The sequence below is a fragment of the Anabrus simplex genome, chromosome 13 (assembly GCF_040414725.1).
Source record: "Anabrus simplex isolate iqAnaSimp1 chromosome 13, ASM4041472v1, whole genome shotgun sequence".
NCBI lineage: Eukaryota > Metazoa > Arthropoda > Insecta > Orthoptera > Tettigoniidae > Anabrus > Anabrus simplex.
In genome coordinates, this window is record NC_090277.1 from 103,224,689 (window position 1) to 103,366,859 (window position 142,171).

Consider the following 142,171-nt stretch of genomic DNA (forward strand, 5'->3'; position numbering starts at 1 on the left):
GTTTCAATAGTTAGCACAATAATATACAAGGACCTGCAATTAAAAAAGCAGCATAAGCGCCGAGTTCACAAGCTGTTGCCTCGTCACATTTTGGATCACATGTATAAATCTCATGTTTAGTCCTTATTGAAAATGTACAATAAAGTCAAATCAAATATTAAAGTTTATTGATTCCACCTGTTCAATACAAAAGAAGAGATAATGAATTAAATAAAATTAAAGGAACATGTTTCGCCCTTTAATTAAGGCATCTTCAGCCTTAAATCTCAAACTGAAAATTGATTAATCAGGTACCTGATTGTGATTAAGTTACCTACGAAAGTGAAGGAAATGTTGGAAATGAGTGAAATTGTCTTAATATCAGGCCTTAATAAAGTCTAAAATACAAACATTCGTAAATTGATACAATATCTTGAATGTAGTTAACCCGTAGAGTGGGGCTCGCTTCAGGTGACGCGGCTGGAGCGAGCCCGATAGTGGGCGCGCGTCATGTGAAGCGCGGAAAGTTTTTATTTTTTATCTCCGTTACGAAACAAGTGGTAGGTTTGAAACTTTCTCTGTATGTTCCGAGAGGTGCTGCCATCTGACAGAATTTTTTTCACCTTCGTGTATCTAAGCAGTTCTCGTCTAGGAATCCCCTTATTATCTGCTACATAGCTGCGCAGCGCAAGAACAACCTATGTGGCGCTTGGCGAGAAGCTCAGTCAGTGTGCCGCGACGAGCGTAGTATTTCGTGTCCCGGTGTGAATGTTTTCAGCTCTCATAAGTTGTTTTGTTGGTATATAAATTTATCTTGTGATTTATTGTTTTAATTCTACATGTAGCGTTTCCTATTTGTAGTCAGCATGTCCAAAAGAATTGTAGATCTTCCGAGTGATGATATACGGGATATTCTCGAGCTCAGTGAGGAAGATAGTTGCAGTGATTCTAGTTTAGATAGTAATGGTGAAACTATCCCGCTATTAGATGCTCCAAGCACGAGTGCTTCCGTCGGAGTAGGCCTGTTGCCTAGATGCCGTGGGCAGGTGTCGAGTTCGAGCTCCGATGAGAGTAGCGAGTCAGAAAGTGAGAGTGATTTGCCTCCTACTCCGCCTAATGACTGGGATGTAAGGGGATGTAGGAGAGCCCGATTTCCAGCTACATACCAAAGTGGAATTCAGAGCGAACTTTTAAATAAAAAAGAACCGGACGAAATATTTGAGCATTTCATTGACGATGAACTGTGCGAACTTATTGCAGAGCAAACTAATCTGTACACTCAGCAGTCAGTACAAGCTAGTATAGGAACAGCTAAAATGAAAAGGAGAAGCAGGGAGAGGGATTGGGTTCCTACTAACAAGGAAGAAATAAAACTTTTATTTGGGATCTTTCTTCTTCAGGGTATAATTCAAAAGCCGAAGCTGTCTCATTATTTTTCACGTAATAGATTGTTTGCTACGCCCGTGTTTTACGAGACCATGTCCGAGAAACGTTTTTTCCTTCTACTGAAATTTTTACATTTCTCAGATAATAAGGTTTACGATCGGCAAGTATCCCCAAAACTCTACAAAGTGAAGCCAGTTCTAGACATTCTTGTATCAAAATTTAAAATGTCCTATTTACCAGATGATCGTCTATCAATTGATGAAAGTTTACTCCTTTGGAAAGGTCGCTTGGGGTGGAAAATGTACATTCCGAAGAAGAAAGCTCGTTTCGGGATGGAATCTTTTAAATTATGTGAGGCTAAAACAGGATATGTGTGGAATATCCTGTGGTACACAGGCAAGGAAACTGAGCTAGTAAATGAGGTTTGTGGGGTAAATATTTCTCAGTATACCAAGCCCTCGAAAGTAGTGTTTGCTCTAGCCGAACCTCTTCTAAATAAGGGATATCTCATAGCTCTAGACAATTATTACAGTAGCCCGGAACTCTTCGATCAGCTCAATGAGTTTCAGACAGACGCTGTCGGCACTGTAAAATCTAACAGAAAAAATCTTCCGAAGGACGTCATGGGGAAAAAGCTGAAAAAAGGGGAGGTTGCTTTTGCCTATAAAAACAAACTCATGGCCTTGAAGTGGAAAGACAAGAGAGACGTCTGCATGCTGAGTAGTATTCATGACGCGGAAATGCGCACTGTTCTAAACAAGAAAGGAGAAACCAAAGAGAAGCCGGTCATATGTATTGAGTACAATGACTCAATGGGAGGGGTGGACTTATCGGACCAATGTATCGTGCCATACAGTATGGCGAGAAAAAGAATAAAGAAATATTACCACAAGATTTTTAGACACCTACTGGATATAACAGTGTTCAATGCTTTTGTGATATACAAGAAACACGGCGGTAAATTCACTCAGCTGGAGTTTCGTATTCAAATTGTGCAGAAACTATTTCAGAAGTATGCGAACGCTACCCCTAACGCAGCCTTGCCAGTTCGATCAGTGAGACCCGCATCCGTTGACTTGTCAACTCGATTCTCGGGAAGGCATTTTCCAGATTTCAATCCAGCGTCGAAATCAAGACTGCATGCAAATAAGAGATGCGTTGTTTGCGTGGCGAAAGGCCAGCAGCGGGACACTCAGTATTGTTGTGTAGTATGCAATGTCGCTTTGTGCCCCTCTCCTTGCTTCAGGCTATACCATACAGTTGAAGTATGAGCATTAAAAATATGCCAGCGAGTCTCAGGTTCCATACTCGGGGAATCTGAGAAGATCGTAGTCTACACTCGGTGACCGCTGTACATTCTGCGTGCCGGCAACTATCAGTGACCATCCTGAAATAGTTCTTTTCAATTTTTTCTCCAGTCATTTGTTATAGCTATTGTGTGTAAATAATTAGTGTAAATAGTGTTGAACAGTGTAGTGTAATTTTGTGTAATGTGGTGACAAAATTGTGATGAATGAACTCATGGATTACTCGCTGCCCTCTTCAATGGCAAGTTATAGGCCTACGTGGTGAGTAAATTTTTCTATTTTATTTCAGGAAAATGTGATATTTGAGTGAATGTGTCTGTATTATTTGGAGTATATGATACTTTTTTATTTGTGCGTTACGCATTTCAACTTTGAATTAATATAAGCAACACAAATAATACTCCGAATCGGAGTAAATATGAAATGGCACATAAGTAATTTTTGCACTGACACTGGATGAATTGAAAAATCGTTTTAACTGTAAATAATAACACAATTTACACCGCAACGTATAATTTTATGCTAATTTTAACATAATATAATATTTAAGCGGGTGTAGGTTGGCAAAAACTATTTCTTTTCTAAAGAACAAATTTACTGAAAATGATTCCCCACTATGCAGGAATTCCTCTTTTATGACCTCCCCACTTAACGGGTTAAGAAATACTTGAATGAGGCCTTAATAAAGTTTAAAATACAAATAGTCGTGAGTTTATACACTAGAGGAAACTTTTGGATCTTAAACAGTTCAAATGTCATTAAATAATGAAATGTAGTTGATGATTCCAAAAGGAGTATTAAAACATATCAAAGCAGGTAAAGAGACGTAGAGGAAATTTTATCGGGTGTTAAATAGTTCAAAATTAGGATAACGAAGAAGAATGTAGCTAATAATTTAGAATGGAGTTTGAACACAATATAAAACTGTAGACTTCTAGAAGCATAAGAGAAGAAGAGTGCTTGAAGGTAAGTTGCTGTGATAAATGTTAGCAGGAAGGAATGGCTGTAGTCTCTTGTGTAGAGTCGTAAGGGAAGGTTGGATTGAAGTCTCTTTATTAACGTTAAAATTGGATGACGTAAAGAAGATTCGGTGAGTAGACGTGTGTAATTACACATGCTTCTAGAAGTCTTTTTTTTTTTTTGCTAGGGGCTTTACGTCGCGCCGACACAGATAGGTCTTATGGCGACGATGGGATAGGAAAGGCCTGGGAGTTGGAAGGAAGCGGCCGTGGCCTTAATTAAGGTACAGCCCCAGCATTTGCCTGGTGTGAAAATGGGAAACCACGGAAAACCATTTTCAGGGCTGCCGATAGTGGGATTCGAACCTACTATCTCCCGGATGCAAGCTCACAGCCGCGCGCCTCTACGCGTACGGCCAACTCGCCCGGTCTTCTAGAAGTCTACAGTTTTATATTGTGTTCAAACTCCATTCTAAATTATTAACTACATTCTTCTTCGTTATCCTAAATTTGAACTATTTAACACCCGATAAAATTTCCTCTACGTCTCTTTACCTGCTTTAATATGTTTTAATACTCCTTTTGGAATCAACTACATTTTATTATTATGACATTCGATCTGTTTAAGATCCAAAAGTTTCCTCTAGTGTATAAACTCACGACTATTTGTATTTTAAACTTTATTAAGGCCTCATTCAAGTATTTCTTAACTACATTCAAGATATTGTGTAAATTTACGAATGTTTGTATTTTGGACTTTATTAAGGCCTGATATTAAGACAATTTGTGATCATTTCCAACATTTCCTTCACTTTCGTAGGTAATTTAATCACAATCAGGTACCTGATTAATCAACTTTCAGTTTGACATTTAAGGCTGAAGATGCCCTTAATTAAAGGGCGAAACTTGTTCCTTTAATTTTACTTAATTCATTATCTCTTCTTTTGTATTGAACAGGTGGAATCAATAAACTTTAATATTTTATTTGACTTTTTTAAATTTTGGATCGTCGCAGTAACGCAAAAAAGCTGGTGTGGGACATATGAAAAAATGTGGTGACGGTAGACGAAGCACATGTGCACCTTGATGAATGCAACAAACCCCACTTGATTTACTGCCGTCATAGAGGCAAAAGAAATTATCAAACATTGTATAAAGAATGCCGGGAAGGTTTTCCAAGGAGTTTCATGTTCATCGCTGGGTACTGCTACAATGGAAACTTAACCATTTGCCGTGTTCTTAGTAATGTGAACTCTACATACTATCAGCAAGAGGTTTTAACTCCCACTTACAACACAGATATCCCAGCACTATATGGGAGGGAGAAAAATCATGTATGGGTACATTAAGATGAAGCATCCAGCCACACCTCTAGTTCAACTCATCTGTTCTCAGAGAGAATGGAGATGGAAATTGGAATCCATGCAATTCCTGTTACTGACATTCTGTTGAAAGCATCCATGGACTTCTGTACGAAAAACTTGTCAGGAGGAGTGGGATAAGATAGACATGCTAGCTCTGCAAAAAAGGCTAGCTTTTGAATTGAGCATGACTGTTGGTGAAGACATGGTTTTTCGTAAGCTAATTACCCTTCAAACATCGTCTCCAGAGATCATGAACGAACTTTTGTATAATTAGTGATGTTATACCATTATGATTATCATTTCACTTATATGCTTGTATTTCCTGAATATGAATAAAAAATTCTCAAATAGTATTATTTTCATTCTAGCACCAATGTTCCTTCAATTTTCATAGCAAATATTGTAGAAATCAACAAACTGGCAGGAAATTTGTGAATATGGTTTAAAAGGGAGGAACTGCTCATGCTGTGGTGTAATGTAATTCAGAAGGTAATTATGTGAGGCTTCCATTTTACTATTTATGCCATGTATAACCTATTATAAAACAGCACTATTGAAACAATGATATGATAAAAGGGGGAAATAGAAGCTGGATTGCTACACCTTTCCAAGATGCTGGGAGCTAGTGCGCTGTTGAGACACCACTACAAGCCTCCTATGTAGGTCTGTACAGTGACAGTGCATTGGAGGAAGCATGTGCTGCCTGCCTTTGGCCTTGGTACCAGAAATGAAGTTCACACTGCTACACTGGGGCAAAACGCTGGTCATTTCACGATCGAAAATGCCTAAAATTAGTGATGGGCAGTCTGAGACGAGGTCTCGGCATTTCTCGAGACTAGCGCAAGCACTATTTCTCACGATTTTGAGAGATCTCGAGAGCGTTTTTTCACCGAGTATGCGAATAGCAAACCATGCACCTTCTCCATTCCGTAAATACGTTTCAACAAGCGACTAGGGCGTTCATTTCTAGCGAGGTCTATTTTGTCGCAGTATATCATAATTATAAAGGATATCCATTCTGGCATTGTATGCAGTGGTAAGTACACGAATGAGTAGGTTATGTACAGAAACTGACGACTACTGTAGGTACACCTATCTGGATACAGTACTAGAGGCGTGCATTATTCGAACTCGAGACGAGGCTAGATGCGCCCTGCTGCATATGCAACCACCATTATGCATGGGTGTAATGTGTAATCTAAAATGCTTGAATTTGCTCCAATTCTTTCGATAGATAAGTGTATATCATTATCAGACCCCATATTCAATATCATATTATGAGCACTGCTTGTGTTTACCGATATTTTGGTGACAAAGGAAATAATTCCTTACAATGTTATAGAGTATTCGCGTCATATGTAAAATTAGCATAATTACCCAACAACAACAAGAGTACAACAAGCAATTCCATGGAAAGGAAATATTACAAGAAGTACTACTAACTTAACATTCTAAATCCAGCATGATAAACAAATTCAGTATTTCCAGTGCTTAACACTACTGCTTACAATACTATAGGTTGAGCTTTCTACTAGCTTAACATTACAAGTGATAATAAAGTGAAGTTATATCATCATTACCCTCCAACTATAATAACGCCAACGAAAGAAAATATAACAAGAAATACTACTAGTTCAACTTTCTAAATCCATCATCATTATACACAAATTCACACACAACTTAAGTATTTCCATTACTTAACACTATGACTGACAATACTATAGGTTGAACTTACTACTAGCTTAACACTACAAGTGATATTAAAGTTAAAACATAACTACCCAACACAAGCAATTCCATGGAGAGAAAATATTAGAAGGAATACTACTAGTTTAACATTCTAAATCCAACAGAAAATCACAAATTCAGTGTCCGTCGTTTACAGCTTTTACTTTGCACTAGCACTAATCATCATCTTAAACGATTTTGATACCGGAAGAAAATCTATCAAAGACTGCTGCAGGTAATTTATTCCAATCCCTTATGGTCCTGTTTACGAAGGAAAACTTGGCCACATCAGTATGCTGGTTATTAATACACTACCGGTACTGTAAGTGACCATTCCCACTGGGATATTTCCCATTTGCGATGTATTTGTTAATAATAGACTAATAATATAATTAGGTACTTCGGTATGACATTGCAATGTGTAATTATGTCCAGTTGTACGCGACAACTTGAAGACGATGTCCGAAATGCAACGTAAGTCGTGGATGTCGGTTATTTTGAAGAGATGCCACATAGCACAGCCCGTTGTGTTGTTTATTCAAAAGAAGTAAAATGCGTCAGCAGAAATGCTTCTGGGATGATCCGACACTTAAAAAACACTTAATATAAATGAAGAGGAATAGTCACGGAACACCTCCGGCCCGGTCTGAATCACAAAAGGCTACCCTGCCGACAACGATTGTGAGGCATCCAGGTAGGGTTACTTCCTAATAACAGTTATTAACAAATTATACGGGTTATTCATCTAAGAAGTCCACTTGAAATAACTCTTGGACAGTTTAAAATACTGGCATTCTGTCTTTACTTTCATTAATGGTATTAAGGAGCTCATAGTTCAACATGCAGTGCTTTCCTAGGCTCTTGACAAAATTTATCGTCACACACGTTTCCATATGAGAACTGCTGACGATAACTTATCAAGCTTACACTTGTAGCTAGTGTGACGCCGCGTCGCACAGCTCGCAACACACGAAAATCGGTCTTGAGAGCGTTGTCCATCACCCCTGCTGAAAGAATTGGAGCAAAGTTAGGCATATTAGATTTACACGTTACCCTCATGTGTAATGGGGGTTGCATATGTAGCAAAGCACATCTTCCCCGTCTCAAGTTTGAAAAATGCACGTCTCTAGTATCCAAGTAGGTGTACATCCTATCTACAGTTATTCACAAATTATGCAGGGTTATTCAGCTAAGATGCCCACCTCAAATGAGCCGTGAACAGTTTAAGATACTAACATTTGGTTTTCACTGTCGTTAATGGTATTAAGGAGGTTCATAGTTGAACATACGGTACTTTTCTGGGCTTTTGACAAAATGTATTGGCTCATATGTTTTCATATGAGAAAGTTATTTCATGCAAAAACTGCCAATGATAAACTAACAAGTTTACAGTAGTAGTTACTGGTACGTCGCACAGCTTGCGCTACAGGAGGATCAGTCTCGAGCGAGAGCGTTGACCATCACTAATGCACGCCTCTAATATCCAAGTAGATGTACCTACAGTAGCCGTCAGTTTCTGTACTTCCCTATTCATTCATGTACTTACCACTGGATACAATGCCAGAATGTGTATCCTTTGTAATTATGTCATACTGCGTCAAATAGACCTCAGTAGAAATCAATGCCCTAGTCGCTTGTTGACACGTATTTACATAATGGAGAAGCCCCGTGGTTGGCTGTTCGCATACTTGGCATAAACAACATTCAGCTCCGGCTATCTGTAGGCCTACGACACTCTGCTTGCCACAGAATGTGGGGACAACGCTCTTGAGATCTCTCGAAATTTATCTCAGAGTGCCCGTCACTACCTTGACCCATTATGAAACCGTCCTATATGGTAATGCATTCTCACCACAGGCTTCATGTAATTTTTGATAAAATTCCAATGCATTTTTCCATGGGCAACCTCGATTTTAATCTGCTTAACGCTGATCACCTTTTGAAAACATGATTTAGAATGGTGAAATCCACACTCATTAGCAAGGGTAAATAATCACAAAATAACCCTAATAAAATAGGGCAGAGTACTAAAACCAGAAATACTTGAGTTACAATAGATAGCCATTGGAACAATGTCCCATAAATTTGGCACACTAGTTTCAATTTTAATAAAATCTCGATGAAATGGGGATATCGGGTTCGTTATTTTTAAAAATCAAGAGAGAAAACAAAATTTTACAAAAGGAATAAAATAATTAAGTGACCTTACATGATTTATTAAATCCTTATCTTTTTGCTGTATGTTTGAAAAATATAAACTGGGAAATAATCTTGTCTACAACATGTACAAGAAATCTTACAGCTGTAACTAAAATACACAGCCATAAAAATGATGTTGATAGAGGCCTTTAACAGGAGGAAAAAAAATTCTTGGAATTAACATTTTCTTCAATCAAGTTAAAAGAAAGAAGAAGATGTTAATTGAATTTTGCACTACCACATATTAAAGCTCGTATTTACATGAGGGTAAATGAAATATTCAAGCCTGAATTGTGATCTGGACACACAAGTAAGAAGCAAGCTCGGAGGCAACATGACGTCATGGTCCCTGACAGTCCTTGGCAAGCAGAAAGGGTGGAATTAGATGCCTAGCATGTCCGGCACACCAAAACAAATTCACTTAGTTTGCAAAAGCACGATAAGGAAAAAAAAAAAAGAAAGTTGGAAACACCATTCTACCAAGATGCACTTTGGGTTGAAAGTTTTTCCTCTTAACCTCTTGTTTAGAAGCACAAATGTCTTATCAACCAGAAATGAGGTTAGATCCTCTTGGAAAGTAGGGGCTCAGCATGCTCAAGTCTAAACATGGGTTCTGCCTCTCTCATCGACTAGGTTACATAGACTGACGATGGCAGAATATGGATGCGAGCCAGCCAGTAAAATCCCAGTAGTCCAGAGAAAGATCACAAGCAAGTGATATAATTTCATGTGATGTAAGGATAAGCAACCCATAGAGGCAAGGTCGCAGTTTTTATGCGAGGAGTACATTATAGTAAATAATAACCATAGGACATTTCACAGAAATACGGATAACTTGATGTCTTCATAACTGTCCAAGCAGGTTTCAGGTCAGTGATCATTTCAGCACACAGGAACGTTCCTAGAACATACTTGAAAGACACAGGAAGAATTGTTTACAAGAGTTACCTACGTCATTCTCTTGGTCTGATGCAACTTAACTGTATCAAGTGCAGCACAGTACTTTTATCGGGTGATTGGAAACGGTGTGAAGCGGGTAAATGAGCTCTATAGAGGGTTGGTTATACTGATAAATAATTTTAAAAAGTAAAACAAGAACCTCCTTTATCCGGATTAAATGGGACCGGAACTGATCTGGATTATCGAAAATCTGGATTAAAAAAAAAATACAGTATATAATATATTAATGTAAGTTGTACATTAACCTTTCTCAATTGTACAAAAAAATACAAGAAGACTTTTCTTACATTTACGACTCAGTTTTATGCACCAAAATAATGTGTGAGCTTTTTCTGTTTTACATTCATATAGCCATTGCGTGCAGCACGATCATGAAGACTTTTTACTAACATCAGTTTGTCTAGCTGCATTGTTGCATCTCCACGAGTCATTGTTTCTTCTGAAGGAGCACCGGTTTCATTTTTGAATTCACCATCACTCTCGTCATTATTTGCCGAGGAACAAGAGGCAATAGTTTATTAGTCATCTGTCATTATGCCGGAGCCTGAATTACAGTCATTTACGTCGTTCACATCTACATCTGGGAATGCGTGCAAATGCGACAAGGACTCAGAAGAGTCCACGGTTTCCCATTCTCAATTCCAGGCGAATACCGGGGTGGTACCTATGATAGACCGCAGCCGACTTACTTCCAATTCCTGTCCTTAACCATCCTTGGCGGAAAAGACATTCAAGAATAATCGACCCCGTTAAAGAAGTACTGTAAAATTTTTATTATTTTCGATCCGGATTAATGAGGGCCGGATAAACAAGGTTATTGCGTAATTAGATATCTCACATCATTTCATTACCTGCTGAAGGTAGCAATATCAGCTCGTTTTGCGAGTGATTTCAAATGGGCTTTGCAAGGCGTTGTTGCTAAATCTGCAAGTAACCTAAGACTCACTTGAGAGCACGGACCGCAGAGTTGACAGGACTGCGCCTCGGCAGGTACGTTATGGTGTCCCTGGCTGGAACCCACTGTGTGTTTGTCGGCATGGCTCTCGAGCCGATCTAAGCCACCTGCTGATTTAACATCACAACACACAGCCCATTTGAATTCACCTACAAAGCAATCTGATTGGCCCCCTGTGGGTGGAGGACATAGGCGAAGAACACACCCATGGTATCCCCTGCCTGTCGTAAGGGGCGACCAAGGGATGATCGAATTAGAACCATCATGTGAGGAACACCATGGGTCACCTTTACTTGTGCGTAGTACCACTAAGTTAGGTACACAATAGGTTTGTGATTAGTTGCGACAGTGGGGGTTGGGTTTTACAATAGCCATGATTAGTACCTACTATGTGAGGAACACCACGGCATAGTGTGAGTCCCTGTGATTAGTACACCTGTGTGAGGAACACCATAGGTTTGCGTTGCCAGTAAATGGCACCACAATGTGAGAAACACCATAGGTCTGTTACATGTGCGTATTTCATTACCTGTGAGTAGTACCATAATGTGTGGAATACCGCGAGTCTACGCTACTTTTGATTAATATCGCAACATGACAAATAACATGGTTCTACTTTCCTAGCGATAAGTACCATTGTGAGGGGCCGTTGACCTGGATTTTGAACCCCTTTAGACGAGTATCCTTGATTCAAGATTGTGCTTTAGAAGCTGTCTCTTGGTCAGTCAGTAATACTATTGTTTAATGCTAGTTTCTAGGAAGGTAAGGCATTGCGGGTCGGATCCACTGATTGTTTTAAATTCATATCCATCCGTTTATTTTTCATCATCACGTTTTGAATTCTGGTAGTGGATGAATTTTGGACTTTTAAATTGTCATTGCATTTCATCTCATTTTGCACCATTAGGGGCCAATGATCTAGATGTTACTCCCCTTTAAACAACAAGCATCATCAGTGTGTGTAACGCTCATGTACCCAGTTCTCGTTCCTTACCACTCTGTAGACATGCTATTATAGCTTTTGAGCTTTTGCGATGTCAAGGAAACAAGGTCAAAATTCTTTAGGTTTTGTAGAGAAATTTGCTTCGCATCTTCAGAAGAAGATCTTGTCTGTTCACAGGTAACACTCCTATAATAATGACGGTTTGAATTTAAGAATATTTTATCATTGGGCATTGTAAGTGGTAGTCTCGTTCTTCACCAGATGACTCTCTGCGTCCATCTCCCGAGTGGGTGGTGACGAGTCCATCTTAGCTCAAATCTATATATATAAAACGCTAACGTGTGTGTTTCACAAAACTCAATCTCTTCAACCAGAAGGAGTTAAAAGAATGACTTGCACCAAAATCTTCCAAACCGTCTCAATAGCACAGCAAAAATCTTACATTTCTTGAAAAGTCAACGGAAACATATTTATTTTATGTAATTCATTTAATTACAAACCCGCACCAAGATTTGGATTGACCTTGAAGGATAGATTGTCGCTAGGTTAGCAACTTACTCAGTATCATGGTAGTCCAGTAAGAAATGCTGTATATAGAAGGATGGGAACACGCTGCCATGTTTTATGAAGTACCTTTCTTCCTAGGAGATTCATGTAACTAAGCAACTGATTGCCTGTTATTTGGAAATAGCCATCCAACATGCCGTGTTCGAGATGTGCTTTCATGTAACTAGGCAACTCATTGCTGAGGAATCTCTTCAATTTCGCACCAGATGGTAAATCAAAGAATGTTGTTCATCCACTCGTGTTGCAATTATCATGCAACTAAATCACCATTTATGTAAGCAAATAGAAATAGTTTGATCAAAGGAAAGAGAGAGTTAGCGCTATTGCTCCAAATCGAGGAGTGGGGGTCTGCACTCTGATCAACCAAGCCAAGTCGTCTTTTGCACCGTGCACAATGCATGCACCCTGAGAGGCCCTGACTTAATGGATGAAAGTCTATTTTAAGTAGCCTATTAAATGTGTTCCTATTCTCTTTGATGTGTTATTGAAAACTAACAACCTGTTTTCCAGTCATTGACTGGGTCAGGGATGTAATGAATGAATCATATATAGGCTATTAGTACGATGGGGTCGCCTTGATGTGTTATTATTCTTTCTAATTGGACAATGCTTGTTCATTGTGCTTTGATCTTTGCCCATTATACTTGCACGTTCTCCTGGGAAGCTCTGTTCTTTCCCCTGATCTGGGGTTATCTTTCTTTGCCAGACGTTTCTACTGAAGTCCACAAACATTCTTGAGGATCGTCTCGCAGCCTGTCAACCCCAATTCTATTATGTCCCTCTGTTTCCTTCAGCCAGCTGGCACGGACTTTCTCATTTTGCCTAAAAGTGGACGAGCAGTTTCTTTTCCCTAGCACAGTCAGAGAGAGCCTCTCTATCTGGGAGTAGAGTTCTGAATTGAGACATCTCTGGTATTTCCCATCTTCTAGTAACAGGCCTTCTCTCTTAGACTTCCAGTTTTCTGGCCAAGCCATGTCTGTTTAGTGACAGAGACTCCATAGCATACAGTTATATATTTCTTTTAAATGTAACTTAAAAGCTTTTGAGTCTGTTGAACACACAAGTTCAGTATAAATATTACACTATAACATATCTGTAAAAAAAAGCACACTATTAAACAAAGAATAACACATTTCGTTCTTAAAAAAAGCATCATCAGACTCTCTCAATTCACACTCAGTATTGTATGCTGGAATGGAGACAAAGCAGAACTTCATTAAGATAAGTTCCAATTTTCAAATTCCTAGGCGTTTAGACAGAAATAGCCCCCTGTGGGTGGGGGACGTAGACGAAGAATACGCCCACGGTACCCCTGCCTGACAAAAGGGGCGACCAAGGGATGACTGAATTAGAACCATGAGACTACTTGTAATTAGTACCATCATGCGGGGAACACCATGGGTCGCCTTTACCTGCGAGTAGTACCACTATGTTAGGTACACAATAGGTTTGCGTTGCCTGTAATTGGCGCCCGCCGCACTGTGAGAAACACCACAGGTTTGTGTTACATGTGCGCATTACATTTTCTGTGAGTAGTACCATAATGTGTGAATACCGCGAGTCTATGCTAGTTTTGATTAGTACCACAACATGCCATATACCATGGTTATACTTTACTAGCAATGAGTACCTTCATGAGGAGCCGATGACCTGGATTTTGGACCCCTTTAGACAACAAGCATCATCGATTCAGGATTGTGCTTTAGAAGCAGTCCCTTGGTCAGTAATACTATTGTTCTAAGATAGTTTCTGGGAATGTGGGGCATTGCAGATTGGATCCACCGATTGTTTTATTTTCATATTCACCCATTCATTCCTCGTCATCACGGTTTGAATTTTGGTCAGTGGATGATTTTGGACTTTTAAATTGTCGTTACATTTTGTCTCATTTTGTACCATTGGGGGCCGATGACCTAAATGTTAGACCCCATTAAACAACAACCATCATCATCATAGACAGAAATAAGCAAATATTTCCAAATTTTGAGTGGGACTTGATAGAATCTGATCATGTTCTTTTAAAATCGAAACATGTCCTTCTTTCTTTAAAAGTTTTTTTAATTCCTTATTTAATAGTGTGTTTCTTACAACTGTGTTATAGAGTAATATATATATTGAACTTGTGTGTTCAACATGCTAAAAAGCTTTTAAGTTACATTTAACGGAATCGACACTGGAAAGTATAGCTTCTTTCTTAACAGAATACTAGCTGATATACCCGTGCTTCGCTACGGAATTCTACGTTAGATAGTGAATACGTTGCGAGGAAAATTCCAGCCAATATTTAGGCAGGTAGTTATACTTGGTACACAGAAGTAATCCCATCTATTGGAGATGAGTGGCAACATAAGAGACAAAGAATATTACAACAAATAATGGTCAATGTAATTTTATTGTTGATCAATTTTATGAGCTTTCAATATTGTAGGCCTTCACATTTAGTCTTCTTCCGACTCTGAAATACCACTCTTATCATAGTCGGTTCGGTAAAACTAAATAAAACATAAATGATCGGAAATTGTATTCTCTATAACTTTCGTTATGTAGTACTTTTCGATAGGACCCATTACATAGGTATTTAAAAATTAAAGTTTAGGTGCCTTCCCCTAAACTACCATTTTATCCAGAGTGAATAAAATTGTTTATAGCATAGACTGTAGTTTCTTATTCCCCGACTCTACTCTTTATACCCATTTTCTTGTGGCTCGACGTTGATATTGACTTAGCAAAAAAAAATTACAAATTCATGAATATCAGTGTTATCATAGCCGGTACGGTAAAAAAAAAGTATAAGGGCCGATGACCTTAGATGTTAGGCCCCTTTAAACAACAAGCAAGCAAAATGTATAAGACATAAATGATCAGAAATTTAATTCTGTACCACTTTAGTACCGGGCGGGTTGGCCGTGTGGTTAGAGGTGCGCGGCTGTGAGCTTGCATCCGGGAGATAGTGGGTTCAAATCCCACTGTCGGCAGCCCTGAAGATGGTTTTCCGTGGTTTCCCATTTTCACACCAGGCAAATGCTGGGGCTGTACCTTAATTAAGGCCACGGCCGCTTCCTTCCAACTCCTAGGCCTTTCCTATCACACCGTCGCCATAAGACCTATCTGTGTCAGTGCGACGTAAAGCCACTAGCAAAAGAAAAAAAATAACTTTAGTTATGTAGTATTTATCGATAGGACCACTAATAACATAAATAAATATTTGAGAATTAAATTTTAAGCCTTCCCCTAAACTACCATTTCACTCAGCGTGAATAAAATTATTTGTAGCCTTGATTGTAGTGGCTTATACCCTGACTTTACATGCCGATTTTCATTAAATTCTCTTCAGCCGTTTTCTCATGATGCGCGTACATACAGGCAGACAAATTACGGAAAAGTAAAAAGTGCATTTCCTTGTTACTGTGGACATTACCGATATGGAAGTACCGTTCTCTTTTAAATTCTGGGCAATGTACAGACAAAACTCTTATTTATATAAATATTGCTTTTATCATCTCTTAGTTAGGGATTGGAATTACTTACCAAGGGACATGTTCAATAAATTTCTAATGCCTTTGAAATAATTTAAGAAAAGGCTAGGAAAACAACAGATACCGAATCTGCCACCTGGACGACTGCCCTAAATGCAGATCAGTATTGGTCGGTCGTATTCTTGCTAATCAAAGTAATATAGGATTCTACTACAAGCTTAATTCACAAAGAAGTTGAGAATATAAGCACTACAAGACTACATATTTAGTATCTTAGAATTGTCATATGTTATATCTTGGTTTAAGTTCACTGTGTCATGTATGTTTTGTCTTAGTCAAGTCCTTTGCAAATACAATTGAAGATCAAGATGAGTTGTGAATTGTGTTGCTTTTCCTCAATTGTTCTCCCCATTTATCTTGACAGTACTGTGCTACAAATCCCAATTAATGCTGACGATATTGAAATTCAAGAATAATTGTTCTGTTTCGCATAAAACTATAGGTCCTGTGGTTTGAAGCAAAAAAAAAAAAAAAAAACCCCACTAAAGAAATCCACAGCCTGTTTACAGTCATTCAACCAGGCCAGGAATGGAATTAATGAAGCCCACATCTAGTGGCAAGAGTAGGAATTGTGCCCGCTGCTGAAGGCTTTCTCACTCCTCTGGGGCAATGATTAATGTCTGGCAGATGAAATGATTCTGGAGACTATTGCTGGAATTAAAGATGACAGGGAAAACCAGAGTGCCCAGAGAAAAGCCTGTCCCACCTCCACTTTGTCCAGCACAAATCTCACATTGAGTGACTGGTTTTGAACCACAAAACCCAGTGGTGAGGGTCTGGTGCACTGCTACCTGAGCCACAGAGGTTCTCCGGTTTAAGGCCAAATATAACTGTAATCTTATACTAGACATTCTTTGAGAATACCAGCAATGCCCTCTTAAAATCATGCCATTAAATTTCTGCCAACTGCAGTCCTACGACCAGATGGAAAGTTCACTTATTCTCATTAATAAGAAGGAAAATGAAATGATGTTCAACCATTTGAAGAATGAGATGGAATCAAAACTTGCAAACAAAACTGTTTGCTTAGAAGGGGTGAGTGACATGATTATTATCTCCACTTAACCCCTTCAGTCCTGAATTTTTCTGTTTAGAAAGAAAAATCATTTCTGACTGGATTTTGATTTTAGGTCATACTGGGGATGTACTTACAAAATTTGGTTGATGAGAGACCTCCCGTTACAAAAATGTATCATGTACAGTATACTGTACATTTGGTCTCAAGTGTTGCTGAATCCTAAACTTTTACCTTGGGATGGCAACCTTCTTAGGACAGGATTTGGAGGTATACAATGTTTCTACTGTACTAAATAGTAAGCCATACATTCCTACAGAACTGAAATTATCTATTTTTGAGATATTTTCATTGTTTACAGATAATTACTTACAAATATTCATATTTTGTTCACATGTTACCGACAAAGAAAAGCTTCATAACAATTCACATTCATTTCATTGCTTATGAAATGCTGCAAAGCAGTTCCTGTTCCTATTTATACAAAGATGTACTCCACATTTTCTGCAGATAATGTGTGATCGCTGGGTGCAATTAATTTTCTTGCATCGAGTAGGTTCTTTATTGCCATCATGCTTTGGTAAGTGATCAACACTATCCTGCAATTCCCTCTATGGTCTCCTCTCAGTTGTTGGTTTTTTATTAGTTGAAGGTGATGTTACAGGGCTTGTAGATAGCCTTCCTCTTTTGATACACTTGAATTGCTTATCAACCTTAAGAAAAGCTTCAGCTACCCTAAGCCTGAAATCTAACAAATCCATTATCTCCTTCTGTGCCAACCCAGCATTTCTAGCATTTTGACTGTACTCCATCACTCAGAGAAAACAAATATGTATGCACTTCAGAAAAACGTGACATACAAGCCAATCAAACCTGAGGAAAGTAATTAAAGTGTTGTTTGGTTTGCACATTGTCATGGAAGCAGAATATCAGGCCTCTGTGTCGGGAAAATATCTTCAACAGAAAGTTCAGCATCTCCAGAAGTACCAGTAGTATATCCATTGCCACTTTCCTCGGTTGGGCTGCTTACAGATATTATCTCAACATCAGCTCCTGAAATATATCGCAGAATAAAGCTGTATTTTAATAATTATTAGCTAAAAATTTGGGCAACTCAGTTTGCCATAAGAGTACTGGAGTTTCATAATGTGTAATAATACTGAATGTGATAACGTACCAATGCGCTGTATTTGTAGCTGCTTTGTGGTTCATCCTCATCATCACTGACTATTTCCTCCACATCAGACACATCTCCATTCTCCAACAACTTCAAAATCATATCAACGGCGCTTGGGTTCATTTTCATTCTTGATGTGCCTGAATTTCAACAAAAATATATTTTTAGGGAACTCAGAGAACAAAAACAAAGTTTCTTTTTACATTTCTAAGATACAATCTAGAGTATACAACACTTAATCTTCTTCTATATTACTAGAAACTACCAGGTATATAAATAAAACTTTGTGAAAGATAATGAACTCAGTCACACTATTTGCAACATTTGAGACCCCATGTACAGTATACTGTACATGCTAATATACATGGATGTTATGAGTCAAGGGATATGAAAGTCTAACTATAATTAGTATGCATATTCTATTCAAACCTTTATCTTTAACCCCCAAACAGAACTTTACCCTAAACAGAATAAAATGTTAAAAATAAAGAATAAAATTTTCCCACTTACCTCCACTAACAGCATGCTTCTCTGCCATGTTTGTTGTTTATCTTCATAATTCACTAATGTGTTGGTAGATGTCACTTCAACCAATTGAGAAACAAAGACAAAGCATAGAAGTCTCTACCAAGATAGAGAACTCCCCTATTCACTAATAATTCTTGGTGCTATAAGCTAATGAATTTGATGTACAGTATACTGTACACCTGGACTGAAAGGGTTAATGTAATATACTCCGTCTAATTTTATAATTATTTGTAGATATGTACTGCCAAACGTTAAATAAATGAATAATCTCCACTTATCCTCACCCAGTCATCCTCTTTCGTACATTTTGGTTGTGGAGTCCTGGTGCAGAGATTCTGCTCAACATCACTCTCCAAGTCACTAGTGATAATTACATTTTTTTGACTCGTGCAGGGGCACAAGGTTTTGAAAATTAGTGAGGGTGCTCTAACTCACAGTCCAACCCAGCAAGTGGCTGTGTGGTTTGAATTGCATAGCTATCAGCTTGCATTTGGGAGATATAGTGGGTTTGAACCCCACTGTTGACAGCCCTGAGGATCATAAGTAATAAATTTCATATTATTCCGTATTCAAGAGCAATATAATGTAAAACGAAAGCTAAAGGTTTCCACCTATTCAATACGATTTATTGTAACCTTAAAAAAGTTACATATATTTGATGAAACTAGTTTCAGTCTTGCTAGAGACCATCATCAGTCAAAATCAATAAAAGTTAAGGCAGGACATGAATATATAGATAAAATTTAAGAAGCAAGCATGTGTTGTTGAAATTCGGTGCAAGACAAGTAAAGATTTGGATGTTAAACATTCATCACAATCACATGCCTTGTGTAAGGTCTCAGTTTTCTTCCAATTTGAAGAATGAACTTCACAGAAGACCAGGTGAAACACTTAAAATACTAGCACTTGAAGAATCTTCTAGAAGACATAATGAGAATGAACAGGGAAAGATCTGCCAGAAAATATGTTGACCTTAATCTCGCAGGAAGAAGACCACAGGGAAGACCAAGAAAATGTTGGATAGAGACTGTAAGATCAGATGTGAAGGAGAGAGGACACAAATGGGAGAATGTGGGAGAATGTACTGGAACAAAAGATGTATGAAGACCGAAGGAGATGGCGAGCACTTGTACACCACACCCGGGAAACTGGAGTTGGGAAATGATGATGAGTATTGAATATGTAGAAACCTTTAGCTTTTGCCCTAAGGACGGTTTTCCGAGGTTTCCCATTTCACACCAGGCAAATGCTAGTAATGGTCACTTCCTTCCCACCCTAGCCCTTTCCTATTCCATCGTCACCATTAAGACCTATCTGCACCGGTGCGCTGTATAGTAAATTGTAAAAAATCACAGTTCATAAAGGAGAAGGCTCCAGAAAATGTCAAAATGTAACCCTTAAAATGCAGTTTTGTGTCTTTTTGAAGGAGCAACTTAAACCATTGTTTTATTACATGCTTTTTTTAACCAATAAAGAATGAATACAAACAAAAGTCCACATACAATCGACATAAAATTCACATAAAAAGTGAAGGTGTGTTTTGAAAGTAAGATATTTTATATACATGGGAATTAAAAGAATGGAAGCTAAAGAAATACAAATTGCGTTTCTTAAATCTTAAGGTAAAAAAAAAAACATAATCTAGCTTTCTCATAGAATGATATCAAAACCGAGTTTCTAAAACTGCAAATTGCCTAAAATATTGCATTTATTATTAGTATAATAACAATTAGGGTCTGCCTGGCCGAGGCGGTAAAGGCGTGCTCGGTTCGCCCGGAAGGATGTGGGTTCAAATCCCCGTCAGGAAGTCATAAAATTTAAGAAACGAGATTTCCACTTCCGGAGGTGCATATGGCCCTGAGGTTCACTCAGCCTACACCAAAAATGAGTACCAGGTTAATTCCTGGGGGCAAAGGCGGCCGGGCGTAGAGCTAACCACTCTACACCATCACATGCCGTGGTTAACAATGGTGAAAGCCTTTACCTTTCACTCCTCCAAGGGCCTTCAAGGCCTGTACGGAGGTGTCTTTGTCTTTTATAATAACAAATGACAACAAAGTCTTAAGTCTTTTGTACAAAATTTAAAATCCTTGCAGAATTTCTAATTCTCACTTGTAAAGAGTTTGTTCCTTCGAACAGTCGATCATTTGAGGAAAATGTTTGCCAAAGTTTTGAGGTTCAATTTCTTCCTTAAACCGTTCTTTTTAGGCATGCCCGTGGTCTTTTTTTGCCAGGCATTCATTTTACATGCCCATATCATTTTGAAGGTTCTCTTCCATTGAGTCCACTGCCAGTTCCATTCTGATGTCCTTGTTCCTTACACAGTCCTTGTGTTTTTTCTTTTTGGATGTAGTTCATAAAAACTTCATTTCACATGCCTGCATTATGATTCACTGGATTGCAGTGATAATTATGAAGATACTGAAATTAAAGCACACTGGTTGGATTTAAGTGAAGCAATTTGGAATACATTCAGTTTGTGTGATGGTTTAAATGTAGATTTTTAAGTGAAAAGTAATGTATCTGATTTATGTGCTCCATATAATATATGTCTAAGACTGTATTTGAGCCTGTAGTAAAACACACTAATTGGACTCTTACTAGAGACTTAAATACATTCTTACTACAACCCCTAACTATCCTCATAACTATATGAAGATCTGTGACATTTATTATTGGCCTGGTCAGTGTGATTACCCCAATGAAGACTGTACTGGTTGGTACACCTATACGCCGCACATTTGAATTTTCCGCCTTAAAGTACTCCTCTACAGCTAAAACTCTGAACTTTAAAACTATGATCATGCACCCTGGTGCGAAGTGAAGGAACTTTTCTTGAAGAAATTTTGTATTCAGAAGTTTTGTTTTTTGCTAAATTTTGTTTTCTCATTTGTGGGTTGGCAATATTAATCTTTCTTTCCGCCAGTTTTGAACTTAACCAATCCCGAATTTCTTTAATTAATTTTGGACCAATCGTGTCCTTCTTCTTCACATTTGATGTGTAAACTTTAGCCGACCAATAAACGCATGTGGGCGTGTCTTAATTATTCATGAAAGGTCTCGAATCTTCCACGAGGGTATAAAAACTGCTGATTTTCTTGTCTCTCGGTCACTCGTACAACATCTAGCTTAGTGTATGGAAGTATAGCAGGAGGCGGGAAGCGCCTCTTTCATCCTCCAGCAGCTCTTCTACAAGGTAATGGCCTTTTAACATCTTTAATTCTTGCTAGCTCAGCAGTTTAGCCCTCGGGGAAGGTCCGAAACATTTTCAATGTAACCTACCTTTCAAAAAATGTAACTTAGTGCCGGCTTATGTAAAAGTTTCTTATTACTTTAACTGTAAATCAGGAATAGAGAGTGCTTTACCCTCTCGAGCTCCCCTTCATTTTGACTTGAGGTGACTACGTTTTCATAACCGATTTTCTACTCTTAATGTATTAAAATTTTCTTATACGAGTCACCTCCCTAGTGTGGGATTAGCCCCTGTTTAATCAGCCTATTGCCCCTTAGGTTTTAACACGTGTTCATGTAGGAGTGCAAGTACACGCCTCCATTCACATTGGTATTTTGGGCCATTTAATTAACTTATTATTTTTCCTTTAAGGCCCTGTAGGCTGGATACGAGATACCCCTGTTTAATTCTTGTAAGTTGCGCCTCGATGGCCAGTGATTGTAAAGCATTGTATTGCCTTTAATAGGCTTGAAAGATTGAGAGCGGGTCAGCTCTTTCTTGTGTTTGAAAAGTGCCTCTGGGAGGCTTGAGGTTAAAAGTTGGGAGCAAGTGCTCCATGTAATGAGGGGTTTTCTGCCCTTTTGGTAATATGTGGTTGTGAGCTGAGAGCTCAGGAATTGTAAAAATTAGGGCTTGTGGCCCAGATTGTTAAAGTCTCTCTAATTCTCGGCTTTCTTGATCTTGTACCTGATTTGACTTCTTGTTATTTGTTAAAATCTGAAGTTTTTATGTGAAAATTGTTAAGTTTTGAAAATATAACCTTTATTGAAATTTTAATTCATCTTTCGGCCTTATAGTTAGATCCATTCCAGCCCGCACCTTCTTTCACCTCTGCTGATCCACCAAAACACGGTAACAAAGACAATCCGTTATATTTTCACCAAAGTACTTACAGTCATCCCCATGAGGTACTATCACCCCATCAGTACAGTAATTAAGATATAGAGGATTTCTCCTCATAAAAGTTACCACTTGACTTTTTATCCTGTTTACCATCACATCATTGTCAAGCTCTCCATGTCACTACGTTGTATAGTTCCTTTTTTAGTCACTTACTATCTTGTAACTTCTTTACTACTCACTGTAACATCATCTACAAAAAGCCTTATCTTTCTTTCCAGTTCTTTATTCATATCATTAATGTATACAGGGAATGTGATGGCATTACAAATGTTCAGGGATGATGAAGGACGGCAAATGGATCATTTGAGATAAGGAACCATAATTCAGAAACAATCGAGTCAAAAGTTAAGGAATATTCTACTCATTTTATGTCCTTTTACCTGCACAAGTTTCACAAGCTGCTCCATTTACAATAATTGTTCAAAATGGCATCCCCCTGCGTCAATGCTAGCACGGCATGATCACACAAAGTTCTGTCGTACCCGTTCGAATATCCCCGGGGTCGTTTGAACAGCGACGTTAAACAGATTGGATTATTAATAACTTTTGACTCGAATGTTTCTGGACTATGGTACCTTATCTCAAATTGATCCATTTGCCATCCTCCGTCATGCCTGAAAGTTTGTAACTTCATCACGGGTACATCCTGTATAAGAATTACCGTTTCCGGTGAACCTTGAAGAAACACTCAGAATCGTAACAGTATTCTGAAAAGTGAATCGTATAAATCAAATCATGTAAGACTTACAGGTGAGTGATGTGCTCGTTCCAAGTACCAGAGACCTGCCAACTGCTCTTAAAATTATGATTATTTTACTAACATGGTAAGCAGACCCGGCCAACAGCTGTAAACTGCAGATGATGATGATGATGTTGATGATGATGATGACTGACATGATATGATAAATAGTGTGACACTTTCCATACCGCTCCCATGAAAAACCACTGCAATATTGCATCACTCCCAGAATTCAATTCAGATAAATGTCATTACCAATTTTGGCACTACATAAACAAACTATAAACAAACCAATCATGATGCTCACAGTTGGTAAGAAATAAATAGGTCCTCACCAACAAAGAGCCGTCAAGCAGCGGTAACAGAAGGATATTACAGCAGTCATTGCTGCCAAGCGTTTCTTCAAGTTATACCCGTTTACTTGCAAATGAGCGGTTGCCGGGTTTAATTATTGTTTCCAGTCTTGGTACATAAATGTTACATGTTTCTTTATCATTTATAATGTTGACGACTTTGAGAATATGATGTTTCTTTACTGATCAACAATAACTTATTCACACACTTTTCTTAATTATTTTGTGCAACCAATTTAACAAAATGGAATTTAAACTAAGGGTTTAGCTCACCATAACTCAGGTTGCAAGTTTTTATCAGGATGGGACACACAAGAATACAAGAAAATAAGATACAATCAGTCACAATAAACATCATTTACCTTTAAACTACCAACTCACGAGACAAATAAGCTCAAAAGTAACATTCTGAACAAGTGCTTATGAGGGCAGGAACAGAAATACAAATAAATGTGAGATACAGCACCAATGTACTGAAATGAAATTCTATTCTCAATTCATCCAAAACTTTAATTATAAATGGTTGAAGATTTAAAATAAATACACATTAAAGGTGGGAGTTATTGGTGTTAAATTATATAAATGAATCAAAATATTCTAGATCACTGAACTCTAGAAAGAAATGTGAATATCAAAATATATTGTAGTTTAAAATGTAATGTTGGACACAGTACTGTAAATACAAGTTAAAGGATATTGAAAATGATTAATTAATTTGGCACAGTTTCCAAACAGTATTCCAAAGAAAACAAGGTCAATTAATTGAGATAACCTTGAAGTTAAAATCATTTCTGTTACTAAATATTTAAATAACCAAATATTAAGAGAAGAGAATAGATAATCAAGGAAAGGAAAATAGATTGCAACCCAAAAGTAAATGAAATGGGTAATTATGATGGATATTACAAATATATTAAACAGTCTGCAACCCAATCTGTACTGAAAAACTAGATAATCATGGATGATGCAAAGTTAGACTTTTTATATTTTTGCACATTGATAAATATGGCAAGGTGCAGTAAGAATGCCCTGCTTCACATGAAAAAACTACATTGTGCAAAGACCTTTTTTTTTTTTTCTTCCTTAAATACTTCTGCAGATCACTTGCTCTCATACAGACAGAACTGCAGTCTAGGTGTTCAATGTTAGGAAAATAATAGTACAGGTATTGAAAACTTACAAAGTTATAACTTTCTAAAATCAAGATCTTAATCCTGTTCATTTTTAAGTGAAATTGTTTGTTCAAGCAATTCCATGATACTGAGAATTGCTCTAATTGGGGACACACATTCACCATCTCTCGTACTAGTTCCTTGGTGACAGTTCCAAATTTGACGTCCATCAGGTCAAGAGCTCGTAACTCTGAGGGATGCCTTCAAGTTGTCTATTATCTCCCTGGTACAGTCATTCCAGTGAGGTTTGTACACTGTGTCTCTCCACAAATATTTGTCTCTGGATACCTGCTGCCACCATCTGCAGACGAACTGAAGCTTCACTCGATCCAGGTAGGAACAGTAGGAAAAGATCTTCAGGAGTACATCAGCAGGAAGTAGACCTAGGATATCCTACATCCTCAACCAACAGCTAGAAGGAACAATAGTATTTAAATATATTATTATTATTAAGGTCCACCTTTTCAATACAAACTGTACAATGTTTTACATTACATTTACGTTCAGGAACTAGTTTTGATCAGCCTTAAAGCAAATCAACACAAATACATCGAAGAAAATAAACAATATATAGACACAAAGGTCTTAAAAACTGTATGTGCAACTCATGGAATTGAAGTTAAAACTGGTTACCTAAAATAAAATTCTGTTTAAAGTTCAAGCAATTTAAGACACAGTGCAGTGTCAATGACATAAAAATATGAAATAAACATACCATGTAAGAATTTAAGGTAAGGTTCAAGAGATGCTCTGCACTACGTTAAAAAGTTGTTCTTTGATAGAGATTCATAAAAATCCGGTGCGCCGCACTAAATTAAAAGGTTGTTTATGATAGAGATCCTTAAATTGCTGGTCAAGGATGATGCCTAGAAGTTCAATAAAGGCTGGTTCCTTAAATATGCTTCTTTTTATTCAAAGTTCAACTGAGCCGAAGTCACGCTGTCCTCTCAAGATATTCATATATTCCATATACATGAATGTGATGCATGATGTTAGAAAGGCTCTTCTGTTTTAAAAATCTTGAAAGATGATGATTGTTGCGCATGGAGGTCTAAATACATTACAGTAATTAAAGGTGGTTGGATTTTGCAGTTCAATGCAGACTGTACAGTTGACCTGGATAAATGACAGCTAAGATAGAAAGAATGATGTTAGGGGGAAGAATATACTTAAATGACATGTCGTATGGGAATCACCTCGTGTTACAACAAGTTGAGCGAAGCTGGAAATGAAGTGTGAATGAGGAGTGGAATGGGTGAGGTTTTAACGAAGCCTTGAGAAGGAGGTGCAGGGAGGAAGAAAGGAGAGAGGAAGGAAGTGAAGCGGAAAGAAGGATGGGGGGGGGGGGGGGGGGGCTGAGGGATTCGGGAATACAGAAGATTGCCTAAGTACTGTAAATAGAACGAAAAATCGGACCTTGACTATTTGATTTTATGTTTCTGAAAATATGAATGAGCAGGTCAAATAGAATATTCGGTTTTTCGGAAATGTCATTAAGATTGTAATTTGGATTAAAATATTGGTCCAAATGTATAAAGCAGTTTTCTGCTATGTTAAGGAGGGGTCCCTTATTCATAACTTTGAGGATTTCCATATCCTGCTTAATGTCAGTAAACTTGTGCTTGTAACTGCTGAAAATTTATTGTATTTTAGGGCATTCACATGTTCCAAGAATCTTATGTTAAAGCTCCTTCCAGTCTGTCCAACATAAGAAAAATTACAGCTGTTGCATTTTATCCTATATATTCCTGATTTTGAAAAAGTAGAATTGTGTAAGATTGCTACATTATTATTGATAGTTTTAAAGTATTTTAACATGATGTTTTTTAAAAACGTTAGTGACTTTATAAATTTCTTCATTGAATGTGAAGGTAAAGTAACATTGGGTTCTTCTTTTTTCAAAGTGGTTAAAGGGCAATGTTTGTATTTATTGCTAATTCTTTCAATGAAATAACTATTGTTTCCATTAAGTTTTGCAATCATATGAATATTATTCAATTCTTTTTTAATATCACTTTTGGGCATTGGTACAATAAAGGCTCGATAAACCATGCTATTGTATGCCACTCGTTTACGGATTTGGGGATGTGAAGCATCTTGACAAATGGTAGAAGCTGTTTGGTGTTCTGCCAATTTTCCCTCTACTCTGTCTCTTATTCGTCTATCTAAGATTCTTTCAAGGATCTTAGCTGTATGAGGTATCAGTGTCACTCCTCTGTAATTTTCACATTGCTTCCTGTCTCCTTTCTTGAAAATTGGTATAATGACCCCTTTCGTCCACTCTTTTCTCTCCATATCCCTCTGAAGAGTCTATACAACCACTGTAGACCAACTACTCCTGCTGCTGTTATGATTTCTATGGTGACCTCATCAATTTCAGCTGCCTTGCCTCATTTCATTCTTTTAGTGGCCCACTCAATCTCTGCCATGGACACCTTGTTTTCCTTATCTTCCATCTGCACTAAATCTGGTTCTTTGATTTCTCCTTGTACCGAGATATTTTGCATGTTGTAAAGCTGTTCAAAGTATTTTCCCCACCTCTGCAATATATCCTTCTTCTGTGTCATCACTTCCTCCTGTTCATTTTTAATGAAGTTAGCACCTTCACCTGGATTTTTCTTCTTTTTAACCCACTGGAATAAGATCTTTTTGTTCCCAGTTGTATATTCTTGCGGAGATTCAGTGAATTTTTGCCAGCATTTATGTTTCTCTTCTTGAACCACCTTGGAGCACTCCTTCTTGCAGTGCCTGTATTCTGTTTTGCATTCTGTTGTTCTGTTTCTCAGCCATCTTTTCCAAGCTTGTTTCTTCCTTTTAACCATATCTTTTACCCTGTCATTCCACCAGGGCGTTTCATGATCTTTCTTCCTTCCTGATACTCTTCCACAGGTCTTTTCTGCAGACTAGACCATGACTGTTTTAAAATATGCCTATTCTTCTTCGACCCTTCCAATGTCTTCCTTAGGTATACCTGTTTTAATGTGTGTCTGGAACACTTCATTTATTTATTTCTCCTGCAATTTTCACACACTTAGCTTTCTCTGCCTAATCTTAGCCATCTTTTGTATCTTTCCCATCTTTAACTTAGCTATCACAACTCTGTGATCTCCTTCGAAAGATTCACATGGGAGGGCTGTTACGTCTACCAACATTTTCCTGTTACCTTTCTCGACCAAAATGTAATCTATCAGAGTTTTGATTTTGTTATCCCAACTACAGTATATCTTGTTATCTTCTGACTGATTTTCTTTCGAAACCATGTGTTAGCATTGATCAGCTAATTTCTTCTACAAAAGTCTACCAAAACATCTCCAGCCTTCTCTTCCCATATCCAAATGGATCTATAATCTCTTCATCTCCTTTTCTTTCCTGACCTACTTGACCTACTTACACTTAACACAGTATGGCAGGAAAACACTATCCCAGAAGACATCAGAAGCGACTACAATCAGAAAAGGTGTTCGTCAGGGTTGTGTGCTGTCACCTCTCTTATTCAACATTTATTCTGAGGCAATATTTAAGGAGGTGTTGTTGGAGGAAAACAGCGGGATAGTTATAAATGGACAGGCAATTAACAATATCAGGTATGCAGATGATACTGTTGTCATAGCAAATGAATTACCTGTGCTCCAATGCATGATAGACAAATTAGTCCAGCGCAGTGAAGAGTTTGGCCTGTTTGTCAACGCTTCCAAGACCAAAGTTGTAGTCTTCTCTAAAAGAAAAATTCCAGCAACCCTGTTAATAAACGGCAGTAAGATTGAACAAGTATCCGCTTTCAAATACTTGGGTACTGTGCTAGATGAGGAATGTGATTCCAAGAGAGAGATAAAATCTAGAATAGAACAGGCCAGGAGGCAATTTTTTAGCATGAAACAGCTATTTACAAAATTGGATCTAAGTGTGCAATTAAGAATGCGAATGATTCGGTGCTATGTATTCTCCATTTTTCTCTTTGGATGTGAAAGCTTGTCCCTTGACCAAAATCTAGAAAAAAGAATTGATGTTTTTGAAATGTATCTATATCGCCGCCTACTCCGAATACCATGGGTGCTGAAAATTTCATCGCATGAAGAAACAGAAAAAACTATTACTTACTGTTAAAAAAAGAAAAACCCAATATCTAGGGCACATTATGAGAGGCGAGAAGTACCAGCTATTACAACTCATCACTGAAGGTAAAATACAGGGGAAAAGGTCTGTTGGCCGGAGGAAGAATTCATGGCTGAAGGACATCCGAAGATGGCACAACTGCACTTCAGAAGATGCTTTCCATGCTGCAACATCACGTCCAGAGCTGGCTATGTGGACCGCCAACCTCCGCTAGGAGAAGGTGCCTCAAGAAGAAGAAGACTGGAAGAAGGGTATAGTTGTACCATGGGCACCCATATGACAGTTTCTAGAGGGGGGCCCAGACCTGGGGGTACTAGTAATTTTAATATTTTGGAAGATAAATGGCGATTTGTATTCTGTGGTAGAATAACCCACAGTTTCTCCTGCCTGTTGGTGGTGGACAGTACTACCTCTTTTACGTAATACTGACTTTTAAATCATTTTCTTGAAAGGAGAACATGTGTCTACACTAGATTTATGCCTTTCCCTGAGAGCAAGAGGGGGGCTGCGGCCCCACCTTGCCCCCGGATATGGGCGCCCTTGAGTTGTACCTCTTTTCAAGAAGGGGAGTAGACGGAAATGCATCAACTACTGTGGAATTACTCTGCTCTCTCATGGTTTAAACCTTCTGGTAAAAAACATAAAGTAGATTAAGAAAAATTGTAGAACCTTTATTGGAAGAGGAACAATACTGTTTTAAGCCTGGAAGAACAACTACAGACATTATCTTTGTTGTCAGGATGTTAATGGAAAAGCATTGGTAAAAGGGGAAATCACTTTTTCTACTATTCCTACTATACCATTAGCAGATATTTATTTGTATATCCGCACAGAGCTCTGTCCATAGTGTACACAAAACCAACAGGGCTACAGTTCTATTAAACAAAACAAACTCTGTGATCCTGTCATCTAGTGGTGACAACCTGAAAGCAAAGTGCTGCCTAGGCAAACAGCGCTGTCCCTGAAAGGGGCCAGTCATCTTTTTGCTAAACCTTACCATTCTGTCCAAAATTTTCAGCCAGCTCTGCTACAAACATTTGACTGAATGACAAAGCACTTTAATTCTTACAGTAGCTGAAAGCATCGGAGTGTAGAGGTGCCTAGTTAATAAGAAAGGCTTGCAAACTGAACATAGAACAGTATAACAGTATATAATAAAGACATAGGCCTATGTACAATGGTGGTAGATTTAAATCACCCGCCCGGTAATTTTAGTTCAGGCCTGTGACGGGCCGAGGCGCTAGCATGTAATTCCCGGCCGTCTTTCTCTTTGTTGTGTGTCGCCTACAGCCTATTCTATCCTCTTTGTTCGCCTCTTACTCATGCTCATTGGAGCCAGGTCATTCTATTCTATCCTCTTTGACGCAGGCCGTTGCCCCTATTGGTTGCCAACGGCGAGGAATGGGAGGTACGTCACGCCCATCATCTGATCTTTCTTTGGTCGACTCTCGACTGACGTCAACGCAGTTTAATGCTAGACCAACTACTGTACAATATTAATGCAAACCCTGCAGGTGCTGCGAGTTGGTCTTGGTCAGTCCAAGTCGTGTGTTCGTAACAAGGAGAGACAGGTAAGGCTATGGATTTAGTTGAACATTATTTTAAGTCTACGGAAAATTGATTGAATATAACCTAACGTTACCTGTTGAAGGTTGTAAAATATTGTTTAGTTACAAAACTGTCACGACGTTAAAAGCTGGAATAGGCCTAGGTATCTTATCAAATTGGTACCAGTTGGAACGTAAGGAAATATTCCTTCAGCTATGAAGTAGGTAGTGTTACATGAATTAAAACTGGAGTGAAAAAACTCCGCGTGTATTTGCATTCACCGTTGTAAGTTATTCATTTTACTCTTTTTTTCTTCCCCATTCAAACTTCATTAAAAGGAACCATACGTTCTCTTTTGGAAAATTGCGAAGGGATACGTTACGCGAGCAGTTCCGTTACATGCTTAAACATCGTACCGTACTTCAGTTAGGCCTAATTTCGTAAATTTATTTTTAAATATTGATTCGCCGCTTAAGATTTAACAGCGTTCATATGTTGTATTTCGTGACCACTCCTCCTTGAATGGTTGCTTTAAAAAAAAAAATCTCATAACCCCACAATATTTTCTTTAAATTAGGTAGGCTACCTAGTTTTTCTGTAAATGGAACAATTTGATCTACAATACATTCAGTTTCATTTGGAACTCTCTTTGCTTAGACACGATTGGGAAGTTACATTCCGGTACCGTACTAAATAGGAAGGGTAGATCTCAGAACATACATTTCGTATCCTGAGTATCTTTTCGTCCTACAATTTTTAGGTCCTTGTTTAAAATACCGGGGTATCTGACCTAATGCTAGGCCAAAATACCTTACAAGACACTGTTTCATAATTTCCGTAAACACGCTTCAGGCTTTCGTATGGTACACTTTCCGCTCAAGATTACAGATTAATAAAAACTCCAGACTGAAGCTCTTGTTACCAGGTGCCGTAAATTAATGTAGGGTGCAGGTCATATTCTAAAAGTAATTAATTAATCTCTTTGCGAATACACAAAAATTTGGAGGCTGTTGCTAAAAAAATGCCTACTGTCGAATTACCACTCTACTTCCGCACGTTTCCATACTGTGTCCAAATTCCCTTTGGTGTGGAAGTGTGAAGTAAATATAGGGTATTTACAGATCGCGGATAAGGAAAATTATATAATTGAACAGTACGCGTATTTGCATTCACTGTTCGGCAAGTTATATTCATTTTTTCTTCCCATTCAAACTCCATTACGAGGAACCGTACGTTCCCTTGCGAGAAAAATTGGGACGTGAGAAGTTACAGCTTACAGTCGAATGGGTTTGATATGAATCAAAGAGAATATGAATAGAGACGAAACTTCATAGCAAGCAAAAGGGATATGATGTTAAAGTTCTGACGGTCGGGAGCCCTTCTTGACGTTAGCCTAATCAGGGGAGTTAATGAGATGAAATGGATGTCGTGATACACAATGTGATGGGAGACGGTGGAACACGATACCGGCACATTGCGTATTTCTGTCGAATAGCTACCAAGGTGTCTGCTCAAGGCTTACTTAGTCCATATTGGTCCATATTCTTTGCGTTAGTCTACATCCAGATGAATCGTAATCAACAGCGTCGTATGCCCTCACCCCATATTCTGAACAGTGCGGCGAGGTTTGGAATTGAAATCCAGGCTATGGGAGTGGAACAAATATCCCCCTCGGATGAATGCTTTCACACTCAAGGCCGTCATAGTCCTAAGGGCCCTATGGTGTATGAGGATCCATTTTGGTTTTAAACGCTTCACATACCGGTATTCGAGATTAACCACGTTAGTCTTCTGAACTGTTAATTTTCAGTATTCTTAACAAGCTTTCTGTGCTTTGTCCTTATTTTAGATGTTCTTGTATAATATTTTAAGAGATCATTGTTACACTTTATTCTATAGTTTATAAGATTAGAAAGGTCCCATATCCAATAACTTTTAAGGGTGATATAGGCTGATGATGCCCATAAAAAGGGTGAAACATGTACCTTAGACTTTTTTATGTATAAATTTTAACCACTTAAAAATAGTGGATTGTATTGTATTGAATAGGTGGTTTTATAAATATGTGATATACGTCATCTTCAGTACGGAACAAAAATGAGAATAGTTGCTTGTAACGCTACTTTTTTGTCGGAAATTGCCCAGAACAAATAGAGCTGCTTTTCTTTGGATTTTTTCCAGTTCTTGAATCAAGAAATCCTTGTGAGGGCCCCATACACTGTAACCATACTCTAGTTGGGGTCTTGCTAGAGATTTATATGCTCCCTCCTTTACGTCCTTATGACCCCTAAATTCCCTCATGGCTATGTGCAGAGATCTTGACCCTTTATTTACAGTCCCATTTATGTGATTACCCAAATGAAGATTTTTTCTTGTATTAACAACTAGGTAGTGGTACTTTCAATCATCCCCATAAGAAACTTTCACCCCATCAATGCAATATTTAAAACTGGGAGGACTTTTTCTATTAGTGAAACAACTTGGCTTTTAACCCCATTTATCATACCATTGCCTGCTGTTCATTTTGCAACATTGTTGAGGTCTTTTTGCAGTTGCTCAGTTATTTATTCTATACAGAATATCTGCAAAGAGCCTTATCTCTGATTCCAGTTCTTTACTCATATCATTTAGCCTATATAGGATTTTGGCTGTAAGTTGTTCACATTTATTTCACAATGCTGGTTGCAGAACAGCAGTGGCTGGGAAAATGTTAATAAAACATTGGCACTTAAAGTTATTTGCTTTCTTTTTAAGGACAATTCCTTTCTAGTTATCCATAAGAACTAATCTGGAAATAAACATCAAAGCCACTTCCTATTCACCATAATACTTAAACCTGAGTGCCAGGTTCCATAAAAAGCTACAATGAATCTGTAACAGACAAAAATTAAACTAAACTTCACAGGCCATCATTTGTCCTATCTGGTAACAAAGTAGTAGGTTAATATTCAAAAAGATGTTATATGTAGGAGTATATAATTCATTCAGGGTCAAATTTCAGCTTACGCCTGCTTCTGAAATGGCCTTGCACAGATTGATGAAGAATATGAGCAGAAAATAGTGTACTTCTAAATACTACGAAACATATTCTTGAAGAGAAAAGGACACTTATTGGTCATTTTTCACTTCCTGGCTTGCATGGTTCGGATATGGATAAAAATTCTTGACCTGTCTGTAGTTCTCTCTTTAGTCATCGGCCATGCGGCTGGTGGCAGCAGCTCTCCATTCTTCAAGTTTGTCTGCTTTCCATTTCAATTCATAGTAGGAATTGCATCTCATCCAATATTTGCATTATATACTCTAATCTTGACCATCCTGTACAATTTTTTTCCCCTCTATGGAATCGGATACGGGCATGAATGTGTTCAAAGCATTCTTAGCTTGAGCAGTCCTGCTCAGTATATTGACAGCTTTTTCCATCACTCAGGATTTTATTTCCTAAGTATGTAAATTCAAACTCTTCCTGTAATGTTTCATTTCCCAATTTTTCCTTTGTTTTATTTTTTTCATCTACTCCATATTAAAATTTTTGTTCTAGGCCTATATTTATATTCATGTTATATTCTTTTTTCCAGTATTTTATTAATCATATGAAATCATTTGTAAATCTTCCTCACACTCTGCAATTAATGCTAAGTCATCGGCAAATCTTAACGTCATAGGTTATGAATTTCATTATGGTCCATAGTAATTGATGACTATCAAAGGGTAGAGAAGGGTTGGCCCATTCAATACCATTAGCTTGTGTAGTGTCCTGTATAACTGGGACTAGTTTCGACCCCACATACATTGGGTCATCTTCAGCCACGATCCAACTGGAAAACTTGTGCTCACATACAACCAATAATAAAGTAAACAATCTGGTATGTCTCGATTTACAATCCAAATTTAAAACTGATGAAATCCGAACAACACATCCAAAACTGAAACCAAATGATTCGTTAAAAGTGCTGCGGTTGGTGCCGAACTATGTCTCTCCTACAGCAACCAAACGTTCCTGAGTTGATCTGGGAGTTCCCATCTATACAGATGGGGAATGCTAACTCCCAGATATGAATACCTAGAAAGGAATTGTCCTTAATTTTTTTTTTTTTTTTTTTTTTTTTTTTTTTTTTTTTTTTTTTTATTATCTGGCCTCTGGTGTACTCGTTACTGTGATTAGTTGCCGCCCGCAGAGGCCTGTGTTTGATTCTTGGCTCAGCCACAAAATTTGAAAAGTGGTAAGGACTGGAATGGAGTCCACTCAGCCGTGGGAGGTCAACTGACTAGAGGGGGTTTGATTCCCACCTCGGCCATCCTCAGTGGTTTTCCATGGTTTCCCCACTTCTCCTCCAGGCAAATGCTGGGATAGTACTATCATGATGTCGGTTAGATTATGTAATAAACTATTGACAGTAATATACACCATGAATTAGGGAAGCGACTGGGGATTTGAGGTCATCGTAGGTACAGGATAATAAGCATAGTAGAGTACAACATATATGTTAGAACGTGTATTTTTAAACTTGTAACAACATTATGCAAAAGAAGGGAGAGGACCCAGTTAACAGCAATTTGAGAAAAGATTAAGAAAAGTTCAACAACTTTATAAAATATAACAACCACAAGCGTTTTCAATGAGGAATTTGAGCCACATTTACAACATTGAAAGAAGTTATATAACCCAGAAACACAGTATATTCAAAATTTAAATTACAAGATACAGAACCCTAACTGAAGGAGGTAAACAAGACGGAAACCAGGTACATGACGGGATAAATTGTTCCGGGAGAAATGTTGTAGAAAATGTGAAGACTAGTTCACAGATGATAAAGTTAATAGCTGTAGATAAATGACCTTAAATTTCCTTGCATACTGGTTCTGGTAAGGTTCAGATATTAAACAAGATTTAGAAAATGAACACTGCGCACTTGCAGACAGTTCGTGGCCGGAGAGATTGATAAACATGGCCAAAGTAATGGTCCAAAATATAGCCTGAAGCGATGTAAGAACTAAGTCGTGAAATAAACTGCTTAAAATGCCACTTTGCTCACCCAAGATCCCGTTGGTAAAGTCCAGCTGGTCTGGAGATAAACAAGAGCGTGTGAGCATAGGTTCCTTCACCACACCAGTCAAAAGCAGACTGAATTCCAAGTAGAGTGGATGGTTCTTTTAGACTGGCTGGAAAAGAAAACAAATCGAGAATCCAGTTTGTTCCAGAAGGTGACGTTAAATAGAAGTCAGAATCACGTGGCAAACAGCTGAGATGAAGAGCTGAGTGTTCAGATGTGTGGGTAGAACTAATGATCCAGAGCATAGAAAATCAAGGCAAGGTAGCATTTTCTTGAATTTTCTTGTAGATTCTTTTTAAGACGTCTCCAAATGGAGGTAGACGATCCACACGGCCAGCTCTGATCTTGACGTTGCAGCCATGCCATGTGAATTTATTGGAATATCTCTCAAGATCTTTAATGCAGTGGTTTCCCGTTGCCTTCTGCATCCTAATGCCGTTGACCAAATTGGTTCCTCCACCTTTGGGAGGAATTTTTTGTCCCCAGGACAATAGTGCCCTTACCCATACCCGCTCATCCACTCTAAAGAGACTGTTGGCACTTGGTATAGGGGATCTTATACCAGGAGATAATCAGTCCCTTCATTCGTTAGCCGCCTATTTTATATGCAGTCATTGCCCCCTCTCTACCGCAGGGAGATGAATGTCAGGATTTCAGTCATTGAACCAAGGACCAAGTGGCATTTCCTTGTTTCCCTGGTTCTTTAGAGAGGTCTTGTAGATTAGCAGGAGAATATTACAATATTTAACTTAAGTTCACGGTTGCTTCCTTCTTCCTAGTCTATCCATTCCGATCTTTGCATCCCCCACCAAGGCGCCTGGGCAAAGTACTAGTTCTCCTTCCCAGTTGTATCCCCCAATCCAAAGTCTTGCACTCTAGGACACTGCCCTTGAGGTGGTAGAGGTGGATTTCTCACTGAGCCCGAGGTGGAGGGGGGCGAACCAACCCGGGACGTTATATGGAAGAAATGTTTTATTAAAACAATTTACACAGCTGTTAGTGTCTGCCTGCACTCTGCTGTTCTACAATCAGCATTGTAAGATGATGTAACAGACCTTTGAGCTCATGGCATGGACTACTATGGGCATGGGCTTGTGGTGAAATGAGGGTGTAAGTGACCAGCGGCAGTTATTGATAACGCTAGTCTGATTGAGGAACTCGGCCTTCATTTATTGATAGAGGTTTTTTTGAGAAAGGCGTATCCAATTGTCAGACAAAAATGTTCTCTAAGATAAGGAAAATGGGCACTTCTCACTAGTTTTATTCACGTACATTAAGTGGGGAATGGTCTCAGGTTGCTAGTTTATTGAAAAATAAGATGCAGCATACTGCTTTTTGTAATTTTCACAAACCAGTTCACATGAGAGCCCTTTTGCAGGAAATGTTTGTAAGGATTGGAAAAATTTAAGAATTAAATTTACTAGCCAGAAATGTTCTAAATGGTATTTATTGTGGAAGTTGTAGTGGAAGTTAGAAAGACTACTAAAATTTGTTACGAATACTGCCACTGAAGATCAAGTGCAGAGAACTTGATAAGAATAGTAGCAGCCATTCATTAGGTACTTGACAAATGTATTTATGTGAATCCAATGATTTTCTTTGGAATTAACACAAGACTAAAACATCCCATTGTCACCATAAGACAAATCTGTTGGTGCAACATATGCAAATGGTAAAAAATTTCATCTCTGCTTTCCAATTATATTTCAGTACTTCAGGTCTAATTTCATCTGTTCCTGCTACTTTGATAATGTAGTTTAGTCTTCTCCACTTCCTGGAGTGTAATTTCACTGTCATTTTTCTCTTCCCCACAAACTGTTGTTTGAGGCTTCAACCAAAAGATGTCCTTTTCCATTGAGTGGGTCTGTGAAGCATCTATATACATGGGGGTTGTCCTTTTTTTCACTAGACCATCCATAAAATCAGTGTTTTATGGTAAATAAACATAAAATGAAGATTATGATTTGCTGGATTTACGATCTCCTTTGAAAAATCAAAGTACTGGACTAATAATCCCCACAGCTCCCCAAGAACTAAAGACAAGGTATGGCAATATTCAAAGAGTTAACAACTTCAAATATCCTGGTGAAGTTCTGCAGATGGGATCTAATGGAAGAGAAGCTAACAATAGTAGGTGAGATAGGATGGCCGCAGCATTCCACAGGCCACACGACCTGTACAAGAGGCAATTTCAGTGCAAGCTAAACTCAGTAACTAAAACGCGGTGACTAATCCCGAATGTGCGTATGGAAGTGAATGCCTCAGTTCCTGGAAAGGCTTGTCTGAGAGAAGATGGGAAGCTTGAGAGGAGGATCCTTCGAAAAATCGTGGCCGGACAATGCATTATTGCAAGGAAGAGATGAAGTTTATCAGAAAACTGAATGATTGATGGAATCTATCAAGAAGTGACGACTCAAGTTTCATGGTCACCTATTTAGAATGGATGACAGTTGTTGACTGAGTATTTTTACCATTGTGAGTTATGAATCTCATAAAATCATATTGGATTTCAGAATAAGAATTTATATTAATAAAAACCACCTTTGCAATACATGAAAATCCTTTGTATTTAGGATAAAACCATTAATCAGATATTATAATTAGGACATGTTTTGCTCATGCTTCATGATCATCAGCTAGAAATAACTTAATCCAAGGTAGGTCAGGGCCCTGATCCCAGTATGTATAATGTAAAAATGTCTAATAATACATTGATAAAAAACAAATTTTAACAATTTAAAAATAATCAGTAAGATTATATTATGTCTATTAAAACAAATAATGACCATTAAAATTACTTAAAATGTAGGTGGAATGAATGACATGACGATGTTACAATAATTTGCTGTGAATGATTGTTCGTATAAATCGATCATAATATTTGCTTGATGGCATTTGGCTGCTTGTAATTAAGAACAGTTTTTTACATTAGGAGTGAGCTATTGCAAAATGAGCTGTGATCGGTTTCATGGATTAAACGTGATGTGTGTTGACTCGCATGTATTGGTTGAAATACGAATTGTACAGATGGATAATATGTCTGGATCGGCGTAAAAAACCTTGAGACTCCCTCGCGTATTTCAAACGTTATGTGAGGCGGTCCGTTCCAAAACTCGTCTTATCCACCATAAGTGATTTTTCGGGAAAAGCGAAAAACCTGTAATTTTTGTAATATGTCTCACTTGTTTAAATGTATTACGACGCGTTAAAGTCCAATGTCATAGGGTCGTCTTACTGAAGAATTGTAAATATAATTAGTAGAACATCAATAAATTTCATTTGTATTTTGGATAAGACGAGTTTTCGAGCATCCAAAAAATCAAAATATATTACCTCACACAACTTATTTTAAAACAAGAAAAATGAAAGAATTGAGAATATGTTGTAATAAAACTCGCCAGTACACTAACACACCTTTTTGCTATCAGTATAATGATTCACAAATAAATTAAACACAGCATTGTGATTTATCATATTTACATTCTATTCATAGTATTTGGAGAGAATTCTTCCTTTATAGGCTACACTGCACTCGCAATAAAGTAACTTGAACAATAAAACATCACTTTGTTGTTAATCAAACTCTCAAATCTGTTACCTCTTGAGATCCATCACAAAGAACTTCTGTTTCTTCAACAAGATTGTTTTCGTCTACAGAAATTGAGGTGAACAGATTCTTATAAAAAGAAAGCAACTTATTCCTTTCCCAATCCATTCCAAAATTCTTTTCAAGCAAACTTTTTATGTTCTTTACTTTGGCGGGATTCAAGTTTACTCCTGGCAATAATTCAGGTGGCATTAGCATATCTCGCAGGCGTTTTCCCTTTTTCATTACCGATTTTCCTAAACCAATGTCGGAGTTGTAATGAGGTTCTCTCCTAAGGGTGACATTTCCGAGTGAGGCTTTGCTAATAACAAATCGTTTCACTGAAGAAAATTTAAAGTGCCAAGATGCAGGGGTTTTTTTTCATATTTTCAGCAACCATTTTCCAGTTGTTCACCAAGCAGTCTCTGCCAAACTTGAAGACTTCAGCATGTTTGCTAAAAATGTCTTCATATTCTGCTGGATTAGAGATTATAGGGCATTTCCGTATCTCTCTCTCTCGACTTGAGCAAATACCCTGTCAGAGGGCAGAAATGAGTGGCCTGTCATAGGAAAGACCAATTCAACACTTTCTATATTAGGCGGAGCTGTTTGTCAAGAAATATGAGCACATTGCAATCGTAGAATTGCGGTTCTGTCCTCCGCAGCCATCCGCACAGTCGTATAGTTGTGAAGTTTGACAAATCAGTTTGTGATAACCGATGCTAAACTGCAGATGTTTCATTAGACCCCTTCTTGAATTCATGCTCCATCCATGTGTATGTAAAAAAATTCTCCTTTGTCAACTTGGCATGTGAGGTACCCCTCATAATGGTAAAATTGTGTACAATTGGTGACTGTAATAGGCAATTTGATCTGGAACTTTTGGATTCGCAAGATTCTTTTGGCAGTCAAATGAAAATATTGCCATGCTGTCCCTTTCTTCTTGAAGCTTTTTGAAAAAAGCTGCAGCCCTTAGTTTGTGTACTCTAAGTTCAAAAATTAAATCAATCTTTACTGATACGTTCGAACTTTAAAGTTTAATTTTCTCCTTGACCTCTATGCACTTTGAGCAAGAGTCAGTAACTGGTGTTCTGAATCCTATGTTGTAGCAACATGTAAAAATTTCATGGAAGAACCACCATTTCACCCTGGCAATTTGTTATACATTTTGTAAAGCTTAGCGATGCTTAAATTTCCAGGTAGATACTGTCTGTCTCACTTAGTTTACACAAGGAGTACATTTATTGTTCCGCCTATTCAATATAATCAGTACCACATTATGTGGTCAATTAGACATAGAAAATCTAAATATTATGAGGACATGTTTCGCCCTTCTTATTGGGCATCATCAGTCATATTAATTTAATCTTAAAACAAACATTGTTTGGAGGACAATGACACTTTATAATTTGTAAAAATTGAACTATGATTTCCTATGATATTAACTTTACAGAATAGTGGTTATAAAATATGCTGTTGGGATATGACATGTATAACACATGCTAAAATTATTGTAAACTAATTTAAAATCTTGTCTAAAAGAAAGTTTGTGTCGGTATAAAGTTCTGAAATCAGCACGTGTGGTACTGAAATGGATCCTCTTCGTTATAAAAGTCAGCATATATTTGCTGGGGCAGTTGTCAACGTAAGTTTTCAAGACTAAAATGGTTGAAAACTTGAGGGTAATCTTGTTTATATTCTGACATTAAAAGATTGGGTAAGAGAAAAGGCAAATGTTATGTTATCCTCATTAAGTTGACTGGTCTAAAATATTATCTGATATAACTGTTGCAAACAGTGTGCTGGTTGAAGCTGCTTTGAGACTGGTTTTTTCAGAGTATTAGACAGGTTATTTGATTTTCATGTGAAAATGTAGTCCTTCTTGAAGATGTGGAACATCGATGAATAGAATGTGGGTATACTGCAAAAGAACAAAAGACGTGTTTGACGTGTTTTTAAATCGTATGTTAGTGCCCAAGAATTGTGTATTATGTAAAGTGGGTGGGTGGAGCATTACATGTAGATGTTAATGTGGGAGGGGGATTGTTTGAAAAGGCAAGTGCATGCTTAGTATTCGGTGGGATAAGGGGAGTTTTTGATTTAAAGAATTTAAATATTCATGGGACTCGGTTTTGTTTTGGATTGACTATTTTTAATAGCTTAGGCGTTAACGTATATAAATGACTCTTAACTTCCGTATCATTGTTAAGGTTGCAATCCTTAAGAGTTTCGTCCAGAAAGATATATATATATTCTCTAATTCATTTAGTTTACCTTTATTTGTATTCCTGATTATTGCGTTTTTTTTCTATTGAAGTAAAACGGTGACCTGTTTCCTTCATGTGCATGCTCATTGCTGATTTATTGTGCCTTTCCGCATTGAAGTGTTCCATGTATCTTATAAAGAAGCTTCGTCCAGTCTGTCCAACATATGAAATTCCACACTGGGAACATGTTAACCTGTAGACTCCTAAGCCTGAGTATTTGTTGTTATTGTTGATTTTATTATAATTGAAAAATATATTTTGTGTTGTGTTGATTGTTCTGAAGGCTATGTTCATATATTTGTTGAAAGTATTAGCAATTTGGTGGACAGCTGGGTTACTATATGTAAAAGATAATGTCTGACCGGTGACTTTCTGCGGCAATAGCGACTTTCACAACACTGCAAACTTTCAATGAAACACTTCACGGAATGCCTTATTTCAGTGTACTCTGGTTTGATCCTAGCTCCTCCCCCCTTTTCTGTTGGAAGTTTCCCTGTCATGAAGTGATTTCTGGCAATCCTCTGAACCCGATCTTTGCTGACATGCAATACATTCAAGAATGTCTTTTGCAGACCTGAATGTTCGGTATTAGCAACTTCTATATGCCTTCCGCAACGAGAGCAATATTTTCCGTCATCTTAATACGCCTGTTCACAGCACAAAACTGCATGAAAGACTAACAGTTTAAAAACAACTCAGAGTGGAAAGACTGGCATAAAACGCGGGTAAATTGTAGCGTGAGTCACGTACTGAAATGATCCCTTCCTATTGGTTGATTGTATAAGGCGAGTTTTGGAACGACAAACGCTGTGGATAAGGCGAGTTATGGAACAATAGCCTAAGTTTGGTGACAGATTTCTATGGGAAAAGACACGTTTTAGTGCTTAATTTTGTGATAGAACTATCACAAACATCACCTAACTCATTTAAAAAAATGGATAAGACTAGTTTTGGAACGGACCACCTCATTTGTATAGATGGTGTATTATCATAGAGCTTCAAATGGGGAACTACTGATCTTTTAGGGGAAAACATAAATTGGGTGTGCCCCTTGTGTTGGTTGTGGGGTGATCCCTTAGTTGTTTATGAAGGTCTGACCATTTCTACTCAACGTTTGAAATACAATGCAAGTGAATCTCATAAGGTTTTTTACACCGATCCAGACAACTTTTTATCAATCTGTACAATTTGTTTTTCAACCAATACATGTAAGTTACACACCTCATCACGTTTAATCCATGAAACAAGATCACAGCTCATCTCATTTTACAATAGCTGACTTCTAATGTGAAAAACTGTTCTTAATTACAAGCAGTCTAATGCCATAGATTGATTTATACGAACAGTCATTCACAGCAAATTATTGTAACATCGTCATGTCATTCATTCCACCTACATTTTAAGTAATTTTAATGGTCACTATTTGTTTTAATAGACATAATATAATCTTACTGATTATTTTTAAATTGTTAAAATTTGTTTTTTATCAATGTATTAGACTTTTTTACATTATACATATCGGGATCAGGGCCTGACCTACCTGGGATTAAGTTATTTCTAGCTGATTATGCTCACAAAGCATGAGCGAAACATGTCCTAATTATAATATCTGATTAGTGGTTTTATCCTAAATCCAAAGGATTTTTGTGTTGCAAAGATCGTTTTTATTAATATAACTTAATTTTTACCATAGTCTATAGCAGACCTAGCACATGTGATAAGTAGTTCAGAGAGGCAAGGAAAGATCTGAAAAAAATTGAAGTATATCGTGAAGACATTAACAGAACCGAACCAAGTACAGACACGATATTAATAACTTCAAACAATTTCATGAAGATGAGCATTACAACAGGGGATGGACAGCAGAAAGGAGGCAGACTGCCAGAGAGAGAATTCAGTGATACTGGGCTTCAAAGAAAGCTTCTAAAAATGTGCAAATGTTTCTTATTGTGGTCTCAAATAGCCATAAACATCTAAAAATTTAAAAAAAAATTGCAGAACATTTCTTCCTTCTGTCCTGTGATTCCCTGGGATCTGCTAAGAGTTCACCTGTTTTACCCATAATGCTATTAATTTGCTTTTTCCCCTCCCTTTCTAAGATTCTTTGTTACCGTCTACATAGGTTTCCCTGCTGCTTGATCCAGCCTTACCAGGTTACTACCAAAATCTTCAAAAACTTGTATGATTCCATATTTTGAAAAATGTTCCAAGTTTTCTCTCTCTCACTAAAGTGTGTTCTGATCAGACACACGTTTTTAATCGGGACAGCTGTTGTGAGAGACTTTCCTTCCACGAACCTACTACGCTGGTGTAGTAGGGGGAGAGGTGATACTCCCATGTGGCGCGTCCCAGGTGGTGGATAGGGGGGTTCTAATCGGCTTGCCGGCGGACTTGAGGGAAATAAAATACCTCTCGCGGACCGAACACACAACCCCCTGTGGGTGGGGGCTGAAGACGAATACACCCACGTTATCCCCTGCTTGTCGTAAGAGGCAACATAAAAGTTATGATCAAATTAGAACCATGAGACTACTTGTGATTTGTACCACCACGCGGGGAACACCGTGGGTTGCGTTTACTTGGGCGTAGTACCACTGTTAGGTACCCAATAGGTTTGTGGTTAGTAGCAATAGAGTACGTTGGCGACTTCTGTATTACCTGTGATTTGTACCCCTATATGCGCAACACCATGGTTCTATCTTGCCTATGCTTAGTACCCACTATGTGAGGAACACCACGGGATAGTGCGGGTCCCTGTGGTTAGTCCACTTATGTGAGGAACGCCATAGTTTTGCATTGCCTGTAAATAGAGCCGCAGTGTGCGAAACACCGTAGGTCTGTTACATGTGCGAATTTCATTACCTGTGAGTATGCCAAAATGTGTGGAACACCGCAAGTCTACGCTACTTTTGATTAGTACCGCAACATGACAAATAGCATGGTTCAATTTTCCTAGCGATAAGTACCATTTTGAGGGGCCGATGACCTGAATTTTGGACCAGTTTCGATTACAAGCATCATCGGTTCAGTATTGTGCTTTAGACGCAGTCCGTTGTTCAGCAATACTATTATTTAACGCTAGTTTCTGGGAATGTGGGGCATTGGTGGTCCTAATTTCATATCCATCCATTCATTCTTCGTCCTGACGTTTTCGAATCTGGTCAGTGGAATATTCTGGATTTTTAAATTGCCATACCACTTTGTCTCATTTCATACCATTAGGGGCCGATGACCTAAATGTTAGGCCCCTTTAAACCACAAGCATCATCATAATCATCAGAGCTTCCTTCTCTGAATTTCTTGTGTTTATGGTACCTGTTTGACACACGGTAGCGGCAATTGGGAATTAGAAGTCAAGGCAAAAAATTGTACAGACAAGTACCTGGGTTTGTGGGATATAGCAGGTGGGGGACCCTCTGTGGGTGGGGGTGGTAGAGTAACACCCACGGTATCCCCTGCCTGTCGTAAGATGAGACTAAAAGGCGCCCTGAACTTTGGAGCGTGGGTTGTGACCACAAGGCCCTTAGCTGAGTCCTAACATTGCTTCCACTTGTGCCAGGCTCCTCACTTTCATCTCTCCTATCCGACCTTCCGTGGTCAACTCTTGTTCTTTTTTGACCCCGGCAGTATTAGAGCTTTCGAGGACTAGGGAGTCTTTCATTTTCACGCATTTCATGGCCCTTGTCTTTGGTCGATACTTTCATTTTTCGAAGTGTCGGATCTCTTCTACTTTTTCTCTGATTAGTGTTGTGTAGAGGATGGTTGCCCAGTTGTACTTCCTCTTAAAATGGTAATCACTACCACCATCAATGATGGGGGAGGGGGTGACTGTGTGTATATATCAAAACTGGGGAAAAAGCTACAAATTGTAAATTTCTTTATGCTCTGTCAGCGAATTTCGACAGTCGACAGAGGTAAATGTTGTACAGGTTGACAGTTTACCAACTTAGGTGCGGTAAAGGTTTTTGATTCAGTATCACCAAAGGAATAATATTACACATCTATTACAATTAAATAGAAATGTGGCATGATTATACAATTAAAAATCTGTTAGTATTTGACTACATGCTAAGAAACTAACGGACTGCCAGGCGAATGTCCATGACCTTGGCTATAAAATACACCCCAGCTACCCTTCCTCACAGCACATGCAAAGTCTCCTACTTGCTGTGGTGCTATACAAATTAGTTATCCATGGCAAACGACATTTTGTGCATATTTTCGCTAATAATTTAGTAAATAATTAAAGAAAATAAAGAAAAGAATTGGCTGATAACACAACAGGGCTTGTACAAATTGCTTATTTCTAGTAATTCCTAGTTTCAGCCAACAAAAATGTAATGTAAGGTTTTCTCCACAAAGTGCCGTAATGTTGACACAAAACCAATAAATTCTGTTTCTCCTTTATTTTTAAAGGTCCCTAATATACTGAATTGTAATTGAAACAAATCAGAAGAGCTTAGACATTTTTGGACAGTAGAAATGGTTTTGAACTCATTGTAATTAAAATAGATGACTTGTATCAGAGACAAAGGACAGGTGGTGATAATGTTTCTCTTTTTTTTAAAGAGAAGAATTAAGAATTCTCTTAGAGATAAGTTTCTCTGGCACTGAATAGAATCTAGCTCAGTTTGCAGATACATTACACTGAAAATGCAGTTCTGAAGATGGCTATCACTGGTTCTGACCCCTTGAATGTTTAGTTGAAGGATCAAGAATTTGCTGAACTTGTTTTGAGTTTCTTGCCAGAGTTCCCAATTTTGTAGAATGAAATGCAGACTGCACTGGTCAGATAGTATACTGGTCTGAGGATTATGGTTTCATAGCCTTTCTTTAGAACAACTTTCTCATGTGTTAGAAGTTGAGTCATCAGTCCATAGACTGGGTTTGATGCAGCGCTCCATGCCACCCTATCCAGTGCTAACATTTCATTTCCACATTACTGCTGCATTCTACATCTGCTCTAATTTGCTTGTCATATTCATACCTTGGTCTACCCCTAATGTTCTTACTGCCTACACTTCCCTCAAACCAACTGCACACATCCTGCTTGTCTTAGAATGTGTCCTATCATTCTCTCTTCTGGTCAAATTTAGCCAAATTGATTTCCTGTGACCAATTCGATTCGGTATCTCTTCATGATTCGATCTATCCATCTCACCTTCAGCATTCTTCTGTAACACATTTCAATAGCTTCTATTCTTTCTTTCTTAGCTAGTTATTTTCCAGGTTTCGCTTCCATACAATGCCATGCTCTAGAAGAAAGTCTTGAAAACCACCTTTCTAATTTCTATATCAGTGTTTGAAGTAAGCAAATTTCTTAAGGCCTTACTACAGAAGTAACAAAGTTCATCTCTTTTAAGACTTAACTTCCTATTCTAATATTTCCTCCATCATCCGACTTCATTCGACTGCACTCCATTACTTTTGTTTTGGACTTTTCGTCTCGTACTCCTTACCCAAGACTCTGTTCATACCATTCAGCTATTTCTCCAGATCCTGTGCAGTCTCAGATAAAAGAACTATCATTGGCAAATCTCAGGACTTTGATTTCCTCTCCTTGGATTGAGATTCCCTTCGCAAATCCTCTGATTTTCTTTACTGCCTCTTCTATATAAACATTGAAAAGTAGAGGGGACTAACTGCAACTTTGCCTCACTCCACTACTTGCTGTGGTGCTATACAAATTCGTTAGCCACGGCGAACATTTTGTGCGTATTTCTGCTAATAATTTTGTAAATAATTAAATAATAAATAAAATAAATAATTATGTTCGATAAAGGCTTGGCGTCACTCCAGTTGTGGAGAAAGTGAGGGAAGCGCGTCTCCGCTGGTACGGTCACGTTATGAGAAGGCCGGACGGCTCGGTTGCTAAAACAGCTCTCCAAGTTGATCCGGGAGGAACACGACCATGTGGAAGACCTTTAAAGCGGTGGACTGACAATATCAAAGCCGACATGCGCGACGTTGGTTTAAAACCTGAAGATGTCAGCAATAGGACGAAATGGAGATGCAGCAAAATTTGGGATAAACGCTAGGAAAGAGATAATTACTCGATCACCTTCAGAATCTCAAATAGCTTGGTCCAGTCAACATTATCAAATGCCTTGTCTAGATCTACGTTAGAAGTTACAGTAGTGCATTTTCTTTTGAGAGGAGAGTTTCTTGTTGCTGCATGCCATGTGCTCTTGTCACCTTTAATTGGTTGTCTAAATTGTTTCTCTTGTATTTTCTAGGTGTACAGGAATGTTCAGCTCTGTCCATTTCTGGTAGATCAAGCAGCTCGGAGAATGGAAGAGGTCCTGGTGTCAAACTCTTCATCTATACAGCAGACTCAACAAGCACAATCGCCGTAGTCTCAAGTTTTCTATCCTGTTGACATGTTACCTGCTACAAATCATGATGGGAAATCATTTCTTGTACAGAAACAGGTCTGTATTTCTCCATTTTAATTTATAATGGTTTAATAACTTTTAGTAGTAGCTCTTTACTCTTAATACCTTGGGTAGATTCTTCCAATTTGTTTTTAATAGTGTCTCTTATAAACCCAGACTGTCCAGCGTCATATCTACTCGGAGACCTAAGCAGCTGTACAGGAGGCGCGAGCATTGTTATTGACAGTGCAAGGAGCGTGCACGTGTTCGACCTAGCATCAGTAGCCAGCCTGAGTCTCGACTTTTAACATGGTGAGTTATCATTGCAACACCATATTTTCATATCAAAAACATTATTTTATGTAAGTCAGCTCGACAGGTTCGCAATGCATTTGTTCAGCAATTTCCTGGAGAAGTGCCACCTTCACGAGCACAGATTCACGTAATTGTAAAAAAAATTTGAAATTACTGGCTCAGTGCTCAATAAACTTGCGTGCACCAAGTTTTAACAGAGAAACGGCTAGATGACATTGGTGAGAACATTGAACATTCACAGAATAAATCCCTCACAAAATTAGCACAAGTAGGGAGCTACAAAGCTGGTACACATCAAACTAAAGGTTTACACGGGCCCATTATTAAAACCTGCTGATCCAGCCACAAGAGTGAGATATTGTGAATAGTATCTTGCATCACTAAATGATCGTTTATTTGACCCACAGCTTGTGTTCTTTCTGGATGAAGCCTGGTTTCTTCTCAGTAGTCGTGTGAAGTCGCAACTCTTGCTATTGCTCTGCAGACAATCCTAATGGTGTTAAGGCTCGCAAGATTATGTGGGCCTGTCGCAGGGCCGTCGGGAAGACTTGGGGCCTAAGACCTAGGGTGGTCCAGTGGCTCTATATCTCTATTGTACGGCCCACGATCACCTATGCATCTTTAGTCTGGTGGCCAGGTTTGGAGAGTAAAACTGTGACCACCAAGTTAAACAGTGTCCAAAGACTTGCGTGTCTAGGAATAACAGGGGCACTGGATACTACACCATTATGTGCAATGGAGGCCATCCTAGGTTTTCCCCCCTTACATTTATATGTTAAGGTAATAGCGGGAATGAGTGCCTATCGCTTCTGGTCACTCGGAGGATGGTCCTTCAAAAACCCGAATAGAGGTCATGCCTCTATTCTTACAAGGCTTCACCAGACTTGCCCTATGACAATGATGATCGGGGATCTGATGAAGCCTAGCTTTAATTTGAATTATAAATTCACAGTGGTGATACCCACAAGGGAGGAGTGGGCCGCGGACGCTGGGGCCCGTCTTAAGTCTGGGGGCTGTACATGGTACACAGATGGCTCACGGATGGAGACGGGCACAGGCGCCAGGGTCTAGGGGCATAAGACAAGGCTCTCCTTATGGCTAAATATGCTACTGTTTTCCAGGCCGAAGTATACGCAATACTAGCCTGTGCTGTATATATATATGGAATATGCCTGGACATAGAAGACGCATCACTATTTGCAGTGATAGCCAGGCAGCGCTAAAAGCACTATGTGCAGCTAAAACATCAAAACTGGTATGGTAATGCCAAAGGATGTTAGATCAGCTGTGTGAATTTAGCTCAGTCACCCTATTATGGGTCCCTGGGCACACAGGTATCAGTGGAAATGAAGAAGCTGACAAACTAGCGAAACAAGGCTCAAAAGGTTCTTTCACAGGACCAGAGCCCTTCCTGGGAGTGTCACTCCGAAGCGTGAGACTGGTAATATCCCAGAGGACAAACCAGTCTCACTTAGATATTTGGAAGAGGTTAACTATAGCAAGGCAGGCACGTGAACTTATCAAAGGGCCTAGCCAAAGTTATAAAAAGGTCCTAATGAATTTGAATAGGACCAGAATGAGAATGGTAGTTGGACTGTTAACAGGCCACAATACCTTACAGACACACCTACACATCATGAAAATCGCTCAGGATCCGATGTGTAGAAGATGCGGTAAGGAGGAGGAGACCTCCGCACATGTGTTATGTCAGTGCGAGGCTCTTGCAAGCACTAGACATCGATACCTTGGCTCACATTTTTTGAGCCTGGAAGACATCAGGAATGCCAATATCCGGACACTGGTATCCTTTATAGGAGCACTAGGGCTGGACTAGGCAAACCTGTTTAAGGGGCACAAAGGGTCTTCATAGACCTACGTGTGGAGCTCTGCGAAGACAGGGCTCACCCATTTATCTATCCTAATGGTGATTATGAAGGAGAGTTGGCCGTGCGGTTAGGTTCGCGCAGCCGTGAGCTTGCATCCGGGAGATAGGGTTCGAACCCCACTGTCGACAGCCCTGAAAATGGTTTTCTTTGGTTTTCCATTTTCACACCAGGCAAATGCTGGGGCTGTACGTTAAGGCCACGGTTGCTCCCTTCCCAGTACTAGCACTTCCCAGTTCCATTGTCGCCATAAGACCTATCTGTGTCGGTGCATGTAAAGCAACTTCTAACAGAAGGTATTGATTCCCTTTTTAATGGGGAACTCTACAGAGTTTTCAAGCCAAAATGGTCCAAAAACCAAAATTGATTCGTTCGCCCTAAACGTTACCCCATTCCTTGGGGCACATGGTGAAATAATTTTCTTTGTATGTACGGTCATTTTTAAATGTCCTGCTGAGGAATTTAAAAATCCCTTTGAAAAGCCACGCCCACTTTCTCAACGAATAGCTTTGTAATTTCGCTGTTTCACATTCCCGCTTTTTAATTTCCGGTGATTCCTGGTGTCATCAGTTTCCGTAATTATGTACACAGAGGAACATTCGAAATAGTGAAATTAACCCTTCCTCATTATGAATGACAAATACTGTTGAGCAGAAAATGCCCACAACACGTGCTTCATGTTTGCTGAGGAATATTTCAAAGTTCAGCTTGAGTTCAGTGCAATAGATTTACCATTAGTTAACTAAAATGAATACCTTGACACTCGTATATGATGTGGCTTACCATAATGGAATATACAATTTTTAATGAAAACCATTCTAATCTTTCTATACTCAAAGATCGATAATTACTGCTAGGGGTATGTTTCTTTTTTTAAATATAAGGGCTGAATAAGTGTAGTAGAATAATAAAAACCATTGCAGAGAGGGAGAAAAGGGCCAAGGAAAGAGAAAAATATGGTGCTGTGAAGTTGTGATGCAGCTACTGTAATTACATACAAAATTAGCTTTTTGTCAAAACTTTATTTTTCAGTATTAAAAATGTAAGTGCAACAGATATTACGTGATTGTTTTATGCCTATAGTGCAACGTGAGATGCATGAACGTTGGTATCCATTTTGAAAAGTAAGAATATCTGACAGATATCCTGAGTCAAATATGAAAATTTCTAAAAAGAATGCAAAAGGGTGAGAAAGAACTAATTTACAACTTTATTAAACACAATGTGTACAGATATATTACATTTGAGTTAAGCTTTCACCAGTCTTTTGTTAGTGTGTTTAAGTTCTACTCTACCATTTTGCTAAATGGTATTTGAAGCAAGGCTTGGTGCAAAGTTTACAGATGCAGTCCTCCTTAGGGTCGTGATAACACTTCATTCTCACGTATCTTCCCATGGAAACCATGGACGGCAAAACATGTGTATAGGTGGCAGGATTGAAAGTTCGGTCCTTTCCAGGAATCTGTGTTCATCGCTACTGTTTCCGTTATTTCCTTCGGTACCTCCCTGACTTTCTCTCTCTCTCCTTGCTCTGTCGCACATTCCTGTATGGATTTAACTGGAGATTTAGATCAATTTTTCCACGTCAGCACAAAATTAGTCTGGATGGTCTTCCACTTCTCAGCGCGTCACGAACACTGCCAGTTACTAAGGCTTTCTTTTCCTACACTAACATAGTCTTTGTTGGTGCTGCTTTCACAAACCGCAACAAGATCGTCCTTTTAATTGATCTGCCACTAATTTTACACTCGTGGCCAGCAAACTTTCCTCAATCGTATAATCGCTTGTATCAGCCATTCAATATCTTGCACCAACTGCTGTCAACAATCGGCCGATAAGTGGGCATCTGACAATAGAAATCGATAATGAGTAGGGGTATATGGACTTTGTGCGCACTCTGTATGTATAGGATATGTCTAGGAATCGGATGGAGAGCAGCGACTCGCCATGTAAGACCGTGTGGATAAAGTACATGTTAAAGGAGTACACAATCATGGAGGATAGAATAAGGGTCATTGTTGACAAGTAGACGCTGTGGTGAGAAGTGGGGAGATAGACAAGAGAACGGGAAAAAGTAGCAGTTATCTAATGTCAAGGCTGCGTGCTTCCCTAGACCAGAGCATCAGTTGATGTCCCACTTCGGAATCACTAAGGAGAAGAGTGGGAAGTAGGGGGTAAATGTTGGAGGACTTAAACTGTTAGACATTCATTGAACATAGTTTAATGGTGCCTGGCATGAACGGGGACAGGACGCTCTGTGGGTAGTTGGATACCGTAGTCGCCGCATATAAGTTTAATGTAGAAAACTGAGCAGTCAGCACTGAAGTTGGTAGATAATGTTGAAGTAGTCATGACCTTGTATGGGTTAAGACTTGTTGGTAAAAGTGGTGCTAGGTGTACCTAAACAGCGGCTTACAGCTGTGCTCACTGGGTAGAAAGCCAGATGGGGGCGGAGGTTGGTCTGGTTCATAATGTATGGGAATGTTTTTGAGGTTAGGTGAACACCTGAAAATGACTGTAGGGTTTCTTGGAAGATCCCAGGTGTGGGGTGAGGATGAGGGAAGATAGAATACTTATTTCAAAATGTGATTTATTCTGTGGCGACCTGGATATGTAGTAATGAAGGGTTAGGGATGTGGCGACCTCATCGCCAAGTGGGAAACCACTGCAATCAGTTACCAGAGTATTGGCAGGAAAACCATAAAGTTTGTGGAGTATGGAGGAATTGCCTACTCCGTCCTGAACTAGGATGAAATAAGGCTGAAAGCCTTCTTCACAATTTCATATCATCCATCTCATTTTCACCTTTCTAAGTAACATTTAGAATTGTAACTCAAAGATTTATCCTACTCTCAAGGTGACACCTTAGACCATGAAGTCTTTTGAAGTATTCCACTGACTGCAACCATATATTGAAGAAAAGACAGCATTTGGATGCAGTGGGCAGTCATTTTGAAGATGGATCTGAGCATCTGAAACTCGACAGCCAGCATCTACACAAACTTCAAAGATTTAAACCTAAACAAATCTCTTCTTGACAATTAGATTGTCACAGACATCATGGACAAACATAAAATTCTAATCATGGCCTTTTAAGAAATAATAGTGATCAAGACCCAATTGAATCACAAGAATACTGACTGTATAAAGGAATCCCTAGAAAAAGAGTGATGAAAAACTGTCTGCAGTTTGGTAATGTATTTCTAATCTCAGAATTTAAATCTCAATACCCCAGACTTGAAACACTAACTCTGAAATCTGCAAATAAAATCTAGTTATCAGTGTACATGCTCTCACTAATCAGAAAAATAAATCCCTAAAGGATAAAGCACAAAAGTTCTGGGATCTCCTGGATCAAACTTTAATAAACATACCTCCATCACACGTTCAAATTCTCCCTGGCGATTTCAACCCACAACTGGGACAAGAAGGTACAGAGATACCATTGGAAAATGCAGAAACTACAGTCTTATCTCTAAATCAATATACTTTAAAAGGAATCCTCACAAATTAAAAACGTGGAAAGATCCTGATTTCCAAAAAGGTGAATGTCAACTGGATCCTGTTTGCATGGATAAATTTCACCATCAATATCAAAGGGAAGAGAAGGGTCCACCTATTCAATACCATAAGCTTGTATATTGCCTTATAAAAATGGGACTAGTTTCGACCCCATATATATTGGGTCATCTTCATTCACACAACGGTTCAGACATATGCACACATGTAACCAATAATAAATTAAGCGCTTTGATATGCTACAATTTACAATCTTAATTTAAAACATTGATGAAGTCCAACACATCCAAACTTGAAATTAAATAACACATAAAAACTGCTGTTGTTGATGCTGAACTATGTCTCTCCTACAGCAGCCAAATGCTCATAAGCTGATCTGGTAGTTGGCATCCCTATCTGCATAGACGACCAACTTGATTTATAGTTTGTTCAATGTAATATGGGTAGTGACTTTTGTGTAGCTTGAAGGGGAACATTTGTAATTTGAAAGTAATTGTACTTTTTGCCAGATGTAGTGATCTATTAATTTGGTTTGAAGTGAATGTCTGAAAAGAAAATAATTTGAAGTAAATTATTGAGAAAAGAAGGGAAGATAGATCTCACCCCTATGTTCTTCGTAAGTTGCGTGCATCTGATACAGACACCACCAGATTGACAGATGGAGCAGGAGTATAGCTTATGATGACAGGGGTTGGAGGAGGGATGTGTGAGGAGGGGCGGGTAGGTAGGTTTGAGCTGATTGGTGGACATAACGTGTATTTTTTCTGTTCATACTTTGTATATATAGGAATGATATCAAATAGAATATTAGATTTTTCATTTATTTCATTAATATTATGGTTAGGGTTAAAGTACTGTTCTAAGTCAATGTAACAGTTCTCCAATATGTTGAGCATGGTACTTCTTATCCATTTTTAATATGCTTAGATCTTCAATTGATGTAAAATTGTTTTAAGTCTGTCGTGTAGTGCCATGAGAGAAAATTCATTGTATCTTGAAGCACAGACATGTTCCATGTATCTTACTGAAAAATTACGTTCTGTTTCCCTATATATGTGTACTTACACAACTTTTGCACTGCAATTTGTAGACACCTGATTGAGAAAAAGTCCGGGGGGGGGGCTCAGGGTCAGATCACTATGTTAAGATCAAAATAAAATTAACTCCAAGGATTAAGAACTCTTAATGAAAATAGAAAAAAAAATCTACCCTACCACCTTAAGAAATAATGGGGAGTACTATAGGAAAGCAGAAGTCTGTCAACACTAATACATTAAAACTGACCACCAAACTAAAATAGAAGAATGCAAGTATGAAGAATGAGGTTTCCACCTAATCAGTATTTTATTACAAACTGTTTAAGGTTATCTACATTAAAACAGTACCGGTTTCAACCTGTAAAAAGGTCATCAGCTGTTGGTGAACCTGCTTAATAGCGATTGTACATAAAACATTACTAAAAACTAATTTAACAAGAATGCCTTATTCTAATATAATACTACTATTAAGATATCTACATATGGTACAATAAAGGGCTTTGGCTTGCTGGAGTCCCTTGAATGCCACACTCCAAAAATTGTATAACAGAGGTTGAAAACACAGTTCCTATAGAATGGAGGATCACTGAGGTTTCGGTGTCAAGTTCAAACGTCTATGCAGCATGTCGGCACTGAGACCAACCGCTGTGAATACACAATCGAGGTGCTTTGTTGGGCCGCAATTTTGCGGGGATCGTAATCGACTGAGGTTCTGTAGCTTAACAGGTACTATTTTCATTCTTGGTGTATGATGTTGCTGATAAATACTAGCTTTCAGGATCCTTGTTGAGGCATGTCATGCTATGGATGAAATTTTGAAATTAAAGAAAGTAGGTTGATAGAGTTCCCCTCTTCACACTTGCATTTGTGCTCAGGTAAATTAAAAAATCTGAGAAAGAAAAAGGAAGTGGAATTAGAATATCTGATAGAGTGCCTGCTAAATGGATTTGTGTGCTACAGTGTGTTACTTATGTGTGGGCTGGATATTTGTTCAAGTGTAGTCGGGAGTGTGCTGCACCTTGTTGCGTGTACGTCGTGTGGCTGTCGTGTTCAGATTGAGAGGTGGTGGGGAGGGGGAAGCAGCTTCTGGAGGGGGTGGGGTGGAGTGGGTTGTGTGGGTTTGTGTCTGCTGATTCTTTTTAAATGTGTGTCTTTTAGAATGGGAATGGCTGTGTCGAAGAGAATGTTAGTTTTATCTGTGATTTCATTTAAGTTGAGGTTGGGATTAGTGTATTGGTCCATATTGATATAAAAATCTTCCATAATATTGAGCAATGGGCCTGTGGGGTTCATATTTAAAATTTTCATATCGTTGTGCTCTTCGACATGTTGCCCTGTGGATGAAAAGCGGTTGTATTTAGTGGCATTGACGTGTTCGCTGTAGCGAATGGAAAAGTATCTGCTGGTGTGTCCGATGTAGCTGGCTTCACAATTGTTGTTGCATTTCATGCGGTACACTCCTGAGTGGCTGTATTTGTTTTTATTGACCGATTTAGTGTTATGTAAAATGGAAGCATTATTACGTGTGATTCTGTAAACTATTCTTAGATTGTGTCTTTTGAAAATATTAGTTATGGGGTAAAAAGTGCGTAGTCTTTCTTAGGTTTCTTGTTTCTACTTAATTTGGATTTCGGTTGATGTTTTATTTTCTGAATGATATTATCATGTTTCTATTGTATCCGTTATGCTCCGTTATTTCGTGAATTAGGTTTAGTTCCTTGTTTAATTCTTCCTGGGACCGGGGAATGTTGAAAGCTCTGTATATCATACTGTAGTATGCTGCCTTCTTGTGTGCATTAGGGTGAGTGGAATCTATTTTTATAGTATTGGAGGTTTGTGTAGGTTTTCTGTAGATTTTGTATGTCAAGTGGTCTTCAGTTTTGGTGATGGATAATGTTTTATGTACAATCGCTATTAAGCAGGTTCACCAACAGCTGATGACCTTTTCACAGGTTGAAACCTTAAACAGTTTGTAATAAAGTATTGATTAGGTGGAAATCGCATTCTTCATACTTGCATTCTTAATTTATCAATACGGACAATGAAGCTGATAGATTATAGTATAAAATAGAAGAGTTAGCTCCAACAAATCCTAGGAAAAAACAATGTTGGAATGAAGAATGTGACCAGGGAATTGAGAGAAAACACAAAGTTTGGATGAATTAAGCCCAAAAGTTAGACAAATCAAATTTAGAACTAAAACAGTCAACACATAAAATCGGACAAACCAAATGCAAACCTCTTAAAAATATCTTACAAAAGATAGAAGAGAATAAAAAACAATCATGAGATTATAAAACCTTTGGCAAATACCTTAAAAAATATGAACCTCCAATATTAATGCTGATATAAATCAGGAGGGTTAGCCCATAGTAATCAAGAAAATGCAGAGATCCTCGCAGTCATTCACCAAACTTCAAATTGTGATGGCCTACTCGGAATGTTGGACGTAAATACTGACACACCCATTATAATCGCCCCAGATCTATTTGATCCAGCTATCAGCGAGGTAGAATTTGCAGTTAAGGATCTAAAAAAATAAGGCATATGGTGAAGACCTAGTCTTTGCCGAAATCTGGAAAAATGCAGGGAAATCTATATCAGCATCTAGTCAAAAATCCCAGAACATTGGACCTCAGGTGTAATCCATCCATTATTCAAGAAAGGAAATAAAACCAATCCAAAGGAATAACACTTTGGACTGCACTTATAACAGTTTTCTCCCACACATTTACAATAGGATAAAAAAAACATTCTGGAACCACAACTTGGAGAATACCATGGAGGATTTCGCCCATACAAAAGTTGCCCAGACCAAATTCTCAGCCTGCAACTAATAATGGGAGTATTACAAATACAGAAATTAACAGCTGTTTATTTCATTCATCGATTTCAAAAGAGCTTATGATTAGTATACACAGACCCACTCTTTTAAAAATCCTCCAGTCAATGGCCTTCATCCTAAATTAATAAATTATTCAACTAAGGGCCGGTTCTACCACCTACTGGTAAAGTAGCGCGTAACTTGCCCTCTGCATAAAAGGACGATTTCTTTCGATCACTCCCAGGTATTCCCATGGGAATCAACATCTATATCATCTGATGGCCAAGCAGGCATTAATTTTTTGGTAGTGAGACACTCATAGTGCATTGGCACTGCCGGTGGCTTCAAGTAGCCTACACAGTGGCCTCCACAGTATGCACTAGCCATGCGTCTTGGTAGGTGTGCTAGGTATCAACTGATGAACCCAACCTCGCACACGAGGGCAAAACGCTGGCAACTAGGAATGAGTTAGCTGGAAAATTTATAATGTCCAATAACAGACCATTTATATTGGTATTATAAGACAAGTTTTGAGAGTTGAACATTATTAGCTGTATTTCTGGTGACATACAACTTAAATTAGCTTAGTATATTGAAAAAAACATATTGTAACAGTGATTGATATTGTATTGCAGGATTTTGAACATTAATGCTTCCCTCGAGTTGCAACGGTCTCACTAGCCTCTCGCTTCGGTAGTGTAGCGAACACATTTTATACGTCAAGCTTTCGTAAAGAAAATTTAAAAGGATATAAAATCAAAATCTATTTGATAATCATTTCAAATGGGCTTTAATTTTTTACTTTTTCAGTTTTCAGATACGAGGTATAACTTATTGTACGTATCCCGATTATCTCAAGCGCGCTCGTAGCGCAATGGCTAACACGCTCGCTTTGTAATACGAGGTATGCAGGTTCGAGTCTGTTATGAAGAATCTTTTTTATTTCCATTATTAGCGTTGTGTAAATCTGTATGCATATAATACATTTCATTGAAATGTTTAATCACAATATTATGTCTACTAAGAAATTATTTTATATATGTGCTACTTATAGAAAGTGATTTTACGATTAATATAGTATGTAGGACTGTCGCCCAGGTAGCAGATTCCCTATCAGTTGTTTACATAGTTTTCTTGTAAATGATTTCGAAGAAATTAAACTATTCCATTCCCGAATTCTTCTTCCTATGAATGGATATTTACTCCAATTAGTTCTTTACAGTACTTTCCAACTTTATCTTCATAAAGTTAAACATTAGAATGAAATACATTATCAATAAATGGAAGCATGTGGAACTAAACGAGGTCACAGAGCCAGTTGCAAATAGAGCATTGTGGAGATACGTAATCAATTCACAGAAGCCTGCATATAGAATGCTCAAAGGCAATAAGTCTGTAAGGAAGGTGTGTGTGTGTGTGTATATACATATATGGAAGCGCGTAAAAGAGTTAAGAACGGCAGGGAACAAAAATAAATTCTAAAATGTAAATTAGAAATACGACTAACTTGCGTACCTTCTATTACGGAGCAAGTGACTTGACCAATCTACTATGAGAATACTTTACAAAAACTCTGCCTTACATGACAGGTTATAACTGGCGTAAGAAAATGTAATCTCGAGATTTTAATCCCAATTAGGTATTGATATTGAAACTCGTAGATTAAAATCACGAAAGCTTGACATAAATCGTTGTCCATAACTCTTAAGACTCCCTTTATTACGCTTTTTGGTGATAATCAGCAGGTGCAAGCTCAGGAAAATAAGACAATCGAAATGAGTTTCATACATCTGATGATAGGTAGCACCACACTCAAAAGCAAGAAGTCGCTGAAAGTCTAGCCAACTTCGTATATCGGTGTCTAGCTCCGGGTAGCTACCTAGCGCTTGCGCAGACGTGGTTGCACGTAAGCCAAAGTACCAACCGATTTACACCCCCAGGTAGTTTACCTCCCGGGCAGCTGCCAAGTCACTTTACCAGCAGATGGTAGAACCGGCCCTAACTTTAACAAACACAATTTCAAAGGTAAAGTTCAGAGGAGAAATGTAAAGTGCTTTTACAATAAATACAGGCCTCAGATGAGGTAATGGTGGTGGTGGTGATTATTGTTTTAAGAGGAAGTAGAACTAGGCAACCATCCTCTATATAACACTAATCAGAGGGAAAAATGGAAGAGATCCGACACTTCGCAAAATGAAGATATCTGTCAAAGAAAGACAAGGGCCACGAAGGGCGTGAAAATGAAAAAAATCCCTAGCCCTCGCAAACCTAATAGCGTCGGGGTCGGAAAAGAACACAAGTTGACCAAGTGAGGTCAGATAGGATAGATGAAAGTGAGGAGCCTGGCACAAGTGGAAGCAATGCCAGGACTCGGCTGAGGACCCCGTGGTTGCCAACCCACGCTCCAAAGTTCAAAGCCTCTGGGGCCCCTTTTAGTTGCCTCTTATGACAGGCAGGGGATATTGTGGGTGTTATTCTACTGCCCCCACACACAGGGGGAGATGAGGTAATGGATTATCCCCACTGCTCTTTAGTGTGGCTCTAGATTACATAGTGAAAATTTGGCAAAAAGAAAACCCACCTAAAATCAAAATTGGAGCAAAATCCTCAAAGACAAACTGCCTAGGGTTTGCAGATTTAGCTCTTAGTCCTTGACGTGGAAGAAGTCCGTGCTCATGCATTAAAAATAGATTACAAATATCCTTTGAGAAAACAATCATGCCATTGAAACCGCTTGAGATAGTCATCACAAGGGAACGGATTTATATGTACTAATAATTATTGAAATATGTACATATATATTTTTATTGAAATATGGAATTATATATGGACTTAAAATTACACATATAACATTAATTTCTATTTAATATCAACGTTTGAAGAAGCTAAACAAAGTAGATCTACATGCAACATAATGTTGTATTTCTCATTTTAATATATTTGAAGAACACACAATCCTTTATTCTCAATTACCAAAACAATGGATTACAAAATGTTCTTTTAAGTGCTGGAAAGTGAATCTTCTATTATCTCTAAGGACAGATTTATATTGAGTGAAATTGCATTCAACATTGGAAGAGGTAATAATTCACTTTCACAATATCTGCTGGGGTTAAATCCAATGTTAATTTTACACTTAAATCTCCACACAGCATTGCAGAAACCTTTGTCATTTCTTCATATCCAGGGTTCTTTGAAAGTACAGTGGCCATCTTCATGTTTGCTACATCTGCAACTTTACCTGTACCACGATTTAGTTGTTCCACAGTTTTATTCACAATTTCACAACTTTCAGAAAGTGAGAGATGCGAGTTTTGGAGCCGTTTCAGTGTTTTTGTGATGTATGAAAAATTATGCTGAATGTAACATAAGTCATTTCTCTCACTTGTATCGCAGACAACTGTTTTCACGGCTTCAAGTGAGGCTGCATCTTCAGAGTCCATGGCATGCAGAACGTTCTTAATACAGTCTATATATTCAACATAATATTCAACCGCTTGCAACCACGTACCCCACCTAGTTAGAATCGGCTTAGGCGGCAATGGAATCTCTGGGTAAATTTCTTTCAAAAGATGAACTCTTCTGTGGGCTTTGAGAAAAACATTTTTCACTGAGTAAATCAATAAATCTAGTTTGGGGTAACTGCCTCTTATCACTTCTGCCACATGATGAAAGGCATGTGCTACACATGTTAAATGAGTCATCTTAGGATATACAACACATAATGCTTCTCCAGCTTTTATCATATAAGGTGCGGCATCGCTAATAAAAAGTAACACTTTATTATACTTAACGCCGTGTGGCCAGGGGATACCCATAGCCTCATTGAAGTTTTGCTATAGTTTTGTTATCGCACTTTTCTAGAACAGCACAGTGTAAAAGAATCTGTTTACAATAATCTTCGCTTAACAAACCAATGATTATGTTGCCAATTAGCCTGCCTTTTTTGTCGTCTCATCAATGGAAACCCAAATTGGACCGTCCTTAATCTCTTGCCTATCTTCCGAACAGTTTCATCGTATATGGCTGAACAGTACGTTTTTCTGAACGTTGACTCATCCGGGATGGATCGTTTAGTACATTTCTCGAGGAATTCCCTGAAGCACTGATTATTCAGTTTGAAGAGGGGTATGTCAGCAGAGATGAGAGCACGGCAGAGATCGGTGTTGAACTCGGACGTTACACTGGAAGTTGCTGGTTGTCGGAAACAACTGTCTCTGCTTGGAATCTTGTTTGTTAGCCTGGTGTTTACTGGTTGAAACGTGCTGTTGCACAAGGAACCTTTGAGCAGATGTCACTGTACAATGACACAAATTACAAAATATCTTGCTGTCAGTTGATAAACCATCTTCTTTAAATTCTGATACGTAACTTTTCAATTTTAAACTGGTTGACTGAGCTACTTTAGGCATATTGTAACAACATTAATGTCTTCTATGAATATCAATATACAACTGCACACACTGAACGTACAAGAACACTATGATCCGTCTCACTGCTAATTCAAACTGTGAATGACTGGTAATGAACTAGATGGAGTTATGAAGCAATCAAAGGGAATGCCAGAATTACGAACTAATCCGGAAACCACTAGCACATCGTCGATGAATGAGATTTCCCTAGTTACGAAATTACGTCACACAGTCGATGTTATGTAATGCAGCTTATCAGTGCTGTAAGTGTGATTCAGATAGTCACGGTACTGACCGGCTGATCTCCACCACTTCCGAGCTCAACCCCTCTCTTTCTTCGCACCGCTTATGACCTTATTTTATCAGCCCAGACGTGGACAGGCGTGATAATGATCTGCACACCAGTTAAAATATTAATTTTTCGAATATAGATTTTTAATTTATTTCTCCATTATTGAGAGGACTACTTTTTAGTCGAAATATGGACTATATTGATTTTAATGACGAAGAATATGGAACATATGTGCTAAACTCCAAAATATGGAAAATGAATATTCCATTTTTCAACTCCAGACGTCATGATTCGTAAAGATAATGCAAAATATAATTAATTTTAGCTTCCTAATATGTATTTACATATAAATCTGTTCCCTGGTCATCACAAATGATCAAAAGATTAACATAGTCCTAAACTTTAAATACCTTGGAGAAATCATTATGCACAACTTAAGCGAGAAAGCAACATGGATAAATAGAACAGACAAAATGAAAAAAGCACAATTCCTAAGCTGGTCAACGTATAACAAAAAATGCTTGTCTATATACTAAGATCCAACACCACAAAACTTTAACTGTGCCTGAAGCCACTTACGCTTGCAAAACCTTTTTCCAAATTAAACAAGAAAACTGATCAGCTCCTCAAAACTGGAACGAAGAATTATCAGAAATTGCATAAATAAAATAAATAAAAAGTACCAGGTTGAAGGAGTCTGGAGAATCCTCCCCAATGAAACTATCTAGAGATTGACCCAGTTACCAGCACGATGAAGAAAAATCTTATTTCTTTTACATCTTAAGATTACCAGAAAACAGGATTTTGACTAGTGATGAGAAATCTGGGAAAGAAGACAGGAGAGCTTTGGATCAAAGAAATTAGTGGAAATTAGTGGATCTCAACAGTTGGACAGGTGCAGAGAACAAGAATAAAATTACCACCCTTCTTAGGAATCACACATTTTCAACTGAAATGATGCACAGAAGGCCTGTGAAGATTTCAGATGAATTAAGAACACTGTGATCAGATCGAATGAAGTACTGGGCAGATAAGAAGAATCAAACAGTACAACCTTCAAAGAAAACTTGTACACGGAAGACTCGAGTGGTCCATTGCGGCCAATAAGGTTAATAATAATGATGAAGGGTTAGATTGCTAAGGGTGTCTGTCCCCCAGAGTTTATGGCCTGGGAGATATGGCGACTTATGACAATTGGGGGTTAAGAGGTTTCTGAAATATACCCTAAGGGGCTCCTAACTTGGGAAGATGGGATTTGGTGGTTATGTGTTAGCTTTTCTTATGTTTCGTTTTAAGAACAGACACCCCTGTCTGTTCTGGGGTAGATCTTCAGATCTAATTTGTCATTCATGGCTTTCGTAAGTTCTTTATTAGACAAATCTCTGAACTTAAATTCTATCCTCCGTTTATCATGTCAAACTTCTTAAATTCTTGTATGCATTGTTGGCTTCATTTAGTATGGTAATCTGAACCTTGTCTTCATAAGCAACTTATTTGGTGTTTGACCCAGTCTATTTGTACAGGCAGTAAAAAGAGAAAGAATAAGTGCATAATGTTGTGGAAGTTCCTCAGACAATAGAACATATAGATATACAGGGTCTCTTGTGTAAACCCAAACCAAACTTGCGGTGTTTGTACTCTTCGCTCTGGCAGCTGCAGTATGGGAGGTGCTTGCGTAGTTCGTGAACTTGCATGCATGAGTCGCCAGTCTGGAGCTCAGCTGTTAACATGGTGTGAGTTATCATTGCAAAACTGTATTTTCATATATAACAGTTCTGGTTTCATCTTAATGGTCATGTGAAGTCATAACTCTTGCTATTGGTGTGCAGAAAATCCTAATGGTGTTTATGAAGTCCCTCATTATGATAGGAAGATTGGTGTTTGGTGTGTTAGTGCAAGATGAACAATTGGACCTATTTTTGAGACCACAGTAAATGCAGAGAGGTACCAAGATAATATTTTGATGCCATCAGTTAATGGAAGAAGAAAAATCCTGTGGGAGGTTTCAACAAGATTCAGCCCCTGCTCATACAGGGATTCCCTTACAATGTCTGAAATGTTTGCAGACCGTGATCAGTGCTGATCTTTTTCCACCTCGTTCTCCAGATCTAACAGTGTGTGATTTTTACTTGTGGGGTAAACTGAAAGTGTATCGAACAAATCCTCATATTGGAGGAACTGAAAGAAAATATTACAAATGAAATTGGAAACATTACAGTTGCAGAACTCACTTGTGTCACCTAGAATGTGGTTACCAGATACAATGCCTGTATAACTCAGGAAGGACAACACTTCTAGCATCTTTTATAAGGTAAGATTGTATACGCGCTTAAAGCAGGCCAGCCGCGGGCGACATAGGTTTGGCTGAGGCAGCTGCCGTAACACACAAGCGCTGTGCGTTCGGTCTTTGTTTATATGAGAGGCCCTGTATGAGTTGTGGGTATTGATGCAAGTATATAATGGACTGGTATAACTTGGAAACGGTTCTCTAAACTGCTCCATTGAGATGAAAATAGGCTTCATCAGAGAACAGTGTTAAACAGTACTTCTCTTTCTTCAGTCCATAAGGCGTATGGCAATCTCATCTACCTGTTAAGATCTCTTAGTTTGTGTAGTAGTCATTTTGTACAGGTACAATTGAGGGTCATTGTGTAACATTCTTTGAACTGAACGGCGTGATATTCCACTTGCTCTTGAAGCTCGCAGTGTTGACTTGTGTGGGCTGCGCTGCACGGTGATCGTCAGCGCAGTGATGTTTACAGGAGACCAAACTGTTGGTGCACGTGGCCGCTTTTCTTCCTTCACACTGCCTTGTTCTTCAAAGTTTCTGTATGAGCAAAGGATGGAGTTTCTTGCTGGTACCCACGTAGTCTGAAATACAGCTCAAAATTTCCTTTTTGTGTCGTAACACTTTTTTGATTCGGAATAAAAGATAACTAATTTGGTGCGCTACTGAATGGAGTCAACCGTGGCCGATAGCTCACTGGAATGTAGGCATTCGGAGACAAAGCAGCAGTGTCACCTCTGCAGTTATTTCCATGAAACATGGAAGGTGTGCGTGAAATTCGAACAACATAGTGTATAAGTTGCATTTTATGTTTGCTTTTCAAATGTCAACTATTCGTATGCCACCCTGTATTAGCAATTCCTCTGTTCTTCCAGATCTTAGTTAACTTGATTATAGCAACTCGTCCTAGCAAACCTCATCTTCCTGGGAACTTCTTGTATTGCTGATGGTTGCCCCAAGGTATACAAAGTCCTGCACTGCATCAAACTCTTTCAAATGGCCTGTGAGCTCTATCTGTGCTGCTTATTAGAAGTAACAATCTTTGAAAACTCCATTAATGACTAGAATATCAAGTAGCGAAAATATATTCCTTTTAGTGGTCTGCCTATTCAGTACATGTTAAATACATTAATCTAGTACAGGCTTCGACCCCTAGGGGAAATCAGAAACAAGTCGCAATTTAAAATGGTGAGACACAATTGAATAATCATTAACATAGACATTTGAAATAATTACAAAATGTGAACAATCAAGTTTTCTATGTCCTCTTGAGGTCAAATCACATTGAAATCCATTAAAATTAATCAATGGCCTGATGACCTAAATGTGAGGCCCCTTTAAACGGCAAGCAAGCAAAATTAATCAAAGAGGAAAGTCCACAAGACTTGACTAGGTTCTGAAGTTCATGGAAAACTTTTAGGTACTTAAGGGAAATTTTAAGTGCCACTTTCCAATGACAATTACCAGTAATTTTCAAACTTATTGGCTAAACATTTTTCCATGATCTTTAAGACTTAGTCAGTAGTCTTGTGGACTTTCCTGTTTGATAATATTAAGATTTCAACGTGATTTGAGCTCGGAATTAAAACATTTTTTTATTCACATTTCGCTAATCTATTTTAGATGTCTCATTGTATTGCAAGTTATAAAGTTATATACACACGTAGCCTTGGCCACGGCCAGAACACACTGTAGCGATTGAGAGTAGTCAGCAGCAGAGCGAGGACATAAAGCAGACTATTTCTCACCATAACTGGACTCTTTCTGTGACTAGATACATTTTATTAAAGAACCTTCTAAGTCTCTGCCTCTGTGCTCTCCACATCATGATATATGTAAATAATACCCAGTGATTGAGACATCAGAATTTTGCAATGTAAAATGCTACAATTACAAACATGATCAGTAGAATTTTTATTCAAAGTTTGTGAAATATATTTACAAGGCACCTAAGTGTTATAAATATTAAGTCAAAGACAACACATGTTATTTTATCCAAAGAAGTTTTAAGAAAACACCAAATGTCAAGTCTACCTATGTGTTAGTTTTATGCAAATGTTGTGTATTTTGTTATGGTTCTTTTGCTGTTGCAGGCTATTTTATGTAGTGTTTTAAGCAAATGTGGACTAGTTGATCATTTTAATTTTAGTATTAAGACATGGCGAAACATGTCCTCTTATTCCATTATTGTCGGTTTTGATTTCTAATCACAAATTGTATTGAAAAGGTGGACTTTTATGAGAATTCTTTCATGTGCTTGTCCTATTGTATTCTAATGATTTTTAGCTTGTGTATCACCATTTTAAAATTTTGTTCCTGATGTATATTTAGCACTCTAGCTGGTGTCCCCTAGGGGACAAAACATGTACTAGATTAATGTATTTAACATGTACTGAATAGGTGGGCTGCTAAATAGAATATTTGAGTACTTGTTCTTAAATATTTTGCTACCATGCTACTTATCATTTGCCATGAGTTTGGACTTACTGAGGTTTAACCCCATTCCATACCCAAGACTTGCATTCTTCACTCTTATGGTTAGTCCACAGCAAAGTTAATAAAAAATGTTAACGAAAGAAAGTTATAATGAATGTTAATGAAAACATTTCTCAACATGTTAATAAACTTGATTGTTTCCACACCAAAATAGCTATTTGTGAGGTTACAATTGATAGGGTCAGGGGAAAAAACTTACAGCTGCAACTTTTATTCTTTTAGTAAGTATAATTAGAGAAAAGTGCAGACGCGAAGTGTGGCAAAGAAAAATACTGGAAACACGAGTAAAATTAAGTCTGGAAAAAACACTTATGTCAGAACTTTTAATTTGTGATGCAGCAGGCTTTCAAACTTCTCATGAGAATGCCCCCACATGACTTTCAGTTCTTGTTTACAGTAATTGGGTCTGAAATTGCAAGTAATGATACAGATTATTGGAAAGCAGGCTCCACTAATGACAGGCTATAACTTTTGATTCCTAGCAACTGGTGACATTTCACTTATATACAGGTACCTATTTGTCTAGAATATCAGAATATCTGAGGTGTTTGAAGCTTTATACAACAATATCAAGGAACTGGTAAAGGTATGAAATAAGGAGAAACTTCATTTAACCTAGTTACGTAGTATTTTGATATACAAGTGATTATGGGAGGTTGTTATTCAGCAAGGAGCAAAGCTGGAAATGAAACTACATTAGAACACAGTTAAAAGAATATCAAACAGAATTAGATACTGTATATTAGGAATTTCACTTGTAATTTGATAGTCAATTTTTAAAAGATATCGTTTTATTCCACGCTATGAATTTGCGTGCCTTAATTGCTGCCTTGCGCATGTGCAAACTGAAATGTTTACATAAACAGGAAAAGTTAATGAAAGGTTTCATTCACAAAAGTTAAAAGAAATTTTGTTTAGCAGCATGCTTAAAAAGTGAATGAACAGTGTTTATTAACAAAGTTAATGAAAACATCTTGGTGTGGATGCACCTTAAAGCAAATCTGAAAGATCTTCCTGGCAGCTGACAAGCAGGGTGCTGTCATCAGCAAACTTCAAGTTTTAATTTTTCTCCCAATTGAGATGCCTCCAACTCAATCATGACATACTTGCTGTAGATGTTGTAAAGTTGAAGGGACAAGATGCCACAGGACAAAGTATTGAGATCTCATCTACCTTTATACTGTAGTTGCAGTCATACAGTAATAAGATTAGGTAGGACACCAAATTCATCTGGCACATGCCTCCAACTTTTTCCAATAAACACAGTTGGAGGCGTTCTTGTAGTTGAGGAAGCAGACGAAGACGGTCAAAGGTCCCAAGCATTTTCTATTAGTCGAAACTCGCCAATCAATGGTCGTTATAGCCGATAGGTGCACGAACCGGTTTTGTTCTTAGGTTTTGTTAGAAATGTCTTATCTGTAAGTTTTAGGCTGCACACTTACATTGTTAACAAAATTCAATTCAAAATTCACCTGGTTAACAAAATTCAATTAAAAATTAACTTGGTTAACAAAATTCAATTAAAAATTCACTAAAATACATACTGTTACAGTGGAGTGGGGCTGTGAGGAATTTCTTTATCTTTTGCTTGGAGAATAGGTCCATTGGTTGGCTCATTTGTTTTCTGCTTAAGCCATCGAAGTAAAGATTCTTAAATATCTTTATGCTCAGATAATATGGCCAGCTTGACTTTTAAAGAATTTTCTTAGAGAAGAGACTATTTTCTCTCTGTCCTTCCAAATTGTAGAAATCGTTCATGTGATACATAAAATTCCTTTGCTATCCCTTACACTTTTTTTTCTAATTTACTAATTGCCATATGATGCCATAATAAACTTGTTCCTTTTCTTTTGTGACATCTTGACAGTGATGCTTGCCTTGACTATTTAATAGGCAGACTGATTTGAAGTCTCAATAATAAGCATTACATTGTGAGCAGTCCCCAAATACGTAACGAACGAAAATCAACATTGGGCGTTATAGTCGGTACATTTCTCCGAAAATGTGATTGAAATGTTTTTATACAATGTCATAAGCGATCTCTTTAAATACACTGTTCATACAGGATTAGACAGGACTGTTAGATTTCTCCGTTATATCCAACACATACATACCGGTACTTAATTACAGACCATTATGCCTTTCAGCGTTCAGTCTGCAAGCCTCTGTGAATTAACTAAAACAAATTGTATTGAGCTGCAAAGGTCATCAATGAATCAAAAGTGAAAACTTGAAATGATTAATCCAGTCATACACAAAGTGGATGTTGATCAGTAGTAGTCACATCAGCTAGTGTGTGTTTGTCTCCTGCAGGCCGAGGCTCCGTATTAGGCCAGAGAGATTGGTGCATTCTGTGAGGATGTGGGCCATGCTGAAGTCGACACCACAAGAACACACTGGAGGGGATAAGAGCGTGTAGGTTGTCTAAAGTAGAGGGCAAGAGGGAGGCCCAGAGCAGATGGATACTGTCATGAACAGTATAAGAAAGACTGGAATGGAATAAGATTATACCGAAGGGGAGTGGTGGAAGCAGAGGCAATGGTGAAGTACCAATACAGTGACCTGGCAGGAGCTGGACAAGGGGAAGTGAAAATAGAGTTAACTGGATCAAATTTTACTGCCTTATTCTTGAAACTGTTGTCCATAATGACACTTCTCCATTAATCCTAGATTTCTTAGTTATTCTACTCTAGAACATATTGAAGTTCTTAACAATTGTTTGTTCTTCAGTTTTGCTGATATTAAGTACTTGAGTTTGTATTTGATCAACCCTTGCTCTTTGCTATTGAGTTCATCATCCAGCTTCTATTCTTTCAGTTCTCTGAATAATTGAATTTCATTTCTTGTTTACTGTTGCAAGCTTAGCTTAGGTCTTCTCAGTTGTAACCAAACCAGTAAGGGAACTGATGTGAAGTGCTGATAGTGAGCCAAGAGTGCATAGGTGTGAACTGGAGAGAGAGTATCTATCAAGCAATACCGGTAGAGGATAAAAGTACATCAAGGATATTAAGTTCCTTTAATATGGCGCAAGCGGTGCCGATGTCGGTGGTACCCCTGTGGGTGGGGGGTGCAGATGAATACACTCACAGTATCCCCTGCCTGTTGTAAGAGACTGAAAGGGGTGACAAGGAGTGATTTAATTAGAACCATGAAACTACTTGTGATTTGTACCATCATGTGAGGAACACCATGGGTTGCCTTTGAGTGTGGTACCACTATGTTAGGTACACAATAGGTTTGTGATTAGTGGAAGCAGTGAGTGGTTCATTGTGGGTTTACAGTACCTGTGATTAGTACCACTATGCAGAACACCATGGGTTTACAATGTCTGTAATTAGTACCATTATGAGAAATACCATGGGTCTGGGAATTGCCTGGGAGTAGTACCCACTATGTGAGGAATGCCATAGGAGTATCAGTGTGGGGGCTGTTGACTGGGATTTTGGATCCTTTTAAGACAACAAGAATCATTGATGCAGGATTGTTTTGGAAGCAGCTCCTTGGTCAGTATAAACTGTTTTAACCTTTCAGTCCTGAGGAGAAATGTGGGTGGTTTTCTTTCATGGATCATTAAGTTCAATAGTGTACTGGGTCTATAGTAAATGATTCAATGAAAAATTTAAATTTTTTTTTTTTTTTTTTTTTTTTTTGAAATGTAGGTATGATACATTGGAATCCAAACAAGACATTTATGTTAAAATTTTTATATTTTACTTCACTGTCCTGATACTCAACCAATACCTCCAGGTAATTACTTATGATAAACAAAAATTGAATAACCCTTGCTTCATAGTAGGCCTTTGAGAAATGACAATTTTATTTGCACTTTCATGGTTTACAAGTTAATTTTTTGTGTTGAAATTGGTATTTACAATTACAAAATATTAACATGTCTACATGTTGGTCTCACTTTCTGGAAGGAACTGAAGCAAGATTCTTTCTGAAGTAAAACATAAACTACTTTGCTCATCTCACACTCAATGAATGTTTGGCCCTTGAATCCTTGCAGCTGACATTTTTGGCCTTTTATTTCTGAATACCATTCATTATTTGAGGCAAATGGAGACCATATTCTCTTGCATGTGCAGGTGGTTTTGGTGAAGCAACTATTGGCTTTTTCTTGGCTGATTCTTCATTGGTGTCTTTATTTGTAGTTTCCTTTTCCAAGTAAACAAGCTTGGGATAATATTAAACTTGAGTTTTGACTAATTGTTGGCTAAGAAAAACTCATGTTTGTGTTTCCAGGACACACTCCTGTGCTGTGCTGAGTGGCTCAGATGGTTAAGGCGCTGGCTTTCTGACCCTAACTTGGCAGGTTCGATCCTGGCCCAGTCTGGTGCTATTTGAAGGTGCTAAAATATGTCAGCCTCGTGTCTGTACATTTACTGGCGTGTAAAAACTCCTGCGGGACTAAATTCTGGCACCTCGGCGTCTCTGAAAACCGTAAGAGTAGTTAGTGGGATGTAAAACAAATAACATTACTCCTCTGCTGTATCTCAGCAAGTGGCACAGTATCACTTTTGGAATAAGAACTTATGTCCACAAAGATGCACACTAAATGCTGTCAGTTGGTACAGTTATTTATTCACATCTATTTACAAATTAACACACACATCACAGTATCACAAATAAAACACTTTGCTCTGAGAACATCAAGAAAGCTGCCATTCTAGACAACTGCTGATCACTTCAACCACTGTATGTCAATATGAGGTCACAAGTATATTCTTGCTATACCATAACTCTACTGAACAATAACTTGTTACCATAAAGACCATCTCCTTATATATGTGCCTGGCCAGGCTTCTAGAAAGCTACATTACGAAAAATACCTTCTCAAATTCTAGAGTGCCTAATATATAGATTATAATGTACAGAATATTCTACAACCATCTAGTGCCTTTCTGGAAGTTGCAGTGTGTTTCAAAATTCTGTAGTGGACTACAAATTATATATACAGTTAACAATAAATTATATACTGGTAATAAGTTTACAGGTATTTACATTAACTGATTTCTTATATTTATGTACAGTACGGTACATGTTTCATGACATAACCTCACATATGTGATCATCTGACTGTAAATAATACACTAATGCTAAATGGGTGTAAATCACAAGTTGTCATAATGTTTGTAAAATAATAATTTGAGCTAGATACTTATATTATTCACTCATGGATGAGAGAATATTTTTAGTTATATCTGTTTATCATACTTGTGTCAAACTGTCAGTGCTGCTGTCTTCAAGTAGCTGGACTTAGTCATAGTGGTCATCATTCTTATGAACTTCTGTGTTGCATACATTTGGGTCTTGTATTTACAAGGTCTATAATTCCATCATGACAGGGCTGAAAGAAACACAACACTAAACATATCCTTCCAATGTACAGTAAATGGTAAGAATTTCTTGATGATGCAGAACTGATCATACGATTTTACAATTTCAAACGGTTCTTGAGAGTAGTAATAACTCTGAATTAAACAATCTTGTAGACATGGGAAAAGTTTCAATTTGTTCAGAGTTATTAAAACTTGCAGAATATTCTTTTTTATACAAGGCCATAATGCAAATATAGAAAAAATATTTTGATTCATCTCAGCATAATGAACTGATAATTGGAACTCTTTCAAAGTTGAATGTGTGGAAAATTCTCTTAATGGTTCAATATAACCTAAATGTTATTTTAGACATGCCAAAACTTGTGAGGGCAAGTGAATCTTAAAAGTTAAAAGTACCAGCAAGGCATGTAAATTAGTTTCATTGTTTAAATTTTGTAAGAATTTACTGTATATGGAAATGTGCAAATTTTGTTTATCCATATGAAAATTAATTATAATAAAATTATATATAGCAAGTCTAAATGGATTGTCCTTTTTCTGGCATTGTCCCCTTTTTCAAATAGTTTTGTCCTTTTTAAAAAAATCTATTGTCATCTGGTCACCCTAATGACATGTCACTATTGTCTAAATGAACTTTGATAGTTTTGTTTGGATGCATAATGAATTATATATAGGCTATTATAAATATTTCATTTTGTTTGCAGTTGCTGAGAGCTGTATTTTCCTGTACTGCTTGGGGCAGATGGAGATTTGCTATGGCAGTTAGAAAATTGTTCAACCCAGACAAGAAATAGTGTCTTAATTTTGCATTCATAAAAATAAGTAGTTTTTCCAGAAAGTTTAAGGACATTGATTAGTAAATTGTGATCCTGTTCTTATTACTAGGTGATATAACTATGCTTTTAAATGTTAATGTTGTGAAAGACTTTTTTTTTGGCTGAAAGACTTTTCTATGATTTCTTACTTGCAATGTTAGTTTAAAATTGTGACTTGTTGACAATTAAATGCAAAATAACTGGTGCAGTTCTTACTGCTGGATTGTTTGTTATATTTTAAATTGGTAAGGAAACCTGTTGCCTTAGGCTATAATTAGAAATTGATCCACTACATATTTTGCATATTAAGTTCAGAATATGGAGCAGCAATTGTGTAATGTGAAATTTTAAGGGATCCAAATATTATTGGGCTATTCAGCTAAGTTGTCCACCTCCAATAATTCATGCACCATTCAAAATATTGACATTCTGTCTTCACTTTCAGTAATTGTACCAAGGGGCAAAAACTCAGATTTTCACTACTTTTTCATGGTGTCATATCAAATGGCATTTGTGTTTTTTAAATGGAAGTATGCTCTTTTGTATACATAGCCTTAAACTTAAACATTATGAATTCAGCCCTGTGATTATTTTGAAAATTGGACAAGTATGTGTTGAAAATTTAATGTATTGAAGTACTTGCCTGATTTTTCAAAATAATCATTGTGCCAAATTTGTAATGGAAGTTTAAGTCTGTATAGAAAAGTGTGTAGTTTCATGTGAAAAAATAAAGGTTGGTAACCTTTAATGTTGATATTGTGAAGTACTGTAAATCTGGTTGTGAGCCCCTTGGTATCATTACTGGAAGTAAAAAGAGAGGGGGAATTTTTTTGTAATTGTTGGAGTTATTTCAGGTGGACAACATAGTTCTTTAAGCTTGTATAGTACAATTTATAGTATTCTGGTGCTTTTCACCATACATTGTCTTCGTGAGTCTTGTAAAATCTTTCAGCTTTATAGTGCTAGTATTGTAAATAGGGCACTTGTAATATTCTTGCTCTGTTCAGGTGTTGCTACTGAATGACTGCCAGTTCTATTTTGTATAGTATTTTATTTTTATCTGTAAATTTGCAGAAAAATAAATGTTTAAGGTACATTAAAATCATAGTAGTTGGAATCTTTGCTCACCCTGTATCATCAATTTTGTATTAATTTAAGGTTAAAAAAAATTGTGTAATAAATAATGGAAACGACTGATGGCTTGTTAATATACATTCCTTGTATTTTCCTTTCCACATAAAGCAAAATGTAATTTTAAAACATTTTAGGTTTTCCATTCTGCATAAATGGAAATTACAAAAGTTTGGACTTAGTTTTTTTTTCTTTTCATTTACATTGAAAACAAAAATATTACTTATAAAAATACATTTTAGACTTTAATGTTGATTTTTTTTCTATAATTTCTTGCTGAATTTGCTCATTTTGAGTGGAAAAACAGCTTAAAAATATACCCTAAGTCCAACACCTCATTTCAAGTGTCCAGGTTCAGCGTTGAAACTTTGATGAATCGCAGACTTTCCTGTTCAAGAAAAAAAAATTTACAGAAAAATATTATTAAACACTCAATACAGTACTGCTATTGCACGAGAAGAGAGCATTTAACCCCCCGCCCCCTGCGCAATAGCAACTTGTGGGGGGGGGGGTGAAAATGCTCTCTTCTTGCGCAATAGCAGTACTTCATACATATCAAAGCACCTGCAGAAACCACTGCACAATGTCTGAGAATTCTTTCACACAACTCTCACAATACTAAACCTTAACAGATTTGGCTGGTGGAGTTTCGTTATCTCAAACATTTCATACGTGTATTTCTGCAGGCGCAACGATAAGCTGTTCCCATTATTAAAACATTAAATGCAGCAGCATTGCCAACTATTGGAACTGTGTATGTAAAATATATAATGCCTACTAGTGAAGAAATGAATATCCACAGCCTTTTTCTAGTCATTGAACCGGATCAGGAAAAGGATGAATGAAGCCCCTATTCATTGGCGAGGATAGAAATTGTGCCGGCTGCCAAAGCCTGTCACGTTCCTCTGGGGCAATGATTAATATTATTTCATTTTCATCTGCCAGTCATTAGATTGTGTTGATAGAATGAAAGATGACAGGGAAAACCAGAGAAAAACCTGTTCCACCTCTTTGTCCAGCACAAATCTCACATGGAGTGACTAGGATTTGAACCATGGAACCCAGCGGTGAGACGCCAGCACCACGGAGGCTCACTGGTAAAGAAATAATCTAGCAAAATATTTATCCCTTAGCAGCCGTGACCTTAATTAAGGTATATCTCCAGCACTTGCATGGTGTGAAAATGGGAAACAAAGGAAAGCTATCTTCCGGGTTGCCAATGGTGGGATTCGAACCCACCACCTCCCAAATAGAAGCTCACTGCCAACTCACTCTGTTGGTTCCTTCTACTCTTAAATGATGGCATTATTCAGTCAAGCTTCCTAGCAAGTCCAAACACTAGCAACTGGTTTTATTAGTATCATTAAATTTAAGACTTTTTATGATAATTTCTCAAAAATTGAACCAAGACTGGCAAGTTCTTAAGGCTCAGGCTATCAGTACCATTTAAAACAATAACCGTTCACCACTTCCAAGAGTTGGCAATACTGCTAAATAATAACAATTAAAACACTAACCATTTCTGACAAGTATGGACAACTTTCTAATCGCTGACTTGTGCAACATAAATTGTTAGGCCCTTATATTATACTCAAATTTGCCGGGCTGAGTGGCTCAGACGATTGAGGCGCTGGCCTTCTGACCCCAACTTGGCAGGTTCAGTCCGATGGTATTTGAAGGTGCTCAAACACGTCAGCCTTGTGTCGGCAGATTTACTGGCACGTAAAAGACAAAATTTTGACACCTCTGCGTTTCCGAAAAACCGTAAGGTAGTAAGTGGGACGTCAGAACAATAACATTTATATTCAAATTTACATTTTGGTTTCTCTCCCCTAAGAGTTCAAATAACTAGCTTTTTTCTAAACAAACAGAATCTTTGAAAATTGAAACATGATCCTCAAGTTTTAATGGGAATTGAATATATAAAGCCAGTTTTATGTTATTGTTGATAATGACAATGACCTGACAGCTATGAGATGTCTTGCCTTAGTGAGGAGCCACCACACTCAATATCCATACACTACTTTTTTCAGTTACAAGTGCGCAAAACTTAAACACAAAATAGGAGATGCTCTACTAAACAATTTGAGATAGTGAACCTAGGGTCTGAGATGCCAGCTTAAACATGTTTATTACTATTTTCCAGATTACTGACATTTAATTTTCACATTAATTTCAGGTATTTTATTTACGCTACTTACGTTATTACTGTACGTACTATATCATCGACAAATCTGAGTTAAGGTATAATTTTTGCACAACACTACGTACAAAATACTGCCACACCCCTTCAAATATCAGACGACTACAATCCTGGCAACAAATTTCATGCCTGTGTCCACTGGGGTCTTATTATTGTATAAAATTAAACAGGAAATAGGAGATGCCCTACTGTGCTGTCCATTCGGGACAAATATTTCAGATTCCCCATGGGATTCAACATCTATATCATCTGATGGCCAAGCAGGCATCAATTTTTGGTAATGAGACGAAGTCTCTCATAGTGTATTGGCACTGCCAGTAGCTTCAAGTAGCCTACGCAGTGGCCTCCACGGTATGCACTAGCCAGCGTCTTGGTAGGTGTGCTAGGTACCAACTGATGAGCCCAGCCTAGCACACGGGGCGAAACGCTGGCAACCAGGAATGAGTTAGCTAGAAAATTTATAATGTCCAATAACGGACTATTTATATTGGTATTATAAATTTACTCATTCGGGACAAATATTTCAGATTCCCCAGGGAATCAACATCTATATCATGGCCCTGTCTTATTGTATTTGTATTGTCACATGAATTATTGTTTTAAGAGGAAGTACAACTGGGAAACCATCCTCTATAAAACACGAATCGGAGAGGGAGAGAGAGATTGGAAGGGATCCGACACTTCGGAAAATGTCCGGCTCCATGGATAAACGGTTAGCCTGCTGGCCTTTGGTCCAGAGGGTTCCGCGTTCGATTCTTGGCCGGGTCGGAGATTTTAACCTTAAATGGTTAATTCCCTTGGCTTGGGGACTGGGTGTTTGTGTGCTGTCCCTAACATTCACACACCACACATAACACTATCCTCCACCACAATAACACGCAGTTACCTAAACATGGCAGATACCGCACAACCTTATTGGAGGGTTTGCCTTACAAGGGCTGCACTCGGCTAGAAATAGCCACACAAAATCATTATTACTTCAGAAAATGAAGGTATCGTCCAAAGAGAGACAACGGCCACGAAGGACAAAAAAAATAAATTAAGACTCCCTAGGCCTCGAATGCTCCAATACCGTTGGGGTCAGATTAGAACAAGAATTGACCAAGGGCGGTCGGATAGGATAGATACGAGTGAGGAGCCTGACACAAGTAAGTGGAAGCAATGCCAGAACTCAGCTAAGGGCCCCATGGTCGCCAAGCTGCACTCCCGGGGACTTCTTTTAGTCTCCTCTTACGACAGACAGGAGGTACCGACATATGACAGAACTTGCTATCAATCAATGGTATATATATTTTCAAACCATATGAAGAGTCAAACAAAACAATGGACTAGTACTAGTTGAGTTTCGCAGAGCTGACAGACATTCGCCTCGTGAACGGGGAAGTATGCAGCAATGTCCTCATTGCTGAAAGGCTGTACAGGAATGATTTCCCAACAGATATCAACCATAACGAGGAGAGTTTATTTCTGTAGATTGACGACTGTGGGAGACTGGTCTGTTGCAACCAATATGAGGACCCTTCTCACACCCAGCTTTGTAGGAGGAGCTGGAAAGCATTGTAGCGAACCCCGCTACAAGAACTTGTCGTGTTCTACGTGCAATGGGCCCTGGAAAGTGATGCACGGACAGCAATTAGAACCCTACCCCCCACGAGTCCATGCAATGCATTTGACTGAATTCGCACCAAGGGTCAAATGGTGTCGGCGGTTGCTTCAACAATGGAATGATCGACCAGATTCCCTACAATTTGCACTGTTAACTGCCGAGACCTCATTCAATTGTAATAGTAGCTGGAACGGCAATGTGTGGGATGAGGAAAACGCCATGGTCAAGTCACACCACCAAGTACATTCTGCTGTGAAAATCTGAGCTGTCATTATAAAAGACAATCTCATTCGACTAATCAACAACCTGCTCACCTGCATGGCCACCATTATTCATGGTTTGCAATGAGTTTCCATAAGCTGTTGAAAGATTTACACTCGACTGTCCATGAGATGATACGGCTACAGCACGACGGTGCACCACCTCACTCACAACGATCTGGATGCCAATCTCCTGGTCAATGGACTGGACTTAGCCAGCAAGGTCACCCAACCAGAATCCACTTGATTATTTGGTATGGGGATATCTAAAATAATAATAATTTCATGTGGCTATTTCTAGCAGAGTGCAGCCGTTGTAAGGCAGACCCTCCGATGAGGGTGGGCGGCATCTGCCATGTGAGGGTAACTGGAATTAACCAATGAACCCCGACCCGGCTGGGAATCGTACCCAGGACCATCTGAACCGAAGGCCAGTATACTGACCATTCAGCCAACGAGTTAGACAAATCTAAAATGATTTATGAGTAAGACCTCACGGGACACAGGTATGGAATTTGTTGAAAGGATTGTAGTCGCCGGTGATGTGATTCAAAACAAACCAGGGATATCTGAAAGGGTGCACTAATGTCATGCATGCACTGAGGTTAGTGGCAGTCATTATGAGCACCCAATAAGGTACTAATGGTACGTTAAGACAGGTTTGTCAATGATATTGTACTGTACAGAAATAACCAGCGGCAGCTCATGTACAAGTGTACGTGAACACCCAGAATCTGAAACTGGGACCCATGCCACTCTTTAATTACTTGGTATCTAACTTATTAATTAGAGTTCTGATCTGCTGCATTTTTAATTTGCTGTGTTCTACACTTCAAACTTCTAGCATTGCCCGTAAGTGCACATCGGTCTTGTGCCCTTGCCGTGACAATTTTCGTGCATTCGTAAGTCACGGTGACATACCTTAAGGAGATGTTGCAGCATGGTAAGTGCACACATCCAATGTGCTCTTTCTTCAGAACTATAGTAACGAAACCATCTTTACAGATTTCGTACCAACTAATACTTCTTTGTTTTAGACTTCAGGCTTCCGCAATATTATTTGGTATTCCGCGGTCTTTAAGCTACTGAAGACTAGTTTGAGTTACTGTGTATGTACTGGCTTTGAAAAAGTACAGAATAGGCCCTAATCATGTCAGTCAATTGAGTTTTCATATAGATGTGTGGTGTGTGAGTTGCAGGGATGTTAGGGACAGCACAAACACCCAGCCCCCGGGCCACTGGAATTAACAAATGAAGGTTAAAATCCCGTGCATAGAATAATGGAATAGGACCTCGGTTCTACTTTGTTAGTTTTTGGAACCCGAGGTATTGATTAACAGGGACAGGCGGGGGCATTCGTATTGAGATGTTAGAGGTGAAATTCTTGGATTGTCGCAAGACAGACCGAAGCGAAAGCATTTGCCAAGTATGTTTTCATTAATCAAGAACAAAAGTTAGAGGTTCGAAGGCGATCAGATACCGCCCTAGTCTTAGACATAAACGATGCCAGCTAGCGATCCGCTGAAGTTCCTCCGATGACTCGGCGGGCAGCTCCCGGGAAACAAAAGCTTTTGGGTTATGGGGGAAGTATCGTTACAAAGCTGAAACTTAAAGGAATTGGCAGAAGGGCAGGAGTGGAGCCTGCGGCTTAATCTGACTCAACTTGGGAAACCTCACCAGGCCAGGACACCAGAAGTATTGACAGACTGAGAGCTCTTTCTTGATTTGTTGGGTGGTGCATGGCTGTTCTTAGTTGATGGAGCGATTTGTCTGGTTAATTCCGATAATGAACGAGACTCTAGCCTGCAAAACAGTCGACCCGGTACCTGGCAGCAACACATCTTAGAGGGGCAGGCGGCTTCTAGGCGCAGGAGATTGAGCAGTAACAGATCTATGATAACTGAATACGTTATAAAAGAAATGTATTTATTTCTGCTTTCCCCATTTGGAGGCCGCCAGAAAGACAAAGCTTACATAAAAAATGGATTGAAAACTACACAAATAGTGCAAACTATATTGTCTGTAAAGGATTAGTATATCATATTACTGTCAATTTTTGTGAACACCCAATTTTCTAATTGACTAGCCACCACTGTAAATAATATAAAGCTGAATGTAAATAAATACATGTAAAATGTAGCTGTAAATGGTCGAGAAAATAGTGAGAGCCATATTTAATTCCATATCTCCTTATGCTACCTTCTCAAATCTGTTTCCTATGTCAAAATGTTCAGTAGAGCATCCCCTATTCCCAGTCTGATTTTTGCATGCACTGACTGAAACACGCTATAAAATCTAGTTGAATGTTGGCAATACAGATGCACAAATAGCATTTCCTTTCATATTCCGAAGTCTGTTATAATTGGATTCAACATCAGCCAGTCCCTTTCATAATTTTGCAATTTGTAACGGATGAGACAGATTAAAAAAATAAAATGCATCTACATTTCCAAGATATTCATATTATAATATGGGCTCCAGGTGGACTACAATGTAACAAATCACACCTGAAGATCAAAACCAGCGATATTGTTGGCCACGATACATTTATACCTATGAGTAAACCGAATTCCGTTGACCACTTCAAAACCAAAAAGAAATCAATCAATAAATCAATTACTGTATCTGTATTTAGGGTTGTCGCCCAGGTGGCAGATTCCCTATCACCTGATGGAATTGCTAGGCGGGCAATAATTCCATTGTGGAGATTTATCTCCCGTATGCAGTGCTTCTTATAATGGGCTTTTGATAAGTTCACCTGCATACACCCCAGCGTCAGTGGGTAGGGTCTGACACATCCCACACTGATGAGTCTAGTGTCAGACCTAAGACAAAACGCTGGTTAATAGAGCAAACGCCTGAAAAGCCTTAAATCTGACCCCTATCACCTGTTTAAATGTTTTCAAAGAACTTGGAAATTTATCAACATTTCCCCTGATCAATTATTCCAAACCCTTACTCCTCGTCCTATAAAGGAATATTTGCCCCGATTTGTCCATTTGATCTCCAACGTTATCTTCATGTTATGATTTTTCCTACTTTTAAAAGTTCTGCTCAAGGCTATTTTACAGGAGTTGAGATAAGATCGAGGCAATATCCTCTGTAAACTGATACAAATTCTAACCAGAGAACTAAATGGCAAGACTTTATTCATACTTCTTTGGGGATCGAAAATAATGAATATATTTTTGTACCAAAGCTGTCCACGGACATATTCATATCTTCAGTTTAAGAACACGTTTAAAGTTCTATATCTACAAACTGCTTCAAGAAAGTTGTCCATACTTGCTATAAAATGTTAAATTCTCTTGAATACCTTCATTACTATGTACGAATATGAGAAAATTTCAGACATACCATTATAGTGAACGAATAATTCAAGAGAACTTGCAGGACTGGAAGGAAGAAAAACTGAAAGAAAGTCTGAAATCGGTCAGTATAAAGCACAGAAAAAGATTTCTCAAGTTTTTCTTCCAACCAGGTTTTAACTACAGAAACTCAATTCAAAATTGTCAACATGAGCACATCATTCTGTTTCCAAATCAAAATTTGATTAAAGCTCAATTCCTTATTATTTGCAGGGCTACCAGCAAAAGAGAGGGGGGAAATTAAAAAAAAAAAAACACACAATACTTTAAACATTAGTTTGAAATAAGTTTCTTCTTTACTACAAGGAATTAAACTAGTTTCTCTTTGAACCAAGAATATATCTGAAATCTAGAAATAAGGTCTTTTGTTTCAAATTATGATTTGGACACTTAATACACCAGACCTGTGATACCCTAAAACAGTGCTTTCATTATCATTTGCCGAGTGATCAAATGATGATAACAGGATTATTCGATGTGTGACTCATCTTATTGAACTACACTACACCAGTGTGTGAGAAAAAGATCATCATTTTTTCCCAGAACTGGTCTGCAAATCAATCACTTCAGACTATTCCTACAGAAAGCCATTTGCCATTTATATCTTCAGTTAAAACATCTTAACTACTTTATATAATCATCATTCCCAAGATATATTTCATAAACTCACAATGTCAACCAACTTGAATTTATCTCTATAAATAAATATTTAATTAATACAACTTCCCCCAAGAGGAGGCTGCCGCAAGGACAAAGTACTACATAGTATTTTGTCTTCTAAGTCATTGGTGAGTTTTCTAGTGTGCCATCACAAGGCTCAGGAATAAATTTGGAATGTGGCATGATGTATGGTTCACCAAAAGTTATACAGATGATTGCGGAGTATGGTTATTGAACCTCGTATTGCGGTGATAGCGATGTCGTGAATTCGTGCCCGGTTGAGACCGAGAGAATCCCATTTAAATTAAATTAATTTAAAATTATGTATTGAATAAGGTGGACCCAAATTATAATAAAAGTCAGAATCCCATTGCTGTACTAGAAATTTAAGGATTGTGCCTCGAGCTCCAATCATGAGTCCATGGACGGAGATACTGTCTAGGTGACATCTGTCTTTATAGTAGTTCACGGTTGGCTGGTAAATAGACTTCTTCTCGGCGTCCACCTCTTTGGACTGGCCGACATGCGACTCGAAGCACAATGTGGGATCTAAGATTAGTCCTTGCTTGCTATCTGGTTGAAAGGCTATCATGTCAATACGCCTGTTACTCTCACTGGCAACTAGGCCAAAAACCTCTTCATGCACCGTGAAACCGTGATCCCTGAGCGAGGTTGCGATCATGTGTCGTACTGAATGATGGCGGGAATTTCTCAATACCTCCCCGTGAGAACAGGCACCCAGGACATGGGCAAGAGTGTCATGCTCTCTGTGGCAACGCCGACAGTGGGTGTTGTCCTGGGACCTTCCCGACACGGGCAAATGGCACATACATTTGTTGTCATCTTGATGGCCTTTCTCCATTCTGCACAGGACAAGCCTTGGTGATCTCTTATCCATTTGTTCCTTGGTGTGTATTCCTGGAAGAGCCCAACACCCTTTCCTTTGTGTGGCAGCTTCGTCATGACTGAACTTCTCTGTCTAGTAGTATCCATCGGACCTTCCTTACATTGGGAAGTCTTGTTCGCAATCTCAAATATTTGCCTCATACTTTACACGCTATGAAGGTGGCAATAATCAACCTTGAGTCACTGACAGGAAAGTCAGAAGAGGTGGCTGGTTTCAAGGAGCAGGAGAATATAGCAAGGATGGGATTGGGTGAGATTGAGTGGAGAGGAAAAGGAAAGAATTTGAGGAAGAGATACACTCTCTACTGGAGTGGAGGATAGTGGGGATAGAAACCAACTACATAAGTGACAGAATAATCATGATACAGTTAGGTTCAGAGAATGGAGTAGAGGATTTCATCAAAGTCAAGTCCACAGACTAGGACACAAAGAAGAAGATATAAATTCCTCGAGACACTAGAGAGAGAGAGAGAAATAAAGGATGTGGAAGACACTGTCATGGGAGTTTTTTATGCAACGGTGGGATGCAACAGAAAAAGGAATGGAACAAGTAACTGGACCTTTTGGATATGGAAAGAAGAAGACAAGTTGGTGGATTTTTGGGTGAGAAATGGATTACATGCGGGGAAAAACACTGTTCGGAAGAAGAATAGTAGAAAAATGCACAGGTGCCAGCCTTTGAAGTGGGTTATCAGTAATCCCATTTTTAACTCGCGCACCGCCCTCCCTCAAAACGTTAACGAGTCAAATCCAAAGCACCCCGTTTCTCCTTTCCAACAGCAATCTATTCTAAAATATATCATAGTACACAATCAAATTTGCCAATTACCTGTTGATTCTGCGATAAATAATTCTTTGTAGCTTGTTTCACACCCAGCAGCTGCTTTTCAGTGTAGGTTTTCTTGAAACATACTTCCCCTTGAGATGACATTTTCGTCTTCAGAACCATAAGCAATTGCATTGTAGATGTACTTAATATAGGCCTGAATTCTGTCTTGATTTTTCCTAACAACACTGAAAACTCTTTCGGTGGGAGAGTTACTGTGAGGTACACTTAATACTGCAAATACAACATTACTTAAGATAACTTTATTTGTCCACTTTCATTTTTAAACTCTGCAATGTTGTACCATTCGCATCAATGCTAGGTCCATGTACAATATATTCAGGGAAAGTATCACACTGGTAAACTGCAAATTCCTCTTCAAGTTTGTCACGTTCACTTCCCTTGACCAAATTTTGGAATCTTCGAACAAAATATTCAAGAGATGAATAGGAAACCTTCATTCTCAGAGAGATGTCTACAAGAAATTCATCATCAAGGGAAAATTTTCTGACAATGTAACTGCAAGCTGCCATATAAAACTCTCTTACAGAATTATAAAACATCTCTTCATCACAGTCAAAATGCAGGGGTGCCAGCCTTTCAAGTGGGTTATCAGCAATCCCATTTTTAACTCGCGCACCGCCCTCCCTCAAAATGTTTACGAGTCAAATCCAAAGCACCCCGCCTCTCCTTTCCAACAGCAATCTATTCTAATTACCAAGTCCGCATTGGCTTTCTAGTATTTCCTCCTCTTGAATTAACACTCAAAAGGGCAGTAGATTCTGACTGAATAGAATATAGCTGAACAAATCTGACCAATAAGTCAATTAAAAGACCAGTAAGTTTCCTCCTAAGAAGATGTATGGCTGGAGCATGTTATTGAAGAAATAAATTCACTAAGTTAAAGACATGAAGTTTACTCTGAAGAAAGTAGCAAAACAGTTTTGTGTGTGGGTCTTGTAAGAAATATTTTACAGTTTCAAACTGCTTGGTGCTCTCATTTCTATGGTGGGGCTCATTACAAAACATGAGTGTCAAAGCTTCCTACTGCTCAAGAACTCGAGTAACCCTAGAACTACCAATGGGGGGCAAAAATTGCCCGCGTTATCTCATTTTGTGAATAAAACGTGCAATTTTTAAGCCAGAAAGGCAATATTTTAAATAGTTGTCACATAAGATGTCTACTAAGATGTCACATAGTCATTATTCCAATGCGTGTTTTTTTAAGTTCCTATAATATACTTTTGTTGAGGGGGCAATTTTTGCCCCCCCCCCCCCCCCCCCCCCAGACGTGCATGTAACAGATTTCCTATCTGACGAAATGTCTTGACTAAATTCCTCTCGTTCCCAATGGAACATAGGGCATCTGTGAAACGTCTCCATTGTGGTTGTCGACTCGCCAATGGTTTAACTTCCTTCCAAGTCTTCCCTTCTTCAAGAGCCTCCCCCTCTACAGTCCTCTTCCAGGTCTTCCTAGGACGACCTCTCCTCCGTGTCCCTTGCGGATTCCATTCCAATGCTGTGCGTTCTATAGATCCCAATTGCTTTCTCAAAGTATGACCTAACCATTTCTATTTCCTCCTCTTGATTTCCACTGCAACTGGAACTTGGTTTGTGTTTTCCATAGCTCGTCATTGGATATAATTTCAGGCCATCTGATGTTTATGATGCGCTGTAAGCAACGGTTTATAAATGTCTGCAAGACATTAGTGATAGTTCGTGTAACCTTCCAAGTTTCACAAGCATATAGCAGGACTGATTTAACATTTGTATTAAAAATTTTTATTTTCATTTTCCTTCCATACTGTATACAGCTGTATGAAGGCTCCATTTGCTTTCCTTATTCTGGCTCTCACATCCTCTTCCACCCCTCCTTCTCTTGTCACTACACTTCCCAAGTAGGTAAATGTATTAACCTCTTCAATCTCTTCTCCTACCACAAACAATCTTTCATCAATTTTAGCATTTACTCTCATTTCCTTGGTCTTAACAACATTTATATTGAGTCCTGCAGCCTCTGCTTCCTTCTGTAATCTTTCTAACTTGTGTTTCATATCACTAATTCTTGAAGACAAAAGACAAATATCATCTGCAAATTCTAAATCTTCCAGTCTTTCCCCCATTCCCCATTGTATTCCTCTTTTCCTTCCACCCAACATGTTTCTCATAACATTATCGAGCACCACTAAAAAGATCGTTGCTGAAAAAACGCATCCCTGGCGAACTCCTCTTGTGACATTCACATAATCTGAGAGTTTTCCTCTCAAGTACTACTTTACATCTATACCCTTCATACATTGCCTTCATGAGATTCAAGATCTTATCCAGTACTCCATATTTCACCAAGGTCTTCCACATTACAGTCCTATTTACTGAATCAAACACTCTTTCGAAGTCTATGAATGTCAAGTACAATTGGCCTGCCATTCATTACTTTGATCTAGAATTATTCTTAGTGTATTTATTAGATCAACGCAGCTGCGCTGTCTACGGAAACCAACTTGTTCTTTTTGAAGACACTGCTCATTTGAGTCCTTTACTCTGTCTAGAATTATTCTAGAGAGAATTTTACTTGGTATGTGTTATTCCTCTCCAATTCTTACACACTATGGTGTCACCTTTTTTGGGGGAGTTTCACGATCAAGCCCTCTTTCCAATCAGCTGGAATTTTCCCTTCTTTCCATATTTTTCCCAGTAATGGTAGCAGCAAATTAATGGTGGCCTCTTCATCCACTTTTAGTATTTCTGGATCTATATTATCTATAACTGCTGCTTTACCGTTCTTTAATTGTTTCAATGCTAACCCAACTTCATGCCTTGTTGGAGGATCTACCTTTATTCTTGAGTCTTCACTATCTAAGCCTTCATTTACTTCTTGCATTTCCTGCTCATTTCCCTCATCTTTGTTTAAAATTTCTGAAAAATACTCTTGCCATCTTCTCAATTGTTCTTCTTGTGATAACAACATATTTCCTTGCTTATCCCTCACTGGTTTACTCTTCCTATAACCTCCTCTTGACAACTTCCTTGTAATAGTATAGAGTTGTTTCATATCACCCTTCTTCTCAGCTTCTTCTGCAATTTGCACGTGCTGGTCAATCCATCTTCTTTTATCGCTTCTCACACTTCTTTTAACCATTTTGTCAATTTCTGAATATTTCCTTTGGGCTTCTGACTTCTGCTGTCTTGTTCTTCTTTGGTTTACTATACCTTTTGCCTCTTTTCGTTTTTCAATTAAGTCCCATGTTTCTTCAGACATCCAGTCTTTCTGTTGATAGCTCCTATAACCAATTACTTTTTCACACGTTTGTATGTAAGTGTTCTTAACATTTTCCCAAGTTCTTTCCACACTCAACTCTTCCTCTTTTTCGAGATATGAAAGGACTTCAAACCGATTTTTCAACTCCAGACTAAATTCTTTCCTTCTCTTTTCACTGTTTAACCTTTGTATGTTGAACCTCTTTTTTCTTGTTGCAAACTTCTTCGATGCAGCCTTTATTTTCAATTTAAACTCAGCTACTACTAGATGATGATCACTACCAATATCTGCTCCTCTTCTGCTCCTCACATCTGTCAATGATCTTCTGAATTTCTTGCCAATAGCTACAGGGTCGATCTGATTTTCTATTTTGTGATCTGGCGATACCCATGTAACCTGAGTTTTGTGGGGAAAGATTGTCCCTCCAATCGCCATTTCCTGGCTGGTACACAAATTTACAAATCTTTCTCCATTATCAATCATTTCATCTAATCCATGTTTCCCTATCACATGCTCCAGTCCCTCATTATTTGATCCAATCTTCGCATTCATATCACCCATAATAATAGCAATATCTCGTTTATTTATATTCTTCATAGTTTCATTCAACTGATGATAAAATTGATCCTTCATGTTGGCATCAGATACTTCTGTTGGTGCATAACAAACTACTATTGTTACATTTCGAATTTTACCTTGAAATCTAGCTGTCATCATTCTGTCTGGGATGGGACTCCATTCAATTAAACTGTTCTTGGATGTCCTATTTAGCAACATACCCACTCCATTTCTCCGTTCAGCATCCTCCCCAGACTGTCCAGAATAAATAAATGTATTCCCATTTTGCGTCATGATCTCTTCACTTAAACCAAGAATTTCCAAGCCATAATTTTGCATGTCTTTCTCAACCTGCTTTAGTTTACCTTCTTCTGTCAAAGTTCGAACATTCCAACAACCAATTCTCATTTTCCGTTTTGGGCCAAAGTTCGTCATTGAGGTATCCATCCGGTTTCGTTTCACTTCAATTTCTTTAATAAGTGGATTGGTGGTGGGGCTGCCACCTGAGCCTCCAAGCCTGCCGTTTTCTGTAAGGGTTGTCTCCCTTAGCCTTTAAAGATCCCTCTTCACCACAAGGCAGTAGTTTCCCCCATTTCTTTAACCCCAAAGAAAAAGGGTTGCCTCGCCTGCCAGATTTGCCGTTCCAAAGGTCTCCTTCTCCACCGTATCTGCCATTGAGGACTTCACCCGAGCCCCGTTAACTGTCAGTTTTCAGGGTTCCTGCAGGGCCTTCACAGCTACCGTAGCGGTCCTGGGGCACACACAGTCCCCGCTGTACATCACCCTTACAGGCAATCCCCTACTTCATGTCGTTGCCCACCTCCCACGACGTGGACGAGGGGTTAGACTTATGGGAAGCACGAAATGTCTTAATAATGTCAAATGATCGGATTCACACATTTGCACTCTGAATGTTGGCATTTATGAGGACTATTGTTGACGTTTGAAGTTATTATTACTGCCCACTTCCCGCCTTTGGGCCTGTAAGAGACGTAAACAATGCCCCACAGCTTGCCCACCAGTATGCCTAGTTGCATCACGTTCTCTTCCCGCCTGCCAACCACACGGAGCTGGGACTCACACTGTAGTAGACAGTACGAGTGATCTTTGGTTCAAGTTACAAGTGATAAGTTATAATGTCACGAAAATATCTGTCGCAAGATGAGGTAATAGCCACGTTGAATGATGAAAGTGATGTAGATGACAGAAGTGATCCAGAAGAAGATGATGTTTCTATTTGTTATGACAGTGAAAAGGAGAACGGTGAGGTAATTCAGCATGAGTCAGAGTCAGAATCGCGAAAGTTCATCCCCTGGTGAGCAGAACTTCCTAATGTCAGCAATAGTGTTGTTGCAAGAAGTGGTAGGGAATTACAACTGTTGTTCTGAGACAAGCTCGAAGATCAGTGCAAAATATAGTGAACTTTCGTGAAGCTTTGACTAAGGAAGGTTTGACATCTGATATTTCCGAGTCATTCAAGAAGTAATTGATATTATTGTCCACCATACCAACCAGGAAGCAATGGTCACGAACACAAAAACAACAAAGTCAAGGGAAATGTATGCATTCGTGGGTATATTGTTACAAATGGGTACAAATAATGATGCCGCCTTGCCACTTCAAGACTTACGGAGTAGCGTACTGGGCAAGATTATACACATTGCTTCTGTAAGTCGTGTAAGATTTGAAGAATTGGTATCTCTGATCAGATTTGATGACTGACAAACAAGGGCAAAAAGACGAAAACATGATAAATTTGCCCCACTTTGTGAAGTGTTTCAGAAAACTAATGAAACTTCCCCAAGTGCTATGTACCTGGTTTTCATCTAACAATTGATGAGATGCTGTCACTTTTTAGAGGGAGATGTCCTTTTAAGGTATTTTAAAAAGATAAACTAGGAAAGTTTGGGGTCCTGATCAGAATGTTAGCAGACGCTCATACCCGATATGTACTACAAATGGAAGTTTATGCTGGCAAAGATGAGAGACCTACAGATGAACGGTCTGCAGAGGCAGTTGTGAAACATCTGGTAAAGCCAGTGATGGGGACTGGAAGAAATGTTACAACAGATCTTATTACACATCAATTGGCAGAAGAGTTATTTGAAGAAGCAAAGCTCACCTTAGTAGGGACATTGAAGAACAATCGTCGTCACATACCAAAGGAGCTGAAGAAAACCCAGGGCCGTGAGAAATATTCCTCCAAGTTCTTATCCACGGACCCAAGAACATACAGACCGTCCGTAAGCCTGGTTTCGTGCATCCCCCGCCAAAAGCCCACGAGAAATCTCCTCCTCCTCTCCACCCAGCATAGTGATGATAAAATTGACAATTCTAGTGAGAAAATGCTAACTGAGATCAACTTGTATTATAACGATACAAAAGGAGGTGTAGATAGTGTTGACCAAACGGCAAGAAATCACTTTGTAAAACGAGGTACGAGAAGATAGCCACTTTTTGTGTTCTTCACCCTAATAGATATTGCTTGTATAAATGCCTGACTTGAATAAGAAGAAACCAAATCTCAGGAGGCTGTATATGTTAAGAGTTGGGGCAACAGCTTTTAAGACCACTTGCAGAAGACAGGGCAAAGAACATGCTTGGTTTGAAGAAACCTATCATTTTCAGCTATAGAAAGTGTTCTTGGAAGGTCATTATCCAGTGCTAGATCAACAACTGCTTCTACTCCATCATACACAAGAGGAATATGTCATCAGTGTTTGAAATCCATTCACACTAAGAAGGACAAAGACAAGATGACCAAAGTGACAATGGTTTGCTGTAGATGTTCCAAATACGTCTGCAAGGCTCATTCTACGAAAACTATTACCTGTTCCGATTGTGAGAGTGAAAGTGAATGAAAGAACATTCGTAATGTTCCTATGATTTACGACTTAACTGTTGCTATACACCATGCATATTTCATTTTGTTGTTTGTGAGTGCAGTCATTGTTAACTTACCTCAATACCGTAATATTACAGAAATTGTACATTAAAAACTTCATTAAAGATGAAAATAATGTGCGTTTGAGTCATCAGTCCACAGACTGGTTTGATGCAGCCCTCCATGCCACCCTATCCTGTGCTAACCTTTTCATTTCTACGTAACTACTGCATCCTACATCTGCTCTAATCTGTTTGTCATATTCATACCTTGGTCTACCCCTACCGTTCTTACCACCTACACTTCCTTCAAACACAAACTGAACAAGTCCTGGGTGTCTTAAGATGTGTCCTATCATTCTATCTCTTCTTCTCTTCAAATTTCGCCAAATCGATCTCCTCTCACCAATTCGATTCAGTATCTCTTCATTCGTGATTCGATCTATCCATCTCACCTTCAGCATTCTTCTGTAACACCACATTTCAAAAGCTTCTATTCTCTTTCTTTCTGAACCAGTTATCGTCCATGTTTCACTTCCATACAATGCCACGCTCCACACGAAAGTCTTCAAAAACATCTTTCTAATTCCGATATCAATGTTTGAAGTGAGCAAATTTCTTTTCTTAAGAAAGCTCTTCCTTGCTTGTGCTAGTCTGCATTTTATGTCCTCCTTACTTCTGCCATCATTAGTTACTTTACTACCCAAGTAACAATATTCATCTACTTCCTTTAAGACTTCGTTTCCTAATCTAATATTTCCTACATCACCTGCCTTCGTTCGACTGCACTCCATTACTTTTGTTTTGGACTTATTTATTTTCATCTTGTACTCCTTACCCAACACTTCATCCATACCATTCAGCAACTTCTCGAGATCTTCTGCAGTCTCAGATAAAATAACAATATCATCGGCAAATCTCAAGGTTTTGATTTCCTCTCCTTGGACTGTGATTCCCTTTCCAAATTTCTCTTTGATTTTCTTTACTGCCTGTTCTATGTAAACATTGAAACGGAGAGGGGACAAACTGCAGCCTTGCCTCACTCATTTCTGGATTGCTGCTTCTTTTTTCAAAGCCCTCGATTCTTATCACTGCAGACTGATTTTTATACAGGTTGTATATAATTCTTCGTTCTCGGTATCTGATCCCTATTATCCTCAGAATCATAAATAGCTTGTTCCAATCAACATTATCGAATGCCTTTTCTAGATCTACGAATGCCATGTACGTGGGCTTGTCCTTCTTGATTCGATCCTCTAAGATCAGACGTAAAGTCAGGATTGCTTCACGTGTTCCTACATTTCTCCTGAAGCCAAATTGATCTTCTCCCAACTCAGCTTCAAATTGTTTTTCCATTCTTCTGTAAATAATACGTGTTAAAATTTTGCAGGCGATCAAAAAGTTCTCTACGTTGACTGGTAATTGGGCTGCTGCTTTTTGTGCACAGAATGTGTATGAGATGACATGAAGGGACATAAACAGAAGAATGCCTGTCCTTCACAAATTTGGTAACACCTTTATTTGGCCCTATCACTGTGTATGCACTGTCAGATGAAAAAGAAATGCAATTTTCCCATGGAATAGCTACAGAAGACAATTCACTATTAATAACAGAGAAAATTTCCTTGGCTGTGTTTTCAGTACTCTCTAACAATGACAACAGAAGAGTTGATATTTGGCCTCTCTGAGCATTAAAGAAAGGGACAACTATAGGATAAAGTTTAACTGCATTTGAATCCATACTACCATCAGTAGCCAAAGAAAAAGGCGTTATTTGAAAAAGTTCACTTATTTCCTTTTTTGCCTGAGATGCCGTGTACTGAACTAAAGCAGAGGTTTTAGTTCTTGCACAACCGTATTTCTGAGATATTTTAGAGTCGGGGAATACTGATCTAAATAAATTTCCAGTGTGGTCTGAAAATGATAACGGAATATTACGCTCCAAAAGAAATGATGTGCCAACGGCCATAGCCGAGTTGAAACACCGGATCCCATGAGATCTCTGAAGTTAAACAACATTGGGCATGTTCAAGGTTTGGATGGGTTGCCACACGCTGTTAGTGGGGGATAAGGGAATGGAGGAGCGGAAAGGAACTGGCCACCCTACCGTACGTAAACTCCGGCTCAGGCACACCTGCGCGGAGGTTCGGATCTGCATTCGAGCAGAATACACCCTTACCTCACCTTAAAAGAAATTATGTGAATAGCAAATTGGCATTTGTCAACGCAGTTTCATTACTTTTTACGAAGACTGATGAAACAGACTGGTTTCGTAATTTTGATTCACCGTATGTGTGGTGTTTCTTTGATTCTATGTGTCTTCTGCAATCATCTCATCCACAGTGAGCCACAGAGAAATCACACGTACACACACTGCAGAACATGTGGTTTTCACTAACACGTGAAGCAAGTAGGCATGGCCATTCCTTAGTGTAACCATCTCAATATTTCTGTAACACTGCTGTTTTCTTAGAAGAAGATGCAATCACTTCTTTTTGAATCAACGACTAAGATAATTAGAATGGAAACACGCTAAACATACCACTTGTTCTTCGCGCACAACAGAGAGAGAGCCAAATGCGTACACTGGAGAACAGCAGAGCAAGGAATAGCAAGGAGTAGAGCCTACTTCATGACTGACGTGATGCGCCATTCTAGCTAAGAGAGCAGTGTATATCTATGTAGCTGGCCATGATTTCACAACGCTCATGGGAAACAAAAGGAAGTGACGACCAAATAACTGCCAAATATGTTTAGTTGCCAACTTACAATCACTGAGACGAGGAGGGTTGACGAGTAATGCTCTAAGGGATTGAAGATTTTTTAATTCTTTCCTTTTTTTTTTTTTTTTTTCATAGAAATTAATTTTTATCATGACAATGTTGCTTTTCCATAATATTTCCCCTTTGACCATATTGTCGTAATCGCAAAGTGAAATCCGTAATCATTATGGACAATCTGTAATAGTTGGCACCTCTGCTAACTACTTATAGGGGTTTTCAGAGATGCCAAAGTGCCTGGATTTAGTCCTGCAGAATTTCCTTTATGAGCCAGTAAATCTGCCGACAGGAAGCTGACTATATTTGAGCACCTTCAAATACCACCAGACTGTACTAGAATCAAACCTGCCAAGTTGGGGTCAGAAGGCCAGCGCCTCAACCGTCCGAGCCACTCAGTCTGGCGGACTGAAAATCTTTAAAGTTACAGTAGGCCTACTTATATTTATCGATGAAGGAGGCAAGCTGTTCGATTAGCATTGGGGAATAATAATGAAAAACTCAAAATCCATCTAAAAACTGCCTCCAAACACTTTAACCGTCTCTTCTCCATTCGTAATTAGTAAATGTACCCGTGCTTAGCTTCGGTATTCCACATTGTATACAGATTTCTATAAATTGGTGTACACGCAGTGAGTAAAATGATATTAAATTGCATGTCTCTTGGCGTTATCCGGGAAACTCCACTGGGAGGACCTCATATCTTGTTTGCGATGTAAGGTGTGCGTTGGGAAGTTTTGATGAAAATGGCAGGTGTTTCCTACTGCCATTCAGAACCGAGATTGGGAATTTTTGTTATAAAGACAGGCCCCTTTTCCCAATGTTAGTCAGAATCTAGTTGGGGGGGGGGAGTTGATTATAATCGAGAAATGCAGCTCTATCTAAAGCTAAAAACGAAGTGGATGTATTGCAAAAATAACCAAGGATGGCCAGATAGGACAAATATGTAAATACCAAGTGGATGTATTGGAAATATGAAATGTCCTTCACTAATCTGTGATCAAATGAGGGATTTACGAAAGCGATAACAGAGGAAAAATTTAGGCGCAGGGATTCTTATACAAGATGATGACTTATGGTGTTACTACTTAAGCCTAAGGAGGCAAGGCAGAGGCAAGTTAAAAAAGGACAGAACAGAAGTAGAAGAGGTACAGTAACATTTACAGCAAATACCATAAAACACCTCAAGGTGCGAAATAATGGCCAACAGTCCGCAGTACTCTTGAAATATGAACAGCCTCCCTTAGTTCTATTCGAAGACAATTGTAATCCCCAATGGTATTCCGCAAATATCCCGCAGAACGGCAGCTTGACATCTCTCTCGCCTTCTACTCAACAAACAACCACGAGTTTACAGGAATGACTATGAAAATGACATTATGGTAATTCCCTGCTGGCAAGCAGCCAGAGACATTGCCATGGTAACCAGTAGGTTCGTTGTCAGTCACTCAATGCAGAGTATAAAAACCTGCAGAAAATGGTAATTTTATTTGTCATTTGAAGAGGAAGCAAAATTATGTACATAACAGAAGTTTCACGTATGGTCTTTGGATTTTACAGAAAATCAACAGTATAAGAGAAAACTGAAGAAATAAACCTGTTCTGGTTTTCGCATAAACCCCCAGTCTGTTCAGCGATTTATAAATTATGCATCTTGTTGTTGTCTGAGTCATCAGTCCATAGACTGGTTTGATGCAGCCCTCCATGCCACAATAGCCAGTGCTAACCTTTTCATTTCTACGTAACTATTGCATCCTACATCTGCTCTAATCTGCTTGTCATATTCATATCTTGGTCTACCCCTACTGTTCTTACCACCTACACTTCCTTCGAAAACCAACTGAACAAGTCCTGGGTGTCTTAAGATGTGTCATATCATTCTCTCTCTTTTTCTCGTCAAATTTAGCCAAATCCATCTCCTCTCACCAATTCGATTCAATATCTCTTCATTCGTGATTCGATCTATCCATCTCACCTTCAGCCTTCTTCTGTAACATCACATTTCAAAAGCTTCTATTCTCTTTCTTTCTGAGCTAGTTATCGTCCATGTTTCACATCCATACAATGCCACGCTCCACACAAAAGTCTTCAAAAACATCTTTCTAATTCCTATATCAATGTTTGAAGTGAGCAAATTTCTTTTCTTAAGAAAGCTCTTCCTTGCTTGTGCTAGTCTGCATCTTATGTCCTCCTTACTTCTGCCATCGTTAGTTATTTTACTACCCAAGTAACAATATTCATCCACTTCCTTTAAGACTTCATTTCCTAATCTAATATTTCCTGCATCACCTGCCTTTGTTCAACTGCACTCCATTACTTTTGTTTTGGTCTTATTTATTTTCATCTTGTACTCCTTACCCAGGACTTCGTCCATACCATTCAGCAGCTTCTCGAGGGCCTCTGCAGTCTCAGAAAAAATAACAATATCATCGGCAAATCTCAAGGTTTTGATTTCCTCTCCTTGGATTGTCATTCCCTTTCCAAATTCCTCTTTGATTTCCTTTACTACCTGTTCTATGTAAACAATGAAAAGGAGGGGGGACAAACTGCAGCCATGCCTCACTCCTTTCTGGATTGCTGCTTCTTTTTCAAAGCCCTCGAATCTTATCACTGCAGACTGATTTTTATACAGATTGTAGATAATTCTTCGTTCTCGGTATCTGATACCAATCCCCTTCAGAATCTTAAATAGCTTGGTCCAATCAGCATTATCAAATGTCTTTTCTAGACCTACGAATACCTTCTTGATTCGATCCTCTAAGATCAGACGTAAAGTCAAGATTGCTTCATGTGTTCTTACATTTCTTCTGAAGCCAAATTGAGCTTCTCCCAACTCAGCTTCAACTTGTTTTTCCATTCTTCTGTAAATAATACGTGTTAAAATTTTGCAGGCATGAGATACTAAACTAATGGTGCAGTAGTTTTCACACCTGTCAGCACCGGCTTTCTTGGGAATAGGTATAACAACATTCTGCCGAAAATCGGATGGGACTTCTCCTGTCTCGTACATCTTACACACTAAATGGAATAACCTTGCCATGCTGGTTTCCCCTAAGGCAGTCAGTAATTCAGAGGGAATCAATTCCAGGTGCCTTATTCCTATTTAGGTCACTCACAGCTCTGTCAAACTCTGACCTCAAAATTGGGTCTCCCATTTCATCAGCATCAACAGCCTTTTCTTGTTCCAGAACCAAATTATCTACATCTTTACCTTGATACAACTGTTGGATATGTTCCTGCCATCTTTCTGCTTTGTCTTCTTTCCCTAGAAGCGGCTTTCCACCTGAGCTCTTAATATTGATACACATATATTTCCTTTCTCCAAAGGTTTCCTTGATTTTCCTGTATGCAGCATCTACCTTTCCTAGGACCATACAACCTTCGATATCCTTGCACTTCTCCTTCAGCCATTCTTCCTTAGCCACCTTGCACTTTCTATCCACTTGATTCTTTAATCGCCTGTATTCTTTTCTGCCCTCTTCATTTCTAGCATTCTTGTATTTTCGTCATTCATCAATCAGGTCTAGTTTCTCCTGAGTTATCCACTGATTCTTAGTTGTTCTTTTCTTCCTTCCTAACATTTCTTCAGAAGTCCTACTGACTTCATTTTTCATGACTATCCACTCTTCCTCTATTGTGTTTCCTTCAGCCTTTTCATTTAGCCCTTGTGCAACATGTTCCTTGAAACAATCCCTTACACTCTTTTCTTTCAACTTGTCTAGATCCCAATTTTTGCATTCTTTCCCTTCTTTAATTTCTTCAACTTCAGATGACATTTCATGACCAACAAGTTGTGGTCAGAGTCCACGTCTGCTCCTGGGAAAGTTCTGCAATCTAACACCTGGTTTCTGAATTTCTGCCAAATCATAATGAAGTCTATTTGATACCTTCCCGTGTCTCCAGGTCTCGTCCACGTATACAGCCATTGTTTGTGGTGTTTGAACCAAGTATTGGCAAGGACTAAATTATGATCGGTGCAGAATTCAACCAGCCGACTTCCTCTTTCGTTCCTTTGTCCCAATCCGAATTCTCCTACTGTATTACCTTCTCTTCCTTGGCCTACCACTGCATTCTAGTCTCCCATCACAATTAGATTCTCGTCACCTTTTACATATTGTATTAAATCTTCTATCTCTTCATGTATTCTTTTGATTTCCTCATCATCCGCTGAGCTAGTAGGCATATAGACCTGCACTATTGTGGTGGGTATTGGTTTGGTGTCTATCTTGACGACAATAATTCATTCGCTATGCTGGTCGAAGTAGCTTACCCGCTGCCCTATTTTCTTATTCATTATTAAACCAACTCCTGCATTACCCCTGTTTGATTATGTGTTGATAATTCGGTAGTCGCCTGACCAAAAATCCTGTTCTTCCTGCCAACGTACTTCACTTATACCAACTACATCTAACTTTAGTCTATCCATCTCTCTTCAGATTCTCTAACCCACCACAACGATTCAAACTTCTAACATTCCACGCTCCGACTCGCAGAATGTCAGTATCCATCTTCCTGATGATCGCCCCCTCTCGTGTAGTCCCCACCCGGAGATCCAAATGGGGGACTAGTTTACCTCCGGAATATTTTACCCGGGAGGAAGCCATCATCAGTACATCAGTCATACAGAGAGAGCTGCATGTCCTTGGGAGTTAGTTGCGGCTGTAGTTTCCCGTTGCTTTCAGCCGTGTAGCAGTATCAACACAGCTAAGCCTTATTGAGTTTTATTACAAGGCCATATCAGTCAATCATCTAGACTGCCGCCCTTGCAACTTCCGAAAGGCTGCTACCCCCCTTTCGATGAACCATTCCTTAGTCTGGTCTCTCAACAGATACCCATTCGATATGGTTGCACCTGCGGCTCGGCTATCTGCTTCATTGGGACACGTAAGCCTCCCCACCGCGGCAAGGTCACATGGTTTGCAGGGGAGGATTATATGCATATCATTCTAAATCTGCCCCTGGATGAGTATACTTTAAATATGAAGTTTGGTCGAGATCTATCCACCCGTTTCGCCGTGATGGTGGAACAGCCGGACAGACAGACACGAATGCTATAAACCACTGATATAGTCTTGAGTTGACCTAAAACAGACAAATATCTGAAAAATTGACAAAATAAAAAAAAGTTACAGACAGCGGACGCCCTACAACTTTAAGGCTATAAGAGGAGAATGCAGTATATGGATAGCACAAACTATCCAGTTTTCTTTTTTTTTATTTGCTTTATACCGACACAGATAGGTCTTATGGTGACAGTGGGATAGGAAAGGGCTAGGATTGAGAAGAAAGCACCCGTGGCCTTAGTTAACGTACAGCATTTGCCTGGTGTAAAAATGGGAAACCATAGAAAACCATCTTCAGGGCTACCAACAGTGGGGTTCAAACCCACTATCTCCCGGATGCAAGGTCACAGCTACGCGCCCATAACCACATGGCCGACTCGACCAGTCAAGCAATCCAGACTCTACTGTAAAAACTAATGAAAGCTGAAGTAGGTGCCACTCTACAAGGTATCAAATTCTACACATCACCTGGTCTGGACTACGTATTAGTTAGGTTCATCAAAAATTGTGGCAGGATTTATACAGCAGTGGGGAATCGATGGAAATTTCTTAATTTGTTGTTTAATTTTTTTTAAAGTGTTGTATAAGATATTATCTTGTTTGACCTTTGAACTTGGAAGAATTCTGTTTTTTTAAATGCGTTGTATCAAAATTATCATTTATCTGTGAATTTTAATATTTTCATTTGTTATAGAACTTGTGTACCCACATTTAAAGTTTAAAACTTCATGATCGTTCCGTATTGAATAGAGAAATAAGAAGATGTACAATATTAGAAGGATCCACCTTTCAATACTTCGTTGTAAGTTGAACTAAAAAGTCACAACTTGTTTATTGGGTCCGGTTTCGACACATTACAAGTGTCATTATCAGCCAAATAGTAAAGTAGGGCAAGATATAAAGATCTTAAAACAACTAATACATTGAACACAGGCAAAAAATTAACATTGATTCATATCGTAGCAATTCAGTTAATGTCCAAAACACAATGATCGCAGTCAAGAGAGTAAACAGAACATCATTGTCTTGCACCGAAAACAAATATAGTTGAAGTTCACAAGCAGGTCAAGTATGCACTTATGTAGAGTCGTTGCTAGACAGGTCTTGTAGGCATTTGCTTCTCAGGCCGAAGAGTAAAAGGTGACGTAATTGAAGTCTTAGGAAAACAGTGTAGGATTTAATTTCGTCAAATTCAAAGTAGATATATAAGTTTGAGAATAATTTAAAACATTAAAAAGAATAAAGCCAAATAAAAATATATTAAAAATAGGAAGAAATAATAAAAGAAAATTGCAATGTGAGGTTCAACTCGAAACAACTTGCCGTAGTAACTGATAGATGAATGGGAGATGATAAAGAAAAGGTTGGGGAACTTTAATCAGAGGGTGGTGGTGGTGGTGATTATTGCTATTAGAGGAAGTACAAATGGGTAAATATCTTCTATATAACACTAAACCGAGGAAAAAAGGGGAAGAGGTCCGACACTATTTGGCTGATGATGACACTTGTAATGTGTCGAAACCGGTCCCAATAAACAAGTTGTGACTTCTTTTTAGTTCAACTTACAACGAAGTATTGAAAGGTGGATCCTTCTAATATTGTACATCTTCTTATTGTGTACCCACAAGCGCCATTTTGGAAGCGCATTTCCTGTTGTGTAAAAGACTTTTCTGGATCTGCAAGAAATAAGAGACTTTTGGTCGAAGAAAATAAGAGTTCATGTAATTGGTGAATGTGAAAGTCAAGGATAAATTCTGTATTCTGATTGGTTCTTTTGGTGGTTGCACCATTTCCTGTTTTTCGACTTACCCTCTCCTCCGGTGGAAGCGAGGTACACTCTGCGTCTTTGATTTTTTACTATCTTAGAGAGCAGACACACTCCCCATTGGTCCCGTCATGGGATGCCTGTCTTAGGGTAAGTACTGTTTCTTCTTTTATTTCGGGTATTAACTTCATTTAAATGTAATAATTTCTTTTCCTGTGCAGGGACTTATCCTCAAGATTCACGTTCACCGCTAAAAATTGACGAAATGACTTAGCTTTTCAGTTAAGATCGTGTACATTTTGTTTCTGATGCAATTCCTTTTTTTTAAAAAAATATCTTGTAACTAATAATGTAATTTACTTATTCCTCGGGTTTGCCCTCCGTAGTTCTGTATCACCTAACAAATACGCTGAAAATCTATGCTCATTACTGGAAGAGTTTTAGGTAGTGATGCAACTTTCCTGTGCCTCTGTGTTAGCATCATTTTCTTCTACCTTGTGTAGACTGGGATTAGCCCTCATCTAAACCGTCATATATCACTGGATACCTAAGTGTTGCTTAAAATTTCTTTGGTGCATTGCACATAACTGCAGGCACAATTAACACTCAAATTTACTTTATAAATTATCTTTAAGTTTTGTTTGTCCTTTCTATGTGTTTTACTTTGTTTCCTTTTTTTTTAATAATAAATGCATGTTATTCAAGAGCAATTAACATCTACATTTTCTTCCTTCACAAAGGCTACGTTCCATTTACCTCGCAGGCTTCCATGCTGCTTTCCACATCCATTCTGTAGTTGTCATGTTTCCCAAACTGTTGTTTGCATTTTGTAGTTGCATCGCTTCTGTTGAACCTTAAGTTTATTTTACTGTGTTTACTGTTTATAAATTTATTATTATTATTATTATGAAAATTTTATTTGTGTAACCAAACCGTTAACTCGTTACATTTTTAATTTTAGAGATAAGCCCTACACCTAGAATTTCATGTTTTCTACCCTTAAATTTTCATAGCTTACAAATTCTTCTTTCACTAGCATGCCCACTCCCCTTCATATTGAGCCTCTCCTGTCTTTATGATAAACATTCCAGTTCTGGTCGAAAATTTTTTTCATCCAAAATATCCTGGAAGGTTCAGTGACGATGACTTTATGTTAATGAGCCAGTTTTCTACAGATCATCTGCCTTCAAGCTATATTTGTGACATAAATAGTCAACATAATAGCTCTCCTTAATTCCTGACTAGGTACAAACATCTATACCAACCAAGCACTGTTTGTACACAAACAATAGTTTCCTCAACACTAAGAATCACAGGCCATTATGAGTAAATTTAATGAAATACAATTGACAAGTAGGTACTCACCATAATTTTAAAACTCTGCCAATCTGGAGGTTCCAAGTCAATTCCGTTGGCAAATGAGGGAAGACATCTGACCTATAATTTAAGAAAAAATTAGTTAGACCTCTAAGATATGATTAAAAACATCTATGTATGGGTGCTTCACACTATATTGCAGATGAAAGTACAGTCGAAACTATTTATTGCAACATCCCTTTTAACAGCGCACTGGATATACTGGCAATATCTAACGGTCTTGTCTAAAACCTATAAAAGCACTGTATTTTTTAAAAAAAATCGTTTAGCACGACAAATCGTATAAAATGGCATATTTTTACCACATTTTTGGTGAAATGTATCAACTAGAACATCGTATGTTGATTTTTGTTTATTACACATTTGGGGATTGCTGGCAACAACAATATAAAACTTATTTTCAAACTCTTGTTTTCAGTATATAGCAGATTTCAAATCAGTCTGCCTGTTAATTAGACAAGGCAAGCATCCCTTTGAAGACATCGTAAAAGAAATGGAAAGTGTTTAATATTGAAGAAAAGTCACAGATAATCTGGCGATTACAAAATGGGGAAACGAACGTCAGCGTCACAAAGGGTTGGAGTGTATCACACTCAACGATTTCTACAATTTGGAACGACAGAGAGAACATCTCTTTTATTAGCCAAGAACGTGAGCGACATTTTATTAATCAATTTATTGCTGCTGCTTCCTTCCTCACTTATTATTTTATATTTTGCTGTACGCACTGTGTAAATGTTAGAAGAAAAATTCCTCTCAGTCCCCGCTCCACAAATACTGTATTGCAAACCCAGTTTTAACTGTATTCTCTTCATTAACTATGTAAGTCTGCAGCCCAAAACCTACAGATCTGATATTCTTAAGTAAAAAAAAAAAAAAAATGTTTGTGCGACCATCACTTATAACAACAATTAATGGACACTTCAGAGTCGTTATAACCAGTTTCGACTGTACTTGTAATTCTAGGAATGTTTTAAGTAGTAAGAATTAAAATTTTGCCAATCTGGAGATTCCAAGTCGATTCTTCTGGCAACTGAGAGAAGAGTTGTTGACCTACAATAAACCAAATATTAGATATGATAAAAAAATCCTTGTAAGAGAATTTTATACCATATATCAGACACATTTTCTTTTATTCTAGGTGCCTTAACACGTTCGCGACCGATGACGACAAATGTGCGTCACACTCCGCACCAAATATTAAACCTTGTATTTCCACTAGTACCTTTGTAAACAAGCAGAGCTCTTATCTGCGCACTGCTAAACATATGCTCCAACTTGGCATCAATTTAATTGTTATGTAGTATCTCTGTAGTCCTTACAATTCGGCAAAGATTTTCTGCAATGTCAACTGAGAACAGTAGGTAGAAGCGCCTTCTCAGCGGAAGAAACACCGTCTCACAGGCATCACAACGCCTAAAGGAACAAATTTTCACATTTTTCCATTAAATGTGTGGATAAGGAGAATGAGCGTAGATTGCGGAAGCATGCAGAAAGTGTTTCAAAGGGATGCGGTGGTGCAGGACTGCATGTTCTACTGTAGAGTGTGTCCAGGACAGCCAGGTTTGTATCTTGAGCAATACTTCGTGGAATTCTGAAAAAGACGGAAGAAGTTGACTCCAAACAATGCCAGATCCACCTATGTTTGCTGCAGGATGCTATTAGAGGCTACTGCACTCAATAGGTACGGTGTGCAGTGATTGTTCACACAGCAATAACATGGATTTTACCACGCAGCATTTTTGTCAGAAATGTTCAAAAACATATTTATCTGTAGTAGGAATATTCCCGAATATGTTCAAAAACATATTTATCTGTAGTAGGAATATTCCCGAATATCTAAGACCAAACAAAACATTCTTTCCACGATTCCACTTCATTACGGGTGAAGTTTAAGAAAGTGGAGATAGTTATCAGTGAAATACTGTGTAGGAGGGACACTGACTGGAGGGTGATTGGGGATTTAAATGAGACTATGGAGTGGGAATGTGGGAAACTGGGAGTGAAATTTCTAGACCCTAATGGCTGGGTAGGAGATAGGGATCTGCGCTCAGATGGCCTTCACTTAAACCGCAGTGGTACCTATAAGTTAGGAAATTTGTTTAGAAGGGTAATAGGGAGGTATATTCAGGGAAATGGGGTTGTCTAGGGAGAGGTGATGAGGGTACAGAGATCTGGAAATCAAGTAGGGATGACATCAAAAAGTTAGTGAACTGTAGAAGTATTGTAAAGAAAGGAATAGAATTAAGTAATTTAATAGATATATATTTACCAGATATTGTAATAGTAGTTGAATCATGGCTGAGAAATGATATAATGGATGCAGAAATTTTCTCACGGAACTGGAGTGTGTATCGTAGAGATAGGATAGGAATGGTGGGAGGGGGAGTATTCATTCTGGTGAAAGAAGAATCTGTAAGCTACGAAAAAGTTACAGATGAGAAACATGAAATTCTAGGTGTAAGGCTCATTTCTAAAGATAATAGGCAGCTTGATGTCTTTGGAGTGTACAGACCGGGAAAGGGTATTTCATAAGATAATCAGCTATGTGGGAAACGACATGGAAAGAAATGTGATTGTAGCGGGAGATCTTAATTTACCAAATGTCAATTGGGAAGGAAATGTGAATGACAGGAAGCATGACCAACCCAACAAATGGCAAATAAGCTAATATGGAAAGGACAGCTGATTCAGAAAGTGACGGAACCAACTAGAGGGAAAAATATCCTGGACGTGATGCTGATAAAACCAGATGAGCTCTATAGAGAAACGGAAGTAATAGATGATATCAGTGATCACGAAGCTGTTTTTGTCGTAGTTAAAAATAATGTGATAGAGAAGAAGGTTTTAAAAGTAGGACTATTAGGCAGTACCATATGGCTGATAAAGAAGGCATGAGGCAGTTTTTAAAAAGTAATTATGATCGGTGGAAAACGGTAAATAAGAATGTAAACAGACTCTGGGATGGGTTTAAAGAAATTGTTGAGGAATGTGAAAACAGGTTTGTACCTTTAAAGGTGGTAAGGAATGATAAAGACCTACCTTATTATAATAGAGAAATAAAGAGAATAAGAAGGAGATGCAGATTGGAAAGAAATAGATTTAGAAATGACTGTGGAAGTAAGGAGAAACCAAAGGAAATTACTAGGAAATTGAATCTAGCAAAGAAGGCAGCTAAGGATAACATGATGGCAAGCATAATTGGCAGTCACACAAATTTTAGTGAAAAATGGAAGGGTATGTATAGGTAATTTAAGGCAGAAACAGGTTCCAAGAAGGACATTCTAAGAATAATTAATGAACAAGGGGAGTGTGTATGTGAGGATCTTCAAAAGGCAGAAATATTCAATCAGCAGTATGTAAAGATTGTTGGTTACAAGGAAAATGTCCAGATGGAGGAGGTGACTAATGCTAAAGAAGTATTAAAATTTACATATGATAACAATGATATTTACAATAAGATACAAAAGCTGAAAACTAGAAAAGCAGCTGGAATTGATAAGATTTCTAGGGATATACTAAAGACGATGGGTTGGGATATAGTACCACATCTGAGGTACTTATTTGATTATTGTTTGGTTGAAGGAGCTATACCAAATGAATGGAGAGTTGCTATAGTAGCACTGTGTATAAAGGAAGGGGTGATAGACATAAAGCTGAAAATTACAGGCCAGTAAGTTTGACATGTGTTGCATGTAAGCTTTGGGAAGGCATTCTTTCTAATTATATTAGACTTGTTTGCAAAATTAATAACTGGTTTGATAGAAGGCAATTCAGTTTTAGGAAAGGTTATTCCACTGAAGCTCAACTTGTAGGATTCCAACAAGATACAGCAGATATTTTGGATTCTGGAGGTCAAATGGACTGCATTGCAATTGACCTGTCTAAAGCATTTGATAGGGTGGATCACGGGAGACTACTGGCAAAAATTAGTGCAATTGGACTAGACAAAATAGTGACTGAATGGGTTGCTATATTTCTAGAAAACAGATCTCAGAGAATTAGAGTAGGCGAAGCTTTATCTGACCCTGTAATAATTAAGAGGGGAATTCCTCAGGGCAGTATTATTGGACCTTTATGTTTTCTTATATATATAAATGATATGTGTAAAGGAGAGGAATCAGAGGTAAGGCTTTTTGCGGATTATGTTATTCTGTACAGAGTAATAAATAAGTTACAAGATTGTGACCAACTGCAAAATGACCTCGATAATGTTGTGAGATGGACAGCAGGCAATGGTTTGTTGATAAACGGGGTTAAAAGTCAGGTTATGAGTTTCACAAATAGGAAAAGTCCTCTGAGTTTTAATTACTGCATTGATGGGGTGAAAGTTCCTTTTGGGGATCATTGTAAGTAACTGGGTGTTAATATAAGGAAAGATCTTCATTGGGGTAATCACATAAATGGAATTGTAAATAAAGGAGGTTCTGAGGGTGTTTAGGGGTTGTAGTAAGGATGTAAAGGAGAGGGCTTATAAGTCTCTGGTAAGGCCCCAACTAGAGTATGGTTCCAGTGTATGTGACCCTCACCAGGATTACTTGATTGAAGAACTGGAAAAAATCCAAAGAAAAGCAGCTCGATTTGTTCTGGGTATTTCCGACAAAAGAGTAGCATTACAAAAATGTTGCAAAGTTTTTGCTGGGTAGAACTGGGAGAAAGGAGACGAGCTGCTCGACTGAGTCGTATGTCTTGATTTATCAGTTTCATTTTCCGTATTGACAATTATCGTATGTTATAGACAAGAAAGTTTCCACCTTTTCAATACAAATTTATTTATATAAAATTCAGTCTATAGTACCGGTTTCGACCTTCTTACATACGGTCATCCTCAGCTGTACACTACTACCTTCACATAAGTCAAGTTTTTATTGATTTGCCTTGTCCATTATAAAAGTCCTGATATAGAGTATGCCTTACGTTCTAATTGGGCATACTTAAAGTTAAAACTGATTATATATAGGCTACAATCTAAAATGACTGTGATGAATCTTTTTAGGCCTAAAAATCGTATGGGTGAATTATTATTAAATATACAGGTGCATTATCATTTTAAAAATATGTGGTACATGTTGAATGACATGTTAAAATATACAGTTCTCGCCAAAACATCACACACAGAAATGGCTGTGTGAGCTGGAGCATTGTCATGGTTTGGCCAATCACCAGTCCGCCACAAATTGGGTGGCTTCAACCAAACACTCCCGCACAACCGCCTCAAAACACTTGGGTAGAAGACTTGGTTCACCGTTCACAAAATTCAAACCGGTCAAGAAACATGCCGCACAAAAATTGTCACAGGCGCTCGCTACAACAGTCTCACATCATAACATTTGGCTTACTGACCCACCTAGAGAGAGAAGCCCGACCTACAAGAGCGGCATGTGCATCGAATCACGTCCAGTTATTTTTGGGTACCCCTTCATAGCTTAGGTTTAACTTTGTTTCATATCTGTCTTTGGGGAAATAGTAAATATTTGATGTTTTGGTTTGAATATCTACAGGATGTCTGAGAAGTCTCCAAATAGTTTCATATTATTATTCATATTCATACTCATATTATTATTTTGTTATATTATGACATGCACTACTGAGTTTGTATAACTGGGGAATTAAATAGTTGTTGTATTAGTATCCCTGTTTTGAAGCTCTCAAAAAGCATTGTCAGTCTTGTTTCAGTCGTGAAACAATGGCTTATGTGAGCGGACACAGTTACACTGTTAAGGAGCGATTAGTGGCGTGTGTTGGGGTGCACGGACGACCACAGACAGGGCAAACAATGACAAGAGATAGTGAGTGCATTTAGAGCCTCCACCTCGTAAAGCTACTCTGCCTGGTTAGGAGAAACATGCTTTTTGCTTCAGGCAGTGTCAAAGAAAATGTGGGAAGAAACGTGTGCCACCGTTCCTCAATCAACTGAGCAGTCTCAAATTAAATCCATTCGCAAAAGAGCAGCTGAACTTGTGAATGAATTATATGACAATGACAATGAGCGATGACTTGCAGCCTGCCGTACTTTGTTGGCACAATTTCCAAATGCTATGACTCGCTCAAGAGTGTTACGTTCTGATGATGTGCAATATATTACAGTTCACAGAGGAGGAATGTGATTTTCTGGTTTAAGGAAAATCCCCATTATGTGCAAGAGTTGGAAAGGAACCCGCCTCATGTTATGGTATGGGTCGGGATGTCATCACGTCATCTGTTCGGACCGCATTATCTTCAAGGGTACATGAATAGAAATTCTTCTTTGCACATGTTACAAACTTGGTTAATACCTCAGCTCCAAGACAAGAGAATAATGGATCAGGTGTGGTTACAGCAGGATGGGGCACATTTTGTTATTCAGGTGCGCGAGTTCCTTGATGAACAATTTAGAGGCCGCTGGATTCGGTGTGGCTCACCAACATCTCCAGCCCCATTGAAATGTCAACCAAGAAGCATGGACCTTATCACACCAGACAACTCATTTTGGGCAGTAATCAAGTCCCATGTGCTGAACATCGGTACATTACTATTGAAGAATTGCGCCAAAGTGTGGAGGAAGCCTTATAAACATACCGCACCTCCAGAGATGCTCCGCAAGATGTCAATGAGGACTTGGAGGTAGGTAGAACTCTGTCAGGCACGATGGTGGACATAAAGATCCCCTGGATACATAGTTTTTATATGAAAGTACTTCACTATAAAATATAATGTTTTGACGTAGAAGTACGAGGACTTCTCGGACACCCTATACAGTGTTGTTGGGAGGATATTTATAAAGACAAGTTATTTTATGGATTTGTATCTGCAACACTCTGTACATTCACACTGGAGTAGATACTAGACACGATATTTTGCACAGCACTCACGAAAGAAACAATTTCTGTAAATATTAATACAAGACAGGTAGCATTGTCAGCATACTTGCCTTCGATTCAGAGGGCTCTGGGTTCAATTCCTGGCCAGAGACTTTAATTGTGCACGGTTAAGTCAGTTAATCTATATCTTTAGAAAAGTTTCTTGAAAACAGCTCTGCTCAGTTCATCGTCCGTTCAACTGGACCGATTTGCTTAATTTTCGTTTTTCTCTCTCCGGAACTACCAAGCATCGATAGGTCTCTAAGTTCGGTCAACCTTGAGTAATCCTCCGGTCTAGAAAGCCAAGAATAACGGTTGAGAGGATTCGTCATGCTGACCACATGACACCTCGTAATCTGCAGGGCTAAGCAGCGGACGTTTGGTAGGCCATGGCCCTTCGGGGCTGTTGCACCATGGAGTTTGGTTTGAGTAATCATAAAATAAAATCATTAAAGGATCACTCCAATAACTGCAGACGAAGGCTTACCCTAGTCCGCAATACATCCTGTACTTAGCAGGTTGCACACAGTTAAGGACCTTTACATAAAGACCCAAAGACAACATAAGTTTAAGTTGCCCAGGATTTGCTGATGACCTTGCTCTCTTGTCCAACAATTTTCAGGAAACCAAGACAACTAAAGGAAATAGCAGAGAAAATTGGTTATGGAACATCTTTTGAAAAGACAGTAATCATGTTAACTGACCCACCACTCATAAACAAAATTGCTATAGAAAACCAAGAAATCAAAATTGCAGATAAATTCAAAAATATCTGGGAGAAATCATAACATATAATATCAATGAAAAGCCAACATGGCAGAGCAGAATCAGTAAACTGACCAGAGCAAAATAGGTCACCAAGAATACCTACAACAAAAAGGGCCTGTCAATAGTGTGGTGTAAGATTGAGTGTGCGTGACGTGTGACGTGGTGGTATGGGTAGGATAGGTCTGTATCGTATTTAAGGTAAAGCAAGTACGCTCAGAATATGATCTCCCCATGCACCAGAATGGGGAATGGTAAGACAATGCACCAAGAAAAACACAAGGCATAAACTAAGATACTAATCCAACTGACGCAGTACCAATCAACGCACGTGATGGCGTAGCAAAAGGGATGTAACAACACTCCAAAAACAAAAAATATAAGTGCGTCCGTGCACAAGTTCACAAGTAGTTTTCAATTTTCAAGGTAAAAGGTTTTCAGCAGAGCGCATAAATGGAAGCTTTTTCACTGAGTCCATATATTTCAGAGGAACCGTGGTAGGTACAAATTTCGTGAGGGCAAGGAAAGGCGTACGACAACAAAAAAAAGGGGAAAGAAGAAATAGTTTATTTTTATTTTTATAATAACAATATATTAGCAAAAAACACCCAGAAGAAACATTTACAAGTCAAAGAAAACAACAATCATCCAAAGGTCAGTTAGTTCTGACTTCCAAAAGAGAAAAAGCAGATGGGACAACCATGTTAATTTACAGATCTGTTATTCAAGGAGAACAGCTAGACTCGAAACCTTCAATAATAATACAACCTCTTTTACATGAGGAGTGTCCTACACAAGGAAAACAGAAATTTACGTATGAACACGAAAAAACATTAAAATTTGAAAGACATATGGGCCACTGTACAATAATACATGTAGAAGAGAAAAAAAAAAGAGGGGGGGAAGGGATGCGGAATAGGAAGGTGGGGAAAGGGGAGGGACGTGAAAGAAAACGGTACCAATGGCTGCCAACAGGGATTTGGAAAATAGGACCAGCCAGTATCGATGAAATTCCAAAATAGCAAACAGAAGCTAGGTGATAGTTCAAATGATTCTATTCATGCGTTTGCTCGGGAAAACAGTTGAACTTCAATGGTTCATATCGCAGCAATCACTTGACGTATCACAAAGTCCAACTTCGGAGTGAGATGGTAATGTAATTCCAAAGTAAGGTACCGCTATCAATAGCTGCAGTTAGCTTATTATCAACATGAACTGTCATTGGTGGCCAGTAACGGCAATTTGAAAATTAAGGAAGTGCAGCATCAAAAGAAAGTTCAAAGAACAACATGAAAATGAAATAAATTAAAGTTTTCGCTCACCCGTCCAGCAGTCGTAGCTTTTCAATGGTATACAAAGCACATTTTAAAAGAAACATTGCACACAGTCCAGCTGGTAGCAAAATAAAACCAAGTCCTCCCTCCACACAAATCGTCGTGTTCACCCCAACTCGCCGCTCAAGCCCAGAGCAGGCCAATTTATATTCAAGTAGAAGCGTCCAGAAAGGACGAGAGCATACAGTACCCAATGCGCAGCGAAACGGTAGGGGAAGGAAAGAGGGAGGGTAAGCCGCACGAGCAGTTGAAGCTGGACGGGCGAAGAGAGCACAGGCAGGTTAGTAGCGGCATATGCAGCGTAGTAAACGTAGAATCCATAAAACAGTAGAAAAATTCGGAGCACGTTATAATAGCAATAAAATTAAAACACTACAAAACAGTCACTCAAGCAGAAATAACATACACAAGTGAAACCCTCTTCAAAACAACACTGCACAAATAGACAAAATACTCAAGATAGAGAGAAGAATTATTAGAACATGCATCAACAAATCATACCAAAGAGATGGACACTGGAGAGAGGCTTCCAAGGAAACAGTTTACAAGGAAATAGAACCAGTAATGAGCACAATCAGAAAGAAATGCATTTCATTTTTCGGACATCTAAGCAAGTGCAACATTAAGTGGATTACAGAAATCAAGGAAAATATGGATGAACTACAAATTACAGTGGAAGGCCTAAGAAACAAAATCGACAAAACCACGAAACTCACAGACAAACAATCCAGACTGCAAACCAGAATCAACAAAGAGACAATAGGAAGGGTGATTTCCAATGAAGAAAGAAAGATAAGATCCGAGAGAATGAAGAAGTACTGGGCTGACAGGAAACTGGAAAATTCTTTGTATAAATTTGGCTAGAGTGGTCCAATGAAGGCCATAAAATGTAAATAATAATAAAAAGACATCAGCAAAGCTAAACGATTAGAAATGACGGCGACTATAGGTATGTGTGCAAATTCAACCAAACTTGGTATACATATGACTTGATACTATCTGGAGAGAAATGCTGTGGAAGAAAGACACACCTAGCTTCTGTAGGGGTGGAGTAGGGAGGGAGTGACATGTAAAAAGAAACAAAAACAACCAATATTAGTATTGAATCCATAGATTTCGAAGTCACTGAGATGAACAGTGACATTATGGATGCCGTTTAAGTTCAAGTTCAGCCTCCATCAGCATGTGGGCCAGAAGGGATGAAAAAGGAAATGTCCAAAATGACCACGATTAGTATTGACTTCACAATTTTCGGGTCTGCTAGGCTGATTGGTCACAATCCCAATGGTGCGACGTGTAAATACATACAATAAAGAGGAAGACCACAGCACATATTCATTGCCCAACCGAAGCAAGAAGTGGGAGTTTGCACACATTCTTTTGGGCAATTAAAAGAGAAGGCCCACTGGCATGATAAATGGAGAGCTGTTATTAGACGCGACTTAAAAAAATGTGGTTCAATCTATCCACTACCATGTGCCCTGCTGACACACCTTTCTTAAAGATCTGGACAAAATTATAAGAAGTTTGGTAAAAGAAATCATGATGCTGCCAGATCATGCTCCAAATTCCATGCTGTAAGGTGCCAGAAAGGTCAGAGGGATGGGCATAATTTGCACAAAATGGGAAAGGTGTGTCTTTTATTCGTTCCAGCAAAACTGGCACTTTAAACATACAGTATGTACCTGCTTTATTATAGAAATCATAAAAGTGTGTTAATAAAACATTAAGACCAGTGATACTTCATAACCAAACTTTTGTTTAAAAAATTTAGACTTCCTATTGACGCAAGTTTTAGCACAAAATTGTATTAATTAAATTTAGAAATAAGCCATCTTAAACTTAGAATAAGTAGTGTCTAACACTGTAATGTAGAAATCATAACAGTGTGTTTCTATTAGGTAATTTTAGACTTTCACAATTCTCATTGATGCATGTTTTATCACAACAATGTATAATTTAAACTTAGAAATAAGTCGTCCTAAACTTAGAATAACTAGTATTTAACAATGTAGGCCTATGTTATTTTAACAAAAATTAAGTTTATTATATATAGATTTATTAAACAGACTGTGTACTTTTAACAAAGAATGGTTATATGGTTCCTTGAAAGTTATCATCGTTTGCATAGAAATTCAGGGAATGTATCCTCTCCTTACAATCAATGAAGTGGTACTGTGGGCAATACAAGCCGCAGAGCGTACAGGAACACTGGGTTGAAGCATGATGGTAACCTCGTTGATGACAAATTCTGTGGTGAAAGCCATGCGCTGCAGTCCGAGTGAAGACATGTCGGAGTTTAAAGTTCGACTCTTTCCATACATCTGGGTTCATTGCAGGAGTTACATAGAAGTCTGGGTTATAAGTCCAGAATGGCCTACTTTATCACTAACCGTAAGCCAATTAGAACTTAGTATATCTTCCAATAAGTGCAATAGTGGATTCCCTGGTCCTAAGATAAAAGATAGTTTCCTAAATAGAATGGGTCTGTTAACTCCATCGAATGCTTTAGTATAATCCACGAAGATAGAATAAACGAAGCCTCAGTTATGCTTGTAGCATCCCATATGATGCTAAGTACCCTCTCAACTGCTTGGATTGTTGATCTGCCGGCAGTAAATCCATATTCTTCTTCTGGTATGTACATCATGGCTTGTGGTAGGATGCGATCTAATATTAACTTGGTAAATACTTTTAAAGGAGCACATTCGAGAGCTATCCCACGATAAGAATCTGGTGAGTCCTTTGGCCCTTTTCGTTTATATAGCACCTGGATAGTAGATTCCCTCCACCTAGTAGGGATTTTCCTCTGTACGATGCATTCATTGAATATTGCTGTCCATATAACTACAGTTAGAGAAACTGATTCTTTTAGAAGCTCGTTTGTGAGGTTGTCCGGACCTGGCGCTTTTCCTTGTTTACATCTTTGAAATGCATTCCACACTTCTTCCACTGTGATTGGCACAACTGGATCCTGCTGCGTGGTTCGAGTCTGTATGTCGGCCATTTGGGTCCTTTGATATATACTTGAAAAATGCTCCTCCCATATTTTCATCGGTATAGTGGGATTCACTTTCGTTCTGTAGGGTTCAAGTATTCTATACAGTTTTGATTCTGCGACTGCTATTGTCTCCAGCTCTTGCTTTACAATGAAGTCTTGTTGCTTCTTTCTGATTAATTCCTTGTATTTACTCCTTTCTTCTGAATATTCCTCCAGCATTATTTCTGTTTTGTGTTCTCTCCATCTGTGGAGTTTTTCCAAGGTTACTTTCCTTTGGGTGTAACAATCCTCGTCAAACCAGGGTTTGCTTATTCTTTTCGGAGGCATCTTTCCCGTTGAGTTAAGTAAGGTATTTTCTAGTAGGTCTAAGGCCTTATCGATATTCCCTCTAGATAGACATGAGGTTATTGCGTTTTTATCTAATGACTGTTCCAGTAATGCTATATTGATGTGCCGTGGGGCCCACTGTTGCTTAATGTCAACGATTTCCAAGTCATTCAAGTCATTTCAAGTTACTTTACGTCGCACCGACACAGATACAGTAGCCTAGGTCTTATGGCGACGATGGGATAGGAAAGTGCTAGGACTGGGAAGAAAGCGACCGAGGCCTTAAAGTACAGCCCCAGCATTTACCTGGTGTGAAAATAGGAAACCACGGAAAACCATCTTCAGTGCTGCCGACAGTGAGGTTCGAACCCACTATTTCCCGAATGCAAGCTCACAAATGCACGCTCCTAACTCGCTCGGTTTACGTATTATTAATACATATTTCAGTCACTGAAAACCTACAACCTGTTTTCCAGTCAGTGACCGAATCAGGGATGGAATGAATGAAGCTCCCATTTTGCGGCGATGATAGGAATTCTGCCGGCTGCCGAAGCATATCGCACTCCTCTGGGGCAATGATAAATGACTGACAGATGAGATGAAATGTTTATGAAGTGCTGCTGGAACAAAAGATGACAGGGAAACCAGGAGTACCCGGAGAAAAACTCACCCACCTCTGCTTTGTCCAGCACAAATCTCACATGGAGTGACCGGGATTTGAACCACGGAACCCAGCAGTGAGAGGCTGGCGCGCTGCCGCCTGAGCCACGGAGGCTACACATTTCAGTCATTATGTGTTCCAAATTAAAATATAAAAACTGTAAAACTTTATTTAAATGAAAAATCTTTATTATTGTCAGCATAACTGCGCGAGCTACATCAGAGTTCAGCTTATCACGTAGTGTCATGCGCGAGCGGTGTCTGGATTAGCGTGGAATCACATGCGAGCACTCGATTCCGAGGGATGTAACAAACCCGTCTGGCTCTCCACAGCAACTGATTGATTATGAACGAGCAGTAGAACACTAGAAATTCAAAATACTCTGTTATGTCTTCGTGATAACACTAAAATAGTTCATTTTTGCAGTTAATGTTTTACCTGTCTAATATTATTAATGGCCTGAGGGGAATAAGTTGAAATTTTATAATATTCATTTTCTACGTAGTATTCCTCGCCCGACTACTCATTCCTACCACCCAGCTAACGAAAATTTCTGGGAAGAACACTGCTATTGATCAGTGGATTGTTAGAGGCCTGCTATTCGGAGCAAGAGGCACCCTCCCTAGTCAGACATCGACCTTACTACAAAATTTGAAAGTTCCAAAAATAGTAATACAGATACTAAATCAATCATTTCTGTCTATACCTGAGAACATGATTAACATTGCTCCCACACTCTCCCTGAAAATAAAAATAGCATTAACAATTAAATGTGCCGGGCTGAGTGGCTCAGACGCTTGAGGCGCTGGCCTTCTGATCCCAACTTGGTAGGTTCGATTCTGGCTCCGTCCAGTGGTATTTGAAGGTGCTCAAATATGTCAAAATATGTCAGCCTCGTGTCGGTAGATTTACTGGCACGTAAAAGAACTCACACATACGTTTATTAAAGTAAAATTTACGACTCCACCTATTCAATACAATACACTTTTGCCATGCAGTTTTTTACATTACAGTTTGAAATTTATTTGGTACCAGTTTTGACCCTGTTCGAAGTCATCATCAGCCTAAACATGATATTTTAGTTAAAATAAACGAATATGACATTGTCAAGCTTAAAAGTTAGAAGATAAAGAGGCACACAGATGATAAAAGCACTTGTATTTTAGTATTATGGCAACTTTTTTTTTTTTTTTTTTTTTTTTTTACTAGTTGCTTTACGTCGCACCGACACAGATACATCTTATGGCGACGATGGGATAGGAAAGACCTAGGAAGTGGAAGGAAGCGGCCGTGGCCTTAATTAAGGTACAGCCCCGGCATTTGCCTGGTGTGAAAATGGGAAACCACGGAAAAGCATCTTCAGGGCTGCCGACAGTGCGGCTCGAACCCACTATCTCCCGATTACTTATGGCAAATTTAATGCCGTTACAAATATGATAAAAGTTCGTAAAATAAGTGTTTCAGAACATGCTGTTGAAGAAGTGGTAATGTATTCTAAGGTACTAATTGGTCTAAATAGCATATCTTTTACGTAAGTTTTGGTGATTGTATGAACTTGTGTTAAGTTATACACATGACGTAAACAAGCACAGATACTTCAGAACATGCCACTAAAGTAAAAACTAATAGGTTTTAGGTACTAAATGTTTTTAAATACGTGTCTTTCACATAAGTTCTAACAGTTGTATGGCCTTGCTGACACTAAAGTGGTAAGTCATACACATAATGTAAGCAAATTAAAAACATATCATTGGATGAGCTTCAGGTAGAGGTCCAAGATACTGAAGGCAAGCGCGTAAAGGTCGAATAAAAGTTGTAAGAAGATCGATGAAGATTTCTCAGTTCATTGCGAAGCAATTGGACCTGATGAACAATAAGAAAAGGCCAATGATAGTGTGAAGGTTAAGGAAGAAAATGAAAATGAAGTTTCTAACCCTTAAAGTAAAAGAACTCCTGCGGCACTAAATTCCGGCACCTCAGCGTCTCCGAAGACCAAAAAAGTAGTTAGTGGGACATAAAGCAAATAACATTATTATTTTATTAACGATTAAATGTCCACTTTTTAATGTTTTAAACTCTATTGAAATTGTAACCTGACTGTATTCAACATCTGACTGGTTGCCCTCATTGGAGAACGGATGATTTATTTTTCTTTAATATATCTCACTGAATGAATAATTCCTACAGCTTGGGGCCTGGGTGTTCGTGTTTGGCCCAACACATTCCTCTTCATATTCACACAACACACCATTCTACCAACTGCCACAGAAACATGCAGTACTGACTACATCCCTCCACATAGGGTTGTCCTGAAGATGGTTTTCCATGCTTTCCCATTTTCACACCGGGCAAATGCTGGAGCTGTACCTTAACTGAGGCCAAGGCCGCTTCCTTCCAACTCCTAGGCCTTTCCTATCCCATCGTCACCATAAGACCTATCAGTGTCGGTGTGACATAAAAGCCACTAGCATAGGGTAGTCGTCGGAAAGGTGGGCGGCAACATAGCTTAACATAATTACAGCATTATAGCAGAGTATGCCGAATCCATAGAGCTATCTCAATTGAGAGGCAGTAGTAAAATAAATTATATGCGGTCTTCAATATCTTTATATCTAAGGCCCCTTTTCTTCACCATTAAGATTAACGGAGATTTCGTACATTTTTACACGGGAATGATAAGTAAAAAAAAAAAACAATGTTTATGACGCAGACTTAAGGCTAATGCATGATTATTAATTTATTAAAATACAGCCTAATATAGTACTTACAACAGCAATTATTATCCAATGCAAGAAAGTGCAACCAAATCCATAGTTGAAGCTTGATATTTCTTGAATGCACAAAGCCATATTTCACCACTCAAACACGAATATTTCAGGTTAACAATACAACGCACATTCATTACTGAATACTCACACCTAAGATATTAATATTATATTTACTATAACACACGCGGTGTAAAACAGATTACAAATTTTCGGCATGCCTGGTAAACAAAAAACAAAAACAAAACAAAAATACAATAACATAGGAAGACCAACGGTACCAACATAATCACAATAAAACAAACAAGCATCGTAGCAAGAATAATCCCGAGTAAAGCCCGGGCGACATGATGTGCCAGCAGTTTTATTAGGCACATTTTCTCCCCTCACGAAGTATAAACTTCGTCCGCTCCCGACTACCGAATTTTCTGAACTTTCTGCAATTCTCGACTGTACTGGGAGTGGAGGGACGCTAGTTTTATTTTTTCGATTTACTCGCGGGAACAATTATAGATATTTTCGAGTTCCAGGAAACTGTCGGCTTTCTTCGCTTTATATCTGTATTCCTCTGATGAGACATCCCACAAATAAGGCCTTTCTATTATATCATTAATTAAGTCCAGAGTAATCTCCTTGCTCTACTCCATTTCTGACTATACATTTTAGTATAGTGCAGAGAGAACGACACACGTGCGTGTACTGTATTTGTAGCTTATAACAAAGAGAAGGAGTGTTGCGGAGTGTTGTAATTATAATCCTACTATATCCCAAATAAATATCCACAAGACAAGACAAGATAATCCTACTATATGAGGAGCACGTCGTTTGCGTCGTTTAGGTTATGTGTTTGCATGGAAACAACATGGAAGTTGCCGAAGCTGTGCCGACATCGCACGAACAACGAATTGACTTGACATGTTTTCCACTTGGAGCGGAAAACACGCCAACATGTTAAAAGTGTTAACTCAACATTCTGAGTTAACATGCAAAGTCAATTGGAAGACACAATCACAGTATACATGTCAACTGTAACATGTTAAATTTAACATGTTGGTGTTTTAAATGTTAAACAGTGGAGACCGGCCTTAAAAGGTCGTGGAATAAATAACTAACATATATATCATATTCAAATCAATCAATCAATCAATCATAATTTATAACTTTAATTTTCGTGTTAACATTTGGCGCATGGGCGCCCATATGACAGTTTGTAAGGGGGGGGGGGACTATACCTGAGGTTATGTAGTATTTTTAATCAAAGCGAATAAGTGTTTTTAATATTTTGAAAGATGAATGGCGACTTGTAGTCCGCGGTTGAATAACACCCACGGTATCCTCTGCCTGTTGGTGGGGGGCGATACTACCAGTTCTACGTAATACCGACTTTTAAATCATTTTCTTGAAAGAAAAACACCTGACTACATTAGATTTTTTGCCTTTCCCTGAGAGGTAAGGGCGGGCCGCCCCCCCCCCCTTCCCCGGGCATGGGTGCCAATGATTTGGCGTATATGAAAGGACTCAGTCGAGCGATGATGGTAGTGGTGGTATTATTGTTTTAAAGGAAGTACAACTGGGCAGTCATACTCCTATTTAACCTGATCAGATATAAAAAAATGGAAGGGATCCGGTTCTTCAAAAATGAAGATATCGGCCAAAGAAAGACAAGGGGAACGAAGGGCGTGTCAATGAAATACTCCCTAGGCCTCGAGTGCTCTAATAACTTCGGAGTCAGAAAATAATAAGAGTTTACCAAGGGACGTCGGGTAGGATAGATGAAAACGAGGAACCTGCTCAAGTAATTGGAAGGAATGTCAGGACTCAACTAAGGAACCCGTGGTCGCCAACCCACGCTCAAAATTTCAGAGCCCTTGGGGCCACTTTTAATCGCCTCTTACGACAGTCAGGGAATACCGTGAATGTTATTCTGCCGCCTCGAGCCAAGAGGGGAAGTCGAGGGATGTTCCACCGTTTAACACTTTATATAATGTGAATCAGTTATACCTACTTACCGTACTTCCTTACTTACTAGGTTGGCCACACAAACCGTAGTCTGTTTTTGGCCTCATCAATTAGCCTCCTCCACCTTTTTCGGTCCAAGTATTCTTCTTCGGTTAGTCCCATTCTGCTCATATCCAGTGATTAGGTTGGAAAAAATTATTTACAGGAACTCACCTTATTAATTCAGCAATTTCCAGATGGACTCGTACTGGGTGTCAAAATCAGCGGCCGCATGTTTCCGACAAGTCGTTTCATCAGATGAACGTCTCCCCTTTCGTAGCCATGACTTGACATATGGTTGTGGGTTAAATATATGCACAGAAGGTCAAACGCTGCTTATGAAAATAAGTCCGCTTGATCTTGCAACCAGCAGCCTATTTCTCTTTTCGGTGTGGATCTCATTCATGGTACTGAAAGCTCTTTCAGCTTCTGCTGAAAAGATGGGAATAGTCTGTACATTCTTGATTAAAGGCATCAGCTCCACTGGAATTTCCTTGGTCTCGACATACTTTCTAAAAGCATTAATGTACCTCCTCTTGTCTGACATGTGGAAAAAGTCACAAAGGTTGCCAACACTCTCATCACCGTAGCAGATATCCAAAGTAGAAGTGGAGGGCCAATTATTTTTGTATAGTACCTTTGAATCACTAATAATAATAATAATAATAATAATCGTATGGCCTCAGCTACCGTGTGCAGACATTTCAATTTGACGCCATCTGGCTGTCTGCTCGTCAATTTCGACGTTCCGTTTTACTCTAGGCCCCCACTAGATGGCAGACCGAGTAAACCGAAACTCTCTTGGGCGTCTATGGCTGAGATTTAATGAATTTTGTCGGGTAAACACCAAATGTGTCACCAGAGATCTTTCACATGCCGACATCGTACGACATGGAGTGTCGAATGGACTTTTTTTCGCCCTTCAAAAATCCGACTACCTCTGCCGGGTTTGAACCCGCTATCTTGGGATCCGGAGGCCGACACTCTACCGCTGATCCACAGAGGCAGCTTTTGAATCACTGAAAATTATGAACATAAAACCGTAAGGTTCAATATTAGTCCGCTAGAGTACACCCATGACGTTTCAGCGCTATGTATGGATTATAAGATTTTCTTACTGAATGTAAAAATGTTACGTCATTCTAAAGCGGGAAAATGTTTTCCGGAACGTCGTTCCGGCCAGTTCCGGTCCAACTAAACCACTGCTCATATCCTCTCTTACCCCATCTATATATCTCAATCGTGGACTTCCCTTTGGTCTTTTGCCTCTGATGTTTTCTTCCACCACTTGCCTGGTTATATGACCTTCTTGACGCATTATGGGTCCATACCACTTCACCCTCCTCTCTTTAATCACTGCCACAATGTCTAGCAATTTGTACAATTCCTGAAATTCTAGGTTTTTCCTTTTCCTCCATTCTCCTCTATCTTCACTGGTCCAAAAATCTGTTTCAGCACAGCATTCTCAAATGTCATGAGTTTTCTTTTGAGTCAGAGTCCAGGTCTCTGCTCTGTATAGGACCACGGGTTGTATTACAGTCCGGTACATCCTTATCTTCATGTGTCTCGATAGAAGCCGGGACTTGATCAGTTTTCCGACTGCAAATCTTGACCTGTATCCTGCTTGAATTCTAGCCATTATTTCTTGATCTATCTCATTCTTCTCACTAAGTACTGCCCCAAGACATTTAAATGCTTTTACTCTCTCAAAGATTTCTCCATCCACATCTAAGGGTTTGTTATTGTTTTCTCTGCTCACTACAAGGTATTTGGTCTTTTCCATATTCATCTTTAAACCCACACTAATTGCTTCTTCCCTTGAAACTCTTGTCATTTTAACAAGATCTTGCTTATTCTGTGCTATCAAGACTACATCATCCGCGTATGCCAGGGAGTTGATTCTTCTACCCAGTCGAATTCTTGTCTCTGGGTTTATTACTTTCCTCGGTGCTCTTTCTAGTACCAGATAAACAGAAGGGGCGAGAGGCAGTCTCCATATCGCACTCCAATCCTCACCTCGAACTTCTCCGACCTCTTTCCATTCACTTGCACTGAGCATGTTGCTTCTTGTACACATGTTTGTGTTAGTTTTATTACTTTCCTGGGAACTTGTGCCCTTTCCAGTTCCTGCCACATTGCTTGCCTGTTCACACTATTATATGCTTTTTGGAAGTCCACCAACAGACAGTGTGCATTTCTGCGAAATTCCCAGCTCTTTTATAATACTTGCCTTATTATATGCAGTTGGTCAATGGTTGATTTTCCCTTTCCGAACCCTGCTTACTGGAATCCAAGTACTTCCTCGACGTATGGTGCTAATCGTTTTAGTAGTGAATTATTTAAGTATACCTTTGATAAATGAAGACTAGTTTCGATTCTCTTGGAATCATCATCAGTTCCAACATATACATAAATCAGAAAAGGTATCACGACTACAGCTGAAACCACGAGAGCTGGAGTCTGACACTTGAACGGCCAAAGCAGTAACTACGAAATACGCTGCGTTGTCATAGTTACCTCCATCTCCAGCATATCACAATTTTACATCGGCTAAGTGTTTAATAAAACATGTAGGCCTAATGCAATTAAATCAACTTTGACTCGTTCCTAAGCTCATGCTAATGATACCAGCATTTAAGACAGAACACGTCATGGGCGAAAATATGAGATTTCATAATCACTAACAAAATCATCAGTTTCTGATAATAACCTAAACAAATGCATATGTTAAATACAGAATAGAATTGTACAAAAAGCAATTGATTAACTTACAAAAAACGAACAACGTAAATAACATTCAGGAAACAAACACGTAAATATATCTCTTATTTCTCTTATATAACCCTTGAATATATAAGCAGCAACAGCTAACAGAGTACCACTCCGAATAATATTTAAAAAAATGCGTCTGACTGCAAGCCAACCCACTTGGCGATAGCTTCCTTCAAAGTGACATTGCTTATCGTTGCCATAGCTACAGATCATTTTCGAACAGCTTTAGTCAACATTTTCTCGCCGGTGGCACCAAACGTCAGACTCCAACTCTTGTGGAACTTAGTAAAACCAAATAGCTTAGAGGGTTGCCTTTGCGGATATTCAAAACTTTGAGTTGTTTTAGACAATTACAAATTTCATCCAGCTTTTTTATATGCCCCGAGTCAGTGTTAAAGGTCTCCTGTACTCTTTGGGGCTACTGAGACTTGAAGAATTAAAAATATCAGATAAAGAATCATACATTTCTATAAACTCTGCAGTGTTTGCAGCACTTGATTGCAAAGAATTGAATGACACATGAACTAGCATTCCAGAAGCTACAGAATGGCTGAGGATTCTGGTGGCTAAACATACCCTCATACCTTTCATCTAAATCTGCCCTTCTGCTCTTCACCCACTGAGTACACCTAAAAATCGATTAAATGCATAGGTTTAATCATAAAAATATTTTAAATAAAGTATGTTCTCATAGATAGAAAAAAATACCGGCACGTAAACATTAACATGTAGGCCTATACTCACAGCACTTTGTTGTTAGGAAATCTGTAAAATGGCTTGCGATTACTTTGCCTTCTGTAATGAAAACACCCATGCATAGCACAAATAACTCCTCTTCCTGCCATTTTCAAAATCGTGATACATAACAAGCACAAAACTATCTGAAGGACAAATAAGACACTTCTGGCATACACAGTCGACAGCCGTAGCAAGAGTAGTTAGCCTCTCGAGCCGCTAGAAGGCACGCAGAAGCGGTGTCGCCAGTTTCTCGCAGGAGTTTCCACTATTATCATATTAAGCTATTTGGTAAAACACACCTTACGACAATAAAAGGGCTAGTTGAATATGCGATAAAAAAAGTAACAAAGAAGCAGCAATGAAAGTAATAAATTCCTCAAAAACTGAAGTAGAACCAACCTACTATTCTGGCGCGTTCTGCAACGACTTTATTTGTTATCTGCTCCACAGCAAACAGATTACAGTACTGATTTCGAATTACATAGTTTAGGTGCTTGGTGAGAACTTCGAATTACATATTAAACCGTATTTCGAATTAACCAATCGAAATAACATATGAAGGCCTATATTTGAACTCGGGAAATGGCATTTACTTGAAATGTGCGTATTTCGAATTAACCGACTTCGAATTAAAGAGTTTTCACTGTATATCCCACTGCTAGTCCAACAACAAAAATTACTGCTTGCCTTTAATCCAGGTTTTAAAAAATGCTCGATAGCTGCAGTCGCTTAAGTGCGGCCAGTATCCAGTATTCGGGAGATAGTAGGTTCGAACCCCACTGTCGGCAGCCCTGAAAATGGTTTTCCGTGGTTTCCCATTTTCACACCAGGCAAATGCTGGGGCTGTACCTTAATTAAGGCCACGGCCGCTTCTTTCCCACTCCTAGCCCTTTCCTGTCCCATCGTCGCCGTAAGACCTATCTGTGTCGGTGCGACGTAAAACAACTAGGAAAAAAAAATCTTTTTAAATGTTGTCAAACCTTCAGCATTGTTGAATAATTTTGGACAAGGTTCGACTATTTTTGTTGTGAAGTATTGAATTGAAAGAATGATCTGATGATGTACAACAACCATTAGTCCATGATAGGAGAGCAAGAAGAGCAAATAGTAAATCATAAATTAGTCGAGACAAACACAAACCGATTCATGGGTGAACTATGGGGGAAACTGTCCTAAAAAAAACCACTGCTTTAGACATAATTCTTGAGATAACTCATCTACATTTTCCACATTAATAACCCTAGAAAGGAACACTATTGTGTCATAACTAAAGTACTCATATAATGCTTCTGCCTCTTTTAACCATGCAGCACTGGCGCCCTACGTTGTAACTTAAGTACTGGCGCCTAGTCTCACAGACCCATGTATATTTTAAAAAATGTTATTCTAAATTGTAAGCAGGAAACAGTTTTAATTATTTTAACAGTTTGAATGGTTTATAAATAACAGGTAAAACTATAAATCGAACACTTGTGCTACATTTTACAGATGCAGTTAAAATTCAAATAGTTACTGTAAAAATGTGCAATGGTAGTATATATTACATAACAAATACTAGTGTCTAGCATTTTAAATTATTTGATATTAAAATATACACTAAAAAGTAATCAAAAGTAATCAGTCTGGGCTTGAAGTTCTATGACCTAATATGCTATCCATAAACTATTTGGAAAGTGGAGACCCCTGGCATGAAAATTCGGCCTTTTACAAAATTTGCAATAGTGTTACTCTCTATTTTGCAATTAATCACATTATTTTCCTCTTCCTTGTCTAATTCGTCAGGGTTTGATTCTAAATCGCTTTTACAGTCTTCTTCCTGTAACACTCTTATACGCTCACCTTATAGTTCACTGGTCATAATTCGCTAAATATAACTTCATTAATAGCCTATAAAAGTTCACAATAAACCCACTAAGAAGTAAGTAAAAACATTTGAAATATTACTTTTAATACCCTGATGCGTGTAAACGTATTTTTTTTAGAAATGTGCGTGCACTTAGATGTGTATCACGAACACTGGCACCAAGTCTGACAGACCCAGACGGCTATTTCCGGTTCTATAAGTGATCACGCAACCCGAGAGTGCGAAGTCAAACTAGATAAGTGAAGAAGAAGGTACACAGAGAAACAGGTTTGCAACGCCCATCATTCACCCACCAATTACAAAAACATGTGGCATGGGTCTGAGAGACTAAGCGCCAGTGCTGAAGGGATAATTTGAATATTTTTAAAAACACAACGCTATGTCATTTTATCTGAGGTACCGTACTTGGGTAAAATGACAAGACTTCTGAACATCTCAAGTAAGAAGTTTTCTAACTCGCACAACTCACAAACTGAGAGTCCAGCCCATTGATTGTTTGCCGAAATTGCACTGTTAGTACACTTTGGCCATATCTCCCTTAGTTTAGAGTTACTGAATAAGTCATTTCAGTAGAGGCATGGTGCAGCATTGTCATCATCAGCATCAATATCCACGTCTTCATCGCTGTCAGCACCTACAGGAAGCTTCTTTCTTGCGTGTTGAGCAGCGCGTCTTGATACCAGTTGCTTCTTCCCTGCAGCCTTACTCTATATTTCATTGCGGTACAGAGTGCTAGTCAGGAACTGGGACCCTTCATACAACGTGTATTCTTTTTCTTGAGACACATCCAGTTTTTGATGCAGAAGGAATTGGAGATATCTGAACTGATCTTATGTATGAGGACAGTGAACACTCGGGAGATGTACTCTCAATTGGATAAGACCTAGAAGCATGGGCGCCCATATGACAGTTTCTAGATGGGGGCCCAGATCTGGGGGTACGTAGTAGTTTTGATATTTTGGAAGATAACTGGCGATTGGTATTCTGCGATAGGATAGCCCACGGTATCCCCTGTCTGTTGCCGGGGGACACTACTACCGCTTGTACGTAATAATTACTTTTAAATCATACTCTTGAAAGGAAAACACGTGACCACACTAGATTTTTGCCTTTCCCTGAGAGCTAGAGGGGGGCCGCAGCTCCACCCTGCCCGCGGGTATGGGCGCCCTTGCCTAGAAGATGACGATGTTGCGCTTATAATACCTTGAGGAGGCGGGAAGGATTCTGTTGCAGCCCACTGGTGGCATTGTGAATTGAAGTTGGCAACAACTTTTCATGTTGGCTACAACTTTTCATGTTGGCAACAACTTTTCATGTTGGCAACAACCCATCATGTTGGCAACAACTTTTCATGTTGGCAACAACTTTTAATGTATCAACAACTTTTAATGTTGGCAACAACTTTTAATGTTGGCAACAACCTGAAATGTTGGCAAAAACTTTTCATGTTGGCAACAACTTATGTTGGCAACAATTTTAAATGTTGGCAACAAATTTAAATGTTGGCAACAACTGTAAATTTTGGCAACAACTTTAAATGTTGGCAACAATTTTAAATATTGGCAACAATTTGAAATGTTGGCAACAACTTTGGATGTTGGCAACAACTTGAAATGTTGGCAACAACTTGAAATGTTGGCAACAAATTTTCATGTTGGCAACAACTTTTCATGTTGGCAACAATTTTAAATGTTGGCAACAACTTTTCATGTTGGCAACAACTTTTAATGTTGGCAACAACGTTTAATGTTGGCAACAACCTGAAATGTTGGCAAAAACTTTTCATGTTGGCAACAACTTATGTTGGCAACAATTTTAAATGTTGGCAACAAATTTAAATGTTGGCAACAACTTTAAATGTTGGCAACAATTTTAAATGTTGGCAACAACTTTAGATGTTGGCAACAACTTGAAATGTTGGCAACAAATTTTCATGTTGGCAACAACTTTTCATGTTGGCAACAATTTTAAATGTTGGCAACAACTTTAAGTGTTGGCAACAACTTTTCATGTTGGCAACAACTTTTCTTGTTGGTAACAACTTTAAATGTTAGCAATAACTTTTAATGTTGGCAACAGCTAGAAATGTTGGCAGCAACTTGAAATGTTGGCAACAACTTGAAATGTTGGCAACATCTTTAAATGTTGGCAACAACTATTTCTGTTGGCAACAACTTTTCATGTTGGCAACAATTTTAAATGTTGGCACAACTGTAAATGTTGGCAACAACTTTCAATGTTGGCAACAACCTTCAATGTTGGCAACAACTTTCGATGTTGGCATCAACTTGAAATGTTGGCAACAAATTTTCATGTTGGCAACAACTTTTCATGTTGGCAACAACTTGAAATGTTGGCAACAACTTTTCTTGTTGGCAACAATTGTAAATGTTGGCAACAACTTTAAATGTTGGCAAGAGTTTTAAATGTTGGCAACAACTTGAAATGTTGGCTACAACTTATCATGTTGGCAACAACTTTTAATATTGGTAACAACCTTAAATGTTGGCAACAACCTTTAATGTTGGCAACAATTTTAAATGTTGGCAACAACTTTAAATGTTGGCAACAACTGTAAATGTTGGCAAAAACTTTAAATGTTGGCAACATCTTTTCATGTTGGTAACAACTTTAAATGTTAGCAATAAATTTTAATGTTGGCAACAACTTGAAATGTTGGCCAGAACTTGAAATGTTAGCAACATCTTTAAATGTTGGCAACAAATTTAAATGTTGGCAACAACTTTTAATTTTGGCAACAATTTTAAATGTTGGCAACAACTGTAAATGTTGGCAACAACTTTAAATGTTGGCAACAACTGTAAATGTTGGCAACAATTTTAAATGTTGGCAACAATTTTAAATGTTGGCAACAACTTGAAATGTTGGCAACAAATTTAGATGTTGGCAATAACTTGAAATGTTGGCAACAACTTGAAATGTTGGCAAGAAATTTTCATGTTGGCAACAACTTTTCATTTTGGCAACAATTTTAAATGTTGGCAACAACTGTAAATGTTGGCAACAACTTTAAATGTTGGCAACAACTTTAAATGTTGGCAACAATTTTAAATGTTGGCAACAATTTTAAATGTTAGCAACAACTTGAAATGTTGGCAACAACTTTTCATGTTGGTAACAACTTTAAATGTTAGCAATAACTTTTAATGTTGGCAACAACTTGAAATGCTGGCAACAACTTTTAATTTTGGCAACAAGTAGAAATGTTGGCAACAATTTTAAATGTTGGCAACAACTGTAAATGTTGGCAACAACTAAATGTTGGCAACAATTTTAAATGTGGCAACAACTTTTCATGTTGCTACAACTTTTCATGTTGGCAACAACTTTTCATGTAGGCAACAACTTTAAATGTTGGCAACAACTTTTAATGTTAGCAACAACTTTAAATGATGGCAACAACTTTAAATGTTGGCAACAAATTTTCATGTTGGCAACAACTGTAAATGTAGAACACAACAAGCCTTCAGTCCGTTCGTGTGTCTCGTACGGTGCGGATCGTTCTTTGGTTGCAGTCTGGTGTTTGCCTGCAGTGACAAGTAGTGTGTGAACGTTTGGCGAGTGTGTGTCTGTGTACGCTTTGGTGATGGATACTGATAGTGGAGGAGATGAGGCACGGGATCCCTCATCTAATGCCAATGTTGGTCGTGAAGAAACTGTGCCGATGCAAACCAATTTGATTAATCTCACTTCCAATATGAATTCATTACAGCAGCCTTTACAACCTCAACAGTCTAATGCCGCTCAGCCGCCTCCTCCGCCTCCCCCACCTCCTGAAGAGTTGGAGGTTTATCAACAAGCTCATTTTGGTCCATTTATTGCCTTTGTTGAATCAACTAAGTCGAAAAATATTGGTGGGCTACATCCCATGGCGCTTGGGCGCTTGTTTTACGATAATGATATTTTTGTGAAAGGTATAACGCCCAAAGGACGAAATAGATTATTGGTGGAATTTAGTTCCGCGATCCAAGCTAATTCCTTTCTACGTCATTCAATACTTGCAACTCACTCATTGAGAGCATATATTCCCAGTTCCAATATCTTTAGTGTTGGACTTATACGCGGTGTTTAAAAGAATGTTTCTGATTCTGACATTCTTAAATACCTCAAATCTGATGTTCGGGTCAAATCGGTCAAGCAGCTTAACCGTAAGGTTGTGGAGCCCAGTGGAGTGAACTACGGTCCTACTGGAACAGTTAAGATTGTTTTTCGCTCTCAGACTCTTCCTCAATACGTCTCTTTGTTTCAAGTGCATTTAGAGGTTTCCCCTTTCATATTTTCTCCGATTATCTGTTCAAAATGTCAGCGATATGGACACACGATTAAAAACTGTCAGGCTGTCACCCCGATGTGGGCATTGTGCGTTACATCACCTTACATCAGAGTGTCAGGAAAATATTCGCAGCTGTGTTCACTGTCATCAGGAACATTATACTGGCTCATCAAACTGCCCTACTCATCAACAGCAAACTGCCCTTAAAAAGCTTATGTGTACAGAAAATCTATCCTTTTCCGAGGCGTCTGCTAGAATACCCTCGACCCAATTTGACATGTCCAATAATACCCATCTTTTTCCACCTCTTCCTTCTACTAGTTCCACTTCACCTGTGGAAACGCCGAGGAAACGTAAATTTACTCAGGTGGTTATGAAAGAGCCCCGTCCCATTCCAACACCTGGTTTCGATAAGTCTGGGTATCTTAATCTCATCAGATCCACTCCAGTGTCTTCACATACCTCGGTCTTTCCATCCACTTCATCTTCATCCTCCCCGTCCCCGATTCCGTCTACGTCCCGTAATTCTCAGTGTTTACCTTCAGCTCCTTCTCAATCAACTAGTTCCCCTGTGCTACGCCAAAAGGCGTATCTCCAAAGTGGTATTCATCAACTATTTCTACAACTTATTCAATTATTAGGGGACCAGCCACATGTCGCTCATACACTTTATAAGCTTCGTGACTGTGTGCACACTATGTTCTCTTTAGATGCTACGTATCCTGCAGTGGAATGCTAGGAGTATTCCTTCTAAACGGTATGAGTTACAATTTTTGATAAATGAAATTTCCCCATTCGTTATAGCATTACAGGAGACTTGGTTTTCCCCATCCTCTGAGTTTTATTTAAATGGCTTTAATGTTGAACGCTGTGATGGTGTTGGTTACGGTGGTGTTGCTTTATTTATTCACCATAGTTTATCCTATCAACGTCTTCATATCTCGTATTGTCTACCCCATACGTTTGTTATTGGTATCTCATATAATCGCCTTTCCATTATAAACCTTTATTGCCCTCCAGATCTTTCTATTTCTCACATTCAATGGTGTCGATTCTTGCAGCAATTTTCTTCTCATAACGAGCTTCTCCTCTTAGGGGACTTCAATCTTCATCATTCTATGTGGGGAAGCAGTAGTGATACTTCCCTGGGTTCTTATTTCCTCACTGCTTCCCAATCGCATGACTTTGTCATTTTAAACGATGGTTCTCCCACGCGCCTCACTCACCCCCCCGGCTCTCCTCCCAGTGCTGTGGATTTATCATTATGTCGTCCTGCAATGGCTTCGATTGTAACTTGGCACCGTCTTACTGATACACATTCTAGCGACCATTTCCCTATTATTCTTACGTATGGTCTTGGTAGGTTTACTAGTTCTTCTTCCGCTCCTACATGTATCAGTAATGTTCGCTCCCTCAGTCACTTTGATAGAGTATCTTTTATTTCTTATGTTACCCATTGTATTGAGCTTATTTCGGATACTATTTTGTCCTTTTCTACTCTCTTTCAATTTATACAAGATTATCTCGATCTTTACCATCCCTATAAACCTATTTCTTCTCACTCTGCTCGCCCCTCTTCCTTTTTACGATGGTGGGATTCAGAGTGCCATAATCTGGTTCTTAAACGACGCCGTTTATTCCGGATATATAGGAAAACATTAGCCCCCCATCATTATTTCCATCTTAAACAACATATTGCTTACACTAGACGAGTTTTTCTTTCTAAACGCCGTGCTGCATGGCGATCCTTTATTTCCTCCCTAAACGCTCATACTTCGTCTTCTCACTTATGGAGTGCAATTCGTTCCCTTACCCGAGCTTCTCAATACATTCCACCCTCTGTCACCCCTCCACAGATTCTATCTCTCTTTCTCAACTCCCTCACTCCTGATTATGTCGTGCCCGACTTTACTATTCCCCTGTCTCCATGCTCTTCCCGCTTTTCTGTATTACTCAAACCTATACACCTTTCTGAACTTGAGGCCACCTTGTGTAATGCTACGAGTTCGTCTCCAGGCCCTGATTATATATCATATGATATGCTCCGGATTCTCCCTCTACGTGCTAAACAAGCTTTATTAGCCCTCTATAATAATATACTTCTCACTACTTCTGTTCCTACCTCTTGGAATGATTTTTTTTTAGTGCCTATCCCCAAAGCTGGTCAACTTCAAACTGACGCTACCAGCTTTCGAGGGATGGTCCTTGGTTCGTGTATCCGCAAGACGTTTTTAAAAATTCTCCTTCAACGAATCCTGTGGTCTCTTGAATATTATAATTTGGTTCCCAAATATCAATTCGCCTACTTTAAAGGTCGTTGTGCTCAAGATGCTATTAACATTTTACTTATAGATATTTTATTAGCGCAAATTCGTAAGGATTGTCTTATTGCTATTTTTTTGGACATACGAGGAGCTTTTGACTCCATATCACTTCATCTTCTCTGGACTAATCTCGCACAGAAGGGTTTTCCTGCTCATTTTCTCCACATCTTGCGTAATTTGTTTACGTATCGGAAACTTTCACTTAAATCCGCTTATTCTTCTCTTCCTTGTCGTCTGTCATCTGTCGGTGTTCCTCAGGGAGACATTTTAAGTGGTCTGCTTTTCGCCCTGTATATGAGTAATCTTGAACAACTTTGCATGGTAACTATTCTCGACGTCATATTACCAACATTATTCGTCTTCGCTTTAATCATGCTCTTACTCCTCTGTATAAACATCGTTTTAACCTCTCCCCCCACTTCTCCTGTCTATGTGGTACTCTGAGTGCAGATGTAAATCATTTATTATTCCAATGCCCTGTGTATGAGTCTTTTCGTCCGGCTTTTATTTCTCGTCTTATCAGTCTTCAGAAAGCTCTCCCCACCAATGTCTCCTGCTTGCTTACCGATATGTCTCCTGCTCTAATACATGCTATCATCAATATTTGGATGACTCTCATATTCATTTGTAAATTACTGTCTTTTTATTGTTTGCACCGTTACATACTCCTGCTTCCACTGTTTTTTGCTTCTGCGCACTTCCTTTGTTATGTTACGCGTTACTTAAGATGTGTACATAGACCTGATGCTCAACTCTGTTCTTGTGACCTTCGTAGTGAGATTCATTGTGTGTGACCTTCGTAGTGGACTAATTGCGTGTGATTTCACATTATAAGTGCAATATCAAGATTATAAGTGTAGTGGCTGGGTGAAATAATAGAGCCCATAACCTCTCCGACAACAACAACAACACAACAAGCCTTGAAACACATCGGCACAAGACTTCCACAACAACTAAAACTACAACCACAAACGTAGACGAGAGAGGTGTTGCCACCAACTATTTCTAATTCAAACTCAAGACCTGCTGTTTACTATATTAAAACTTACCAGAGTACATCACAAGTTGGAATACAAAAAATTTCTTCATGACAAAGGTCCATATCAATATGACGCATACCAGCTTCAGAACTTTCTCGAAGATTACCATACACAGCTAAAATCAACATAACATAAAAGCAAAGGAACTACACAGAAGATAGAAGAATGGAACCTATGTAATATGAACTAAAATTTTTTAACAAGTTATTATTTTTATTATATAATCTTCCTGCAACAGCTGCAGGTTGCCCAAAGACAAAGAGTACCTTCACAACAATAATGGATGTGGATACAATAGATAATGTGTTCGTATGATGTTAAATGTAGGCAGTCGAGTGAGGCATGTCAAACATTTATTTGAGGTCCGCAAGCATGGTTCTTGAAGATCATGATGGACTTCTTGAGTGTGGTAATGGCGATGTTATAGATAAAATCTCTATTTAGCCCAAAGGTATTGCAGAAGTTGACAAAAAATGCAGGTATTGTTCCTCGAGCACCTAACATCAAGCCGATTACAGAAATGGATGAGAGCTTATATTTTTGCTTGTAGAAGTCCGCCGTTTCTTCATAAATTCTTCTTTTTTCTGCATCGACCTCTTCCAAATTTTAATGTGTTATAGCTTTTTAAATTTTTATATTATGACCCATATGTTTTAATATGTCCTACATACTCATGTTCTAACTTATTGTAACTTTTTACTTTGACTACTGATATTTTAATTACATGCTACTGTATACATTTCCATCCCCCATTAGACATCCAGATGTCTAATACAATAACAACTTGTGAATTGTCTAATGGCTGGAAACAAACCATGTACTAGCTGATGATGGCTGTTAAAGAGCCGAAACCGGTACTAGTTTAATCTATTTAAAATAAATTGTGTATTGATTGGTGGAAAAACACTTTTCTTATCTATACTTTGAACCTGTCAATACGGAAAATGAAATTTATAAATAATAAAAATGGGACCCCTTTAGTCGCCTCTTATGACAGGCAGGGGATACCATGGATGTATTCTTCATCTGCGTCCCCCACCTACAGGAGGTTTCAAAAAATGAAGGTACAGGACAAAGACAAGGACCACGATAGGCATGAAAAGGAAACACATAGCTAATCGTTGCCTTATTTTGTATATGACAAGAGTTACAGTCCACTCCTCGGTAGCTGTGCACATCTATGACGCTGCTTCAATGTCTCTTCTGCACTGGTACACTATTTTGGTTCTTGGTGTTGCCATGTGGCGATATCCATGTTGTCTTGTGGGCCTCCATATTACAAATTGTTATACTCTTGGCATTGAGATTACATGAGACAGAAAAACTACCTAACTTTGGTACCATTCATATTAAGGGCTGGTTTACACGGGTAGAGTAGTGAGGCGAGTAGAGTAGTTAGTAGAGTAGCCACGTTACTCTACTCTACCGCTGTCTGGTAGAGTTGACACTCATATCGTTCATACGGGAGTAGAGTCATACAGTAGAGTAGAGTACAGTAGTAGCACCATGTCAAGACGTAAGCACATTGTAAGGAAGTGTTTAAAGACATTTACAAACATATTACTGCAAGAGGTTAGTGAAGCGTTAGAAGAAGTAAATGAGGAAAAAAGGGAATGGGTAAGAGGCTGGCTTAGTAGGAGAGATACACTCGGGGCATCGGCATTAATTCTGAGAGAACTTGGCAATTTGGAGAAATATGGGGGAACAAACTCGACACAGTTGGCCAAGAACATGAGGGATCGTCTCAGGAATCATTTTGTTAATGAAGGAGCAGTTGCCTGGCAGTACAAGCATGTATTTTAACCCAGGAACACAAACGATTGAATTGTTATGACTTTATTCATTATTGTACAGAAAGTAACGACAGTGTAATCATCCCCTCAGGATTTTACTAGTCTTCGTCTGTAAATACTGTAGTGGTGATTTCTAAGATAAAACTATATGAACGAACTCCAATCTAATTATAGATCATAATTCTGGCGAAGGTTTTTGTTCCACGGTGAAGGGGTGAGGTACTCCTTTCCCCAGTTAGACTGTAGTGATGTTTCTATTTCCTTTTTTTTTTTTTTTTTTTTTTTTTGTGTGTGTGTGTGTGTGTGTGTATTTCAGCAAACCTAAATCTTATCCGAATGGAATTTTACAGAATTCATTTCAAAAGTTATAGAAAGAATACCCATTGGCCATCAGTGTGTCGTCTCAGAACCCACGAGTCTCAAAACTCACGAGTATCAAAATTCACGAATTCTAAGAAGAGGATTAGCAAGAATAGGTTTCTCTATCTGCGCCAGTCTCAAACCTCACGAGCAGGACCAGTTCTTCTTTGAATGGATATGTGCCCACCCTACTAGTGATGATATAATTGGATTTTTTTTTAAAAATCAAATAGCTTCCATCCGGTTATTTAAATAATGGAATAAATAATCAAATGAATTTCAAATATCATTCAGTTATATCGCGTAGAATAATCGGTTGCGTCATGAATACATTTTTCGGTGTAAGTGTGTCGGATGGATAATCGATTGAATTATGTGAATAGATGAAAAATAGAAATACGCCCTTTTTTTTGGAACCCATGAAGTCCAATGCTGAAGACGGCACAAACACTCAGTTCCCGAGCCATAGGAATTAACAAATGAAAGTGAAAATCCCGGCCAGGAGTCGAACCTGGGACTCCCTGGACCCATTGGACCACAGACCAGCATGCTAATCATGTATCCATGCAGCCGGACGACATAAAATTAAAGTAGGTATATTGCCTGCTGCTAGTTAAAATAAATTTTCAGTTGGTAGTAATTACCGGGGCTTAGTTCTATTATGAGGCCAGAAGACGGCATTTACTTATATAAGAAACTTTATTTTACCGATATTAAATATTACGACTGTTAATTCACTCATTTAGTTTCATTAGAGATTAATTTGGTCATGAATCTCATCGCAGGGAAATTAAATTACTTATCTCCATTCCCTTCAGAAAGTGGGCGAGTATGATGAACGGTCTCTGATACACTTTCCGAAAATAATATGAACTCATGCTCCACACGTATGACTGAGTCATGTACTCCCAGATGCCTTACTTAGCATAGATTAATATATTACATCACGCCCCCACGCGATTACACGATACGCAATGTTATATACTTGTAGTATTGACTACTTGGCTCACCAAATTTATAAAATCATAAATTAAAATGTGTCAGAATTTTATCTGAAATATAGCGAAGTAGCCAATCGCTATCTTTGACGTTCTGTTGCTATATGACTTAAAAAAGACTCCACAGCGCTGATGTTGATGATATTTTATGATGGTGGTTCTTTCCCCAGCCAAGAAAATGTGGAAAGGTTCATTAAAAATCAATAAGTGTTGAAAACAATGAAGGAAAAGGTGGTGGTGGTGGTGGTGATTACTGTTTTAAGAGGGAGTGCAACTGGGCAGCCATCCTCTATTAATACTAATCAGAGGGAAAAAATGGAAGGTGGCCCATACTTCGAGAAAATGAAGGTTTCGGGCAAAGAAAGACAAGGGCCTTTTCTAAAAAATGTAAGTACCCCTGGGGCCCCTTTTAGTCACCTCTTACGATAGGCAGAGGATACTGTGGATGTTACTCTGCCACCCCAACACACAGGGGAAAATAATGGTCGATGAATGACACAGAGGTGTATTATTATTATTATTATTATTATTATTATTATTATTATTATTATTATTATTATTATCATTTTTTTTTCGTTGCTTGTACGGCCCAGGTGTAGAGCTTAAGCTTCTAGATCTGACACTGTACTGTAAACAATAATTATTTTGGATATTCCAAACAACATATGGAACTATTCAATTTGTTGGGGAAATTACTGTTATTGCTGAAAATTAACGGCAGTGGCAAGTGATGTGTAGAAGATCCCTCTGTATGTTATTAATATGATTAATGTACACAGTCCTGCACCATTGTATTGCCTAACTTAAACATGTCGAGACACATGATGAACACGCTGTGTAACATTGAAACTTGAGAAATCTTCATATTAAGTGAAAATCCAGCTGACACTTGTTTATATTTTATGTTGCATCTTCGAGTGTAGATGTCTGCGGCACCACCTCCAGACTTCTTGGATCTTCGTATTTTCATGAGTATTTGATTGTATGTACATCGTCATTTTTTTATTTTCTGTTTCAGTTCCGTTAACCCAAAACCCTCTTTACCCATTTTCGCAATCAAGTCCTCTTCCGCCGCCCGTCTCATATTCTTATTTCTATAAGTAACGCTGTTTATGTTCCATAAACATTCTTTTTCGCTGTAGAGCTCCACAAATTTGCAAGTTTCTTCTTCCGTCCACTTTATTTTGCCGCCAAATAAACGCTCGACGTAATACCACTGTATGTACACACATGCAAATACAGCAGTCGAATGACGCGTCAGCTGAAAAATCGAACGTCCTCGGACTTCTCCGCCAGCTCTCGGAGCTCGGTTCCGGTGGAGGGGGAAGGATAGTGGTAGAGTTACTTTACCGCAGCGGAAACCCACTCTACTCTACTGCCTACTAACTACTCTACTCTACTTGCTACTATCCCGGTCGTTTACACGATGCTAGTAGCTCTACTATCCACTCTACTCGCCTCGCTACTCTACCCGTGTAAACCAGCCCTAAGAGTTGGAATGGAGGCCCTCCATTTCAATATGCAGGCTCCAGTTTCCTTTCTCTCAAAATTTTGTGGCCAAATCACCAGTGATCAATTTAATGTCGTAAGTAGGCAAACTCTGGTAGATTTACTACAGTAGATCATAAATATTGTCTTTGCTGTCATCCAGGCTCTTGCTTGTTGGTAAGTATGGGTTCATAATGGATATGTTGAACAAATTCACCCTTCATTCTAATAGGAACAAAGCCTGTTGTTCATATGTTCAAAAGGTACTACATTACAGAAAATTGTGTTGTTGACTATATAACCTGTATCAAAGTGGTGGTGGTGGGGATTACTGTTTTAAGAGAAAGTAAAACTAGGCAACCATCCTCCAAACAACACTAATCACAGAGGAAAAAATGGAAAGGATCGGACACTTTGAAAAATGAAGGCATCAGCCAAAGGAAGACAAGGGCCACGAAGGGTGTGAAAATGAAAAACTCCCTATGTCTCAAATCCTCTAATATTGTTGGGGTCAGAAAAGAACAAGAGTTGACTAAGAAGGTCAGATAGGATAGAAGTGAGGAACCTGGCACAAGTGGAAGCAATGCCAGGAATCAGCTAAGGGTGCCGCAGTCACCATGCTCCAAAGTTCACAGCCCACGAGCCCCGTTTAGCTGCCTCTTACAACAGGCAGGGGATACTGTGGGTGTTATTCTACTGCCCCCACCTGCAGGAGGTTTAAAGAGGAAGTACAACTGGGCAACAATCCTGTATTAACACTAATCACAGAGAAAAAACGGAACAGATCCGTCACTTTGGAAAATGAAGGTATCGGCCAAGGAAAGACAAGGGCATGAAAATGTAAAAATCCCTAGGCTTTGAATGCTCTAATATCATCGGGGTCAGAAAAGAACACGAATTGACCAAGGAACATTGGATAGAATGGACGAAAGTGAGGTGGAGGTGGTGGTGATTGTTTTAAGAAAAGCTACAACTAGGCAACCATCCTCTATATGACACTAATGAAATGGAAGGAATCCAACACTTCTAAAATGAAGATATTGACCAAAGAAAGTGAAGGGCGTGAAAATGTAAGGCTCCCTAAGCCTCAGACCTAGTACCATCAGTTTTAGAAAAGAAGAAGAGTTGACAATGGGAGGTCGGATAGTATAGATGAAAGTGAGGAGACTGACAGTAGTGGAAGCAAAGCCACGGCTCAGCTATGAGCTCCATGGTCGCTAACCAACGTTCTCAAGTTAAGAACATTCCGAAGCAGAGGTCGAATTCTTGGATATACTGCTTTTTGTGCAAATTATCATGAGGTATATGGAATTGCTACGTATGTTCAGAGCAACTTAAACGAGGCTTCACTAATTTCTGTTAATGTGAAGGAAGATATACATATGGTTTTCAGCACAATACAGGGATAATGTTTTGCCACAGTGAAGTGTTTACCAGTGGAATAAACAGTTCAAAAGGGGTCGCACGAGTGTGAAGGATGAGGAAAGATCCAGGCATCCATCTGCACCCGTAACTGATGCCAATATTGAACAAGTGCGTGATATGATCCTGAATAACAGACGAGTGACTGTTGATGATACGGCAATCCATATGCACATTAGTCATGGTTCTGCTGTTCTCTCTTGATGCAAACAGAGACTGGCACGGCCATTTTTACGTCACAACAGCAAAAGCTGTACTGATTTGATAACGCTGAATTCTACCACAGACGTAGACAACGGTGCCATCTAGCGGCTGGTGAGCACACAACGCTATAGAGCCAACCTAAAGACAATTAGAGTAAAATTGCAGATACTTATTGACTTAGCCTCGTAGATTTATAAATGCATACATTTTTGCTGGTCGAATACATGTTGAAGGCAATGTGATTGCTGACTTGGGGAGCTTAAACAGATAACACAGATATTCTAACCATATTGAAAAATTGTATATTTTCACATTGTAATTATTCCTACTTTTAAAAACACCACTCAACTTATTCGTCTAATAATGCCATTCCACATCATCTCTCCACTGACAGCTCAGAACATATCACTAACTCTGGCAGATCATCTACTTTTCCCCAAGTCCTCCCAGCTCATATTTTGCAACATTTTCAAATGCTACTCTTTTGTTAGAAATCACCCAGAACAAATTGAGCTGCTTTTATTGGGATTTTTGTCAGTTCTCGAATCAAGCAATCCTAGTGACGGTCACATACACAAAAACCATACTCTAACTGGAGCTTTAGCAGATTTACATGCCTTCTCCTTTACATCCTTAACAACCCCTAAATATCCTCATAACTATGTGAAGATATCTGATGATCATCTTTCATTATGTTAACACCTAGGTACTTACGGTGATCTCCATAAGGAACTTCCACCCCATCAATGCGGTAATTAAAAATGAGAGGACTTTTCCTCCTTGTGAAACTCATACCCTTACTTTCCACCCGGTTTATCATCATATCATTGCCTGTTGTCCAACTGTTGCATGGTAAACATGTAGAATTAACACACCCAGCACACACTATGAGTTTGAAACTGCATGGTTTCCTTTATTTCAATGAAGGTGGCAGCCTTGTGGGTATGCATGATGAGAAGTCTATTGGAGCAATGGAAAACTAGTCTTCATGACAGCTGACCTTAGCTACCCATTAGGAACACAGAAAATGGTGGCAAATCTAAGATTTACAGTGCTTCCGTTTTAATTAACCTATTTTGTCGGTCCCAGGCAAGCATCTCTCCTCTACACTACTTCAGATATTGTTTCACATAATTTTAATGTGTTTTTTTCACCTGTTTCACCTGCAAATTTTCTGCAGAACTACCATCCTTTTAAGTAGCAAATTTCCTTGTATTCACAATTATATGTAAATTGTTTTACTTAATAATAAACAATAGTATATTCTAGTGCTTGTGATAAACCAAAAGTTATTATTATTATTTGTTTTACGTTGCACCGACATAGATGGGTCATATGGCGACGATGGGATAGGAAAGGCCCAGGAGTGGGAAGGAAGCGGCCATGGCTTTAATTAAGGTACAGCCCCAGCATTTGGCTGGTGTGAAAATGGGAAACCACGGAAAACTATTTTTAGGGCTGCCGACAGTGGGTTCGAACCCACTATCTCCCGGATGCAAGCTCATAGCTGCGCGCCCCTAATCACATGGCCAACTCGCCCGGTAAACCAAAAAATAGAGCTAATAATCAATCAGAGTAAACTCATCTTAAAAATAAAAGAGAATTAAAAATCTCCAACGGAAAGTTACTTTTGTAACAATGCCGATCTAGATAGGGAACTTCAAGAAATTATATCAATACTATACAAGGTGTTCGGGTTAAAGGTATAATAATATAAAATTTAATAACTTAAGAAATAATGGAGATATTTATTGGCGGTTTGTTTCTATATCTAGGGTAACTCAAAATATTTTCTGTGTTTGCTTGGGGAGGCGGTGGTACCACATGCGCATGCGTGTAACTGCACTGTTCACGAGAAGCGCGCCAGTAACCATGTGGACTCCACAGCAGCAAGTGTTCTGTGTGCTTTCGCTCACGGAAATAAAATCCGTTACACTAGTACAACATAGATTTCGGCGTGAGTATGGACTGTTACCAATTGATGATGTTCCCACTTACATAACAATCATGAAATGGGACAGGCGCCTTTGGGAATCTGGGCTACTGTTGATTTAATCTGCGAGTCCTTCAAGCGGAGCCCTCGTAAGTCAATTTGACAAGCAAGTAGGCTGTTATAGTTACCTCATTCGACAGTACGCAAAAGGTTGCACCTACGGGCATACAAACTGCAGCTTTGTCAGAAAATCAAACCTCAGGACAGGCCGCTACAGAACGTGGAGACAATTCTGGCAAAAATTGATGGAAACAAGACATTCCTCGATTTGGTCTGTTTCTCGGACGAGGCTACATTCCATATTTCCGGCACGGTAAACAAGCACAATTGCCACATATGGGGATCTGAACCCCCCCTCCCGCCACATAGTGACAGAGTTGGAACAGAACTCTCCGAAAGTGAATGTGTGGTGTGGATTGTTGAAGGACAGGGTTATTGGCCCATTCTTCTTCGCGGAGCCTATAGGTAATAGAACACGTTATCTAGACATATTGGAGCAGTATGTTGTGCCACAACTTCCTCGTGACGTGATCTTTCAGCAAGATGGTGCACCATGCCATTATGCGGAAGTTGTGAGGGATTTCTTGAATCGTGAGTTCCCAGATCGCTGGATTGGGAGAGGTAGTCCATCAATCGCTTGGCCCCCTAGAAGCCCCGACATTACGCCACTTGATTTTTCCTGTAGGGGTTTGTCAAGAATCAAGTGTACCAGGCAGCAGTTCGTGATCTACCAGATTTGCGTCATTGCATTCGTGCAGCTATCGCAAATGTTACGCCTCGTTGCTGCAGAACACTTGGAGAGAAGTGGAATTTTGATTAGATGTCTGCTGCGCCACTAATGGTGTGCATATCAAATTTTATTAGGTATGTAAACAAACATTTTGAGTTACCCTACTTGTAGAAACAAACCGTAAGTAAATATCTCCAATACTTCTCAAGTTATTCAATTTTATATTATTATACCTTTAACTGGACACCTTGTATATACTAATAAAAGACTATCCCCAAAAGATTACAGACATTGTAGAGAGTGTGATCTGCCACTGCCATCACCATCACATCTTTCCAATCTATTGATATATCATTCAGTCGGTGCATTTTCTGAAACCTTTAACACTTACGATGATAATGATGATGATGATGATGATGATAACAGGTAGGAATATTAATATTTGATGAAGTGAACCTAAAGAAGATTTACAGTTTAATGGCATTTCTTTAGAAACAGATGGTTATGTACTTTGATGACCACAACCAGAAGATCAAGAAGCAAATATTGCAAATCATGCTCTAGTATTTTATGTTTGAACCAGTGAAGCATTGGGTACAACCTATTGTGATATATTCAATTCCTAATTCCACACCTTAAGACATATTGTCAAAAAT

General features: G+C 38.6%; 2 long non-coding RNA genes across 3 annotated transcripts; one reads left to right on the forward strand and one right to left on the reverse strand.

Moving 5' to 3' along the window:
• The first annotated feature begins 30,561 nt into the window (after nt 1–30,561).
• LOC136885058 (uncharacterized) lies at nt 30,562–74,308 on the forward strand. Of its 2 annotated transcripts, none has more exons than XR_011018942.1 (4): nt 30,562–30,686; nt 47,804–47,998; nt 48,119–48,253; nt 71,252–74,308. It is a non-coding gene; the product is annotated as an uncharacterized lncRNA (long non-coding RNA). The 2 variants fall into 2 exon arrangements; XR_010861452.2 differs by having other exon boundaries at nt 73,053–74,308.
• Nucleotides 74,309–74,614: 306 nt separating this feature from the next.
• LOC136885059 (uncharacterized) lies at nt 74,615–117,706 on the reverse strand. The gene is made up of 3 exons (XR_010861453.2): nt 117,501–117,706; nt 101,794–101,865; nt 74,615–74,682 (listed from the first exon to the last, which is right to left on the reverse strand). It is a non-coding gene; the product is annotated as an uncharacterized lncRNA (long non-coding RNA).
• Nucleotides 117,707–142,171: the final 24,465 nt, after the last annotated feature.